This window comes from Rissa tridactyla, chromosome 5, assembly GCF_028500815.1.
Source record: "Rissa tridactyla isolate bRisTri1 chromosome 5, bRisTri1.patW.cur.20221130, whole genome shotgun sequence".
NCBI classification, from domain to species: Eukaryota; Metazoa; Chordata; class Aves; order Charadriiformes; family Laridae; genus Rissa; species Rissa tridactyla.
This window is the reverse complement of record NC_071470.1, coordinates 40,926,827-41,046,556: the sequence shown is the minus strand read 5'-3', so window position 1 is coordinate 41,046,556 and position 119,730 is coordinate 40,926,827. Positions and strand designations below refer to the sequence as shown.

General features: G+C 51.1%; 1 protein-coding gene across 9 annotated transcripts; it reads left to right on the top strand.

The window, feature by feature from the left end:
• Positions 1-4,748: 4,748 nt before the first annotated feature.
• Positions 4,749-112,543, top strand: DYSF (dysferlin). Of its 9 annotated transcripts, none has more exons than XM_054203458.1 (57): positions 4,749-4,878; positions 9,447-9,502; positions 10,261-10,352; positions 13,858-13,963; positions 15,081-15,195; positions 15,345-15,538; positions 15,797-15,925; positions 16,662-16,724; positions 16,917-16,967; positions 17,668-17,698; positions 18,435-18,550; positions 18,756-18,882; positions 19,200-19,303; positions 20,242-20,310; positions 20,396-20,439; positions 20,586-20,668; positions 22,021-22,062; positions 22,772-22,887; positions 23,195-23,308; positions 23,862-24,039; positions 24,595-24,719; positions 25,237-25,343; positions 30,075-30,267; positions 31,072-31,227; positions 32,253-32,384; positions 32,788-32,954; positions 33,555-33,669; positions 33,803-33,908; positions 34,557-34,699; positions 35,684-35,857; positions 41,783-41,876; positions 42,228-42,305; positions 47,570-47,751; positions 48,665-48,805; positions 50,093-50,122; positions 50,724-50,750; positions 54,408-54,509; positions 55,040-55,201; positions 55,427-55,592; positions 55,920-55,993; positions 64,709-64,813; positions 65,274-65,336; positions 74,464-74,562; positions 75,273-75,401; positions 76,619-76,774; positions 78,634-78,725; positions 81,008-81,178; positions 81,739-81,881; positions 84,442-84,581; positions 86,441-86,529; positions 86,799-86,894; positions 90,555-90,696; positions 100,240-100,339; positions 102,020-102,198; positions 102,920-103,029; positions 103,382-103,529; positions 109,441-112,543. In XM_054203458.1, the coding sequence occupies exons 1-57, from the start codon at positions 4,791-4,793 to the stop codon at positions 109,477-109,479; spliced, it is 6,393 nt and encodes a 2,130-aa protein (XP_054059433.1). In that variant the 5' UTR covers positions 4,749-4,790; the 3' UTR covers positions 109,480-112,543. The 9 variants fall into 9 exon arrangements, with proteins under 9 accessions (XP_054059433.1, XP_054059435.1, XP_054059439.1 ...); XM_054203457.1 differs by lacking the exon at positions 4,749-4,878 and adding an exon at positions 7,177-7,321; XM_054203460.1 differs by lacking the exon at positions 22,021-22,062.
• The last annotated feature ends 7,187 nt before the right edge of the window (positions 112,544-119,730 follow it).

Genomic DNA, 119,730 nt, shown 5'->3' with positions numbered 1-119,730 from the left:
TTGTAAAATCCACCGTTGTCTCTGCTCTCCTTCAGACTTGGGTAGTTGGCTTTGGCTGAATTATGTTCCTGGAGGGAGGAGTAAAGAAGTGGTCCTGCATGTCCAAGGAGAATGAGATACACTCTGTGGTTCTACCTGGTGTGGGGATATTAGAAGTCCTACCTGTGCCGTAGCTGGTCCAACAATCCATGCGTCTTCAGACCGCTGATAGTAAAGCACCAAAATAAACTGAACTTAAGGTTTAGCAAAGGAAGCACCTGCATGTAGCTGCCGTGAAACATGTTCCTTGATGGGAGATGATCCCATGAAGTCCCTCAGACTTGTAGGACCTTGCTTCTTCAAGAGCAAGCATATGCAGAAAGAGGTACTTGTATTTCATGTATTTAAGTTAAATGATACTGAGCCCGTAAACGTCTTTAAATAGCTGTCCACCGCCTGTAAGTCCATGCCGTGTATGTGCAGAGAGGACAAAGCCTGCTCAGAAGGCTCCAAAAAGAAGACTTTGTTTTGGGCTGTTAATGTAGGTGACACAGCAGTTGTGCTGTCTGACAGGCAGGTACAGAACTTTGCAAATTACTGTTGTTCGGGCTTTTTTTGTTGTTTTTGTTTTGGCTGGGTCTCTCAGTAAAGAATGCTGCTGTGGGTGAACTTGCTGCCCATGTGTGCTGGTGAGTCATTGCGCTGGGCTGTCCTGGCGTGTCCAACCCTCTATCAACAGATGAATGTCTCAAAAATGCACACGAGGGATTTAGACCAGCAAATACTTGGCAAGTCGGGGAGCACGGTTCAGGGTAAGAATGTCTGTGTGTGTGTGAGTGCACATCTGCCTCCATCTCCTCTCTTTGCGGACTGCTAGCAGGAGCCGTCCCCTCCTCCAAAGCAGTGAGCAGTATAGATGAGATGGGTGTGATGGTGCTTAACTGCGTAGTTCCTCTCTTAGTTTATCCAGTTACTTTTGGGTGAGCAGCAATTCATAAAGAAGAGAATTTAAAAATCCTGCCTGAAATAATGGGGAACAAACTGGAATTTAGAGCGAAGAGCCTGCAGGGAGGTGCAGAAAGCGCCTGCGGAGCTGTGCGACTGAGCTGCCCTGCGGCTGGAAGAGTCTGGAGGCTCCACAGGGAGCTGCCAGCAGCATCCTCCCCTCACAGCTGAGCTCAGGAGCTTTGCAGCTTTTTTTTCCCCAGTCTCATCAGAGCATGGGACGTGGCTTTCACTCCTCGTTAGTCCTGTCTCCTTTACAATGCAGCTTTATGTGTTTGTGTTTCTGAGTTTCCAGAGTCCCTCTGTGGAGTGAGGAAGGCGATTTCTTGCCCTGGTTTCTCTTTGTTGCTTTATCTGCGCAGAGGAGGAGAGAACAATGTTGTTCTTCATTTCTGCTTCTGCCGCACAAGCTTCAGTCCAAATTTGCCTTTGCTGAGTGTGTGGAGGGCTGAGGAAGAGACGAGCACCCCCTGCCCTGGGGACCCATGGTCTCTTTGGGTCCTCTGCCTTGTCTGCGGGTGGGTTGGGCTGCGATGCCCCAGCTGAGCTCCGTTCCCATGCATGGCTCACCCGGCGGCTGCCGAGTGGGACTGGACTTGTGGGGTCAGGGCGGGTGGAAGCAGCCTGAGCCCATCCCCCCAGTGCTCCCTGCTCTGCCTCCCCTGCTTGCACACACACCCCTGGATGTGTTGGGGGATAACCACCCTTCTTCACCAAGCCTATAGCTCTGACATCGTTTTACCAGAGTTCTCTGTCCTTTGAAACAGACAGCTTTTTCTAGAGAGATGCTGAGGAATCATCAGAGTTGTGAGCAGTTCAGCAGTTTTAAAGGCTGCCCCAAGGGCGAGGCACTGGCAAACCAAGAAAACAGTACTTTCCTGCATTTTTCTCAGTACAGGAAAGGCATGGACCTATTGGAGCGGGTCCAGAGGAGGGCCACAAAAATTATCAGAGGGCTGGAGCACCACTGCTGTGAAGACAGGCTGAGAGAGTTGGGGTTGTTCAGCCTGGAGAAGGGAAGGCTCCGGGGAGACCTTATAGCGGCCTTCCAGTACCTAAAGGGGGCCTACAGGAGAGATGGGGAGGGACTCTTTATCAGGGAGTGTAGTGATAGGACAAGGGGTAGTGGTTTTAAACTAAAAGAGGGGACATTCAGACTAGATGGAAGGAAGCGTTTTATGATGAGGGTGGTGAGACACCGGAACAGGTTGCCCAGAGAGGTGGTAGATGCCCCATCCCTTTCAAGGTCAGGCTGGACCTGGGGCTCTGAGCAACCTGATCTAGTTGAAGATGTCCCTGCTCATTGCAGGGGGGTTGGACTAGATGATCTTTAAAGGTCCCTTCCAACCCAAAGTATTTTATGATTCTATGGAAACAATTTAGCTTTTAATGGGATTGCTCACGGCCCTGCCCTGGGTGGCCTCCCCGGGTACACCCCATCAGCAGGAGTTTGGGGTGGCTGTGGGTGCCCAAGATGGTGCTCAGCCAGGATGAGGACCGCAGCTCGGGGGCTTCGTCTTGGCTGAAGCCCTGATGCCCACTCGGTTGCCTGCCTGCGCGCAGTCCAGAGCCAGTGCACTACCAGAGTGTTCCTGTGGCCGGGAAGATGGGATCCAGCATCATCTCTGATCTGGCTGTGAGGCAGAGGCTGGCCCTGGAGGATGTAGAGGTCCGTGAATGGGAACTCGGTCAGTGAATCCTGTTTCTGCTCTGCATCCACTTCTGCTATGCTCGTGACTCCCTGGACCCCACTTGTGCCTGGCCCTTCCCTTTGAGATGCCAGAACATCTCAGATAAAACCAGGTAAGTGCTGCAGCAGACCCAGGAAAAGATGCAGGAGCCGCGGGGGCCACTTAAGCAGGGAATTTCAGGAAAATAATGCCCTTTCCCCCCAGCACGGTCTGGAACAATGACGTAAAAAAAACCCTAAACACGGTTACAGAATGAGCTGTTACTGGTTTTCTGAACATTGCTCCCCAAAATGTATGGTGCTGCGCTTCAGTTCATCCTGTGATTAACAGTGCTGCAAATTGAGTTTATTTTAGAGCTGCCGGTAATTAAAATGGCCACATGCTGTGTGCCCTGTCCCCTTGGCACAGCCCCAGGGACGCTGGCGTCTGGCTGCAGATGTGATGGTTTAACTCAAATCCACGGAGCTTTTGCAACAGCTTTTCCTCTGCCCTTGCAGGATTTGTTTCCCTCCCGCCGTGTGTCACTGAGCCCGACCCGGGCAGTGCCTGTGCCTTGTCGGGAGCCTGGCCGGGCGGCTGCGATGCCTCAATTTATTATTTAAGGGTCTTGCAAAAGAAAAAGTCCTCATTAGGGCTGAGATGGGGGGGTTTGTAGGTCTCTCAGTGCAACGTGATGGGGACGTGGATGCTCCTGGTGAGCAAAGGGACAAACGAGGCTCTTTCCAGGGGACTTGTGCTAAACATCCGAAGGACACACAGGAAGCAAAAGGGATGGGGCCGTGGGAGGGGGAATAGAGGTGCTGGGGGACCCCGTGCCCTCAGTTCTAATCTCACCGATAATTATGTTTCGCCTAAATGGGATTATTGCTTCTGGAGAGTTTCCACTTCCGTGGCTGATCCCTGCGCTGGTCACGGCAGCCGTCGGTTTTCAGTGCGGTGAGTAAGTGCCTGGCAGGAGGAGTGGGAAATGGGTTTAGATAAAACCAAAAAGGGTAAACGGGAGTGCCAGGGTGAGCGGGGCAGCCCTGAGCAGTCGGGGGGGCGCAGGGAGTGGAGAGGGGTCCTGGCCTGGCTGGGAGGGACGTCGCTGAGCCACTTGCTGGGAAACCCAGGGGTAAAAATAACCTCCCCGAAATAGCTGGGTGCCGTGGCCATCCCCACCTGTCACCGTACGGTTGGTCACAGCTATGCCAAAATGAGAGACATCCTCCCATCCCCCAGCTGGGGAAACTGAGGCAGGGAAGGAGGTGGCTCCCTCCCAGCCTCTGTGGCCCCCCAAGGGGAGACCAGAGCATGGGGATGGTCCCCGCACACTCACTGGTGCTGCTCAGCACAGAGATGGGCTGGTCCCAGTGGGACCCCCGGGGTGGGGGTCTGCCTGCACTCAGCTCTGTGGGGGACCCTGCTTTGTGCCATGCCGAGGGTTGCCACAGGATTCACCCCGTGTGCGGCTCAGCTCCCCGACACCCCCATTTTCCCATCTTAGAGGTGATGTTGACCCCCCCAGGCCTGGCCCTGGTGTCACGGTGAGGGGCTGGGGCTGTACTCAGGGGCTCTCTGGCACCTTCCCAGAGCTGCAGCGCTGACCCTGGCATAGGCCAAACCCCATTTGGGTTTGTTTTTTTTTTTGGGGGGGGGGAGTGGGTGGGTGGGTTTCTCGCTCCTGCAGCAGCCCCCACCCCTGGGAAGCAAGCAAAGGTAAGAGTATGGTATGGGCCACCGTGCCCCTCCCGCGGGGGAGCAGAGCCCCCTCACCTGCCCCATTTGGGGTGATTGGACCCCAGCACCCCTCTCCTGCAGGGTCCCCATGGGGGGGGACTCACCTGCCCTTTCTGAAGGGGAGTGCCAGCCTCCAGCCCCCCGCCCCGTCCATCCTCCCGGGGCTTCTCCATCCACATTCAAGGCCGGGAGGGGGGGGTGCGTGTGTCTGTGTGTCTCCCACCCCCTCTCCCGCCTGCGGGGCCGCATCCAGCCCCGCGGCCTCATCCAGCGGCGGCCACAGCCGTTCCCCTTTAAGGCGGGGGGGGGGGGTTGCGGGTACCGGCCGGAGCGGGGCGGGGGGGGGGGCGTGCAGCGGGGCGGCGGGCTGGGAGGCGGCCGGGCCGGGCCGGGGCGATGCTCCGCGTCTTCATCCTCCATGCGGAAAATGTCCGCACACCGGACACGGACATCAGCGATGCCTACTGCTCCGCCGCCTTCGGAGGTGCGGGACGGGGAGGGAGTGGGGGCTGCCGGGGGGGGGGGGAGCATTGGTTGCACCGCCGGGTCGGGGGCGGGGGGGGGGCCTTCATCGGGCTCTGCCCCTCCGGCAGGGAAGGCGCTGAAACCCGGGCGGGGGTGGGGGTCCTGCATCTCCAGCCCCTCGCTCATCCATTCCCTGTTTCCCCCCCCCACCGCGGGGTCCTAGCTCTGTCTGATGTGCCCCCCCCCCCCCCCCAAGATGATGTGCGCTATCTACGCAGCGCCCCCCCACCCCGTGGGGCCCGTGGCCGCGGCGCCCCCCCCCCCCAACCCGGCCCGGGGAGTGGGTGTCTGGGACCCCCCTGCGCGCCCCCCCACCCCCGGGCTCCCTCCTTCCCGGGGCGGGGGGGGTTAGGCCGGGAGAGGCATAGCTGAGCGGTCACAGCACCGGCGGCAGCCCGGGCTATTTCTGGCCTCTGCTGCGCTCCCGGGGGACAGCGATCGCCGAGGGCCCCGGCTCCCAGGGGACGCGGTGGGGGCCGGGACACTGCCTCCCTTCCCCGGGACCTCCGTGGGCGAGGGGCGGGGGCGGTGGTGTGTTGGGGACCTGCCGGACATCCACCTCCCCAGCCCCCTGCCTGCACCCCAACAGCCCTGAACACCCCCCGCCCCCTCCAGCCGTGTTCATCGGCCGGGAGAGGTTTCCTTCTGCCAGGGGTTTCTTTTCAGCCATCCCCCCATCGAGGGGGCCCTGTTCGGCTGCACCCCGTGGTTGAGCTGTTGCTCTGACAGGCCTAGGGGCTCCACCATGTCTCCCTGTGAGAAGACAGTGTCTGGGGGCTGGACAGGGCATGGGGGGCCATGGTGGGCCCTCACAGCTCCCCGTTCCCCTGGGTGGTGACGATGGCCATGGGGCAACCAGCCTGTGACCTCTCCTGGAACCCATCCAGTGCCAGCCTGGGTGCCAAATTCTTCCCCCTCAAGGGGTGACAGGTGAAATGCGGCAGTGTGTGATATGTGGCGGCTCGTTTGCAACGCTCTGGCAAACCCTGGGATGAAAAAGCATATTTTTGGGCCTTGCTGAACAAGCGAGGTGAGCAGGAGGAGAGGCTGTGTGTCAGCACTTGTGTGCTTAGCAGTCGTGCCTGTCCCTGTGTCTGGGGGGACCTTCCTCATGGGATGGAAGTTCCTGTCCCGTTGTCACGGTGTCCCCATGCGTGGTCATAGCTGTGGGAGTCCCTTCATCTGCTGGGCCTGAGCAGCAGCTGCTTCTTCCTTCCTATATGCCCATGTCCTTGCCAGCTGGTAGCACACAGGGACTGTGACAAGGGGGCAGACCCTGTCTCTGCTCTGGGGGACAGGGAAGGGGGTGGCGGTGGGAACGTACACCCCCCTGCCCCAGCCACCGGTGTCAGCTGGGCCCTGGGGTGCGGGGGGCGCAGAGCGGGTGCTGGCTGCGCTTTGCAGATGGGTTTGTGGTGAGAGCCCAGCAGGGGCTGGGGGCTGCTTGGAGCCCCCAGCTGGCAGTGGGACCTCCCTGTGGCCCCCATGCAGACGTCCCCAGTGCTGTGGCATCTCTATGTCTGGGAGCTCCCTGGCTTGCACCATCCCAGGGATGCTGATGCTCTGCAGCCCTGTGGTGTGTCACCCCTGGAGTCCTGGTGCTCCCGTGTCACCAGGGTGGCCTACCGATGTCCTCCTGCTCCGGCATTCCCAGTGGTATTTCATCTCTGGGATCCACTGCTCAGGCATCTCTGCAGCTCACAGCACCTCTGGGTGTAGGCACTTTGTTACCCCAAACTTGCAGCATTCCCAGGTCCCTGTGCTTTTGCAACCTTTGGGTTTACAGCATCCCTGAATCCCAGGGATTTTCCATCCCCAGGGTTTGCAGTGTCCCTGGGGCCCTGTGCTCAGGCACCCCCAACTCACAGAGGCCCCATGCTTGGGCACCCCCACAGGGCTTGCAGCACCCCAGGCTCACAGCATCCCTGGTCCTGGTGATTTACCATCCCCAGGGCGTACCCGGCTCCCGGTGATTTATTTAACACCGCTGGGCTTGCGCCATCCCTGGATCCCGGTGCTTGGACATCCCCAGACCTCGCTGCTCCCCAGATCCCGGTAATTTAATTTACCATCTCTCGGAGTTCGCAGCATCCCCGGTTCCCGGGTCTTTGTCACTTCCCCTGGCTCCCAGCATCCCGGGTTTTGCAACCTCCGGAGCGGCCGCGCCGAGGCGCTCCGCGTCGCCTCCCGGGCACCTCCTCCGCCCGCCGGGGAGGGCCGGGACGGGGGAGGCGGCGATGGGGGGGCCGGATCCTTCCCTGGGCCAAGCCCGGCTTGGCCTCACCGTGCCCTGCTCCATCGCCCAGCCATGCTGCGTTGCTTGCTCCAACGAGCCAGCCACCTCCCCAACTTGGAGAAGGGGGACAAGCAAAGCGACCCGGTGGCCAGCCTGACTTTCCGAGGTGAGGGGACCCCAAATCTGGGCTGGGGTGGGGCAGGATTTTTGCTTTTGCAGCCCCCACCAGCAAAGCCCGGCTTCTGCGGGGCTTTGCTAAGCCCCATCCTCATCCTAAACCCTTGCGAAATTCCCCCTCCGCATCCCTCTACCAAATGCACTGTAGCCCCTTCCATCCCTAACATCTGATTGCATCCCCATGCCATGCTCACACACTTGACACCGGTGTCTCCAAGGGTCCCTGGGATGGGCTGGGAATTTTATCTCTCCTCCTCTGTGATTTTTGGGGTGAGCGGGGTCATGGGGGGGTGGGGGGCACAGCGAGAAATTGCGTTACCTCAGGGGTTTTTCCCACGGGGGGGACTTGAGGATGGTCATTTAGCGCTGCCACCCGCTTGCGCGGTGTCACAGCATCTAAAAGTGATGGGGTGACGGGGATGAGCTCTGGCAAAGAGCAGGACTCGGCGTTGCTGCAGGGTGCTGCGCCCTTGGGTGCTCTCAATCGTTCGTGTGCTTGGCTCTCATTAAGGTCTTATAACTACTAGTATGAGATTGATAAGAATAACCACTTATCTAGGGGGTTACCCCATTGCTGTGGGTACTGGAGGATGGAGGTCCCGGGAAGGGAGTGTCGCCTTTGCACCTCGAAAGCGCTCGCTGGAGGATGTCGCGTTTTTTTGGCAGCCGTTTCCTGGCGGTTGGAAATGTCCATTTTTAGAAAAAAAAAATAAGGAAAGGAAAGGGATGAGTGGCTTCTGACCCAGCCTTTCCTGTGCTGCGTGGGGTGGGTAGGGGGGAACGGTGCTGCTGCCGGCCCCTGCCCAGCCAGCTCCGCTCCCCGCCAGCTCCGGGACCCCTCATGTGCTCATCCCGTGGTGGGCGCTGGGTGCTCGGCCAGGGTGGGCTCCATCCATCTGCCGGCAAAGCGGAAAGCAGCTTTTGGTGGTGAAATCGTGATCCTGAGAGCGCGGGGGGAATTCCAGGGCTCGGCGTCCCATGAAGATGAGGCATAAGCAGGAGACGTGCCTTAAATCGAGGGTGCTTGACGTCTCCCCGGCTTGGTGACGTTGTCCAGAGGTGCCGTGTCAGAGCAATGGCAGCTCTGCCCCACTCCTGGCCCCAGCTTGCCTCTGGCGGCTGGTTCAGCTCCGGGCTGGAAGATTTAGTAGAGACTCTTTGCAGCCTGAGGCAGGAAAAGATTAATTTAGTGATGCTAAAACAACAAAAAAGGAGAATATTTTGAGTGAGCAGCTTGGGCTCCCCACCAGCCCCGTGTGCCCATATCCACAGTCTGGGGTACCTATATATATCTATAGGGCCCGGCAGGGCGCCTGGCTGGTGTCCCCCGGGGTTTGAGTCACCGCTATTGTTTGGCTCTTCCTTTTCCTCTTCCCCCTGGTCCCTCCCGTGACGCGGTCCCTTGGGGCCCAGCGAACGTTTGGCTGGTTTTTGGTGTGACTTGAGGGTCGTGGTTTTGGGATGCAGCTGGTGGGGAGCTCCTCAGGCAGGGCTGGAGGCCCCCGGCACCGGGGCTCCTCGGGACATTGGCTTTGGACTGCTTTTAACTGCTGCTGCCTGACTCTGGTCCCTGGGATGTGGTCCGAAGAGCGGTCCCAAGAGTAGGTGACAGCATCCTCTTCTGCATCTTTTGGGGGTGTCAGTGGTGAACTCCCTGGTTCAGTGTGCAAGCATCCGACCGCTCTCACAGGGGCTCTGGGTCCCTTCTGGGACGGTACCGAGGTTCGAGTGGAGGGAGGAGGATGTCTGCATCCCCCGTGGCACCTTCCAGCCCCAAAACCCACCCAGCAGACTTTAGGAGCCTACTCTCTGCCCTGCTCATGGGGAAACTGAGGCACAGCACATCGAGATGACTTACCTGGGGTTTCCAAGCAAGGCTCGTGCAGGGCTGGGGCTCAAAGCGGGGTCCCAGAGACTGTCTGTGCACACCATACACCCCTGCCCCCTCCGCCAGCTTCTGTGCAAGGAGTGGGGCCTGATCCTGCTCCTAGGAGCCGCGGATGTCGCTGGAGGCTCTCAACCCTACCTGTGCATGGGAGGGGCTTGAATTTTGGGGTCTCTCCCCATGGTTTAGTGGGGAAACCGGTCTGACTCGCGTGCGTTGCTCCCTGCAGGTGTAAAGAAGAAGACTAAAGTCATCAAGAACAATGTGAACCCCGTATGGAACGAGGTGAGTGTGCCCCTGTCCCTGTCCCCACAGGCATGGACGGTGCTGTGGCAGCCAGGTACAAGCCCAGCAAGGTGCACCAAGCACCAACGGCTCGTGGGGCCTCTGTGATGCCCCAGGGCTGCCACCCCACGTAGGGTTTGGGGATGGTTCCTGTCATGGGCAGCTTTGCATCCGAAATTCCCAGCACTGGCATCAGAGGAGCGAGGCTGAGCTGTGTCTCTGTGGACTTTTGCTCCAGCCTCTTCCCCTTTCATCAAGATCTTATCAGGGCAAAGCACGCACATTAAAAGAAGTTGTTTAAAAATATTGCAGCTTGAAGGGAAAACAAGCGTGTTTTACTCATCAGCGTGGCCCAGGGGAGGATATTTTTTCCAGCACCTTCTTCCTTCTAACCCTGACCTGTGCTTTCATGGGTCAAAATTAAAAAAAGTTAGTTTTGGTGAGCAAAATAACACTGTTTTGGCACAGAAACACTGTGTGCCAGCTCCCATTGTTTTCTCCTTTGTTCGCTTTTAATCCATGAGGAGGGGAAGGCCTTTGCCCGGGGCATGTTTTTCCTGTGGGTCTGACAGGACATTTTGTTTGGGGCATGCGTGGTGCTGAGGTTTGTGCTGTCAGTGCTGTGATGGCGAAGTGGGTCTGGTGTTTCGGTTCTCCACCTCCAAGAGCCCTCGGAGGTGCCGGAGCCGATCAACGCCAGCGTGAGCATTGCAACCCTGGCCGGGCGCTGATCCTGGCTCCTCTCTCCTCCTCTCCAGGGCTTTGAGTGGGACCTGAAGGGAGCTCCCCTGGACCCGGGTGCCGAGCTCACCATCGTCGTGAAAGACCATGAGACCGTGGGGAGAAACAGGTAGGAGAAGCGTTGGGTGCCAGGCACGAGCGCCTTGCCCTGCGCCCATCACCGGCACAGCCCTTGCACACCAAGGCTTTGCTCAGCTGGGTTGGGGTGGGCAATGAGGGCATCTGGGCTCTCCCCGGGCTCCGGGTGTTGCTCCCCAGCGCCAGCTGCCCTTTGTAGTGGGGGCGGCTGGTGGGAGGCGAGAGCCGCATTTCTGGGCTGCTTTGCTCAACAGCGGGGGAGAAAAAACAGCGTTTGAGGGCACGGAGCACACAGGGACCCTTGTGCCCGCCACCACCCCCAGGCGCCTGCCCCAGGAGCAATCCGGTGCCGCGAGGGCCCGGTGATGGGCACTTGGCCAGGGAGGTGTGAGTCGGCTGCCAAGCTCCTTTCCCAAACACACTTTGCCGGCGGAGCTAGGAAGGGTGGCGTTTTCAAAACAAACGACCCAAGGCGGCTTCCTTTCTCACGGCAGCTCCTAGTGCCCCACGCTCTGGGAGCAGCGGAGGTTTCCCCATGGGGATGGGGTCTCCCTCCCCCTGCATTAGGAAGGAAGGTGAGAGCGGCCAGCGATGTCACCTCCAACCCTGGGACATGCAGCTCGGCCACCCCCCGGCAACCCATGTCTGCGTGCGGGGCTCCTTCGACTGGGATCGCTGCTTGCACAGGGAAAAAAATACAGGAAGTAATTTATTTTTGGGCAGCAGAGGGTGGGAACAGTCCCAGCTCTGGCTGGGACAGGGAGGATGGCCCCGGCGTGAAGGATCCCATTTCCAGGGCTGGAGCCTATGCTGGATTCGCTCTTGGGCTGGAGGCCAGGGGAGGTGGAAATTGGGTCTGGTCCAGCTTGGTGTCGTCGTGAGTGCCTATAAATAGCGAGGGGAGAACAGGAGAAGGCTCCTGGCTCCCGGCACAGGGAGATTTTGTCTGCCTGCACGGGGAGCAGCCGCTCCACCGTGACGCACAGGGACTGCGATGCTCTCACGAGTGGTCCCCTCTCTGCCACGAAGGTGATCCTGGATTTCTGTCTTTCATTCCCACCCATCTCTATGGATGCTGCAATGAGCAAATGGGGCAATTACCAGTAACAGGCAAATAATGCCCTGTCTTGGCTGCTGTCTGTCTGAAATCATAGAATCACAGAATGGATTGGGTTGGAAGGTATCTTTGAAGATCATAGAATATGTTGGGTTGGAAGGGGCTTTTAAAGGTCACCTAGTCCAACCCCCTGCAGTAAGCAGGGACATCTTTAACTAGATCAGGTTGCTCAGAGCCTCATCAAGCCTGGCTTTGAATGTCTCCAGGGATGGGGCCTCCACCACCTCTCTGGGCAACCTGTTCCAGTGTCTCACCAACCTCATTGTAAAGAACTTCCTCCTAATGTCTGATCTAAACCTACCCTGCCCTAGTGTAAAACCATGGCCCCTCATCCTACCACTACATACCCTCGCAAACAGCCCCTCCCCAGCTTTCTTGTAGGCCCCCTTCAGATACTGGAAGGCCGCTATAAGGTCTCCCCAGAGCCTTCTCTTCCCTAGGCTGAACAACCCCAACTCTCTCAGCCTGTCTTCGTAGGAGAGGTGCTTCAGCCCTCTGAGCATCCTTGTGTCCCTAAAATCGACCCCTCCCATGCCCTAGGCAGGGACATACTCAACTAGATAAGGTCGTTCCAGGCACCATGCAACCTGACCTTGAACGCTTCCAGCGATGGGGCATCCACAGCTTCTCTGGGAAACTTGTCCGCTGTCTCACCACCCTTGTCATAAAAAATGTTTTCCTTATGTCCAACCTAAACATTCCATCTTTCACTTTAAAACCATTGCTCCTTATTCCATCACTACAGACCCTGGTAAAAAGTCTCTCTCTGTCTTTCTTATAAGCCACCTATATATATTGAAAGGCTGTAATAAGGTGTCCTCAGAGCCTTCTCTTCTGGCTGTGCAACCCCAACTCTCTCAGCCTTTCTCCATAGCAGAGGTGTTCCATCCCTCTGACCATTTCTGTGGCCTCCTCTTGACCTGCTCCAACAGGTCCATGTCTGTCTTGTACTGGGGACTCCAGAACTGGATGCAGTGCTCCAGGTGGGGTTTCGTGAGAGCAGAGTAGACGGGGAGGATCACCTCCCTTGACCTGCTGGTGACGCAGCCCAGGATATGGTTGGCTTTCTGGGCTGAGAGCACACGTTGCCGGCTCACGTCCAATTTGTCATCCACCAGTACCCTCAAGTCTTTCTCTGCAGGGCTGCTCTCTATCCATTCCCCAGCCTGTATTGGTACTGGGGGTTGCCCCGACCCAGAGGCAGGACCTTGTACTTGGTCTTATTGAACCGCATGAGGTTCACATGGGCCCACTTCTTGAGCTTGTCCAGGTCCCTATGGATGGCATCCCATCCCTCCAGTGACCCTGAGTGACCACTCAGCTTGGTGTCATCTGCAAAGTTGATGAGGGTGCACTCAGTCCCACTATGTATGTCAATTATGAAGATTAAATAGTATTGGTCCCAGTATGGACCCTTGAGGAGCACCACTTGTTTCTGGTTTCCATTTGGGAGTTGAGCTGTTGAGTATAACTCTTTGGATGAAGCCATCCAGCCAATTCCTGATCCATCTAACAGTCCGTCCATCAAACCTACAGCTCTCCAATTTAGAGGCATGAATGTTGTTGGGGACTGTACCAAAGGCCTTACAGAAGTCCAGGTAGATGACACCTGTAGATCTTCCCTTATCCACTGATGTAGTTCCTCCATTGTAGAAGGCCACCAGATTAGGCAGGCACAATTTGCCTGTGGTGGAGGTACACGTTGGCTGCCTCCGATCACCTTCTTGCCTTCTATATGCTTTGACGTCTCTTCCAGGAGGACCTGCTCCATGATCTCATTGTGCTGTTAGGACAGCACAAAGCGGTTTGAGGGCTTTCCTGGCTCTGGGCAGGGAGGAGTTAGGCTGCAACACTGGACACGCTCCCTGGCCAGCCCTGGTCTGCGGGGGAGCCAGTGCTGCCGGCTGGGGTGGGAGGTGGCACAGCACGGGAAGAGTTAACCAGAAGCAGAGCATCAGGGAGGAACTCAGTAGGGGAAAATCAGTTTTATGGTGGTTTAAAATCCTCCTGGATGTTGGTGGCACACAGACAGTGGCCTTGGCTGCCAGCTCTGATCTCATCTACCTCCAGTGAAACCCCCAACCCCCTGTGTCTCTGTTTTCTCCATTGGCAAAGAAAAATCTATCAGCGCTTCGGTTTATGGCTCCTGGTTCCTCATCGTGGTTGTTTGGGTACTTTTCCTTGATAAAAAGGGGGCAAAGTCCCCAGAGATTCTCATCCTAGTTGTCTCACTGGGGCTGGGCCTGAGTCACCTGATGCCCATTCCTGTCCTCCCTGGGCAGCTGCCATACAGGGATGCTGGCAGGTGTCCCCTCCTCTGCCCCTGCCCTCTGGGATGGTCACTGATGCCTGGGTTTGCACCAACCGCAGCTCCTTGGCCCCTTTCCCTGCTGACCACCCCATTGCTCTTCACCCCCAGGTTTTTGGGAGAAGCCCGAGTGCCCCTGCGAGATGTCCTCTCCTCCCCCAGCCTGGCGGCCTCCTACAACCTCCCCTTGCTGGACACCAAGAAGCAGAGCACTGGGGTGAGTCCCTGCGCGGGGACCAGTGAGACCAGTTTAAGCGATATCCCTGTCAACTGCAGCTCCTCATTTGAGACACATATGAGCAACGTCCCCACCAGTTGCAGCTCCTCATTTGAGATCAGTGTCAGCAACGTCCCCACCAGTTGCAGCTCCCAGTTGGAGACCAGTATGAGTAATGTCCCTGGCAGCTGCAGCTCCTTATTTGAGACCAGTCTGAGCAATGTCTCCACCATTGCCGCTCCCAGTTGGAGACCAGTTTAAGGAATGTCCCAGTCAGCTGCAGCTCCTCATTTGAGACCAGTGTCAGCAATGTCCCCACCAGTTGCAGCTCCCAGTTGGATGCTGGTTGTCCCATCCTGGGCTCGTTGGCTTTGAGATTGACCTTTAAAGGAGCAAAATCAGTGGGTCGGGGAGGGGGGCAGCACGAAGCTTCTTGGTCCATGCTCACAGGGGGACATCCTGTGCCGTGTGGGGGACTCACCTCCCTGCAACCCATATGTCCCCCTCTCCTCCTCACCTTGGCGGCTGGGGAGAGCTTTGCTGTGGACAGCTTTGCTGGGGACACCCTGGTGCTTTGCTGGGGATAAACCTCTTTGCAGGGCAGATGTTGGCAGGGGCTGTAGCTCGTGCACCCATGGGACAGGGATGTCCTCGCTGCACAGCCACCGGGCTCTGTGGGGAGCAGCGGGAACACCCCTCGCCGTCTGTTAAATCTTACATTTCCCTTTCCGCAGTTCCCTTCCCGCAGTTCCCCTCTCCTTGAGCTTTTTCCTGGCTCTACCTCGGCATCTCCCTCCCTCCCGCTCCCTTCCCGGTGGATGCAGCGTCCGGCCCCGGCTCAGCTCGGCCTGGGGCTGCCATCTAGCGGGACTGGGACAGGGTGGTCACCCCGCTGGGACCCCGCACGTCCCTGGTGTGCCCGTGCACCCTGGGACACCTTTCCCTGCCGCCTCCCTTCTCTGCCCCTTTTCCCCGGCATTTGCAGACTTGCTGCCACTTTTTCGGCTGCATCCCCCGTGCCTGGGCAGAACATTGTGGGTGGCATCTGGCGCTGAGGCTCAGGCCCCCGGAGAGTGTTTCGGGACACCTATGTAATGAATATTTCCTTTTTTTCCAGGCTTTCCTCATCCTGCAAGTGTCCTACATCCCCCCTCCAGGAGCTGTCCCCCTGTTTCCCCCTCCAGCCCCCCCGGAGCCAGCACCGGCTGCTGCTGAGTCTGACACGGTCACCGGTAACCAGAAACCTTCACGTGTGGCACTGGGGGGGGACCTTTTCCCCAGCAGCATCACGTTTTTCCCAGCTAGACCCCTCACCCTACAGTCTCACAACGCTCGGTCCCCCTTTGCCTGCATCCTCCATCTCCTTTCTCGCCCTGCACAGAGACGGCTGGAGAGGAGGAGATGGAGGATCAGACAGGGACAGGGGAAGAAACGGAGCCCTCCTCCTCCTCCGGGCCACCGGGGTCTGAGCCCCCCTCGCTGCCCCGCAAGCCCCCCATGCACCATGTTCAGGGGGTGAAGCGGAGGAAGAGCTCACCCAAAAAGCCTTTATCCAACAAGCCACAAGACTTCCAGGTGAGATGAGGTTGGTGGGAATGAGCTGCTCTCCTGAAGCCACCTCCCCAAGGCCCCACAGCCTGTCCTATGGGGGGTTTATCACCTGAGAGGGGCACCCTGAGATGCCCATCTCAGGGCTGGACAAACCCCACAGGGTCTGAGATGTTGTGGAGGTGTCAGATACAGCCACAGTGGCTCTTCTTCCCCTTGTCCTCCTGCGCATCCCATCCCCTCGGCACCCAGTGACCCACTGCCCTGTCCTCCCTCCCATCCCAGATCAGAGTAAGGGTCATTGAGGCCCGGCAGCTCCCTGGGGTCAACATCAGGCCCGTGGTGAAGGTGACGGCCGCCGGGCAGACCAAGAGGACCAGGATACGCAAAGGCAACAGCCCCTTCTTTGATGAGGTGAGGGGGGGGCATCTCTGCTCCAGGTGTGCTTGTGGGGATGTCGGGAAAGGCTCAGGAGTGTTATGGGTTGGGGTCCCGAGTGATGGAAACCCCAGTGCAGCCCAGAGGCTGGGATGCGGCGATGGGGACTGCAATGGGAGAGAAGCTCAGAGAGAAGCAGGGAGGTCTGGCAGGCCCAGCATCGCCTGCCTTTGCGCAGGGCTCACCTTGGTCACCTTTCTGAGGTGACTTACATGTCCCAGAGTCACTGGTAGCGTCCTGGGCAGGGCTGTGCACAGGCAGGGCTGGGCAACGCAGCCGGGTGTGCAGGATGGGTACGCACAGACAGCCGCGTGCGACTTGTCCCCAGCCCAGTCCCCACATTGGATGCTCCAAGCCTGCTTTTTGGGATGCCCCTGAAGCCTGCTTTTTGGGATGTCCCTAAAGCCTGCTCCAGCCTGTGCATGTGCTTTATTTGGAGACCCCCCGGGAGAGCTGGTCTGCATGTGCTTTTGTGAACCAGCCCAGCAAAAGCAAACTGGAGGATGTTGCTCATTGGGGTCCACCAAAGTCACCCAGCACAGCCCGTTCGGGAGGCTGTTGCTATTAATGGGGTACGGTCCCTCCTAACAGGAGGGGAAGAGGCTCCAGCCTGTGGAGCTCAGGGCATGGGAGAGGCTGGAAGGCAGGAAAATGCCCTGCGGGGAGGCTGGGGCAGACCTCCACCTTCCATCCTCACCCCTTTTTCCTACAGACCTTCTTCTTCAATGTCTTCGAGTCGCCGGCTGAGTTGTTCGACGCACCCATCTTCATCACGGTGAGCTTCAGCAAATATCAGCCCTGCCCCTCGGGAGGGCTGGGGCGATGCTCAGGGCCATTGCCCTGTCCCCCTCCCCACAGCGCCCAGGGAAACGTCCCCCTCTGTTCCAGGAGGGCATTTTGGGGGGTTCCTCCACCCTGGGAGGGTTTGGGCTGGTTTTACCATTTTTGCTTTATTTTCATTCCACAGGTTGTGGACTCTCGGTCTTTCCGGACGGACTCGGTGATTGGGGAGTTTCGGGTGAGGCTGCCATCTCTCCTCTTCCCCCATATTTGTATCTGGCTTGTATCAGGAATAGCATGGCCAGCAGGAGCAGGGAAGTGATCGTGCCTCTGTACTCGGCACTGGTGAGGCCTCACCTCGAGTGCTGTGTTCAGTTCTGGGCCCCTCTGTACAAGAGGGACATTGAAGTGCTGGAGCGTGTCCAGAGGAGAGCTACCAGGCTGGTGAGGGGTCTGGAGACCAGGTCATGTGAGGAGAGGCTGAGGGAGCTGGGCATGTTTAGCTTGGAGAAGAGGAGGCTGAGGGGGGACCTCATTGCCCTCTACAACTACCTGAAAGGAGGTGGTAGAGAGGTGGGTGTTGGCCTCTTCTCCCCAGTGAATAATGACAGGACCAGACGAAATGGTCTGAAGCTGCGGCAGGGGAGGTTTAGATTAGAGATTAGGAAGAATTACTTTGCTGAAAGAGTGGTCAGGCACTGGGACAGCCTGCCCAGGGAGGTGGTTGAGTCACCATCCCTGGAGGTGTTTAAGAAACGTCTAGATGTGGCACTTCAGGGCATGCTCTAGTGGCAGAGATTGTAGGTTGTTTGATTGGACTGGATGATCTCAAAGGTCCTTTCCAACCATGAAGATTCTATGATTCTGTGATTCTATGTTTTCCGACACGCTGACCCATGGGGTGAATGCTGGCATTTCTTTTTTGTTTTGTTTTACAGATGGATGTCGAAACCATTTACTCCGAGCCAAGTGAGTCCAGCAAACCGTCAGGGTCTGGGCCAGGGTCACTTCCTGCGGCGCTGGGGAGTCGCTACGGGAAACCTTTTTTTGGGGGGGCCAAACATAGGGGAAATGCACACACACATTACAGATCTCCCATATATAAACCCAGACATGTCCCTATATCCATCATCACCACCCATTTCTCATCCCTTTCCCAAGACATACATCTTTGAGGCTTTCAAGTCATTGTGCCACCGACTTGCTGGCAGAAAGCCCTACCAGTGCAGCCCAGCTCACTTTTTTTGGTCTTGAGTCTGGCTCATTATTTGATCTTTTATCTATTATTTTATCTCAAAGAAGACAAAATGATACTTAGAAAAAATTTCCTACCCTAATCACTACAGAGAAAAGCTTGGTAATTTTAGCTGTAAAGTGTTAAGACCTACAAGGAAAATCTCTTAATAACATGCTTTAACTTTTGGTCAGCCCTGAAGTGGTCATGCAGTTGGACTAGATGATCGTTGTAGGTCCCTTCCAACTGAATCATAGAATCATTTAGATTGGAGAAGACCTTTAAGATTATTGAGCCCAACCATAAACTATTCTATTCTGTTCTATTCTAATTTCCATTCCGTTACATTCCATTCCATTCTATATAAAAGGAGCATATAAAAGGAGCAAACCCACCCAACAGCATCCTTGAAGCCATTTCCCTGCACAACTGAGGACCAGCACATGGGTCTCAATCTCTTTTCTCCCCCAGAACATGCTTTCCTTAGAAAATGGCTGTTGCTCTCTGACCCGGAGGACTTCTCTGCGGGGGCCAAGGGCTATCTGAAAGTCAGCCTGTTTGTGCTGGGACCTGGTGATGAAGCTCCTGTGAGTATCACCTTGATGGGGGGACTCTCCAACCATGGTAATCCACCACCGTGGGCAATCAAACCCCATGCCTGTTCCCAGGGAAGCTGCAGCTTTGATCTTTCTCTGTTTTGGGGGCAAGGTGCTGGATTTTGGAGTTTTGCTGCTCATTTCAGGACTTTTGGGAAGCTTGGTTTTGTTCTCCTCTTGTCCTGTTGTCCTACAGCTGGAGAAGAAGGAAGTCTCTGAAGACAAGGAAGACATCGAGGGCAACCTCCTGCGTCCTACTGGGGTAACCCTGAGAGGGGCTCATTTCTGCCTGAAAATCTTCAAAGCTGAAGACTTGCCCCAGAGTAAGTGTTTCCTTTGCTGGACTGGAGCATACTGGATCCATCCCTTGGTATTGCAGCAGGTTGCAATATGCTGGAGGAGGAGTAAGTGCACAGATAAGGAAACTTTATCCATAGCTTTGGTCCAAAGACCTTGTAGATATTGGTCAGTCGTAACATACTGGGAGATAAGTTTCTTAATGGTGCAAACTGGTATTTACCCTCCTGCCCATCCCCACCTGGCTCAATGGAGATGTGCTGCCTGGCTGGTGGGACAGCCTGCCTGGAAAGCTGTGGCCATCGCACTTCCATGAGCTTTCAGCATGTCCTTCCCCTCTCAGTGGATGATGCTGTCATGGACAACGTCAGGCAGATCTTCGGCTTTGAGAGCAACAAGAAGAACCTGGTTGATCCTTTCGTGGAAGTCAGCTTTGCGGGCAAGACGGTGAGCGGCTGGAGTGGAGCAGCAACCCCCGGTCCCTGGGCCTGGGATGGCAGCCGTGCATGGGGAAAATTTAGTCCTTTGCTTTGCTGGAGCATTTGCAAAGATCCCATCAATCCTTGTTATACCCTACCCTCTTCCTTTGGATTGCCATGTCCTGAAGCTGCGGGCTGAGAAGAGCCCAGCCAACATCCCTAGCCCCATCCCAGTGTGCATGGCTGGCTTCGAGCTGAGTTGTGCTGCCGGATGCGACGTGCCGGGCTGCACCGGAGTAATTTCTTCGCTGGGCTCTTCGTGGTGCTGTTGCATTAAAAATGTGGATGGAGAGGCTGAGCGCCTGGGGAAAGGGGACAGTGCAGCAGTGGAGGGTTGTGCTGCTCTTCCTGGTGCTGCCTGAAGCGAACGACTGGCTGTGTCCCCTCACGACCAAATGTCGCCCCATGGCCAGCCAGGGTGTGGAGGTGATGCTGGTGGCTTTGCAGAACCCTGTCCTGCTCCCTTTGCTTCCGGGTCCCCTCCAGTGCCTTTGCCAAGCGATATGCCCATGAGCTGCCACTTATCTTTTGATGCACAGCAGCACTGAAGGGCTGAGATTCTCCCCTGCCCATAAATCTTTCCCTGGGGACAGTGCCTGGGGGGAACAGAGGCTCAGGACATTACCCTGAGCAAACACAGCAGGAAGGGGGTGAGTTTCTGGTGGTCCTGGGGTAGTGAGATCTCGGAGCAGCCCATATCATTCTCTGCCTCTTGCACAGAGGGGTTTACCAACGTGATGCAGAGCCCCACCAGGCCACCCATTGAATGGAGTCTGTATTTTGGGGATCTGAGACATTCCAGCTCTGTGGATGGGACATGCAGCAGCCTGGCTTTGCTGAAACGTAGCTGTGAGCTGCAAGCACTGGGGTGGCACTGACTTTTCATCCCCCATCTCGCACCTCCAGCTTTACTCGAGGATCCTGGAGAAGAATGCCAACCCACAGTGGAACCAGTGCCTAACGCTGCCAGCGATGGTGAGCACTGGTACCCCTGCAGCCCCGCTCCTGCCTGCTCACTCCCACCACCATTCACCGCTCTTCTCCATGCCTCTTTTCCCAGTTCCCTTCCATGTGTGAGAAGATGAGGATCCGGGTGACCGACTGGTGAGAGGGGAGGGGGCTCACTGGGGGGGGCTGCCTGTGCCTGCCCATGGGGAAAACTGAGCTGGTAGAGTGGGATGTGCAGGGGGAGGCCCCATGGGCAAACCCCCTTGGTCCACGATGTGACAGCATCGTGGTTTGTGTTGCAGGGACCGTGTGACGCACAATGATATCATCGGCACCGCCTACCTCTGCATGTCCAAGATCTCGGCCCCTGGCGGGGAGCTAGAGGGTAAGGGGGGGCAGCAGGATGGGATTTGGGGTGCATGGCCATGAAGGAGCACTGCATGCTTGTGGCTGGAGGTTGGTGTTGGCTTGGAGGATGTCACAGCCACGATGGTCCCTGCAAAGTTGCCGGTGCTGGAGGAGACGTGTGACGGGTTGCTGGAGGTTTCTCCATCCTGCACTCTGTTTTCTGGTTGGACCTGGCCCCTCCTGGTTTGTGGTGGTTTTTGAAGATCTTTAGGTCCTCCCAGGGGTGTTGGAATGGGAAGCTGCAGGGCCATGGTGTGCTGGAGGTTTTGCTTCTTCTTTTTGTTGCTGAGTGGAGGTGGCTGTGGTTCTCCTTTGTGGTTGGTGATGGGCAGCAGTGTCACTGGTGCAGGAAGATGCCAGGTCCCACCTGTGCATGCCTCCACTGGCAGCTGCTCCTTAGGTGTCATTTCAGGGCTGTCACAGGGTTGGATGGGGGTTGAGGTCCAGCTTGTCCTGAGGGTGCTGCTCCAAGTCCCAGGGGCTTTCCGAAGCAAAGGGCTGCTGCAGAGGTGCTTGCAGGGATTGGTTGGGTGACGCTGACCATGTTGCCTGCGCCGAGTGGGAGGGCAGGAAAGTGGGACACGCTTGTGGTGGGGCTGAGACCCATACAGGGCCAGGAGCAGGGGCTGCCCTAACCTGCATGAGCGTCTCCTGCTGCTAACGAGCTCTCACTCTGCTCCCTTTGCTTTGTGCATCTCTGAGTCTCTCGGGTGCCCTGCAAATCCCCAACTCATCATGAGCATCCCTATGCTGTAGGGGCATGGGATGGACCTGGCAGCAGCCTCCAGGGCTTGAGCCCAGTGCAAAGCTGCAGCTGCATGTCCCACAGCCTGCACCCGCCCAGCACTGCCCGGCCGCGCATGCAGGTGTGGAGTTGGGGTGCAGCACTGTTCTCCACCATGGTACTTGTGTCCAGCCCCCCTCTTCCCCAGTTAAAGTGCAGCTTCTGGGCTGATCTGGAGAGAGAGAGAGAGAGAGAGGCCAGGGAGGGAGGAGGAGGCTGTGAGGGGTCTGCCTGGGACCTGCACACCCCATCCCACCACTGAGACCTGCCTCATCCTGAGGAGGTGCTGGGGAACTGCAGGTCCATCCAACTTTCACAGCACGTGGAACATCCTTCAGCAATGCTCAAATCCTCCTGTTTCACACCAATCTGGAAGGGCGATAAGGCTGTGTAACAACCTCCCCCGTTCTCTCTCTGTCTCTCTAATGTCTGTCGGCACAAGAAGCCCACGAGAGCATCCACCCTCTTTTCCCATAACTCTCCATCCTTCCTCCACACTCCTCTGCCAGCCTTTCCTAACCTCTCTCCATTTCTTTGTGCCTCAGATGAGTTTCCTGCTCTCGTGAAGCCTCTGAAAGCCACAGACTGTACGTCCCCTTAGCCTCTCGGTTTGCAATCGCCGCTTGGTAATTGTTTTGCTGGTTCAGATGCTGTCAGGGCTGGAGCGCTGGCACCTGAGCTCAGGGAGCATCGGCTGCGTTGTGCCTTGGCACCTTGGTGGGAGGAGTGGATGGCTCCAGCATGGCCTCCCCCTGCCCTGCAGGAGCAGGGAAAGGGCTCTACTGCCCTTCCCCACAGCAGCTTTGGGGTGTCCACGTTGGGCAGCGATGTCTTTGTGGTCTAGTGTGTGTTACGTGCTGAGCCAGCTGTGCGCGGGGAGCAGCCAGCTCGGGAGCTCAGAGCAGGACCCTGCAAATGATTTCTGCTGCTTTGCTGCTCCTTCTGCTTGAGGTTTCATAAAAATGAGCCGCTCTCTTCCCAGCCCTCTCTTACTGTCTCCTCGGCTGGTGTAAATCCCCTATGCTGGTTCATACCAGCAAATTTATGCTCCCCTTCTCTGGGCACCCTTCCTGGGACTGGGAAGCTCTGTGTCCCCTGCACAGCCCCACACCCACCTTGTCTTTCTCCTGCAAAAAGGTAAGCTCTCATAGGATTTAAAGGAGGTGAAAAACTTCAGCATTTTGGTTGATGATTGCATGCGTGTGGTCCCCATGGCCCTGCAGCAAAGTCCTGGGAGACACATCCCCGAGGTGCCTTCAGGACTCTCTAACTGCTCTTTTCCCCTGCGTTCTCCAGCGGACGATGGGCTCGGGTTCCTGCCGACCTTCGGTCCCTGCTATATCAACCTCTACGGCAGCCCCCGGGAGTTCACCGGTTTCCCCGACCCTTACGAGACACTCAATTTAGGAAAGGTGACGTCGGCTTCTTTCCAGCACAACCTAAACTAAACTGCCGCTCCTCCTTGCCAAAAGAAAGCTGCTATTAACCCAAACTGGCTTTGTTGTTAGGAGCCTGCACCGCGTTTTCTGGCTATTCCTGCTGGCTAAAAACCTCTCGATATTGCTCTGCTGCCCAAACGCTCTCTACCTTGGAAGTGCTTGCAGAAATACTTTGCCTGATCTCACTCCTCTGCAATGAAGCCCACTGAAATCAAAAGCAGAACTTGCCTGCGGGGAGTGGGTACCGGGGTCCTGACACCTGTCCCTGGTCTACCCCAAGGGTGAGGGAGTCGCGTATCGTGGCAGGATGCTGGTGGAGCTGGAAACCAAACTGGTGGAACACGTGGAGCAGAAGGTGGAGGACATTTCTGCGGATGACATCCTGCGGGTGGAGGTAATGGGGGTCTCCATGAGGTATCCAACCCTACGGGCTCTGGGTTCAGCCCTCTAGCGGCATGGCATGTGGGGCACTAGGGAAGGGGTGCAGATGTTGGTCCTGGGTGGGTGATGTCCTGTGAGCGATGGAGTGGTTGATGAGTTCCTGGGGGGTGTTTCCTGCTGTGTTTCCATCCCAAGGTGTCCAGCTTGCTCCATCTGAGCTGCTGCGTGGTAGAGAGGAGACCACGGTAACGTGGAGGGATGGGAGATTTGCTTCAGCAGGAACCCAATCCTAACTTGAGTGCTATCACAAATGTGCTCCATCTACTTGTTTCTTCAGGTTTAAACTGCATTTTTTATGGAAAGTTCTAGCCTTCTCCTTTGTCAAGTTTTTCCTAAATATCTCATCCAAATTTCCCTTGCTGCAACGTATGCTTTTCTTCCCTGCAATAAACCTGGTTGTCTTGGAGGCCTCACTGAGCTGGTGTGTGTCGGGGTAGTGGAGGGTCTGTGTGTAGGAGGGCGGTGATGGTGTCTCCTCTATGGACATGGTCCTGTGCTTGTTGCAGAAGTACCTGCGCCGTCGGAAGTACTCCCTCTTTGCTGCCTTCTACTCAGCCACCATGCTCCAAGACGTGGATGATGCCATCCAGTTTGAGGTCAGCATTGGCAACTACGGCAACAAATTTGACAACACCTGCCTGCCCTTGGCCTCCACCACTCAGTACAGCCGGGCTGTCTTTGATGGTGAGTAACATGGGGGTGACCAAGCACTAGGACAGGCTGCCCAGGGCGGGTGTGGAGTCTCCATCCTTGGAGGTATTAAAACCCCAGCTGGTGGATATGGTCCTGCTTGAGCAGGGGTTAGACCAGATGACCTCCAGAGGTCCTTGCCCACCTCAACCATGCTGTGAAGGGGGGAATATGTCACTGCGGAGGAGCAGGGAAGCCAGGACTACTCCTCTCAGCTCTGTGCTGGCTTAAAGTGGTTTTTGAGCAGTATCTCAGCGCTAACAGTGCCCATTTCTCTTCAAGGAAGAGCCAGTGCTTTGGGGTGGCTTTCCCTGGCTCCTCTGGGCCTCTCGCTCTGGTGTGAGGTGTCCTCACCCCACTGGGGTGGTTGTGCTGCTTTCTGGCCTCTCTGCTCTGCAGGAGCTGCTGCAGCCATGGAAGTTGCTGCACATCCCTTTGAACCTTGGTATGCATTGCTCTGTTGCACATGGATTTGGTGAACATAATTCCTATCCTGGGGTCTGCCGTCACTCCAATATCATGAGCTCACCAGTGTGCTGTGCCCTTCAGGTTGTCAGTATTACTACCTGCCCTGGGGCAATGTGAAGCCCGTGGTGGTGTTGTCATCCTACTGGGAAGATATCAGCTATCGGACTGATGCCCAAAACCTTCTCCACTATGCAGCAGACAGGCTGGTGAGTGCTGTGGTGGCAAGAAGCATCATCCACTTCCTTTTTGCATCCTGCCTGGGGGGACAGGGAAGGGACAGAGGCCGTCTTCAGGCTGGGTCAGGTTTGGGGTTTAATGACTTTTGTGCTGTGGAGGGGAAATCTGTTGGTGTCCTGAGTGCCCCGCTCAGCATCAGGAGTGATGGAGGGACCACCCTCATCCCCACTGGATTGACAGGGGGGTGTGAATGGAGTGCTTTGCTATGCCACCCACATGCCTACTGATGCAGGTGTAGGAGGCAAGGACCTTCCGTCAGCTCCTGAGCTATTTATGGGATTTCGTGCTGTATTTCACTGTCATTTTCTCCCAGAGCTCCAATAGGAGCAAAACCAGAGGTGCAGAGCCCTGGTGGGACCCAGACTGGAGTTTCTGATCACAGGGAGCAGTCCCAGGCACTCGCTGGGAGGGTCCTGGATATGGGGTGGAGTGGGGCGATGGGGCGTCCCCTCACTGTGCAGCTCCTCTTCCCTGTCTATTGTACAGGAAGCAAACATGGAGAAGGTCCACCTTGCTCTCAAGGCCAACCGCTCACCGAGTGAACTGGATGTCCTGGGTGCCCAGCTGATGGATGACATCATCGCTGACTGCAGGTATTTTCTGCCAGTTTTGACTGTGAGCCTTTTCATGCCATTCATTGCGAGACCACGTATTTATCTTGGAAGGGGCGACTTCTTTTTTTTTTCTCTGAAAAACTGCGGTCATTTGCTAATGTTTGCTTCAAAGGTTGCTGAGCCAAGGCACGGAGTTGAAAAGGTGACATTTAAAGCAAGTCATAAATTTCCAGCCTTCATGCAAGGGCTGCAGCGTGGCTCACCTCAATGAGCGGCATTGTGTTGGGGCAGGAGCCGGAGCCAGACTGGCCAAGCCGGAGGGACGGTGGGGCTTGTGGAGTGAGGAGCCACTGATGGGGCTTCCAGGTTGAGTCTTGCGTATGCTGTGTAGGAGTCACCCATGCAGAGCACCCAGAGGCGTTGTTCGGCTGTGCGTGGGTGTCGTGTATCCAACAGCTGGACCAGGGGACAGGGATGTTGCAGGGCTGGATGGCACAGCCATCCTTCCGTCCCCATGGGCAGCACCAGCAGCATCTGCTGCTTTGCCTTTCTGAGCACTTCTCAAGCACTTGAACGTTCATTCAAGGGAGGCTGGCGGGGTGCCGGGGGCTTTCCTTCTGTGTAGCCCATTTTTTTGGGCTGGATTGTGCTTTGTGGGCATAAGGAGCTGCTCTGGGGAGCATTGCTGCGGTATGACCATGATGCTTTATCCCAAGGACAACTCAGACCTTGAAGAAGGTGTTTCAGGGACTGACCTCACCAGGGTCTTTGGACCATGGTTCCCCTTCAGGTATGGCCATGACCTCCAAGTCCCATCCCATGGCCATGCCTGGCCACACAACTTTCCTGCAGCAGCTCCATGCCATCAATTTGGGGAAGGGCAATAGTAGGATCATCGATGTGTTTTTAGCCCTGGGCAAGCCCTTGCCAAGGAGAATTAAGAGCGATGCCATGCCTCTTGGAGCTTTCGTGCCTTGAGAGGTAGGTGGAGAGCAGCCAAGCTGTGAAGACAGCCCCGCAGTGGGCTGGAACAGCCCATTGGTAGCAATCGGTGCCTGTCATGGGTGGACCTCTGTGGCCACCAAACTTGTGTGGTGGCTCTTGTTGCTTTACCTCAGCAGAGAGAGAAAATTTGGGCTTCTTGGCTGTCCCTGAGTCCACCAAACCTGCTGGGACCAGTCGTTCCCCACCCCTTCCACAAGAGCCACCAGCCTGCAGGACCATGCACACTGTCCACCTGGGCTTGTGCCAATCACCTAAGGTTGGGGAGATGGTGCTGAGCCCTAGGTCCCCCTTTCCACCCTCTCTGCTCTTTGAAAGGGTCAAGGAGAGGTCGTGGAGGGGCAGTGGACACAAAGGTGCAGCCTCTCTGGACCCTCCTGTGACACCCGTGTGGGACCAGACACCTCCTTCCCTACGGCAAGGAGACCTTGAACAAGCTGATCCTGCTCCACCGACCTCCTGGAGGACATGCTTAAAAAAACACACACATATACTTACAACCTCCCTTTTTATTTGCTTTTGAGACTCATAAAGGAGATGTGTTTTGCCCTCCACGCACGCTGGCTCTGCTGGAAAGGTCAGAGCCATCTGATGGGCTGTTGATACCCGCCCCCCCTCACCTCTCTTGGGCACATGGGACGGGACCTGAGGGATGAGCCATGGCTTTGGGTTTTCCAGAGATGCTGTGCCCTCCAAAACAAATTCAATTAAGCGGGAGGGGAAAAATGTGTCTGCGGGATGTGCCAAGCCCATGGTTCCCACTGGCTCCTGGCCCCACTCTGTGCTCAGCTCCTGCAGGATGCGGCTCCTCTGTCTCTGCAAGGGCTTGGCGCGGGGACCAGGGCTGGCTGGTGAGGGTAATACCCCTGGTGGGGGCAGCAGGAACACCCCCGATGGATTTTGGGGGGTTCCACACCCCAATACGCTCTCTGCTCCGAGGGAGACAAGCTGAGCTGTGCGGTCAGACCTGTCTGTGGCTCCCCCCATGATGCTGCCAAAGCTTGGTCTCTGCTCTCAGCCAGGGCAGAGCTGCTTTCCATCAGGATTTCGGAGCAATGGGACAACCCCCTGCCATTCTCTAGTATGTCCCCATCCTCCTCCAGATCTGAACCTCTCTGGTGAAAGGGTCCCAGTGGGAGGGGGTCTCTCTGCCTCCTGTTCCCAGTAGGAAAACAGCGATGTGCTGCTGGCATTGCCTTGTCCACGTCTGTTTTCCAGACCTTTGTGTGAAGAGACAGTAGACCGCTGTTCTCTGGAAAAGAAAAGAATTGGAAGTAGCATACAAATGGACAAAGTTAGGGAAAGATGAGTCGTGGCAAAACCAAGTGCCCAAAACATTGAATTGCAGCCAGATTCAGGCAGCTCCTGCAGCTCTTTCATGCTGATGGGCAGCAGCGCTGACCTGAAGGGTGGGTTTTGTCCCTCTGCTCCTGGCCTTGTCTCCCGCGAGGATTAGCTCTGTGCTAGAGCTTGGAAGAGAGCTGCCAGTGAATTGACCCTGCCACCTGCTGGAGCTGGGAGCATGGCAAAATAAGCATGGGGTGGCCAGAGAGCCCCGATGCAGAAGTTGGTGCGTGTTTTTGATCATCCTTTTGGGCTTCCTTGTACTTGTCCAATTCCAGCGCATCTTTCCCCAGCTGGAGGCACAACATTCATGTGAGGATGCATCACGCATTTATGTGCTGGCACAGTGATGTTCTCAGTTCAGCCCTTTTGCTTTTTCCTAATAATCTGTGCCTGGAGTGGTAACAGCCAACGCAGGACCCATCATTGTGGCTGAACGCAATGCCTCTATCTTTTGCCACCTGCCTTTTAACGAGCTCTTTGCCCAGGAGATGACCATCCTCTTGGTCCTGGGTGGCAGAGCCCTTGGGGAAGGGCAGTGCTGCGGCCTGCCGGGGAGCCCAGGCAGGCTGTACCAGTACCCCAGCATCCCTCCGCAGGCGACCTCTCGGGTCCAGGTTGTCCACCTTCCTGCTCTTCTCTTAGTTGTGGTTTCTGATAGTTTGTCAGATGCAAGAGTCAGACTCACTGATTTATGGTTCCCCAAGATCCTTCCAGGTCTCTCTGATGTTGCCATCATGTTGCTCCTTCCAGTCTTCTGATCATATTAATATTAAGCAATACTAAGCACAAAGCTTCAGATGCCACCCAACCATCCAGCCCTTTCCTACCTGAATTGCAAGCGATTTGCTGCTTGACTGATTTCCTCCCAGACGCCGAGGCAGGCTGGACCCTGATAAGGGGCTCTGCCCTGACGTCATCCCGGATCCCAGCTTTTTTGCTCTGAAAAATGCTGCTTCCATCTCCGGTTCACCAGCACACTTTCCTCATGTCATTTATCTGCCTGAACAGGAATAGTTCTTTAGGTTTTAGGCTTTTAATGGGGACTCTGCCATCTTTTTGCTTTAATTTTATTTTTTTTTAGATACTTCATGGTATTTTTACATCTCGTTTGGTGGAGTCCATGGTCTTTTGAATTTTTCCATTTAAACACAATTTAACTTCATTTAACTTGTAGTTTTTACAGGTCTCCAACGTGAGGCACAAATCTCAGGAACAAGATGTCTTCAAACCATTTCCATGCTGCCTATAGGATTTAACCCTTTCTGCTCCTCATTTCCACAGCTCTTTAGCACATTCCTCTTTTTTTTGCATAGTTGTATAGTTTATCTTTCTGAAATTAAATTCAACTGCAGTGGGTATATTTAGGGTTCTTTTTTTTCTTTTTCTTTTTTTTTTTTTTCCATGTTCCTGCAAGGATATTGAAGTACATCCTAGTTTCTGCCACAAAGTGGTGTTTGCATGGTGGGTGAGAAGTGTCCTTCCCAGCCACCAGTGACATAGCAAGCTGCAGAAAACGACTGGGAGGTCAGCTCATTAGCAGCTCCCTCGTAACGTAATAAATACACAAATGAAGTGTGGCCACACAGAATTGAGTTCACGGAACACGATCGATCTAACCGTGGAGGGCTTGGGGCTGCAACCCCAACATGGTCTTTTAATTTACCTCCTGGCACAGGATGCCACTGAACAGTTAGGCTAATTAGCACAGCCCGCAGCGTCCTGGCTCCCCTTGGGAAAATGCAGTAAACCCAATAAGAAATGAAAGAACTAAATTTCTCCCTAAATTTCTCACTAAGCCTCTCGTTAAAGGAATCCACGTTATCAACCTGGGACAACCTGCACTGAAGCCATCCCGGGCAGGTACCACAGCGTGTGCATGTCTGCGTCACGTCTCGATGAGCACAGCTGGGCAAGAGATTTGTCCTTCTTGTTTATCATGCAATGAAAACGGGGCTTGCGGAGCCCAGTCCCAGCCCGAGGGGGGAATGCTGGGGCTGGCAGGGGGCTGTGGCTCAGGAGCTGGGAGCAAGAAGAGCATTAATAACCGGCAGCACCGTAAATCACTGCATTTTACAGGAAAACCTCTAAATGACTCAGCGCAGAGAAGATCCTCCCGACTCCAGAGATGCTTATCCAGCAGCTTGAATCAATTTATATTCAAATGCGTGTGTGTGTGTATGTGGTGTGCACGGCTCAGCCAGGGCCCCGTCCTGGCTGCTGTGGGTGATGCGTGGGGGCTGCAAGTGTGGTTTGAACCTCCTTTGCTCTTGGCATTCCTGTGTTCCACAAATGTATCTTCGGTGGCTTGTTAATTTTTTGGAAACTTGCTGAAAAGGAGGAAAAAAAAAAAAGAAAAAGCAGCAAAACCCCCATGAAAGGGTGAGCAAGATACTAATACCACATTTCTGCCCATCCTGGCAGCGTGACCCTGCCCGACGTCCTGGGGAAGCCGGCCAGCACCCACCTGGACCAGAACATGTACCGGTTTCGCAGCACCAACCTGGAGCAGATTGTGAAGGCAGCCCTGAAGCTCAAGCATGAGGACTCCAGCCTGTCGGCAGCCCTGGAGCAAGCAGAGGACTGGCTCTCCAGGCTGAAGGCCATGGCAGAGGAGGTAACGCTGCTGTGATGGTGGCAGGAGCTGTCCAGAACAGCTGGAACAGGTGGAACAGGCTGCCCAGAGAGGTGGTGGAGTCTCCTTCTCTAGAGACATTCGAAACCCACCTGGATGTGTTCCTGTGCAACCTGCTCTAGGTGAACCTGCTTTGGCAGGGGGGTTGGACTAGATGATCTCTGAAGGTCCCTTCCAACCCTCACCATTCTGTGATTCTGTGATTTTCACCTTGGAGGGGTCTCGTTCTTCCCAAGCTCGCCATCATGGTGCTGTTTTGGTGCGATGGCTGCGAGCAATCGCCCGGCAGTATGGTGGGAAGTAGAAAGGATGCCGCTCTCACAGGCAGAGTCCTGACCCCCTGTGCATCCCACCGCAGTGATGTGAACTGAGATAGGAAGGCAACAGGTTTGGCACCCGCCATTGAGATTTTAGCCTTATTCATGGCAGAGCTTTACAGCACGGCCTGTAAACCCTCAACCAAAGCTGCTGCAGTGACCTGGGCTGGCTGTGGAGGACAGAGCTTGGGGAAACATGGGCTTGCTCTGCCCTGGCCAGACCCAGATGGACCTGGGCTGGCTGTGGAGGACAGAGCTTGGGGAAACATGGGCTTGCTCTGCCCTGGCCAGACCCAGATGGGATCCGGAGCTGCTGAGATGGCTTTTGGGTCAACTGGTCTCACTCTATGGGCTTGGGTTGGCAGCAAGACTTGGGGCATGGCTGCTTTCCAGCCTCCTGCATCCCTCTGCCGCTGATGTGTTAGTTGGCAGCCCCCTGGTTGGACACTACAGCTTTTGTGTTTTCCAGCCCCAAAACAGCCTGCCCGATATAGTGATCTGGATGCTGCAGGGAGACAAGCGCGTAGCATATGCTCGCGTGCCAGCCCACGAGGTCCTCTTCTCCAGGAACATCTCCAGCTGCTGCGGCAAGAACTGTGGGAAGCTGCAGACCATCTTCCTGAAGGTACCTTGGCTTTTGATGTACGTGCATGCATGATATTAATTTTTAAAATATTTTCCCCTAAAAAAAAACAGATAGAGAGGAAATCGTGCAGGGAAACCTGACATCACAACACAACAGGCTGCTTTAACCCATGAGTGCCTGGGGCTCTGGGGAACCCCAGCCTCAGTTTTGACTCTATTGAAGCTGGTTCCTGTGTGGTGAGACCCTGGTCGTGCTTCTGGTAGAGTTCAGCTCCACTTGCATGGATCTGCAGCAGATCCCCATGAACACCTTATTATTTTCTTCAAGTTCCCGGGCAGTGAAGATGGGCGCAGTTTGGCCCAGATGGTGCTTTTTTTAAAAAAAAATACGTATATTTTAAATTTTTTTTAATGTTATTTTACGTTTTTCAAAATTCCTGACCCTTTGCCACCCCAGGAAATTTAAGCTGAGGCCTCCTCTGCCAGGCACTTACCAAGCTTCTCACATCTCAAATGATATTTCTTTGGCCTTTTGCTGTGTGCCAGCTTGGGAGCAGACAATCGGTGCTGAACAAGCTCTAAAAAAATAAAGTGAAATAAAATAAACTGAATAAACCCCAAAACCCCAAGCCCAGCTGGAACCAAAAGACCAACCAAAATATATTGGGTTTTTTTCTGCACTTTAGCTCTGGATGGAAAACTAGCATCACTTGAAGGGGAAAAAAAAAGTGACTGAGGGAGAGAAAAAAGGGCAGTGAGACATCTCCCTGTTTATTCTTTCTATTTTTGCTGAAGTATGTTGGCTGGGTTGGATGTCCTAGCCCTGAAGGGTGTCTCAACAAGATGCAGAAGCCCTGACCACCAGGGCTTTGAAGCTCCTCAAGGTCATCCCCAGAGTGCTCTGTACACTGTTGATGTACCAGTTCCCAGGGGTGCTCCATGTCCCACCTATCCCCCTGGCCAGGGCCACGGGGGCTTCATACCTACTGCCCCCAGCCTCATATCCTGAGCATCCCCCGTTAATATCCTTCTTGGGGAATATTAATGGGGCTCTGCCTTCGGCAGTATCCCCAGGAAGAGGTGATGGGTCCGAGGATCCCAGTCCAGATCCGGGTCCAGCTCTGGTTCGGGCTGTCGGTCGATGAGAAGGAGTTTAACCAGTACGCCGAGGGGAAGCTCTCCGTCTTTGCTGAAACCGTGAGCATCTCACAGGGACCACCCTAAAGGTTTTTTTTTCTCTCTGGTGTGGGCATTGCCTCCACCATGGAGGGGAGGGGGTGGGCTGGACTGTGGGTGAGGGCACTGCCAGGTGGTATCACATAAGCCTCTATCAACTATGAGAAGAAAGAGCCATTTCCACTAACATCCAGCCACATTGTGGCTTCACACCTCCTTCTGCCTGCGGCGGGGAGGCGGGGGGAGAAATCTGGGGGTGCCCATGGTGCAGGGGATGGTGTAGTGGGGTAAGGCTCTTCCCAGGAGGTCTGTCCTCAGGATGGGGGCTCTTCAGGAAGGAAGGGATTATTCATGGGATTTCAAAAGGATTATTCATGGGATTTTGTGCCTCCAACACAAAAACCTCTCTGATTTGCTCCCCCAGTATGAGAACCAGACCAAACTGGCGCTGGTGGGGAACTGGGGTACTACTGGCCTGACCTACCCCAAATACTCAGATGTTACTGGCAAGATTAAGCTGCCCAAGGACAGCTTCCGCCCCTCCACAGGATGGACCTGGGCTGCAGACTGGTTCATCTGCCCGGAGAAGACGTAAGTGACAGTTTTCTGCGAAGAGCAGAGCTTGGGTGGGCTGTTGTGGACACCCCAAAAACCTGAGCAGATGCTAACCTGGTGGCAAGGTCACCCAGAAAGCTGGATGGAGGTCTGGGGTGCCAGGGGGGTTCCTCATCTGCCTGTCCTGTCTTTGGTAGGCAACAGCATTAATTCAAAATGCAGCTCTGCAATGGGTGATGTCCCTGTCATGGTGGGTGCTGCACAGGCACTCATGGACATGGTGGCCCCAGCACCCAGCTCACTGGGGTGCCTGTGCAAGCTCCATGCTGAGGAGCTTTGGAGGTGGGATCCCAGCAGGGCACTGAGGGGATGGTGGATGCTCAGCACTGCTCTGCCATCTTCTTGCACTGGATTCACAGCCTGTGTTTTAGGCTTCATCTGAACTGGGTTGCTGAGGTCTCGTGGGAGCTTTGCTTGGTGCCTCTGGGGTCGAAGGGGCTCAGAAGGCAAAGTATGTGCTGGGGTGGTGGGGCCGGCTGTGAGAGGAGGGAAGACACAAAGCCATGCTGCTGCCTGTGCAGGGCTGGGAGGGCAGGAGGGGGAGCCTCTGACGCCATGCATCTCCCTGGGGTGCAGGTTGCTGCATGATGTGGATGCTGGGCACTTGAGCTTTGTGGAGGAGGTGTTTGAGAACCAGGTGCGGCTGCCTGGAGGCCAGTGGATCCACATGACTGATGCCTACACCGATGTGGTAAGGATGAAGAGGGCAGCCAGGGGCGGAGCCACCACCCCAGGCTGCAGTGGCAAGAAGCCCCTGGGGACTCAGGGGAGATTTAAGCATCTGCTGGGCACCGTTTTGTTGAAAACACCTCTATATCCCACAGAATGGGGAGAAGGTCCTGCATAAGGATGAGATTGAGTGTCCTCCAGGCTGGAAATGGGAGGACGTGGAGTGGGACACGGACCTCAACAGAGCTGTGGATGAAAAAGGTATCAGAAAGCAGTTTTGGGCATCCATCTTGGTTTTCATCCCCTTCACTCTGCCCATTGCGGTGTTTCCTTCCATGATCCCGTCCAGCACCAGGGATGATAACATCCCCTTTGTGGCTGTGTGAGCTGCCCTGCTGGCTTCAGGAGAAGGGGGTCAGGCCCTGGGCGTACCCTTTCCCCCGTGCTCTGGCTGAGGCTGTGGCTGTGGCATGGACAGTCACAAAGGCAGCGCTTTCCTTGCTGCTGGGGAAAGGCCAGGCCGTTCTTCTGGATGATCTTACCTGTCTTCTGGTGAAGGAGAGATTGAAAGTATCAGGCCAGAGAGCATCCAAGATGGTCACAAGCATTGGGGCTGCCTGAGGAAGGAAGGAGAGAGAGGAGAGTCCCCAGGCTGTGACTGAGACAAGGGCTGGTGGGACACCATGAGTCCATCACCTGGGCATTCCCAGTGGGGCACCTCCATTCCGTAGCAGCATGAATAGGTCCTTATCTGTGTGGACCATCAAACTGGGAAACCGTGTTTGTGTCTGGACAAACCTTTGCTATTAAAGCTGTTCCAACCTGGAAATATGTGAAGAGAGGTCCCTGGTGGGAGGCAAGGTGGGGGCTCTTCTACCTCCTTCACCCAGGTGTCTCCTTCTCTCCAAGGCTGGGAGTATGGCATCACCATACCGCCGGACCGCAAACCCAAGGCCTGGGTGCCAGCTGAGAAGATGTACCACACCAACCGGCGACGGCGCTGGGTGCGGCTCCGCCGGAGGGACCTTGCACAGATGGAGGCCATGAAGAAGGTAGGAGAGGGGCTGAGGAGAAGAGGGTGAGAGTGGGTCGGGGCTGTGTCCCTGTCTCTCCGTGCAGAGGTGGAGGTGCTTGGCCTTCTGCAGAGACATGCTGTGCTTTGGAACCTGGTGGCCCTGGTCTCCATGCTGGAGCAGGCAGCAGCCTCAGTGGTTTTCACCATGGGGGTTAACATCTCCCGGGGTGGAGACCACTCCAGAGGTGCTTGGTTGGGCTGGGTGGGATAGGGACTTCTGCCAGTGCCATGAAACATCTCGGAGGACCAGGGCTGGCAGAGGTCCTCAGCCTGTCCCCTGTCCTAGTGCTGCTTCCCTCTAGGTGGTGCACTTGGACTGCAAATGCCACGGCAACGCTGCCGCTCTTCCCTCCCCCCAGCACGTTCCCTAAGACACGGTTCCTTTCCAGCACTTTTTCTAGAAAATTGTTGCTGGAAAGCAAGGGGAGCCACTGTCACCCCATTTGCCAAAGGGGTGCAAGTGTCACAGAGAGGTAACACAGCTCTGGGGAGGAAAAGCCTTGTGACTGATGCTCCAGGGTCCCATGGTGGCAGAGCTGTGGTGGCCTTGGGAGAGATCAGAGGTGGTGGTGAAGTGGAGGGCAGGCTGGGAAGATGGAGGTGCTGGTGCTACACAGGCCTGGGCAGGATGTGCCCCCCTCTTTGCTCAGCGCAGGCATCCCCCGGCCCAGCGAGACCCTTCTCCAAGTGGGGTTCACCCCAGGGACTGGACTAAGGGCTGAATCCCCAGCTAAGATAGAGAGATATGGGGAGGACATGGGGTGGGACACCTGTAGCAGGCAACAACTCAAAGAGGCTGGACCCAGGTTTGGGTGGGTACCACCCTGGCCCTGAAGAGCCCTGTGCACAAGTGGCTTTGCCCCTTGGCTGTGCCAGGGTCCTGCCATTGTCACCTGCAGAGGGGCCGTGGGGTGGTGGGACGGAGCCTCCCCCTGAGCCCCGACGTATCCCTGCCCCACAGCACAAGCAGGAGGAGCTGGATGGGGAGGGCTGGGAGTATGCCTCGCTTTTTGGCTGGCGCTTCCACCTGAAGCATCGTCGGACCGACACCTTCCGCCGCCGCCGCTGGAGGCGCAGGATGGAGCCCCTGGAGCGCACTGGGGCCGCTGCCGTCTTCGCATTGGAGGGGGCTCTGGTAGGTACCCGCCTTTCCCCCAAAAAATTGTTGCTTGGGAGGGGGAGCCTAGTTGGGTCCATTCCCGCCCTTCCGTCTCAACCCAGGGAGCGGACCTGGAGCAAAGCTCATTATCTGCCGCTTGTTATCTGCTGCCCGCACCCACGGCTGGTTGTTTAGCTAATATTCTGGCTTTCTTAATACACTGGATTTCATAATCCTTTGGCTTTTCCAATAGCTAAATAAGAACCAACCACAGCAGCACAAAGCCCCTATTATAGGGCTTTTTATTTTTTTTTTCCCCATTTGGCTTTTTTTCCCCCCCTCTTTCTCTGCTCTGTCCCCCATTCCGTCCAGTGTTTGAACCCAGCAGCCCCTTTGGGACACAAGCGGCTCCGTGGCGTTCGCGTGCATCAGCCCTGAACTCACGCTGGCCCCATTCAGGAGGGTCCTGGTTGCCGCCCACCCTCAGGGCTGCTGGTGGGACCCTGACTTCTCCCCCTTCACCCTGGGGCCTGTTGATGTGCTTTTCAACCAGACGTTTCATCCCTTTGCATCTTGGCAGAAGCAATCGAGGAGGGTTTAGCTGGAAAACCCTCTAACATGGGGTTTGTGTCCATGCACATGTGTGTGCTTGTGTGTGTGTGTGCGCGCGCGTGCACTCCTGTGGAGGTGTGCAGGACCCCCCCGTGCCCTTTCTCTGGCTTCAGGGGTGATGGGAGGGGTCGGGGTCCGATGGAGCCGCCTTGGGTCTCGACTTGGTTGTGCAGCTTTCCAAGGGCTCAGCCATGCCCTCGTTTCGCCTTCTGTAGCCCACAAATGAAATGGGTTTGTGAGCATGGCTGCAGTGCTGGGGAAGGGGAGCTGATGGACCCATCTCCTGGGGGTTTTGGGGGATGTGGGTAAGACCCAGGGAGGAAACTCCTTCCCCATGTGTGTGGGGCAGAGGCTGAAGCAGAAGGGAAAAGGAGAAAAAAGCCCCATTAAAATGGCAACGTGGCAACATGCCTAGGAGCTACCGCTTGCTTCGCTTCTGGTGACGCTGACGTGGTGGCAGGGGGTTTCTGATTGATTTAAGTGTCCCCTGGTGTTACTGATGTGCTGCTGAACCCCCACCTGCCCCAGGCTGCCAGGGCTGCCCCTTCCAGCCCTCTACCCCTTAAGCCCCTTATACCTGATGTTACCTACTTGGCATATTTATTTTCCCAGCATTTCTTAGCTGTGTCAGTTAGCGTTGGAGTGCCCAGTTCTTAGCGGCCTCCCAGATCTCTCATTTATCTTTATGCCAAGGTTGCGTCTATAACTTCTATTATATTTATATGTAACAAATCCAAGTTATTATTATTTTGCTTATTTTCTAACTGAAAACAATTCTAGCAAAAAAAGCAGTTGTTCTGCCTTGCCATCCCTTCCTTTTCCCTCTCCTTCCTTCCCCAGCAAACACTGCCCTAAGTGTTACTTTTGCTCCTGATGCAGACACCCAATTCCCTTTATGCCAAGCAAATGTCTGAGCCATAAATTTTCCTTGCTTGAATGTCAGCAAAACACAAGGAAAACCCTCAGTGACAGCAGGGTCCCGCGGGAGCACCAGGTCCCTTTGCTGCAGGACTGTGCTGCTCCCGGGAGTTAAGCCATCCCCCCAGTAGGGCGATGCTGTCTGGCAAGGAGGAGTATTTACTTCAGGCATGGAGACTTCAGGGGATGCTGTCCCCACAGGGTGACGTCTGGGGAGGGAGCAGCCCGGGAGAGCGGCAGGTGAATGAATCCCTTCCCGGCCCTGGCTCTGGCTCCCGGCAGCCTGGCGGGTGCAGGACCAGCCCGCCTGCCCTTCGGGATCCGCTCGCCAAATTCCCCTCCGCAGTAGGTCACTCTGGCTCGCCTCCATGCCCTCATATTTTGGGGTTACTGGCTGCATTTTCTGTGGTTGCTTGGTTTTCTGCGAATCGCTTTATAAATGATCTTGCCATACTTTCTGGTTTTGTAGCTTCATGCCTTTCCAGCTCTCCTCTCTTGCTTGAACGACTTACGTGTTTTTCCAGGATGATCCATCCCAAAATAATACCTAGATTTACATAGTGTCTCCCATCCAGCAACCCCAGACCCTCCGGACCTGCACAGGGTTGACCCCTCCATCTGCTGGAGCTGCAAGTGGGAGGAGGGACTCGGCGTGATGCCAGAGCTGGGATCGGGGTCATGGGCTGAAGTGGTGCCGAGGATGGGAAAATACGAGTGGGTGCTGCGGGCTGGGAAGGATGGGTGCTGTTTTTTTGCTCTATCTATTTCCAATGCTTTTTTAACGCAGGTAGAGGGAGGCACTTTTTGAAGACTGAGGTGTCAGGGAAGCAGAGCCCGAGAAGGGCACTCCAACGGGGCAGCAGATGATTTGAGTTTGGGCTGCTGCTGCCAGCTCTGATCACACTGAAGCAGAATAAAGACACTGTTAAGAGAGGGAGCCTGGAGCATCCCCCAGCTCAGATTTTACCCAGGCCTGGGGCCAGGGCTGCCACTGGCATGCCACCAGCTGCTGGAGCCTCTGGAAGCCCCTCCTGTCTGTTCCGTCCCATTCCTATTACCTGCTGCCTTCTCTGTCAAAGGCGTTTGTGCGATTTTGTGGTTGTGGCATGGGTTGCCCGGAGCCCATCCAGCAAAGGAGCTCTACGGTGGTGCAGGGACAGAACAAGCCAACACAACACCCCAAGTGCTAATTCCCCGAGCTATTCAAAAGGGTTGGTTTCCAACAGGAAGATAATACCAAACATGACCAGAATGTGTCTTGGATGCAGGAATGTGCGGATGGTGCTCAGGGTTTCTGGGCCTCCCTCTTCCCAGGGATGCTCCGCATGCGTCTCTCCGGCCATACTGAGCAATCGTTTCAGTTAAGACATGCTGAACCCCAGCACGTTGGGGTCAGGGGGACCCAGAGCTGGGGACAACTGGAAAGCAGAGCCCCAGCGGGTCGCTCAGCTGCTGAGGGGTGGGTTTGTAGGAGCTGGGGATTCCTTGGCAGAGTCTTTCCCAAAAAATCCCATTCTGATGGTGCTACCCCTGTGGACCCGAGCAGTTGCATCCCTGGGGCTGTGCGTGGGGCTCTGCGCCTTTGCAGGGTGAGCTCAGTGCCTGTTCGGATGGACCCCATGGGGTGCGACCCACGTGTACCTGCATGATTACTTTTTTGCATGCTCGCTCTCCCCAAGCACGTGCTGACTCCTGTTTTTGCTCAGAGACTTTTATTTAGCTGCTCACATGTGCTCCATCCTTCCCCTGACCCCAGACAATAGGGAGGGAGGGATGGGACATTCCCCGATCCCCCGTCCCACGGGGAGCAGCGCTGGGGCCGGGCAGCGTGGCAGCTGGCAGGGTGGTGCTGCCCAAAGCCGGGCCACATGCTGCTGCCAGGGCTTGTGGAGCTCCCACATGGCACTGGGTTTCGTCTGCCTTGGATGCAATTAGCCTGATGGATTTGGGGTGCCCCCTTGGGGTGGGTTGAGCTGCCTCAGACGATGCTTCCCGCTGATTCACCCGCTCCCTCCTGCTGCCCCCAGCCATGGGCTCTTCAACATGGTGGCTCTTTCCTTCCTGGTGTGCCGTTTTCTCAGCAGTCCTTGGAGCCTTCCTGCAGCTACCCACAGCTTGGGACAGTCCCCAACTGGCTCAGGGCGGGACTCTGCTTAGGAAAGTAGACCCGTGGTGAGCCCATGAGTGTTCTGAACAAAGCATCCCGTCCACCGGGCCACCCCCTTTGCCCTTGCCATGACCAACTTGCCCTCTCCATTGCCTGTGACTCGGCATCCCCCTCTACCGCTGGGGACACCCACAAAGTGCTTGGCGCTTATTGCTTCTTGTGATGGGTCCCAGCTGACTAATGGGGAGCTTGAGACCAAGAAGTTGGTGGTGCAGAAGCCTTTTAGCACTCCCACCAATACCTGAAACATGGAGCCAGCATAACACCACTGCTTGCAGCACTGTCCTGCCATTTCCTCTCTTTTTGCCTGTATTTCACCTGCGCATCCCTCCCTTATAAGCTGGGCAGCCTTCCTTTCCCTTGGGCTTGCTGACTTAGCCATCACCTCCATCATGTCAGCTTATTCCTGGGTTTCCCGCTTTGTGACAGTGTGTCCCAGCTTTTTTGGGACCTGGTATTTAGCAGCTCGCTTGTCACTGGCAGTCATTAACAGAGAAGGACCACAGGACACAGTGTGGCCCTCAAGGCACCTCTCTGCCCTTGGTCTGATTTCTGGGAAGCCTAGAGCCGAGCTCTGCAGCTCAAGGCTGTCTCTAGTTTCTGATAGAAAGCCCAGAGGATCTGCCCTGGAGCTCTGAGCAGCCCTCCCACCCTGCAAGCCCCATTTCCTCCCATCCTCCTCCAAAAATCATCCTTTTGGAAACCTTTGGCCGATGGAGAGCTTTGGGTTTTCCATGCCAAGCTGGAAAATCTTGCCTGTTTCAGCCAGCTCTGGCTCTGCACCAACCGTGATTGAACCACCACTCCCCAGGCAGGAGAAGAACAGGGACATGAGTTAAAGCAGGGGGGTGAGAGCCAGGGCGAGCGCGTGGTGCTGCTGGGGTTTGGCCAGGGTGGAGGGCACCGGTGCTGTAGCTTTGTGCCCAAATTAACTGGCTGCAACAGGCATGGGAATCCTGGTGGGAAAGCCCAATGGCTGCTACGTTGTACCATGCACGGGCTCCCGCTGCAGGACCCAGCACCTGGGGACCCCGCGGGGACTGGGCGAAGGGAGGAGATCATGGGGGTACTCCATCCTGCGTGGAGACCCCAAAGGACAAATCGTAGTCCTGAGCAGGCGTGCTTTCCATGGTGTTTTGGGGTGTGAGGAGCCCTCCTTCCGCATGATGGACAGACTGGGGGGTGTCCCCAAGCCCTTGCTGTGGGCTTCAGAGAGCAATCCCCGCCTGTCTCGGCTCCTCGGCTCCTCCACTTGCTCGTCCCCAGGCTGGCAGCGGGCGCAGGGTTGGGTGGGGGGACTGGAGGGACTGCCGGTCCACCGGGCAGAAAGGTCACAAAAATAACTGAAGAACTATTCAGCTCCCGCTGGGAGGGGGTGAGGAAGGGAAGGCAGCTCCGGCAAACCCTCGGCGCGACCTGCCCGCCGTAAATACAGCGCAAACCCCAGGGCTTCCTCTGCAGACGATGTCACGGTAATAGCGATTCCTGCCTGGAAAGGCAAGGAGGGCTCTGCAGACCACCGAAGCTCCAGATGCATTTTTAGGACTGAGAAGCTCCAGGCTCTGCAAACTCCATCCTGGACCCCCCCTTTTTTTTTTTTTTCTTTTTTCCTTCTTTCTTTTCCTTCTTTTTTCTTTAAAGACCCCTCCTGTCTCTCCCTAGCATTCGATAATTGAAAAATATTTAAAGATCAGATTTATGCTCTCCAGGAAGTTACCTTTAGGCTCCTTTTCCTGCAACTAAATATTTCAAGCTGAATGCGGCAATTAAGAGGTGATAAAAGGCCGGCTTTCACAGGCCAAGACAAAAAGAGGGAAGGGCGATGGGAAGGGTCGGGAAGGGTCGGCTGAGGCTCCCCCCGGGCAGCAAATGGGGCATTTGCCACCATCTGTATCACTGTTCGCAAAGTTTATACTCCATTAATTTTGCTCGCAAGGGGACTTAGTGAAATTGCTTTAACTACTGCTCCAAGAATGATGAACCTTATGGAGCGGCTTTCCCGTGCTGGTGAGGTGCTGGGAGGTGGGATATGAATTGGTGACTGTTGGGCTGGTTTTGGTGTTGTGTCCCAGCACGGCATGGATCAAGAGCTGGGTCCTCTCTGCCCTCCTGGGGCAGAACAGCCTGAGGGTCCCTCCACAGGGAGTCTGAAAGTCCTCTTGGACACTCATGTGGATAATACCCTGGAGGACCCCATCCCACGGGGAACCCCGGCCGCAGAGGGGGTCTCAGCATGACCAACCTCACCTTGCTTTCTCTTGCAGGGGGGAGTGACAGATGACAAGAGCGATGATGGCAAATCCATCTCCACCCTCAGTTTTGGTGTCAACAGACCCACCATTTCGTGCATATTTGACTGTAAGGCCCTGAGGGTCGGGGGGAGGGTGAAATTCACCTGCAGTGAGTTCCGGCATGGCGTCTCTGCTGTGGGGATGCCCATAGCTGAGCATTTCCCATCCTCTTCCTCTTGCCCGCCTTAAGTTCAGGAGGATGGAAAGGGTGGGGGGTGGGCAAGGAGGTGGTATGGCTTGTCCCCCTGGGAACATGGATATGATCAGGGCTCGGTGCTCTCTTGGGAAGCCATGGGAAGAATTAGTCCAAGCTGCCCTCAGACACCAGCTTGGGGCTGGTTAAAACCCAGCTATTCCCCTGGTGCCCTGCACTTATCCCTGGGCTCATCTCTTAATTGTTTCTGATTCCTCTGTACAGGTGGGAACAGATACCATCTCCGCTGCTACATGTACCAAGCTCGGGATCTGATCGCCATGGATAAGGACAGCTTTTCAGGTAAGCCCAGAAGCCCACGTCTACGTGTTTGTGCTTGTAACTAGTACTGTAATGAATGCTAGGGAGTAGTGGGGAGTAGCTATAAAGCAATTTTTTGGGTATTTATTGATATGACGTGGGGGGTGTTCAGCAGCCATACAACAAAAGACAGTGGCAAGAGGCTTTCCCAAGGCAACCAGCTTGATTTCCCATCAGCAAAAAAAATCAGAGCTTCAAGAACTCTTATGTGAGAAACCAACCAGAAACCACAAGTTACCCAGGTCAGCCATGAGTCAGAGCCGTTTCCTTTGCTAATAGCTCCTTTTCCCCAACCCGAGGTGACGCTGAAAGCCGGTGGCAAGGCCGGGTAGCAGACGGCTCAGGGGCAGGACAAATAAAAACAGTGCGGAGGGCAGGCATGTTTACCATGGCACACCGCCTCGGGCCATCCCCCCACGCAGCCTGGGAGCTCTGGGATTGCAGGCAGGACGGAGGGCTCTGGGCTGGTGTTGAGATGATGGAGCCACGGGGCAGAAACCTCCACGAGATGTGCTCAGAAAAATTAAAAAGGGTGTAAGGGTGTAATTAGGACCTTGGAGCAGACAGGCCCCTTCTTCTGAGTCCTCATGAAGTTTCTGCTTTGATTTATGTGCCCTTGACTTCCAGCTGGTTGAATCCTGGCCAGCCTCTTACCCAACCTTGCAGGGCAGGGGGGCAGCAGCCTCCTGGGTTTGGGGTTTGCGGAGGGGATTCGTCCTGTGGTTTGGGGAAGGGATCAAGGCTGAAGAAGGGAGACTCCGTTTATTAGGAATGAAAGAATTGATTGAAAATATGGATGGAAAGGAAAATACCTAACAGTGGCAAATATGTAAAATGGTGCGTATTTGTTTTCACGACTGAACATTAAATTGAGCTGCTGCTCCTCCGCTCTCCATCCTGGAAAATTTGCAAGGTGGCTGGGAGGCAACAACTGGGGGGTTTCCTTGATGGAGCTGATGCCTGAACCAGGCATCCTTCAGACCATACTGTAAAAAATGCCCCTTCATGGAAAAAAGTGTGATCCCAGGTGGAAAAAGGGTGTCCTGGACTTTGAATGAGGAGCTTTCCGTGTCCTGCTGCTCAGCACATCTCCAGCACAGCTTCAGGCACTTCTGAAATTGCCAGACTTGAGCTGATGTGTTTGGGACATCCCATGCTTGAGCTCATGTTTTCCGGGTTAGGAAATTAAGCTAGAATAAGGTATATCACTTTATCCTTTGGGCAGCTCGGTTATCGTTCAGTGCTCAAGGGTGTTGGGTGTAGGTGGTTTGGTTTTAGGAGTGTTTCGTTTGCAGCAGAGGCTGAAGCGTGGCTGTGGGGATGGGAAAGCATGCCAAGAATGGTCCTTCATATTTGACCTGAGCAAGGACCAGCCCCTCACCAGCTGGAGGGTCTCACATCCGCTTCCCCATGGGCTGGGTCATCCCAGCCGGGTGGCCCTGCCGCTCTTTGGTGCTTGTGACCAAAGCTGCCTTTGCTCACACTGTTAATGCTTTGGAGTGTCATTTTGAGGTGGGAACGCAGGACAGTGGGGACGTTGCTGTTTACCTCTGACTCAGAGGTGGAGCTGGGGCAGTGCAAAAAGTCCCCCATCAGTTCAGTGCCCTGTGGCAGGGGCCGCATCTGAGATGTGAGCAAGTCCCGGGGCAGGTACCCCTGGAGCACCCACACCCCTCTGCCGCGATGCCTGCGGGCAGGACACATCCAGCATCCCCCCAGGACTGTCACTGCCTGTCTGCCATGGGGATTTGCAGAGGGGCTGGGCGTGGGTTTGCCCACCAGTGTTGGCACGGGGGTGATGGATCTTGAATGGGATACAGGGACAGCCACCCGCTGTCTCCAGGATGCAGCGTGGGGACCTGCTGCGGGGAGCAGCCTGCAGGGACAGCTGGGCATCACCATGCCAGGCAGCAGGACCACAGTCCCAAGGGACGCCTGCTTCCCCAAGTGTTTTGAAGCAAAGGGGCTTGAGGGGGTGGACAGAAATGCCCTGGAGAGGTGCAGAGCACCCAAACAATCACCCAGTGTCTGCGCCCACCGAGGTCCCGTCTCCCTTCCACCTCCACAAAGGGTTTGTTGTTCAAAGTGGTGGGGACCGAGGTGATCTCATGGCCCCGATCGGCGGAGCGGGGAGGGGAGTCCCTTCCTTTGGAAAAACCCAGCCAAGGACAACATGAGCAACAACATGCCACAATGTGGAATTGTGATCTCCGCTGCCTTAACAAAGCATAAAGGAGTTCATTAAGGGGGCTTTACACAGTTATAAAAATAAACCTTCTGTGCACATGAGGGTCTAAACAAAGGGGCTTTATGGAGGTCTCCTTTAAAAAGAAGAAGAGGGGGGAAAAAAAAAGGAGCAAAAAGCAAATCCAAATCCATGGTTTTTTTGTTTATTGTAACGCACTCTGCTTTCCTCTTACTGGAAAAAAGCGCGTAAGTGGAAAAGGTTCTTCCCAGCGTGAATAGTGCTCTCTCCAGCCGGCCACCTCACAAACAGCCCCGGCTCATTAAACACGTCTGCTGTGGTCCGGACGCCAAGAAAGAAAATACAACCCCCTTGACCCCCCCCATCCCTGGAAGAGGGGAGGGGGGTTGGGGGATGCTGCCCTACTCAGCCAGCCCTGCATTCAGGTGTCTGGGGGATGCTCCTCCGTCTCCAGGGTCGGCAGGACATGTTTTGCTCCCAGCATAAGCTCATAGTCTCCTGACAGGGCTGGGATTGTGGGGGTTCGTGTAGTGCTGAGAACTAAGGGTTGCCTTTGTAGCATCTGCCATGCTCCTGGCTGCTGGTAGGTCGCTTGGGACTGGCTTTGGCGTGACCTGGGTGGTACCCCACTGCATGCTGGTGGATCCTTGTACACTGTCTGGTGCACCTGTGTCTTGTGGTGGCACATCATGCTGGGTGCCAGGCAGATGAGGTGGCCTGTGTCCTTCCAAAAAGGCCCATGAGGACTCCTGCCACTGTGGAGGTTGGGCTTTGCAGGTAACCAGAGCTCAGGGTTCCACCTGGGACTGATCAGGTGGGATGCAGCAATCGTGGAGGTCTCATCCCTGACAAGGATCAGTAGGTGCTATCAGGTTATGAAGGGTGTTCCATCTCCACATGGTCTTATAATGTGATCCCATGGAATGTTTCGAGCCTCTCAGCCAGCCCTTGATTCTGGTTCTGCCACTGCCCATCTTGTCCCCATGCCCAGTGCCACCATGAGCTGGATGTCCACAGCAGGTTTGGGCCATATGCTTTTTGAAGCTGTCTGTAAAGGAAGGTGTTAGAAAGGGTTGGGGTTTCATATTTCTCTTTTTAATTGATCTTAGGCTTCCTGAGTTAATTGCTTTGATTGTTAAGGGAGGCTACGCTTCACTATTTGGTACTGCCTTGCAGTGAGAAGCTTCTGGCTTTGTCCCAAGTTAGGGGTGAGACACCTTGTTCCCAGCTCAATGGCTAGGTACAAGGGTCTGATGGAACCCTGGAGTACCTGAGACATCTGCGTGGGTCTGGCAGATGTGATGCAGCAGCCCTAAGGGAGACCCAAAGCCATCTGGTATGGCAGCTGGAGGCCAGGTGGGATAATCCGGAGTGCCAGGAACCCAAAACTCTACTGAAGACATGGAGGTTACTAAAACTCATGCAAAGGGGCTGAGAAGATGACTCTGGCCGGTTGCTGGCTGCATCCTCAGCTCATGTCCCCTTTGGAGATATTAAAGACCCCAGGAAGGAGGCAGTAACATCCCAGTCATCTTCATGGTCTGGTCTTCACAGCAGGGCGTGAACTGAAGGCACTGCTCACCCACTTGTGCAGTGCTGGTACCTCCTGCATCTCCTTGGGAAAGACTGTTTGCATTGGGGAAGCAGTTTGTGCTCTCTTCTGTGCTGGAAGACGGCTGTATTATCACCATTGAAACATTCATCCTTGCAGAGTCATCTTTTGGGAGAAAACCCCACACCTTAGGGCAATAGATGAACTATTTGTGCTACCTCACTGCTGGTGAACAGGGTGAGGAGACATGAGGGTAACCTGGACCAGGACAGGTCAGGTCAGATGGTGAGGAAATTTCTCATGCTACAGTAGTGGAGTGCTGGGAGATGTGGCCAGGGAACGTCATGGTGTCTCCACCAGCTGGAGTTATCACAAGACAGAGGATACAGGAAAGATGGAGAGAGACTCTTTATCAGGGAGTGTAGCGACAGGATGAGGGGTAACGGTTTTGAACTGAAAGAGAGGGTAGGTTTAGATTAAGTATTAGGAAGCAATTCTTTACGCTGAGGGTGGTGAGGCACTGGAACTGGTTGCCCGGGGAAGTTGTGGATGCCCCATCCCTGGCAGTATTCAAGTTCAGGTTGGATGGGTCTTTGAGCAACCTGGTCTAGTGGAAGGTGTCCTTGCCCATGGCAGGGGGTTGGAACTAGATGATCTTTAAGGTCCCTTCCAACCCAAACCATTCTATGATTCTATAGTTCTATAGGGTTGCTCTGGTTAACATGGTCTCATTGGATGCCCAAAAGGTTTTTGGCAAAAAAATCCTTCATCAAAGGTTTTTAAGGAATGGAGCTGCTGTAGGATAAGAAGGAAGGTTTTTAAATAGATAGACAGCTAAGTTGTGTGGGCCATTATGGTTGTCTTGTCCCAAAAAGAGCTGGAATGAGCAGGGGTTGGGATTAACCCCTTATGAGGAATAACTTCATAGGCCGAGTCTCTTCAGTTTGAAAAAGATATGTTTTAGGATTGGCATGATAGAAACCTGCAGAACCCCAAGTGTCAGTGCAGGTGTGCAGGGGTGGACTGCTCCTTCTCTCCTAATGCAAGAACTGGGGAGCCTCAAATGGAGATAGAGGGAGCTGGGCACTGCAAAAAAACCATGAGAGGATGATTCTGCATGCAGTTTTGAGTCCTCACTGGAGTATACGGTGGTTTCAAAAGAGATAGGGCAAGCCTCTGGAAGACAACCCCTTTGTAGAGCTGCTAAACACACAGACATCACATCTAGCTTGGGAAGTAACTGAGCTGTGAAGAACTGGTGTATAGGGATAACTGTTGGAGATCTAGGCCTCATTCTCTTCTCAGTTGGAGTTGCCTGGGACATGATGGGAATGTCACTGCTGTTCCTAAAAGACCCACAGCTCCTTCAGCCTGTTCACAGTCTTCCCTGCCCAGCCTGTTGGCCCTTGAATGACTATGAATTGCTTTCTCCTTGCTAGACTGGTAGCTCTAATTCATCCTTTGTCTCTTATCTAACATCTCTCGCAGATCCTTATGCCATTGTCTCCTTCCTCCACCAAAGCCAGAAGACGGTGGTGATCAAGAACACCTTGAACCCCACCTGGGACCAGACACTCATCTTCTATGAGATAGAGATCTTTGGGGATCCCCAGAATGTGTCTGACTCCCCTCCCAACATCGTGGTGGAAATATATGACCATGACACCTATGTAAGTGTGTTGGCATGAGCTGGACCTTCACGGTGTGAGTGTGCTGGGGCGGATGTGACAAACACAGGGCGCTGTTCCTGCCCTCTGGAGTGCAACGCTGTAACATCTCTGGGTGGCTCAGACATTGAGCTGGACATTCAGAAGACAAAAATTCAGCAAACAGCTCTGTTAGTGATGTCCTTGGTGGCCCTGCTCTAGTTAGCAAAGCTCCATCTACATTGTGATTTGCAGAGTGGCCAAATTAACCATATTTCCTTGTGGAAAAAGCTTGGGACAAGATTTAAAGCAGTTGTGTGAGTAGGGAACCACACACTGCTGTTTGCTCAACTGCCCAAAGGTATCCCAAGTGCCTTGTAGTGATGGCATTTGTGGGGCTGGTGAGATAACCTTGAGTCCTTCCTAGAAAAATGGGGCTGTAGCCTGTCACAAGAGCAGACTGCATGTAAGAGCTATGCATAAGTGAAAAGCACTTAGAATTACATTTCAGGAATCTTGCAGGAACCTCTCAGGAACCCTTCTGCCCTCCCTCTTCCAAAACACACCAGCAGGAAGCAGCAAAGGCAACTGAAGGTGCCGTTGCAGACCAGTGAATGGGCTTTTTAAGAGCTGCTGGTACTTAATGGTATACTCAGAGGTCCTGCTCTGGAAATTGTGTGACACCATAGGAATTTCACCTCCTGTCTAAGCCAAAATGCATAAGAAAGAGTGCATTTCTAGCCCTAGGAGTTACACGGAGGAGTCTAGATAGGTATCAAACCCATCTTTTTTTTTTTTAACTGGTCCCTTAATGGTTCAGACATTGAGCCTGATTTTTGAGTGACAGGGTCTTGGCTGAGATGTGGGTGCACGGTGATGGACTCCACCGCGAAGTGGGGTGGGAAGAAAGCTCCTCATGCCTGTCATTGCCTTTCAGGGTGCGGATGAGTTCATGGGGCGCTGTATTTGCAAGCCCAGCCTGGTGCGCTCGCCACGGCTCTCTTGGCACCCGGTCATCAAGGCCAACAGAAACGTCGGGGAACTGCTGGCTGCCTTCGAGCTGATTCAGAGGGAGAAGGTGAGCCTCTCATCTGGACCTGATCCTGTCTCTAACTGTAACGCCAACTTCTTCCCTTGGAGTGTCTCTACCCCCATCAGGATCCAGCCTTTGCTTGGCGCCGAGTTATGTCCACCTGGGCTCAGCAGCTCTGCAGCTGCCTGTCCCCAGTTTCACCAGGACGGCTGCTCCGAGCAGACCCAGCCATGATGCTCAGTGCGCGCCGCACCACAGTGGCGTGGTGGGAGGCATTTAGCAAAGCCGACGGGAAGAGGCTCAGTGCTGGACTGAAGCCAGGGCTGCCTGGGTACCAGTTTGGGAGGCACTGCTTGTGCCCTGCCAGCCCGGTTGGCTGCGGTGCTGAGCTCAGAGCCTTGTCACCTTCGCACTGCGGGAAGAGCCTGGTGCATTTGGCCCCAGATCACTGCCCTTTGCTCAGAGTTAATTTCCGGAGGGGGTTTATGAGAGCTGAAGTGGGCGGTTACTCCTGCAGCAAGCTGCCGCCCTCAGTGCTGGCCTTTCATGTAACGAGCCACGGGGGAAGGAGGCTGTGCTTCGGAGCCAGTCCGGGTGGGAGAGACTCCTCGTCGTGCCCCAGTGTGCTCTGGTGTGCTTTCCCACCCTCCCCGTCCTCCCGCACACACCACCCCCTCTCCTCTCTTGTCTCTGGCTTTTCCACTGGCCGTGGCGCCTGGCTGCAGCCCAGATGTGCCTGTATGCCGGGGAAAGCGGATGGACTGGAAGGCTAAATCTCCCTGTCCTGTTTCTCCCTCCCAGCCTTGAGGTGCTAATTGGGAATGAGGGTCCCGCAGCTCCCTCCTCCCTCTCTCCGATGTAAGTCCCAACTCTGCTCCTGGCGGGATGCTGCGCTCTGCGCTTGATGATGCTGCAGCTGCTGGGGGTGGATGTGCTGGGTACAAGCCTTGCTGCACCAGTGAGTGGCTGCTGGGTGGTGGTCAGGGGATGTCTCTGCTGCCAGGATGGGCCACCGAATCATCTGCAGGCAGCCTTTTCTTCCTCCTCACCCCCCTCAGAAGTTACTGAACTGGGTAGGGAAGACCTTGGAAAGGGGGGTCCTCTCTAAGGACTTTATTTAATCCTAGCAAAAAGCAGCTGGGTGGATTTGAGGCTCTGCTCCTGCCTCCTTGTCTGAGGGGAGCCCTGCCCTTGTGCCCAGGCTTTTTGGAGCCCAGTACTGGGCATGGAGGGGGCCAGCATGTGGCTATGGGAGGACTGATGTTTCTCTGCCAGATAAAGCTGAGTTAGTACCAGGAATGCAAATGGAAAGTGTGTGTTTTTTCTCCACAGCCGGCTGTCCATCACATCCCTGGCTTTGAGGTAATGCTTTTCTCCTGTTTGCCACTCCTGTGCCCCTCAGACTGTCCCCTGCCCTGCCGTACAGAGCTTCTGGGTCCCAGCACCATCAGCTGCTCCTGCAGAGGTTTGCAGCGGACTCAGTTTGCAGCCCTGCTTCTCCAGGAAAATTGTCCATCTTGTTTTAGGATGAAGGAATCCCCATGTAGAGATGCCAGTTTCCTTGAGCTGGTCGTAGAGAGAGCTGAAGTGGGGCAGCTCACTTTTGACCCCTAAACCAGGGCAAATGTACCCCCTTTCAGATATAATTCCTCAGGTGTCAAACACACCATTACCTTCCTGCCCTGCAATAATCTCAGCATTCCCGTTGTGAAAGGCTGTGCTTCCCAACAGCTCCAGCGTGTTTTGTACCTTGCAGCCCGTCTGAGCAAAGGCATTAACTGAAGCTGGATTTTAAATGGTTTTCAGTTACCCGCACTGATTTCTTCTCAAGCCTGGGGATGTTGGTGTGCAGGAACTTGGAAAGCATGCTTTTTCTATTCAGTTATCAGCTACAATTATAAGTCCTAGGATGGGTTTATGGATGAGAATTGCTCAAGCTCTGTATTTTCCTTCTCTTTTCCAGAGTGAGCTGTCCTCCAGCCTGGATGAGGTGAGTCTATATTTAGTTGTCTCTTCATCTTGGAGATTGTTAAAATCGTGCCTCCACGGTGTAGCCACTTCTTTTCAGATGATTCAAGTCAATAGCATCAGGATTTTAGTAACATGAGCGATCACCAGCAGGACAGGGTAGATGGGCTCCGTGCTTAACCCAAGAAGTGTTCCCAATGGCAGGGCATGTTGGGTAATATTTAACCTTTGTGGGATGCATATGCATGAGGTCTACTGGTGTTCAACCCTTCCAAACAAAGCATGTAAAAGCCAAAATGCTGGGCTGACCTTTGGCTGGACCTCAACTGAAATCCCAATTGAAAAGTTTTCAACTTTTCATGGGGAATTTGCCATGAACTGGGGCATGTGCTGGACTGTTCCAGTTGCTCTGAATGAAATAGTCTCCTCGGGATCCCAAGCTGCTGCTTGGGCAACCTGTCAAAGTTGCTACCCAGACCTTGTCAATCTTACCAAGCAGATCACCAGCTGAACCAAGCGCTGCCAGGTTAGGCTGGTCTCTTGTAAAACCCAAGGCAGGGAGCTGAACAAGGGGCATGTCTATTTGAGTTTTGTGGTCGCCCTGGGACCCAGTTAATCCCAAAGTCTTGGAGATGAGCTAGGAGGAACCTGGAACATGCAAAGAGCCTGGCCACATTTGCGCAAAAGGTTGGATGGGATAAATGCATTTTTGCAAGATGGGTTTCTTCCACCCAAGCAGCTTTTCCTCATGGTGTGGGGGCTCGTTGTTGTGCTCCATGTGGGCTGAGATGGATGAGCTCATGTAAACATAACCATCTCTCTGCTCTTTCTCCTCCATTTCTTGTCACTGCCATTTCTGGATGGGGCACTCCACAGCTCTGCACCCCTGCCTTGTTCTACGAGGGCCTCCTACAATGGGTACCTTTTATGCTCAAACACTTCACTCTCCTCTCTTCCTCTGCTTTTGCCCAGAAACCAAGCAAAGTCCCAACAGAGACTCTCAGAGAGACCAGCTCCTTCAGACATGGCCTGGCTTGACCCACCTGCCCTGCAGGAACCCCATCCAACCCACTGAGGCTGCATCCAAAAGAGTGATGCCAGCCTGAGGTCTCCAGCGGCCTTAGCAGTAAATAACGAGCCTTGTGGAGAATCAGGCTCATACGCACATCATTCAGGCTCCTGATGTATCTCAACAGCCAGGCTGGCACCAGACTTCCTTCTATTGCATTTGTTTGGTGCAAATGAGAGTACCCTTTGGCACTGGGATTTAAGCCCCCCTTGAAACAACGCGGCCTAGCTGTGTGCTCAGACTGGGAGATGTTTCCAGCCACTGTTTTAACTGGTCTGATCTGTGTTGACTTTCACTCATATCTCTTCCAACCCTCCATCAAAGTCAGGATTGGCCTGGATGATCTCCAGAGCTCCCTTCCACCCTGATTCGCTCTGACTCGTCTCGTTCAAACCATCCCAGCTGCCAGCAGACCCCACAGGCCATTTCATGGATGTCTCCTCCATCCAGCCGGTTGCGTCTGGGTTGAGAGCTGTGTCTGGGAATTGCTTGCTCCTCACTATCACCCTGAACCCTTCTGGCTCCTGCCTTGTCCCCAGGACTCACTGCTCATTTCTGTCCCATCTGGTGAAACATTTTGTGCTCCTTCATTCAGTGGAGACCCAGGAGAACAACTGCAAAACAACTAGGAGAGCAGCAGGGATTGAGAAAGACTTAGAAATGGCTAGTGCTAGCTGAAGACATTGCAGTGTTAGGAGCCAAGTGTGCGCTGTTGGCTTTCAAAGCTGCTGTTGAACCTGGGGAGGACAGGGGGCAGGCAGGAGCTCCTTCCCCAAGGCTTTCCCCTTTTCCCATACAGATTTGCCAGAAATGATCTTGAGTCCAACGGCAATAAGGAAATGCAACACATGGTATTTGCATCAGCGAAGATTTAGGTGTTCTCTTAAGGAAAAAAACTCCCTTTTTGGGAACAGACTGTGCAGCCATCTTACAGGGGCTGCGTGAACTTTGCGTCTACCTTGGGTTTTGGAGATGGGCTAGGTGGCTTCTCCAGCTCTGCATCTTGATTATGCAACTTGAATGCAATTTAAGCACATTTAAAGCTGGAAATGAGCTTATGTCACTATACAAGGAGAGACTGAAGCTCTTGGTTCAGTCCATGCTTAGGCACCTAGATGTGCTTGAAGTGCTGTGGGTCACAAACAAAAGCTGGGGATAGCGTTTCAAAGGCCATTCAGTCTATTCCTCCACCCCAAGGAAGGATCAGCTCATGTTGATGGTGCAATGTCTAAGCAGCCTTAAATTAAGGCTCTGGGTAAGTCAGTGGGTTACCAGAAGTGCTGAGCACCCGAGCAATGCTGGGGATGGTCTGCACCTCTCCCTTCTCATTAGGCACTCACCTCCCAGATAACCTTCCCTTTCCCTGCTAGCAGTAACCATTTCTGCAAAGCACGTGGACCATGGGAGGGAGGTCTGCCTGCACCAGATTTACCATCTGCCCCATATGGGAATCCAGACATCTGCCCAAAAAATGGAATTACCGAAAATCTTCAGCTAACAAGCAGCTTGATTCAGCAGCCACCAGGAATTGCCAATGAAAATTAAAACTGAGCGTCTAGTATATCTAACATGCCACTGTGAAAAATTCCTTTGTATAGCATTTATATACATACATATATAAACCTGAACCAGTCCTATAATTGAAATACATATACACACTTAATTTAATGCAATAATACTCCAGCCTGAAAAGAATGCCAGTCTCCTAAATTGGTTCCAACTGCCCTTGGTTGAGGGTTGCATTTTTAGAGGTTTTGCTTTCATTCCTGCCTTTTTAGTGGCTCTGAACTCAGAGATGCAGGTCAAGAAGAACCCGAATGCTGGGAAGGCTCAGAGCCCGTCCTCTGTGGGCAGCTGGGGAAGTCTGGCTCCCTGCTTTCCTCCTCCGTGAAGGCAAATTTTGAATCCCTCACTTGCCATCTAGATTTGGTCTCACCCTGAAGGAAATCTCCTTCTGTATGCATGGTGCATAGACAGCTTTATCTGAGCTCTGTCCTGTGGCCTGCAGCTTGGCAGCTGCCAGATAAGGTTTATAGCTGCGCTGTTTTATGCTGCGAATGAACAACCAGCCCTTCCTGCATTGGGAGGTGATGCCGACCCTCCATCCCACGGTGCTACCCCCACTAAACTGTCTGCTGCTCTTCAGCAGCTCGTCAAAGCATCTCATTCTGTCCAACTCAAGGAGCTGTATTTCACTAATTAACCCCCTGCTACTGCTTCATCTCCTCTCCTCATCCCTCTGCTTAACTATCTCACTGAGGTCCTGGCGTGGGATAGATACTCTTTCATCCCCTCCTCCCCTAAAGGAGGCTGAACCTGGATGGAGGGCAGATCTCTCTTAGTTTCCTTGGAAAGGCTCAGGAATCGCTCTCAGCAGTAGATGTTTGATCTTTTCCAGGGTCAGATTAAAGGGAGAGAAACAGTTTGGAAGCACATTCATCCCCCCAGCCCTCATCTCCCCCTGTCAAGGTGTCTTGGACTTCTGGGAGAAGATGAGTTTTGCAGAGAGAAGGAGACTCTGGGAGAACGCAGCATGGGGAGGGGAGGTGATGGCGTCGGTGTCCCATTGTGCATGACCTGATGTGCCTTTGGCATCTCTGCTCCCCACAGGCCGCAGACTCTGACCTGCCATATCCCCCACCTCAGCGGGAGCCCAACATTTACATGGTCCCCCAAGGAATCAAACCGGTCCTGCAGCGCACGGCCATCGAGGTGAGTGACAGGGAGCGCATGAGGCAGCTCACCCCCTCGCAGAATAACACTCCGAATGTGTGTCCTTAAAGGGGAGGATGAGACCCAGAAATGGGATCCAAGCCAGATTCTGTGGATACAGAGTCCCACCAGTGCTGGGAGCTGGTTCTGCCCATGGGTTATCTGTCAAAAAATGTTGTCTTGCTGAGAAAACAAGTCTCACCAAGCAGTCAAATTCTAGGATGCAGCACAGCCCTGGACCACACTTGATTTTTAGAAGGACAGTCTGCTTCATACCAGGATGATATTTGCCCAAAACAGAGATGCTCCATTCATAGATAAGCAATTGTGGACCTGATGTATTGGTGCATATAGAGAAATGCTTGCTGTACGACCTGGCTTCTCCCAGCACTGCCTGTCCTACATGGTTGATTCATCTCTCCTTCATGGTGGGCCAACCTTCAGGTTTATCTCTACTGCTGAGAAGCTGTGAGAGACACAGAGGGAGACCTTTAGCTCACTGTTTGCTGTCTGTTGCTTTCACCCTTCAGATCCTGGCCTGGGGGCTGAGGAACCTCAAGAGCTACCAGCTGGCCAGTGTCACCTCGCCCAGCCTGCTGGTGGAGTGCGGAGGCCAGCTTGTGCAGTCCTGTGTCATCAAGAATGTCAAGAAGAATCCCAATTTTGATGTTTGCGTGCTCTTCATGGAAGTGGTGAGGACCCGATCCCCACCCTGCAGTGATGGGGTCATAGCAGAGGTGGTTGGGAAGGACCTCTGGAGGTCCCATAATAAATGCATCCTAGGGTATATATAAGATATATATATATGAAATATGATATAATTCTGTCCCGCTCAGCCTCAGTTCCCTCTGGGGAGGTGCAGAGCAGCTGCCCTCCCTGCCCTGTGTAGTTACATGTTCCCTCCCCTCTGCCCACAGCGCTTACCCAAAGAGAGCCTGTACAGCCCCCCCATCATCGTCAAAATCATTGACAACAGGCCATTCGGACGGAGGCCCGTGGTGGGACAGTGCACCATCCGCTCATTGGAGGACTTCTACTGTGACCCCTACCGAGAGGAGACAGATGGTCCCCAGGAGCATGCAGGTACATGCTGCCATGACAACCATGCTGCTGCACACCCATGCCCTTCTCCAGGATGAGCTGTGTGTTGCTCTATGTGTTGCTTTTAGCTCATCCCAGCTGTAGGTCTGAAACAAAAATCCCGGGAGGAGAAGTTTAGCTCTGGGATTGGTTGGTGAGATGGGCTCTCCCTTGGCCAAACTGTTCAAACCTCATGATGTGAGCTTTGGCCGGTGTTAAGGCTCTGGACAAGTCTGAGGTCACTCCTGGAGCTTGATCCCAAGGTGTGTTGGCTTTGGAGTTTCTAATGGCTGGATGTCCTTGTCATGCTCGTGCTTGCTCTGATTGCAGATGATGTGAGCCTCACACCCAGGGATGATGTCCTAATTGACATTGATGACAAAGAGCCTCTTATTCCTGTCCAGGTATGGAAAAAATTGCTATGGTGGGAATACACGGGTGTCTTACTTTGTGTGATATGGGGAAACTTGTGCAGGTACAGGGTTGGGGTGGAGGTCAATGCAGATCTCTGATGTGAGGTCGTGTCTGGTTGTAACCTTCCTTTTGCAGCTTTCATCTCTGTTTTCCTCCACCAAGCCATAATGAACAACTACAAACTCATCCTTCTCCTCTACGTTTAATACAAGGCATCAGATTTGCTCTTCTGGGGGAGAGACAACAGACCCTCTTGATGCCAGGCTCTTCCCTCCAGCATATCTTCCTAAAATGTATGGTTTGGTTTGAGGCTAAAAAAGGTTTTCACTCACCCCCTCAGGGCTCTGCTGTTTGGGGTGCTTTCTTGGAAATGACAGTCACCGCCCCAAAGAGCTGACAACCTTGAGGGGACTTACCCCAGCACTGGAGAGGGTGAACCAATGCTGGCAGATGGGACAGTCTGCCAAAAGCCACACTGGAAAGGTTTCCTGAGACTCAGTCATCCTTACCGCAACCACGCGGCCAGGTCTCCTTTCCCCACTTTTGCTCTTGGTTTGCAGGATGCTTTGCTGTTTCCAAACTCACTTGCTGCTTTCAGCAGCTCCAGTGACTCTGCAGAAGGTCACAGTGGGGACTGTGATTGCAGAATATCTCATGGTGGTGGGAAGTGGACACGCATTAGCAGGGAAGGAGGAATGTGTTGCTGCTTCTCTGTGCCATGCGTTTGAGGGGTCTCAGCTGTCCCTTGTAGGTGGACCGGGCTGGCCATGCCACTAGTGTTGCTGCTCCTCCTTCCTGAAGCACAGCTGGAAGGTGTCTGACCACGTTGTTGGCACTGACCCTGCTGGTGCTTTGCATTTCTATAGCCCTTGGTTTCTTTGCCAGCAGATGCGTCCTCTTTGAGGCAGAGACCTGTCACTGCTGACGTGTGCGTGTGTGATGCATAAATCTGTGGGTGACCCTGATTGCTCGGGAGCAGCTGAAGGTGGTGTCAGAGGTGTTTGGTGGAGCTTTTCATGGTCCTCTATTCCCTTTGGTCTATTTAACTTTTGTGGGCGTTTCCTTCCTCCCTGTTTTAAAGGCTGTGGGTGCTGCATGGTACCTCAGGCTACAAAAGCCTGAGCTTTCTGCAAGACATCTGCCTCTGAGGTATGCCTCTTGCCTTGTCTTTTGCTCCCCATAAAAGCAAGATATATAATTTGGGCATCAATGCTGCTCTTTTTTCTTCTCCTTGGTAGCACCTCAGTGTTTCTATTCATGAGGACTTTACGATCCACTGATCCGTGCCATCACATATCTGCAGTTGTGTCCCAGGGTGGGCTCAGACTGAGGTCATCAGGCTGTCCCTGGAGATACAGAGCTGGAGCTGCACCTCTCTCCTTGCTGCATCCCTCGTGCCAGGTTGTCTGTTTTAGGTTTGTTCTGTGCAAGTCCTCCCTGTGGATGAGCAGGCATTCCTTAAGCAGGAGTGCGCGTTGCATGCTGCGACCTCTGCCCAGTTCAAGGCTTTCAGGCTTTGGGCTAAGGAAAAAATCAAGATTTTTGCCAGTGCTTGGCAAAAGCTGTGGATGTGATACTCCAGCCTGCTGCGGTCTCGACTGCAGCTGGCCCTGCTCGTTCCTACCTATCCCAAGCACTGATGAGATCCAGGTTGGTGCTCTCAGGAAAGGTCATCCCGCAGTACTTGCAGCGAGGCACGTCAAACGAGCTGGCTTTTCGGGTTCCCCACCAGCCAAGAGGTGGGACGTTCATATGCTCAGCTCCCTGGAACACTGGCATCTTGTCCTGCTTCAGTATCAATTAGAAACTGGACACTGGAGTTGTAAAACATTGGCCCAAATGAACAAGTGTTGTTAAAAGGGAAAAGGAACTCAAGACAGAAAATACTACTGACAACCTAATTGGCTTTCCGTTCGCTTGCCATTTGGGGATTTGTCTTAATAATTTACAATTGTACTTCATCTTGTATCAGTAAAGTAACTGGAGCATGTCTGCAGAAACACACCAAAACGAGTCTTGGAACAGAAACCTGCACTTCTGCAAATAAAGAAAACCTTTTCTAGCCTAGCATAGACAGCACTGGGGAGAAAAGTGAGGAGGTCAGGGAATAACGTGGGTAGGAGGGTCGGGGTGCAGGTTCCGACTTTACCTCTGATTAGCTGTCTGATGCTGGCCAAGTGATGTCCCTTTGCTGCACCAAGGAAGCCGGTGGCACCCAGCACCTCTGCCAAGTGGTGAGACCTTCTGCAGAGACATCTGTGGGTGGGATGGATCCCCAGGAAAAGGCCAAAGCACCCAAGGATAGGTTTGCTGCTTCTACAGTGGTGGGCACAGATGTAACATGCTCTGATGAGACCCCACCTGGAGCACTGCATCCAATTCTGGAGTCCCCAGCACAAGAAAGGCATCGGCCCGTTGGAGAGGATTGAGAGGAGGCCACAAAAATGATGAGAGGGATGGAGCACCTCTCCTATGAGGAAAGGCTGAGAGAGCTGAGGCGGTTTAGCTTGGAGAAGAGAAGGCTCCAGGAGACCTTATTGCGGCCTTTCAATGCTTAAAGGGGGCTTATAAGGTTGGAACAGACTTTTTAGCAGAGCCCACAGCAATAGGACAAAGGGTAATGGTTCCAAACTAAAAGAGGGTAGATTTAGACTGGATATAAGGAGGAAATTTTTTATGATGAGCGTGGTGAAACACTGGCACAGGTTGCCCAGAGAGGTGGTAGATGCCTCATCCCTGGAAACACTCAAGGTCAGCTCGGACGGGGCTCTGAGCAACCTGATCTAGTTGAAAATGTCCCTGCTCATTGCAGGAGGGTTCAACAAGATGACCTTTAAAGGTCCCTTCCAACCCAAACCATTCTATGATTCTGTGATTCTATTTTGAGGGCTGGGAATGCACATGAAGGATGGGAAGGTGCTGCCTGGTGGTAGAGAGCAGGTAGAGTTTGCTTTAACCACGGGCTAAGACTGCCAACAGAAGGTTTTTCTGGCCCCCTCCTGACCCACAGCCACAGATTGGGCAGTGACAGGTGGACTGGTTTTGCATCTGCAACTCCAGCAAGCTGTGAAGGCATAATTTCTTATTTTTTAATAGAAAAACCTACCCAACTTTCAGTTTGGTTTGACTAAATATCTTTTGGGGCCATATTTTTAAATCTGCAGTTTGGTTTCTCCTCCTTTCTTCTTTTTCTCATCAATTTGCAGTAAAAATTGTATTTTGTAGCAAAATAACAACCTGCAGCATTTCTGTCGTGCAATACTGCTCTTCGAGAGCATTAGAACGACAGTCTCCACGCTGGTCCTCTGCTGCCTTTTTCTGACAGTAAACCCGTTTGTTAAATGCAACTGACTTCACAAAATGTTTCCTTGCCTCTGATCTTCATCTGCCAGCGCCGTTTCCCAGACCTGATTTTTCTGTGCCTTTGCCAGGGTCACTCCAGACCCGCAGTCGTTCCTCCTCTTTCTCCTGTGACTTTGGTGGAGGTAACAAGAGGGAAATGCAATTCCCTCTGGAAAACCAGGGGTTTGACCCAAATTTGCTTTCTCCTGGGGCGAAATTTTCTTTCTCTCCTGGGGCTTGGGCTGGCTGCCGTGATGCAGGACGAGGCAGGCGCTTTCAGCCCGGTCGCTAATTACCCTTTTACTCTGCTTAATGGAAATTCCCTTGCCTTGTTTTGCCAGCGGTTTATGAAGTCGGTGGCTGCTTTTTTGAGGGAGGTGAGGGGAGGAAAATTTCCTCCCATAAATATCCTTTACGAGAGCCACAGGCGAAGGCTCTGCTGGGCACAGAGAGGGAACCGCACCACCATGGGACCCCGTCTTGGGGCTCAACGTGGAGCAAAGGTCCTGTATGAACCAGTGTTGAAGGTGCCTGGCCAAGGCCGTGCTGGACTTTCATGCTCTTTGAGGCTGGTGGCGCTCCCAGCTTGCACCCTTTCCTCTGCCTTTGCTTATGGTCAAGATGGAGGAGCACCCCGGGGTGCCCCAACCCTGGGGTGCAGGTTGGGGGGACTCCCTGGCTGCAGGAGATACCTCTGCCCAGCTCTGCCATGCCCACTGTTGCTTGAAATGCTCTGTTCAGATTGCCATGGCTTTTTAATGAAAAGACATCCTTTCTACAGATTTTTCTTTTCTTTGGGCACTTTCGAAATCAAGAATGTTTTTTGTGTTAATTTTGCAGCACTTCATTCACTTTCAGTGCTTCCCCCTGAGACCCATTCACCTTTTCCCTGTTTTCCCCAGGTTTTGTTGCACCTGGAGGTGAGGGCAAGGCAAGAAAGAGAAACGAGAACTCACACTCGTCTTACGTTTGCACTCCAAAAATGGCAGAATTTCAAATTTCTTTTGGCTTCCACCTTTTTTATTGCAGTTAGTTTGGAAAAGAAAATGAAAAATTGTCTTTGAAAGCTTTTTTTTTTTTTTTTTTTTTCCATCTTTTGACCAGCGTTAACTGTGAACATACCTGTTGGTGGCATGGGGTGTGAAAGCCAGAGATCATAGGTGCTGTGTAGACACACGTGCACTGACCGAACCAAGATGCAGATGTCTGGATTGACATTTACCAGGCCACCGTGCTTGGGGTACAGCTAGCAGCAGGCATTGGGCATGGCCCTGGCAGTGCGAATTTTTCCCCGTGGCTGCTGTTGGGAGTTTTCCTATTGATTCCCTGTGCTGGATCATTTACACCTGCATTTGAGGAACCAAAGGTGCAAACCTCCATCACTGCAGAGGTGGTGCTTTGGCCCCATCCATCGTTGGGGGACCTCTTGGAGATGCTGACCCGGAGGCAAAGGCAGCTGGGCAGGGTATTTTGGGAGGCAGAGCCGGATCGCAGTGTGCAGGGACCTCTTGCACTTGCAGCTCACCACTGCGCTGGGTGTTGATCACGTCCGCAGAGCAGTCAAAGGTGGCAGGAGGTGGGAGGAGAGGGGCAGCCTGCTTCTTCTCCAAGCCTGTCCTGAAGCCTGCTCCTCATTAGGCTAATTTGGAGTGAGGCCAGGGGCTCTGTTATTGTGTGTACGCAGTGCCCTGGCACGGCGGGGCTGTTTAAATTGCAAACAAGAATTAATCCCCTCCTCAGATGTGGTGGGGCATTGCGGGGAAACCATTGCTCTGTGAGCCACACCCCGTCACCGCAGGCGCCACAGGATCTGGCCCTGCTCCCCCCATCTCCTCCCACCCTGGCACAAATGGCTCCAGGCAGGAGGAGGGCGAGGGAGAGCTGTGCCAAGGGCCAAGGGGACGTGCTTCAGATGCCTGCACTCACTCGAGGCTGGGCTGGTGGGTTCCCCATAAGCAGGTTAGTGATGGGAGGAAGGGAAGTAGCAGTCCCTGACTTTCCTCCAACTCCTGTCCTTTCCAAAGCTTTGCTCTGGATGCTCTCGTCCAAACATGCTTTCTGCTCTTTACCAGTTTTTACAGTCAGTGCAACACCTGAGCGCTCCTGCAGAAGCTGTAGGCACTTCTGATGGCATGCCAGATCCAGGTCTGTCTATCTCTTTTGAATTGTAGCCTGCCACTCATCCCTCTTAGGAAATCTGTGTGCTTTCTGTACAAATTCACAGGAAAATGATCATTCCCTGTCTCTGAAGTTCTTCCCTGAGACTTTGGGGTGCTCCTTGTCCCAGTGGAGACCCATACACCATGGGGTGAGGCACATAGATCAATGCTTCATCCCTGGTACAGCTGGCTCTCCATCCACTGCTTGCTTTGAAAATTAGGACCACCGTCGTGTCCGCAGCAGGTTGGGATCCAGCACAGGGACCTGTTGTTGCCCCAGCAGCAGGGATGCAACTCTGCTAGAGCTAGAGCTCTGCAACATGGAGGTGGCCCTTGGTGGCTCTGGTGGCCAGATTCTCATCTGGCAGGAGGAAATGAGGCTTCCTAACAACCTGGAGGAAAAAGATGCATTTTTGGAAGATGACAACCAGAAAAAGGGGCCCCTGTCAGGGAAGAGAGGGTTGTTGGTAGTTGGATCCTCAGGATTTCTCTGCCACTGTTTGGTTCTTGGTGGAAGTGAGGACCTGTCATCACCCTGGAATATGTTGCAAAGTGAGGAGAGCATTTACTGGGTTTGGGGCTGCAGATGGGGGAAGATGCTTCTTCCTGCAGCATTGGTCTCTCTCTTTGTGCTGCTGGAACCATGGCTACAGAACATCCCAATCTGAGTCCCGGTGGGGAGGAAGCTGTGGTGCTGGTTGGTGTTGGGGTGGAGAAGTTCATGACAGCTGATCCTCTTGGAGATCCCCAAAGCTAGCCCCATGGGCTGGCTGTTCAAAAGCCCTTCCTCAGTGTTGCCTGCAGGTGATCCTGGGTACCTTTTCCTTCTTGATACCTGCTCCCCCGGGTAGCTTTTTGGCTGGGATGTGCAGAAGTAAATGTCTGTAAGAAAACCCAGCCCACCTTCCCATTCCTGTGTGCAGACCTTATCATTAGGGGACTCAGGCTTGGTCCAACAATTAGCAAAACTTCCAGGAGGACATTTATGGACAGTGGGTGCTAAGGACAGAAGTGAGCGACCTTCTGGCCTCTGAGGGTGCCTGTGAGGAAGTGGAGGGCTGTGGCAACGAGTGAGGGATGTGCAGGTAAAGGGGGACACCTCTGGCCTCACTGAAACAAGGTCCCTCAGCCTTAGGTTGCAAAGTGAAGTGAGGTGAGCCCTTGCTCATATTTGACTTTCCTTTAACCAAAATAAATGACACCATGTATTGCATTATGTAACTTTTATTTTTTTAATGTCCAGCAAAGGTCAGAAAAATATTTCCCTAGCAATGTCCCCAGACCTGAAGGCAGGGCCTTCTTCCCCAGAAATAGTCATGGGCAACAGAAGTAATGATCGGGGTTTCCTGCCGCGCTCCTGAGGCTGGTTTGGGTGGAGCGGCTCAGCTTTTCCCTCCGGAGAAACACTGAGGTTGATGGGGTTCTGCAGGGCTGTGGCTCTCCCAGACCTTGCAGGGAGTTCATCATGATGTTAGGAAACCTGCTCAAATCGGCCTTTTGGGTACAAAAGCTGTGGATAGGGACACGTACACTTTTATATGGGTGTATACAGCATTTGCTGCCCGAGGGCTGCAGAGGTCCCTGCAGCTGCCTGAGGCTGTGGCGGAGGAAGGAGTGAGACGGAGGTTTGCAGCTGGAGGGACCCCAGCTCTGCAATAAATACTTTGTTCCCTGGGACAGTTTGAAGCCTATTGAAAGCATCTGCAAACTCGGACCAAACTCAGGGAACAGTTTAAAGGAGAGGTGAAAGGATGAGAGGGGGACAGGGATGTTGCAAAGCCAAAACGGTCTGCTGTAGTGGTTTCAAAGTGGAAGACTTTGACATTTCTTTACTGAAACAAACATTTTGCAAACGAAACACCCTGCAATGAATTGAATTATTCAGTTAGACCCCGGATTAGTTCTTTTCTGTTTGTTTGTTTGTCTTTCAATTTTGGCCTTTGTTTGGGGACTGGAGGAGGAGGGTGCGTGTTCCTGGAAAGCCAAAGCAAAATTCCCACCATATCCCTCCCTGACCTCTAAATTTTGTCCCTGGCTGCTGTTCTTCCCATGCGCTGGTGTTGGATATGGGTTGGAGTGACTTTTCCTTAGGTGGTCTGACACCCCACAGCCATCAGGGTCCCTCCACCCGGCTCTGCTCTCCTTCGGGGCCAGGTTTGGAGAGTGAAGGAGGAGTTCCAGTCTGCAGAGGCCATCCTACCCCTTCTCCTTGGGAAAGGCAGTGGATCCCAGGCTAGGAGCCCATGCCTGGGGCCACAGTCTCCATACCATTTGCTCTTCCAGTGATGACCTTGGAAGCAGGAGCCAGGATTGTTTCTGCCCGTGCATGTGTTTCATTGTGTGGCTCCAAAGACTTTCTCCCTCCTTGCCAAGCCTGGCTTTGGTCCCTCCTCTGATGGATGACTGGAACAAAGGATCACTTTGTTGTCCTCATCTGAAATAGAGAAAACAAACAGATGCAGAACTCCCCTGCTCTGAGGTTGCTGACTGTGTTGTCCATCTCGTCCAAGTGGGGTGAGAAGTTCAGCCCGAGGTCTGTTTAAAACAAGTCTGTGTGCACATGAACTGCAAACATCACGGTTACCAAATACGAAGAAAAGAAACTCCTAAAACTCATAGAAAAACAATTTTTCTGTAGCAAGGTCTCCTGGGCTAGGCCTTTCTACTTTGCTTCTCTGGGAGATGCACATGGAGTCATGTTTTGCAAGGGCTGACTGCGCACAAGCGGCTGCAGGATTTCTTGGGCGAGCCAGGCGTGGGTCTGCCCGTATTCCTGCTTGCTCTGCACCCTCAGCCTCCTCTTGTTCTCTGTGATCTTTCCTGTGTCCTCAACTCCATGGGAAGCAGAGCAGGAACGACAGCCATGAGGTCCCACTGCAGTCCCAAGGGATGAGCATCTATTTGTTTCTTCTGATAAAATACTCATGGAGGAGCTGTCTCCCACTAGCCTCTGAGAGTTCCATGGGTGTCCTAGTGGGAACTGAGCCTGAGGGAATCTTTCCCCCATGAAGCAGCTGTAAATTCAGTGTTTTCAGCTTGACCCAAGGTCTGATGCAGGTCTGGTTTGGTGGGGTCAGAAGCAGCGTGTTTGGGGAGCAGACCAAGCTGGCGAGCAAGGGGAGCACTGTTGGGCTTGGCCTGATGCTCAAAACCAGCTATTTTCTGGTGAGACTGTCTCATTTCTCCCCCTTCTCCATGTTGAAGGAAACACACCTTGCAAGACAGAAGCAGAGGTGCTGCTTGCTGCCCAGGGCAGGGGTAGATGATGGCGGCTCTCGGTTTGCCAAGGACAAGCTGCACTCATGCTCGGTATTTTCTTTGTACCAGACCTTGGTCCTGAGCTCTCCTGATCTCCTAATCCCTTTACGTTAAAAACACCCTGGGTCAGATCCCTCCCTGTCCCCTGCGATGAACTTGGCTCGCTGTGTTTGCAAGCCCTCAGTGTCTGCAGGAGATCTTGTCCTGCGCTGAGAACTATTAACAGCTTTTCTGTAATGTGGGTTTTTGCTGCAGTTTCCATTTAATACCCCATTTTTTCTCTGCAAACATTCGAACCCAGTCCCATTTGGTGAATATCAATGAAAACCCAAACCCCGCTCTTGTGCCAAGGATGCCTTGTCCAGGGGGACCTAACCTTATAACCCAGGGGAGGGGGAAGACGGCACTGTTTGGGTTCATTCATTTTATTTCTCCTAAAATGTGCTTTTGCTGATGTATGTTAAACATTGTTTCTCTAACCTCATTGATAACCAATCATTTTAATTTGTAGCCTGCGGAGGGTATGACCAACTCAGCATTAATTAACATACCAGCTTCTTGGGCCCAACCTCATGTATGTATTGCATAATTTCTAACTTACTTGCTTGATTAATGGTTTTTATGAATGATATATGTGCATATATATATATATATTTGAAGATCTGCAAACATTCAGGCATTTCTCTGTGTGAAAGAACTCTTTGCTGTCCTAGAAAAATGGAAATTTCATCTTGCTACAGGTGTGTGTGCATTTCAGCAATTGTTTTCCTTCATGTCCCTTGTGAGGAGGGATGAGGAAGATTCCTCCCTCTTGTCCTTGTGGAGCCGGCAGAATTACATACGTGCTCGAGGTCAGATGTGTTCCCAACAGCCTCTGGCTTCTCTTCGCACGCCAGCAGAGCCTGGTAGCTCAGCGGAGATGGTGTGTCCTGGGTGGCTGCAGTGGCATGGTTGAGGACTTGATGGGACTTCTGTGGTCCTCCATGTCCTAGCTCAGGAACCATGAGAAGTCCTAGGCATCATGTTGATATAAGTTGAATTAGAAGGTGTTGGCCTTCCATGAGGAGGAGGGTTTCACCCCAGGGAAGGTTTCATCTCATCAGCAGGGCTTTGCACAGTCTGGTTCTTGCAGGTATACAGCCTAGTGCCCTCCAAGCGTGGGGATGGGGGAGATGCCAGCCAGCGTCTAAGCAGTGACAGGTCCCTCCTTGCATAGTGTCTCCTTCTCCCTTCATGCATTTTTCACAAGAAAATCAGACGTTTGGTATGTTCCTGGGTTTTCTAAGAAAGGCAACAAAGCTGCTTTGCCTTCTCAGGGTTGACACTCCAGAGGAGCAGTTCTTCTCCATGCCCCAAATTCACCCCTAGCAGTGTTGTGAGCCTGGGGCGCTTCACCCCTCTTAGACCCCTCTTGATACCAGCCCATGAGTTACAGGACATGGGCTGTTCCTGCCAAGAGCTGTGCACGTTCCTCCCATGTGTTTCAGGCCAGAATTAGTTGTGTTGCTTTCCACTTCTTTGCTGCAATAAACAATGACTCCTTCCCACCGGCCAAGCCCGGAGCGGCGCCCGCACGCTTCAGCCCTGGGGTGTAAAATGCTGGTGAGTCAGCCCAGACCTTTGGAAGAAGGTCAACTCTGAGGTGTTATTTATACTGTGTCTTTGGGAGGAAAAGTCTCCCTTTGAGGCCTGACCGTGACGGATGGAAGGAAAGATAAAATGGGCTCTCACTTGCTGAAAATAATCAAGAAGAGCACATGGAGTAAGAAACGGGTTGCAGCTTGATGGCAGCTGTAACTTTTGCATACAGAAGCCCCTGATGGGCATCTTTGTAGGTCTTGGCACAGGGTTGGAGGCATGTTTAACATCCAGCCTGTCTCTCTGTAATACATAGATATGTGCTTTGTTGGCCCTACATGCATCTCTCCAGTACCTTGTTTATCCTTTGCACCCACAAAACATTGTTCACTTGATGCGGCTTCCTTTGTCGCACAGAGAAAACAGATGGGTGGCTGTGCTGGGAGGCAGACTATGGAAACAAAAGCTCCATAAATAGCCTCCCCCCTCCCTCTGTTCATCAGCATCTTTAATTTATGTGAATGTGGTTTTGGTTTAGTTCAAATAAAATTTTACCAAAAAAAAAAAAAGAAAAGAAAAAGAAAAAAGCTGCAAACCATTAATTTAAAATAAAAACAACAGAATATTAGGCCGTAATAAACCTATTCTCCTGGCCTTCACCAGGACCCTACAGGAATGTGATTAAATATAATAAACCTCACATCGTGGAGAGCTGTTGACGCCTCCTGGGGGAAACCATCCTGTTTTGGAAAGCATGTCACTGAGACGGCCTGTGCACGTCTTCCTTCCCGTCTCCTTCTCCTATATAGCTGGGGAACTTCGCACGAAAGCGGGAGCTGTGGAATGAGGCATAGGGGCTGCAGCTGGTTAAATATTAGGAAAAAAGCTTTTACAGCCAAGAAAATCCATCCCGGTGTGGAGTGTGTGAGGGAGCTCCTGGACTTTGCCAGGTTCTGCCTCTGACTGTGGTGTTAATGACCCGGAGGAGGGGGAGTGTGAAAGGAGATTGTGGGCTTGCCCCTCATGGACAGCTGAGCTCGCAGATCAGTCTCCCCATCTCCTTGGTGGAGTCCACAAGAATTATTTTTCCCCTTCATCTCGAGCATATGGGTTAACTACCTCCCCAGCAGCATGGCTTCAGTGTGCTGAGAAAACCTCAAAAAACCCCAGACCCACAAACGGCTCTGGAAAATGGGGCAGGCATTGCCAGGGGGACCTATAAAGCCACCAAAGGAGGGAGATGACCATTGCCTCTGCTCCCTGTGGCAGCAATCCCCTGCACCCACCTGGGGGCTAAAGGTTGGGGAGAAATGATGGTGTGGTGGGGACATCAGGTCGGGGCTGCCAGAGCTGATGCTTCGGGCTCTGCCTGGATCCTGCACAAATCCAAGCACTTAATCTGTAATTGTTTATAACCTAATTCATAAACCCTTTCTAATCTGGCCTCTCTTTGCACTCCTCTGGTGCAGCTGTTGCCAAAGTCCTCCTAGAAAAATTCAAGAGTTGTCCCTTCATCTCTCTCTTGTGTCTCTTGAGAATCTTTGGCATAAGCAAAATGAGATGATTTTGCAACAACGATGTCTTGTAGACCCAACTCTCTGCTCCAGATCTGTCCCCCTTCCCTCAGCATTGAAATCCTGGCTCATCCCTCTGGAGTTTAAGTGATTCAATCATGCTCAAAGGGTGAAAGAGAGACTCGTGACTTCTTAAAATGTCAAAATGCACTCTTGCATGAGCGATTTCTCCCTCCCTGCCTGGGAGGAACACTCTGTAATTATCCACAAGATCCCGTCTTTGTTGTCCTATAAATCCCCTTTTCCAACTGTCAGACCATCCCAAGAAATCGGACCAGAACAGCTCCTGTCTCAGGTCCTGCACTGTGGCACCCTGTCCCCAACTGACCTTGGCCAGTGTCCCATTGAAGCTCTCCGAGGATGGATGTGCCATCTCCCTCTGTGCCTCTGCCACGATGCCCAGCAGAGCTGACCTGAGACCGTTCAGGATGAGATCCTGGTGACCTTAGGGGTGACCCTTAATTAAATTTCCCTTAATTTGGGAAAGCGCAGGGGACAGCAGGCCAGAAGAGAGTCCATGGACAACGTCAGCAGAAGGTGCAGTACACCTTTTGCTAAGATCAAACGCTGTATTTAGTCAGCTAAATCATGACTAAAGCTCAGGTAGATGTAGTATAGATGCCACCACTAGAGCCAGTCACACTAGGAACTCTATGAAGAAGTGACTGTAAAACTCTCTGTGCCTTTGACTTGATTTTGATCTATGTCTTAAGCGTAATATTTAAATGGAAACTGTTTGGGGCAGTTTCCCATCCTTCTTTTCTACAGAGCATAGCACAATGGGAGCCGAATCCCGAGTGGGGTCTCTGTGTGCTAGGGCAGCACTAATAATAAATGAGTGTTACTGATTGTTAAGGGCAAGATCAAAATACAGAAGTGCTTCTGAAGAGTCGCTTTACAGATGCAGCTAGGAATTATCAGGAAGCTGCTTGTGCAAGCAAAGAATAAGCACGGTATATTTGGGGAGTATAGTTTGCATTTTGCAAAGCACCTGTTGGCCACCAAGGGGCTTTGAGGGCCCTAATACCCTTTGGCAGGGTGTCCTTGCCCACGTTGCCTCCAACCTGCTGAGGCTTAAGATTGAAGGGACAGACAGGCTCCTTATCCTGAGAAGGTACAAATGATCTTTCGAGTCCTGTTGAGTGAAAACATGGGGTTAGTGTGGAAGCCCCAACGTGGTAGCAGGCGGTGGGAGTGGAGGACCTAGGTTTGCAGGAGAGCCATGGAGCACCCTTTGCAGAGGACTTCCCACATGGTTAATGCCCGTGTAACTCCTTCATTCCCAGCTGTAAAATGGGTCTGGCAAGATCTCCTCTCCACCAGCCTTAGCTTGCTGGAGCAGTAGCAGGAGTCAGGCAGGTCATGAGTGTCTCCCAGAGGAGGGGAGCTCATGAGGAGCCCTCAGTCACCTCTGAGCAACTGCAATGAAACTGCAACGAGGAGCCTCCATTCTCCCCTGAGAAGCACTATAAGGTGCTTTCTATGCAGTTGTTCATACCATTATTTTGGCTGGTGATGCTTTGGTTGCAAGAAATACAAATAACCCATCAAATGACAAGTTAGGAAAGCTAATCCAAGCCAGAAAAAAAAAAAAAGTCAAAATCTGTAAACTATTTGGAATAATTGGTTATTTGCTGTGTTTGCTAGTTCCAAATCAGAGCGCATATTTTACGGCTTATCCTGTTACTGTTAGTTGGAAGAGCTCTTGGTGTTGGATAACTCTTGCAGAAAACGGTCACCAACTCGCTCTGCAGCCCGGTGTTGCCCCCCGGCACATTCCTGCCATCATTTTTTCTGCTAGTGTTTGGTGCACACTTGGGGGATGGCCCACAGCACTGCCACAGGCAATGGGTGAAAGCCCTCCCAGACCAATCTGCGTGACAAACTGGTTTTCCACCATCTGGGGCTGCAGGGGAAAGCATCCCCAAATATAAACCATAGGACAGAGAAAAAGTGATGGCAAGAAAGTGCGTGGGAGGCTGCCTTTGGGTGGATGTGGCTAAATGTAGGCTGAGTGAAGAGGGTGGGGAAAAAAACCCCATGGAAAACAAACAGTTTTCTCCACTTCTGAGGAAAATTAACAGTACATGGGGGGGGAAAGAAAAAGGTGAAACAGCCAGAAATGGATAATTTCTCTTTGTGAACATCTGACAGTTCATACCTTGAGGGTTAATGGAAGGATAAACCAAGTCTTCTTGCAGCCTCCCTGTGTCCAGTGACAGGACAAGAGGTAATGGGCACAAACATGAGCATAGGAAGTTCCACCTAAACATGAGGAGGAACTTACTTACTTTGAGGGTGGAGGAGCACTAGAACAGGCTGCCCAGAGAGGTGGTGGAGTCTCCGTCTCTGGAGACATTCAAAACCTCCCTGGACACGTTCCTGTGCAACCTGCCCTGGGTGACACTGCTCTGGCAGGGGGGTTGGACTAGATGATCTCCAGAGGTCCCTTCCAACCCTACCATTCTGTGATTCTGTGTGATTCTGTGTCGATGCATGTGGGTTTTCTGCTACTCCCTCCAGCACTTCTTCCTGCATGGTGCTGCTCAGAGTTGCTACAGGTCCCTGGGACAGGTTGAGGAGAGAGGAGAGAGGAGAAAGGACCAGGTTAACCCAAGGATAGATAACCCAAAGACAGGTGTCTCTTGGGGAAGAGGTGTGAGTTCGAGGACATGGGGAGGTTGTTTGCATGAAGAGAGGCTTCCTCCAGCTCCCAAGGTCTGGCAGGTGTGAGGTGCCAAGCCCAGTTTGTGACACCTCCGCCCCAGAGTCTTGGGCAGGGCATGGCCAGGAAAAAAAATCTGTTTTTTCCTGCCTCCCAGGCACTTCTGCAAGTGCTGCTGGTCTGCATTTGTAGGTGATGGAGCCCTTTGGCAGAAGAGGCTGTCATCCCTCCCTGCTGTGGGGATAGCTGGCACCTTGCTTGGGTGGTGGGTGGGCTTCGGTGCAGAACCACTCCGAGGATGCCTCCTGCAGCATCGAGCTGCTCAGTTTCCTGCCTGGGTGTGCTGACCTCTGGAGCAATGCTAGACAGAGCAGCAGAGGGATTTAGGATGTGGTTGGAAAACCCCAAGGAGCGCAGCCGCGGTGTTTAAAGACATTTTTGTGTTCCCCAGCTGTTTGCCATGGCCTTTCCGCTGGAGTTTTCTGCACCCGCGGGAGGACAGGGCTGGGCTGGGTTAGTTTAGTCGGGTAATGAGCTGAGCTGACCAGGCTGCCTTTGTGCTGGAGCAGATGAAGATGCTAACACTGCCCTCTCCAAGGCTGAGGTGCAGGATGTCATCTCCTGCAAAAGCGTGGTAACAAACAGCTGGGGAGCAGCGTCTATAAATGTCCAAGCTGTTTCTGGAGGGATCTTCTCATTCCAGCTGTAGAGCTTTCCCACAGCAGGAAATCTGCCTCCCAGATGTGAGGTGCGAGTACATTTGAGGCTGAGGCGGTGGCTTAGCTTCTTTAGAGGCAATATTTATTATTGCTATAGTTATCTATATTCCCTCAGGGAAGAGTGTGTAATCACTACGAGAACAAGCATAAGTATTAAGACTTCAGTTGTCTCATGCATGCTCTGCTCTCCTGGCTTCTCTGTCTGGACATTAACCTGCCCGTGCCTCAGTTTCCCCCACCTGTAAGGTGATGATAAAGGTTTCACCTTTGGTGATGATAAAGGTTTATAAGGTGATGATAAAGGTTTCACCAGAAGCCAACCTGTCCATTGCATGACAACTTCTTAGGTTTCTACACCTCCTTTTGGTCCAGACTGCAATGGCCATTTCAACATATTTTGTGCAAATTGGTTGTTCTGGACAAGCCCATACTCCTGCTGTTCCCATCTGGGAATACATTTGATGGGACAGGCTTGGAGTCACAGGAAACCCTGAGCGGTGGGGAAAAAAATTGCTCTGGCTCAGCCTCCCTGACAAAAATGGGGTTAAAACCAGTGCATTCCACCCTACGTGAAACAAAATGACATTGAAAACATCTTGAGAGCTGTCAGGATGACACAGGTCTGCATTTTGGGGTCCAGGGGAGGGAAGAATTTCAATACTCTCAACAGTAATCTGCATAGCCCTGGGTAAAAGCCCTACGTGGGGATCAGGCACAGCTTAAACATCCTTCTCTATACCTGAGGGTGGTAAGTAAACAGTGGCTGCTGGCTCTGCTGAACCGAAGGCCTGATCCAGAATGCCCTTAAGGCTGTGTCTGAAGAGCCTCATTGACTTCAGAGAGATTCGTGCACTCGATTGAAGTTGAGCATGTGTCTGAGTGCTTTTGCTGTGTCCAAGCCATAATCCCGGAAATGTTTCAAGTGGGAAGTTGCAGCCTGCCGGTGAAATTCTGGTTTTAAAGGCATTTTTAAAAAAATCTGAATTTCTTTATTTTTGGAAACACCATGCTTTTGGCCATAAGACATTTCTCTCTTCTGGGATGTCCCCTAGAAGGGACTCTCCTGCTGCCCCTTTCCTGGGTGCTCAAGGAGCTGCTGGAAAACTGATGAAATGGTCCCATTCAGACTCTTGCCTGGTGAAATGCTCCCGGACCCTCTTCTGCTGCTCCGGTGATAAACGTTGACATTCCCATTTTAGCAGAAAGCCTCAAAGCTGGTCACTCTGGAGCTTGAAAGGACTTGACTTTATCTCAGTACTGAATGGGAAAGTGTTTGCAATCCTGACTCCAGTCTCAGGGCATTTGGGGTGCAGGTGCCAGCCCACATCACAGTGCTCCCTGCTCTATGGGAGTGGTGGTTGTGAGGGAAGAGGGAGCGAACGCGGATGGGGAGACACAAACCTTCTGATAACCGTGAAAGCAGCTTGCCATGTCTGAGTAAGCTTCTCTCCAAGCCAAAATTTTAGGCCTCAGTCGCTTGATGTGAAATTTATCCACAGGCGATGCTCACCCATGGGTGTGTGCCCCATTGCATCCCCAAGGGGTCCCAGTTGGAGAGGGCACGCAGGATGCTTGAGGTCCCTCAGCCATCTGTGCCAGGGCCCCATTCTGAGGACCATCCTGTACCATGTCCAATGTAAAACACTGGAGGTGATTTTGGCTATGGCCTGGTTGCTAAATGAAATAAATTCAGTTGCTCATGTGGTGGAGCCATTGCTTTCCCTGGCTTTCCCATTTGCAGGCAAATTCGCTATTAACATTCCAGCTGCTCCCCCCTTGCCTCTTTTTTTTTTTTTTCCTTCCCCCATTTTTTTGTACCATCAGTAGAAATCAGCAAAAATATCTAACCAAATTCTTTGTCTTGGGGCTGCAGAAGATACCATGGGTAAGTCGTCAGATTAGTTTAAGTGCTTTCTTTGTAACTCAGTACCTGTGGAATGTCGTAATAAAGCCATGATGGTCAGTGTAGCTTTTTAAACAATAAAACAGGGGAAGCGATGAAAGGCTTTTTTTTTTTTTTTCAAAAAAAGGGAGGCAGCAGAGGCCTCAGAGTTAATTTATGTAATATTTCTATTAAAAACAATGTCTATTCAAGACAGAAATTTAAAGCCTGCACCGTTGGCTTAAAATATAAATCCAATAAACCTCTATTATGATTCCTCCATTAGGTCAGTGTGATGGAATTTTGTGGACTTCTAAAATAAGACATCATTATTTTTCAGGAATGTTTCATGAATCACAGTCAAAGCCCCTTCATCTTTGCTTGTATAAATTTCAAAAATGGTGCTCTTATAAAGTACATACAATTACTGAAGCCGGCAGCCGGCTTTCTTCTTGGAACAGCATCGTCGGAGCTGAAATTCAGTTTTCATAGCAGACGGGGCAAATGTTCCTTGATGGCGTTGTGGCTGTGGGCAGTGAGATGAGGCTGAGGTTAGATGAGACCGGCCCGTTTCTTTGTATATGTATGTTTCAATGAGAAGAGAGTTATGTTATTCCTGAGAGAGGTGCAGCACCTGGGGACCATTGTTTTTGTGGAAGTATATGCATTTTATGCATTTATTTGTTTGCTCATGTGTTTTGTTTGGATGGAAAGGTGGTTGGTGCTAGAAAGGCAATCCCTGTTCCAGAAACCCCAAAACCTTTGAGGCAAAGCCCAAACCAGGCGCTGAGTTTAAGAGCAGTCCTCACATCCTGCCTGAATTTCAGGCTGTCAGGACCATGTTAGCACAGGAGTTAATTAATCTCATCCCCGGCATGGTTCTACATTGAGGTCCTGGGAAGACCACCACCCAAACTGACCAAAATCTGCCCCTAGCCTAAAAATACTGCAGATTTCTTCTTGTGAGCTCTACCTCATCCTCCCATGGACAATCATCCTCTCTGCTGGCAGGTCTAGATCCGTAGTGTTGCTGTGGCTGCAACAGCTGGATTTGGGCTGGAAGCATCCCAAAAGCACCTTGAAACCAGGGAGTGAGGAGCTGCAGGTTGGGTTCACGATAGCTTCATTGCCTCTGCAGGACAGAGACCCACCAAACCCAGGCCGTAGCTTGGGGCTGGTGCACAGGGCAGAAGTTCACCTCCAGCAATTATGGGAGATGCTGCTGTTGTTGATCACTGGGGTTTCCTCATGGAGATACATAACTTTGGTATCCCTTGCTGCAGGAGGAAGAATTCATTGACTGGTGGAGCAAATTCTATGCTTCCACAGGAGAAAGGGAAAAATGTGGCGCCTATTTAGAAAAGGGCTTTGACACACTGAAGGTAAGTGGCCTTGGCTGGTTCTGGTTCATTGGACCTGCGCTCTCCATGTTGTTTTTCCACAAGCTTTGATTTTTTTTGAGTGTTTAGGTTTTTTTTTTTCTTCCAGGAAAAAAAATAGATTGTTTTCCCCAGAGAGCAGGTACTTTGTTTTAAAAAATAACTGTTTTGAAAACTCAATTTTCCTTGCAAAATTGTTTCTGGTAGCTTTCCACTTTGCAGCCTTCAAGAAATTGTCACATTTCTAAGTGGCACACGAGGTGAGGAACTCCTGCCCTGAAAAGTGTTTGGGAACAACAAGGAGAAGCAGAGATTGCTAAGGGAAGGGGAGATTTAGACGCCCTGTTACAAGAAGGGCTAAAATTAACACAGGAGCCGAAATAGGACTAAAGTGGGGGAAACCTTGCCTCGTCTTAAGGAAAATGTTCCCAGCAGGAAGGTCTCTGGCTGATGAAAAACCCTCTGTGAGACCTTGGCTTAGTCTGGGTCTTCTGCAATGTGCTGTTGTTTATTGTAGGGTTGCCAAAAGTCTGTTCTTCATCACTGTCTTGGGGGGAAACAAGGGTGACGGGTCCCAGGACTCTGTCCCAGTGGGTGGTATTTGCTCCAGATCAAGGAGCTTATCCCATATTGGTGGGGACACACTGCTGGTCCCTCTCTGCCCAGGAGCAGTCCCTGCCCTCGCCCTCATCTCTCCCTCCCTCCCTCCCCAGGTCTACGAGACAGAGCTGGAGAACGTGGAGGATTTCGAGCATCTGTCTGACTTCTGCCACACCTTCAAGCTGTATCGTGGCCGGTCGCAGGACTCAAATGAGGACCCCTCAGTCGTGGGGGAGTTCAAGGTGTGATGTCTCTCTTTCTACTTGTACCCATACCCGGCAACACACGCTGCTGGGTGTAAAGTCTTGCTGCTGAGTGGGATGATGCTAATTGACTATTTTTGGGTAGGACTTCAGTGAGAAATAGGCCATAAAAGTAGACCACTTGTCTCAGTTTGAACAACCTGCCTGTGCAGATCTGGCTGCTGGATTCCCAGCAGCAAGTGCATTGCAAGCTTCAAACCCAATCTAGGCTGTGCCGTCATCCTGGAGCAAAAACCCATCTGAAACCGATGCTGGATGTAAGCGATGGAGCATCTTCTTCCTCCGGAGTGGTGGTGGGTGCGTGTGTGAGCACTGATGATCTTGCCACACTGGTGCTCAGAGCTGTCCGTCCAGTGCAGAGGAGTGATGCATCCTTTGCTCTTTTTAACCTTTAGCCTATTTGCAAGAGATCATGGATTCAATTCTTCTAGCTTTTTTTTTTTCTTTTTAATTCCTACTCCTACCCAGCACTCTCCTACCCCAGACAATACCCAGAGACTGATTCCTGCCACTTCACCGGGAGGAAATCAGCTCTGGTGAATAAAACACCTGTAAATATTTGCATTTTCCCTCTCCTCTTCCCGTCCTTCTCTCAGGAACCAGTTGCCTTGTTCAGGAACCTTTAAGACAGTCCCTGCAGGGAAACTCTCAGCCTCAGCCTTCAGGGAGCTGCTTCATAGGAAGGCTCCTTCACCCCACTTTAATAGCATGAAGGCTCAAAGGACAGTGAAGTAGAAGATGTAAAGGACAAACAGGCTGGAATTGGTCTGTGCAGACTTATAACAGAGTTTGCATTGATGTTCAGGCAAGGGATGAATGATATGGGCAGCTCTTCACCCTGTTCCTGGCTCCCTCGACCATGAAGAGCCTGACAGGACATGGTCTGGTCTAGGAGATAGAAGAGGGTCAGGATCTGAGCTCTGTCCCCAGTATTGTAGTAGTTGTAGATGCCCCATCCCTGGAAACATTCAAGGTCAGGTTGGATGGGGCTCTGAGCAACCTGATGTAGCTGAAGATGTCTCTGCCCATGGATGGGGGGTTGAACTAGATGACCTTTAAAGGTCCCTTTCAACCCAAATCGTTCTAGGATTGTGTGATTCTATGCAACCATCCAGACTTTTTTGCAAGCTTGCTCACATGAGACCATCTGCACGTGTCGGTGTGCAAGCGCAGCTGAACATATCTGTCCTTCACAGGGTTCATTCAAAATTTACCCTCTCCCAGATGACCCGCGAGTCCCAGTGCCACCTCGGCAGTTCCACCAGCTGCCGGCCAGAGGACCCCAGGAGTGTCTTGTCAGGGTCTACATCATCAGGGCCTTCGACCTCCAGCCCAAGGACGCCAATGGAAAGGTATCCTGCTGGGGAAAGCTGTGGTGGACCTCAATGTTGCCTCACGGGGTGGGCTCTTTCAACAGGTCAGCCCTAATTGATCAAAATTTGTATATATGGCTTAAAATTTAGAAACAGCGGTGACAGCAAAAATGAGAAAATCTGCCTCTTCTTTCTGCCTCCATTGCAACATCTGGGAATCCCAGGAGCCAACTCTTCCTCCATCCTGGGGGATTTTTCAGTAGGGCAATTTAAAATAGCTAAATGAGTTTGGTTTTTTTTTTTAACTTGGTGCCAAAGGAAACAAAATCATGTCTTTCACATGACTGCTTTTTGCAAAGCTTTGCCAGTCTGCAAGAAAAATTCAGTGCAAAAGAGAATTGTGTTGGTTCAAAAAAGTAAATGTTCATTTTGTTCCAGTTTGCAAAAAAACTCAGGGAAAAATCCTTCTTAACTCTATTTTTTCCACTGGATGCCCAGTCCATCCTCATGCTGCAGACCTTCCCCAAGCACTCCTTTTCCTTTCTTTGCTTCTTGAAAAAAACTACAAGTTTTTTTTCTTGTGTTTTTTTCCGTGTGTTTTTTTCCAGGGAGCATAACTAGCCAATATTTTTGCTTTCTTTGTTTTTGATGTGAGCTAGGATGGTGGGTCCCTCCAGTACTGGACTCAAGCTGGGTGCCACCTTTTTGATGAAGTTAGTTTTGCTCTTCTCTCTTCTCTTCTCTTCTCTTCTCTTCTCTTCTCTTCTCTTCTCTTCTCTTCTCTTCTCTTCTCTTCTCTTCTCTTCTCTTCCTTTCTTTTCTCTTTTCTTTTCTTTTTTTTCTTTTCTTTTCTTTTTTCTTTTCTTTTCTTTTCTTTTCTTTTTTCTTTTCTTTTCTTTTCTTTTCTTTTCTTTTCTTTTCTTTTCTTTTCTTTTCTTTTCTTTTCTTTTCTTTTCTTTTCTTTTCTTTTCTTTTCTTTTCTTTTCTTTTCTTTTCTTTTCTTTTCTTTTCTTTTCTTTTCTTTTCTTTTCTTTTCTTTTCTTTTTCTCCCCTCCCCTCCCCTCCCCTCCCCTCCCCTCCCCTCCCTTTCCCTTTCCCTTTCCCTTTCCCTTTCCCTTTCCCTTTCCCTTTCCCTTTCCCTTTCCCTTTCCCTTTCCCTTCTTTTCTTTTCTTCTCCTGGCAAAAATGATGACTCTGATTAATTTCACCACATTTCAAATTTATGCTAGTTTCCCAGAATAGTTTTAGTTGTGAGAGAGAAGCTTAAAAACTTGCTAAAAATTCAAAAATATCTGATACAATTTTTAAATGCACAAAGAGGCTTTATGTTAACGTATGCTTCCATTTTCTTTTTTTTTTTAAATTTGTTGCAGCATCTTGGAAATAAATGGTTTTGAACCACATTTTTTGAAACAAATTGTTTCTCCTTTGACATTTTAGTTGCCTACATTTGTAAATCTATTTCTGAGTAGACCTCAAACTTAAAAAATGATGACCTCAATGGAATCTCAAAATAGGTGACTCAGAGGAGAACAGTAACGTCCTGAGGACTTCAGAGCAAGCCCAGTCCATTGAAGGGGCCATAAGTAGTTTTTTTCAGGCTCTTTTATTGCTTTTCCATCCTATGGACCTCAGAAGGGCTTGGACTCTTGTCCCAGACTGCTAACTGGTCCTTCGGTCATCCTCAAAATGGAATTGCAGTGCAGTTAACTCTTGACGATGGTCAGATTTATAGTAAGGAGGTAATGGTCAGACTATTCTATCCTTGAAAACAGGTGTTTGTCAAGGGTGGTAGAAGATCCTGCTTGGTGGGACAAGGGGAGGCAGAGTTATTCCTTCGTCATCAATATTGCTGTGCAATGACTCTTTCTTGAATATATTTTCATGCCCATCTTCAGTGCGATCCCTATGTGAAGATTTCAGTGGGAAAGAAATCCATAAATGACCAAGACAATTACCTCCCCTGTACGCTGGAGCCCGTCTTTGGAAAGTAAGTTTTGATTCAGCTTGGAGTCCATGTGGTTTTTTGTGTCATATTGAAGGAATAGGGCCAGGCCAGCTTCCCATTCCAACTTACAATCAAGGTCAGGCTGGCAGGGCTCTGGGCAACCTTATCTAGTTGAAGATGTCCCTGCTCACGGCAGGGGGGTTGGACTAGATAACCTTTAAAGGTCCCTTCCAACCCAACCATTCTACGATTCTCTTGGTGTGCTCTTGGCTCATGTTAACCTTGCTGAAGTGAGTCTGGCCTTGGCTTGACCAGTGTCCTACCCACCATGGCTCATGCTCATCTTCTCCCTGGGACTTTGAGCTGCGGAGCATGGACTGGATCTGTTCTGTCATCAACAGAGACATCAGGAGGAGTTTTTAGACCTGAGACTCCCCTGTGGAGGCATCTGCCTCATCCCACTGATGGTAGAGAGAGTCTGGGAAACTGTGCTCCTCATTTAGGCACTTTGGTTAAAAGTCTGAAGAAAAGACGCGATGAATGGAGGCCTGTTTGATTAGGCTGTGGCATGGTACACCTCAGAATCAGATGCTCTGAAAAAGGATTATCTATTAACATGATATGGGTTGGTTTAGTTGTTCACCTTGCATTAGGACCACAAACTTGGGATAAAGGGCAAAAGATAATGTTTTCAGAAAAGGGTGTTCATCAGAGACAGAAAGCACCATAGGGACCAGGCAAAGCAGAGGCAGGCAGAGGAAAACCTGGTGTTCAACCTCTATGTGCCAGTAGGACTTTGGTCTCCCAGAAAAGCTGGGATTAGATCTAGGGGGTTATGCTTCAGCACAAGCAAGGGTCAAGCCCTACTCCACATGACATCCAGCTGGTTTTCTTAGGTGGTTTTTACCAGCTCAGGCTGTCAATGCCATGACACCTTTCCAACAAAGCAAGACCGAGAGGGAGATACACGATCTGCAAGGATGGAGGAAAAGGGAGAGGGATGGCGAAGGTGATACTGGTGAGACCTTGGAGGACAGTGTGCATTAGACACGACATATCCTCTTCTTCAGCCAAACGGAGATGGCAGTTCTGCCTTTCCTATGGTGAATGCAAAGTGTCTTTTCCCCATCTAGCATAAGGGAGGGAGCCCTGACCTCCGGTGGGCCAGGCCCTACTGCCCTGTCACAGAGCCCACAGCCAGACCCCGGTGAGCTCTGCTTGGCAGTGCAAGTCCTCCTTCGCCAAGCCTGGCTCCCAGCCAGAGGCCGTCTAGACAGCGTGCTGCACCTCCCACCCCGTCTTTAAAGCAAGATGTAAAACCGAGGTCCTGGCTGCTGGCGGCTATTAAACCTCTTGTTTCACGAGCTTTTCCCTGGGCGGCTGGCTGCCGTCCAGCTTTAGCTAATTACTTTCTGCTGACCCCAGTTCCTCCTGCACTCTTAATTGGTGGCATAATCACTCACTTCCCCTCCTTAAAAGCTGCTCCGGGGTGGGTGCTGGCAGTGGGAATGGGCGTCATGTTTCTCCCCAGCATTGCCTGCCTTTCAGCAGCAGGTGGAGGGGTTCCTGGTAGTGCTGGGTCAGTCCTGGACTGTCCTGCTCACCCTGTTGTACCACCTTCCACATCGCTGACATCCACGAGCACCAGCTCAGTCTAGATCTGGGTGTTGTGTTTTGGCAAGGTCTTGGTGCTTTGTCTCTTGCCGTCCTTTACTTGAAGAGGGAGAGGAAGATTTGCTCTTGCTTTATGTTATGTCAGTATGTTGACTGTGGTGTAACGACGTCGGAGGAGACAGCACACAAAAAAGGTGCTTAGAACTGGGAGGAGAGGGCAAGGAGGCTTTGGGGGGTCAGCCTCACGCTGACCATAAGCTTGGCCCAGGCAGGCTTGACTCCTGTTTTGGACATTTGCTCTTTGGGCTCAAAGAGCAGATGGTTTTCTAAAGCTGTCATTTCTCCCCCTTTCAAATTCCATGGCAATGATCATTCCTGACTCTCGCCTGATGCTCTTTTCCCTGGATATTGCAGTGACCACCATTATGTCCAATTAGCAGATGGAGAAACTAAGCAGTGGCAGAGTTTGCTTGAGAGTAATTCACCCAGGCAAAAAGAAACCCAAAGCATGCTTGCTTAGTGCAGATCCACAAGCTAAGCCAGTACAACACAGGACCAATAGTACTGGACCAATGCAGCAAAGATGCGCAGTGGGTGTACTGTCCTTCCTGGCACTGGTGGGTTGGGGTGGTGTGTGGGTCTGTTTCCCATGGGGCACTCAGCAGAATGAACCTTCATCTAATGGGTATTTCTTGGCTCCTGTTGCACAGGATGTTCGAGCTGAGCTGCACTCTGCCCCTGGAGAAAGACTTGAAGATCACGCTCTATGACTACGACCTCCTGTCGAAGGATGAGAAGATTGGGGAGACGGTCATAGATCTGGAGAACCGGTTCCTGTCAAAATATGGGGCACGCTGTGGCCTCCCCCAAACTTACTGCATGTAAGTACCTCTGCGGGCTCAGGCGGCGGGTCTCTGTAGCTGCCAGGGCTGCGTGATGCCAGGCTGGCCATGGGTACTAGGGTGATGTCTTGACTCAGAGGTCTGCTGTTCCAGGACTCTCCCAAGGGGACCTGGACAATGCTGTACTTCACCGCAGAGATTTGGCTAGAGAGACAGATTCACACCAGAGAAGCCCCGCATTTGAGGAACTTACCAGAGCCCTGGCTCCCCTCCAGAAGCATGAAATGCTTCAAATAACAGAAATCTCGTTGGGGAGATCCTGTTACGTCCCTGATGCCTCTTGTGCACGCTGTGGTGAGGACATCCTCCATGCACAGGGCCAGCTGAAGGGTGACATGGTGCATTGGGGGTGGGGGGAAATCAGGACACCCCAGACTTAAAAGCTGTGTCTGAGAAGGCTGCAGACGTGCAGACTCAGAGTGAGCTGCACCTTCCTCAGACCAGACCTCTTTGGTGTAACGCTGCTGCTGCCCCTTATTGAGGCTGGAGGATGTTTGATCACTTGTTGACCTGCTGTTTTCCCTACTGTTTGGTTTCAGCTCTGGACCCAACCAGTGGCGAGACCAACTCCGTCCTTCCCAGCTGCTTCACCTCTTCTCCCTGCAGCGCAACTACAAGGCTCCCACCTACAAGTCTGACCGGGTCATCTTCAGGGAGCATGAGTACATCCTCTCTGAACTGGGTAAGGTAATGGGGCTGCTTTGGGGTTGCTAATAGCTTTCCTTTATCCAGAGCAAGGGATGGAGGTGGAGGTCATGGGCATATCATGGTGGGGGATTACCATGGAGGCCAGGAGTTGGGTGATGGGCACGTCCCCGTTCTCCCCACCTTGCTGCCCAGGTTGGCTCTGCACCTTTCCCAAGGTTGGCTCTGCCCCAAAGGTTGCAGGTTGCAGTTGGATCCGCATCAAACCCCGGGGCTAAACCCAGACCTGCAATCCAGCCACGTTAACCTTGGCCTCCAGAGGCTGCCCTTTACTGCTTGCAGCAAGCCAAATGCAAGCAGGCTGGGAGCAGCAAAGTCCATCGCAGCCAGAGAGGCTCCAGCCTGGTCTTCCAGCTGCAGCTTGGGCTGGAAGCAGCAGTTGTGCTGTTTGTGTCTCTGCGTTTTGGGGCTGGAGTCACTAGAGGGAGACAATATCATACACACAGTGCCCAGCGTATCGCACCAGGGCTCACGCCTCGGTGGGCGAGGTGAGCTCTAGCTCTAAGTGCAAAATCAGCCTCTGCCAGCAAGGAGAAAATATCACCGAGTGTTGGGGAGGCGTTTTCTTGTTTGCACAAAAACCCACCAACACTGACACCTGCAATATCCTGGGCATCAACTCCTGCTCGTCTGACTGGCATCCCTGGGGGCAGAAGCAGGCCTTTTAGGGATAACTCTGCTTTAAAGCGTGGAAGGGGTATTTTAGCCCAGAGAGGACGTGAAACCCCACTGTATGGCCCAGGAGCTGCAGTTTGACTTTAAGGCCACTACAGTACTGCCCAGCTGTCAAGACGGACTTGGCCTGCAGAGGCACAAGATGGCACAGCCCAGGGCTGATCCCCCTTCCTTGCTCTTGGGAATCAAGGCACAAATTCATGGTTCTTCTCTTAGGAAGAGGAGTAGCGAGGGAGCAATGGCTCCTTTGCAGCCTCCTCTTATACGAAAGGTTTTCAGCAAGGGCTGGAAAGGTGTTAAACCGAGTAGGGTCTTCCCCCCTCTCCCAGCCCCTGCCTTTCACCTTCCTCTGCTTTAATGGCAATCAGTTCAAAAAACAGAACAAAGTCTGATGCTTGACCTCAAGGAGATCTGGAAACCAGCTGTGTTCGCAGAGCAATGTCAGATCTGAACCTGGCGGTATAAAGTGAAGCTATTAAACACGAGAGCATGGGTTTTACAAGCACTGCACCCGGACCATTATTCCATAACCCCCACATTTGTTGTTTTCTGAGAGGGGCTTTTTCTTTTTCCTGTGCGTACATACACACACGCGCACACACACACACATGCACGCACGCCAGGTTTCCACTGCTTGGGAAATAGCCCATATGTCTGAAGTTAAGCACTTCAAGATATTGCCAAGAAAGGAGCTGGGATATATCACCTGAAAGTTGCAGAGCTGTAATAATATTTATGGAGCACATTTCATTTCAAAGGTCCTCGAAGGTGCACGGCCTTGAAATGCTGTGGCTGAAAGGCAACGTCTTGGGGGTGATGTCCTCCACCAGCACCAGCATGGCATGTGGGGATGGGGAGGCAGGAGGAGGCTCCCCCGAGACCGAGCTGGCCATCCTCCATACCTGGATGTAACAAGGGATCCCAAGTGCTGGAGCAGGGATGTCAAAAACGTCCATTATTTATGGCCTATTTGCAGAGGGATTAGGTTCTGGTGTGGAGCGGGTTGAGGAGGTGGAGAAGGTTTCAGGTGTGCTCATGGACAGCTCGGTGTTTGCGGTGGCTGTTGTGCACTGGCCCATTTTGATGAAAGACCACAAATACCCCAGTGGGAGCAGTGAGGACCGGAGCAGGGACTAGGAGCAGCCATTGAGCTGTGCTGCTGGCATCTGCATAGCCATCATTTTCCTGTTGTTTCTGTCTTTCACCCCAAACCCAGCATAGAAGAAGTGACACCCTGTAGGAAGCTCATTCCCACTGCACTCCTCTCTGCCCAGCTGAAGATCCTGGATGGTTTTAAATGATGGGATTTAAACAATATCCATCACATCAGTGCTTGAAAACTGTACCAGAGCATACCCTTTCATCTCTCCCTGAAGAGCTTGTATCACACATTAGATAAACCTCTGCTGGTGGTGGGAACGGCAGCAGAGCAGTAGCATGGGCTGAAGGGCTGCTGGCAACCCTGCAGCCCCAACTGCTGTGATTTTAGGGAGCCTGAACCCTTGGGCAGGATCAAAGACTAGACTGTCCTTTCCACATGCTTCAACTTAGTCCTTGCAGTGTTTCACTTGCTGTGATCTAGGGGAGGACTTGCGTGAGACTTACTGCGGGTCCCTGTCCTATTGCACGGTAGTTTGTCCACGTGTCCCACTGGGAATGGGTTGCCCTGTGCTCTGGAGGCTTCGTGATGGCAGTGAATGTGCAAATGGAGGCTGCACTCCTCCTGCTCGCTCCTGGCTGTGGGCGAGCTGGTGGGCTTGTGCTTGATCCCTGGGGAGCTCCCACGGGGCAGCCAGAATCTGGCCCTGCACAGCTGTGGCCGTGGCATGCTGTAATGCTGCTCTTTGTCTGCTCTGTGGCAGAGGATGGCAAACCCCTCAACCCCCACCTGGGGCCGGTGGAGGAGCGTCTCGCCCTTTACGTGCTGCGGAAGCAAGGGCTGGTGCCGGAGCACGTGGAGACAAGACCTCTTTACAGCCCTCTCCAGCCAGAAATCGAGCAGGTGAGTGGTGTGACGTGTCCAGGACAAGACCAAGAGCATCCTCGCCTTTCGATCCAATGTCAGCAGGTGGCTGGCTCGCTGCGGAGCCTTGCTGGGGATACCTGGAGATGGAGCTGGGGATACCTGTTCCCGGGCAGGGGAGTCAGCTTATGGGCCACAGCAAAGCACTGGCTTTCAAACGCAGGCTGGAGCTCAGCTCTGTGGCTGACTTGCTCAGGGTGCTTGGGGAGATCGATTACAGCCTCCTGTGTTCTTTTTTGTCAGCATTTGCTCACTTTTTCTTTTTTTTTGGTGGCAAAGCCATTTCTGATCTGAAAGTCTTAATGCAGGCTCCTTTGGCAATGGAGCAGCATGATTTCTGCAGCATGAACACAACCTTGGAGGTGTAAAGTGTTAGTACTGTTGCAGACTGGATGTTTTTAAGCCAAATGAGAACTAAACGGGCTTCCATCCAAAACCAATCGAAATCCAGGTACCTGTATTTAGCTTAACCCCTTTTCTTTGATTAACACATATGTGTAGTTTATGTATTTGGATCGAAAAATGCTGCTTCCCGAAGAACAAAATGATTAATTATCATCTGTCATACATGTTCCAGTTGCATTGCAAAAGCAGTTTCATGAGACCAGCGCTGCAGCTGGTGTAAATGTGCGCAGCCACTGATCTGCACTGTTTCAGCTGTTTCCCTTCTGTGGTTCATTTTTAACCAGAACACCTCTCCAGTGGTGGGAGAGGAGAGTTGTTGGCAGAAGTAAATGCACTGACAACTACGCTAACATCTTTTCGTGTTAATTCGCCTAGTGAAAATGATGATTAGAGGCAAGAGGTGGCTGCTGCCAGGTAACCACAGACCAGTAGGTCTGTGCTGTTCTTACAGGTACAGGTGTCATGGTCTTGTTGGACCAGCCATGGAGACTAGCAATGGTGCTTCCTCCATGACATGGGGTTGCGTATGGGCAGAGCAATCAGGGCCTGCCCTGCACCGATCCTACTAACCAAGAGCATCCATAGGGGTGACGCTGGGTCCAGGGGATTAACCTGTGTGACTCGGTACATGTTGCATTCAGGGCATTTCCCAAAAGCATGTCTCTGACCTGCTGCAAAGCCACGGAACAGGCTGGGTCTATCGGGCTGTTTGTAGTGAGCTAAAAGCCAGGTTGGGCTTTTAAAGTTTTCTGCTGAAATGGAAGATTTTCTTGCCAAAAAGCAAGCAAACCACAAACCCCTCCGTGATGGGCTGATTATCAAAGGATGGCTTTTTTTTTTTTCCTTTCAACCCTTGAGACTGCACAATAAAATATTTTATTGGCACCTATTGGTGTTTTACAGTAAAAGAGACCACCTAAAAAAAAAACCCTCCCCCTGAGATTTCAGCTGCATTTCTGCTGCTCTCTCCCTGGAAGAAGTTTGTGAAAGTGGGATTAGATTCCCCTCTCCTCATCCTATCCTCCGCTCCCGTGGTCAGAAACCCATAAACCAGCTGTCCAGCTGGTGACAACTGGTGACAGGATGGAAAACAAGTGAACTGCTTGCTTCTCCAACACCTCCCATGGACTTAGTCTTCAATATGTCCCTAAGTAAAGATAGTCAGCCATGGAGAATAAAGCCAGAGTGCACCTTCACCTTATCCAAAACAAACTCTTGTACATATCAGGCCATGAACATATACCCAACTAACACTAAAATAATTTTAATATAATACTTAATGACACTTTTCCAATTAAAGAAACCTTAGTTTTCAACTAAGGAGCATTGGAGCACTTGATATTTTCTCTCTCCACTACTAGATCTTACTGAGGAGGTGAAGGTAACCCATTTAGGAGGCTCACCAGGCTTCACGTGTCTTTCTTTCCATGCAGGGAAAGCTACAGATGTGGGTGGACCTTTTTCCGAAATCTCTGGGTCATCCTGGCCCCCCTTTCAACATTACACCACGCAAAGCCAAGAGGTGACTTGTTTCTCATTTCTTACTCAGTGAGGTGCTGGTTCGAGCACCTTCCATTTGTGAGGGGAGAGGAAAGGGGTTGGAGATGTCAGATGGGGAGGGATTCACCTGCCCAGCTGAGAAATGTCTATGTGGGCTCATCTTCAGAGAAAGATGACTTGTGTCTTAGCTCCTTCAGCTAAATAGCTGAGTAGAATGACCAGGCTGTCCAGGTGGGCTTTAGACCAAGATTTTCACCCTTTTTTGTTGCTTTTGTTCCTGGGGCTGTCCAGGTTCTTCTTGCGCTGCATCATCTGGAACACCAAGGACGTCATCCTTGATGACCTCAGCATCACTGGGGAGAAGATGAGTGACATCTACGTCAAAGGGTAAGCCACCTTGCTTCTGTGTCCTCTGGGTACTGTAGCCTGAAGGTGCAAGAGCAGCAGTGAAGGAGTTAACATGGCTCTTGCATCTACCTTGCTGTGGTAGACATGAACCCCCGCTGGGATGAAGGGGCCATTCACACCTCTCCAGCTATGCATCCAGCTTCTTGGCAGACACGTCTCTGCTGGGCTCATAACCACTTCACGATGTTGAGTTTTTCTTTGCATCTCTTGGATGCTTACATTACAATATTTACATTTAGAGAGATAAGGTGTGGGGAAGCAGCCTAGCCATTGGAGAGAGGGGCATGTAGTCTGCATTTCCACTGCCGACCCTTTCCCACCTCCTCTCCTGGGACAGCCACGCACTTGTTCCATATACATAGATTGGCTTGTTTGCATAGCTGCTCTTTTTGGAATTCCCTTTTTTCCTTGAAACACACAAAAATGTGGCAACCAGCAGTAACTCCTCTGGCACATTCCCTTCTCTGCCTGACTCCATTTATGTTTTATCTTGTGTAAAATGGTGCAATCCCAGCCAAGGGACTTACTTATTTTGTGCGTTCTTTGGATTTATGGACAGGAAGAGGTAGGATTTTGAAACAGACTGTAAATCCCTTTTTTACAATCCCAATTTTCCTCCTGTAAATCCAGAATGCACGCTGCTTACCTGGTATTCACATCAAGTGCATTGTTATCAGCTCCAGCTAAGCTGCTCTGTGCACTTCAGGGCTCTGAAATAGTAGTGCTTGTAGGGTGTTACCGGGAAAGCGAGAGCATCCAGCACTTGCTGATATCCCTCTCCTGGCTTTTAGCATCCCCAATGACCAAGCAAACCTGACGGTGCTGTAAATGAGTTAAAAATATTGCTCAACTTCCTCGTCTTCCCCCCAGATGGCTGCACCATTAGCATCTCTGAATAATGCCTGAATAATCCTATTGGGAGGGGAGGCAATGGTCCTTCTTGTGCTTAAGCATGTGTCCTACAGACAGGGGATCCTGTGGGCAAAGTGACCTTTACCAGCATGGTGTGGTGCTGCTTTGGTGAGGACCATTCTTCCATCCATCGCTGCCTCCTGAGCGGGGGCTGGAGCCTACTTTAGGGTGTACTCAATAGATAAGGAGCTTTTACCTGTGGTTTTCCTTCAGAAGATCTCACAGTGCTTCTCTGAGGAGGCTATTGCCAATTTATTCTCTGTTTAACCCATTAGGCAAGGCCAGGGCTGGAATCTCAGTCTCTTGTACGTTATCATCTACATAATATGTAAATTATTGTTGAACCAGTTAGGCAGGTAAATGAAAGAGGAGCTTTTCTCTTATGCCTGAGGCAGAACTCAGTTGCCATTTATTTTATTTAATGTAATAAGTTTTTTATTGATAATCTTACAATAGCATGAAGAGGTCTCTACCAAGTTTAGGTTGTGCAAGGCGGAGTGCAGAGAGACCTTCCCTTCCTAAAGACTTGTGCTGTAGCCAGACAAAAGAGTGGTAGTGTAGGGAAATCATATTCATTAGAAACTCATTAGATTTTTTTTTTTTTTTGGTTAACAGCCCTCTCTGTCACTGTCATAGATGGGGGATGTTTTTGTATTGTTTTCATAGTGAAATTTCCAATAAAAAGTTTTACTTCACCAAGAGGATGGATCAACACTGAACCAGGTCACATGGGAGGTGGGAGGTCTTCACTCATCATCTTGCAAGTTTTTCAAGATATTTCAAGGTAAAACTTTGAGCCAATTGGCCTAGAAGTTTCCAGAGTCCCCTTCCAACCAACCAACCTCCACTACTAAGATTTATGTGAAGTTATGTGGCATCTTTAAAACTCATCTGCATCCCCTTTTGGGTTTCTAAATAAAGGGATGGCCTGGGTCCTCCAAGATCTTACACTTGTGCTCAGCAGAAGGGGAGATGTGCGAGTTTGAGAACAGTCTCATCTTACATATAAGAACCTAGTGTTGCCTTTGGATGTTGCAGATACCTTGAGCCACAAGGATCTGAAAAATTCTGGACCCACCAATGGGCTTAAAATCCATCCAGTCCTGTCAAGTACAAAAACATTATCTATAGCTCAGGAAATCTCTGACCTGTAAGTTATTGGAGTCTGGAGAGGTGTGTAGGGAAGGTATTAGCACGTGTTTGCCCCAGTCTCAAGCTTTTTCCTGGACATCTGCTGTTGGCCCTGGTCAGAGGGAGGATACTGGGCAAGGTGGGCCTTAGGTTGTTCACTGCGGCCGTTCCTACGTTATGTTTTTAGTTCTGGGGCACTCTGACTTGAATGCTTTTGATTTCTGGCATCTCTTTCCTTCAGTAGAGAGGGTGCAGCAAATCTGCAAGAAAAAAAAGCACGTGCCGAAGGGACATTCAAATCAAGCCATTTATTTGTCCTTTTGTTTGCCTGCAAGGAGAGGGTGCTCACACTGTATCCTCTGAGGGTCCCTGCCAAGCTTTGAAGGATGTGGATAAACACACAGGCTGGCCATTTGCATCCTATCAGACCACATCAAATAATACAGCCACAATCTAAGTATTAGTGTAACCTCATCACACCATTCACACTGCCATCAAGCCCTCGCTGTCCATGTAGCGCATGTGCATGTGATGCGTACCGTAGGATGAACTTGAGTAGACCTCCCTTTGCTGTCTCCCACAAGACATTTGGGGTGGGTCATGTGCTCCTCTCAGGACCTGTAGAAGAGGGGATAATTTGTATAGCTGGGCAAAAAATCCTTATTTTCAATTTAAGTGGAAAACAATCAAACGAAATAATTGTTTTCATTAGAGGCTCCCTCTGAATCTTCTGGCTTTCCTCCAGAAGGGCTCTAAATACACAAATGGATGTGTTTTACTGTTTCGTTTTGTTTCGTTGATTGCTGAAGACTGAAAAATCTTGGACAGGGAAAGAGGGCAGAATGAAAACCCGACAGTTGCAAAATTCACAGCTGGAAAAAAGTAGTTGTTATGGAAAGTTTTCAGTTTGCCCCTGAACTGGTTGTGGAATGACCACAGCAAGCTCTTTTAGACCAGGAGGGGAACTGTGCTGCAAAGACCTGTATCTAACACAAGCGTCTGGGGACCACCCTGGCCACAGCAGGGTCTGGCCACTCTGGGATCTTCTTGGGGAAGAACTTTTTGGCCATTTAGAACTTCCAAATAATAACCTTTGAGAAATTGACAGAGAATAGAGGGGGAAAATGGCCCTTTGGTCCTTTAGCATGGTTGCCTCATCAACAGGAGTGGTTTTAGGGGCTAACTACAAGGTCGGTTTGTTGGGGTGTCTGCAAAAGGGAAGAAGCTCTCACCAAGGCAGGCTGGAAGCTGATCTGTGCTTATGGATGGGTAAGTGACAACTTCGAGCCAGAGCTTAGGACAGTGTTGAGTCTTTAAAACATCCATAAAACTCAGAGGATGGGGGAGAGGACATTGCAGAGCTTCTCAGGCTGCTACCACCAGACGAACCAGGTTCGTCTCCTAACACTGCAGGGACTGTTGCATTCCCTTCCAAGTCTCCTACTGGCTCCCGGTTACCCCCACAGACAGAAGCCCAAGGCATTCACAAGGGTGAGAGACATTTTATTACCTGCTCATGGCCTCTGTGACGTTGAGTAAACTGCAAAATTGTTGGTGAGTTTCTAGTTTTTCATGCAACGTGTTTGCATTTTGCAGCTGGCTGGTTGGCCACGAGGAGAACAAGCAGAAGACAGATGTGCACTACAGGTCTATGGGAGGAGAGGGCAACTTCAACTGGAGATTTGTCTTCCCCTTTGACTATCTTCCTGCTGAGCAAATGTGTTACATCACAAAAAAGGTGGGTGTCCCTGGACAGAAATTTCTACCTTCTCATAGTAACTCTGGGGTGAAATGCGCTGCATCATCTAAAACCTGCACAACTGCAGCACAAACGGAGCTATGCAAGGCTCAGCCTCACCATTGTGTTATTTCAAACACAAAGCTGTGGACAGGTGGGGAAATTCATTTAAAAAATGACATTTTGAACACAACATTTGTGGGGTCAGAATTAGAGGTGGCTTTGTATAAAGCGTCTGGAGAGACTGACCCCCCGGGAAAACTCCTCTGGACTGGAAGTAGCTGAATATTGGTGCAGCGGTGTCAAAGGACTCTCCAGGTTGCATGGGATTTCCAAGATGCCTAATCAACAACGGGATTACTCCAAAGACGGAGATAGCATTTCCATGGGGATGGTTAGGTATGCACCTCTGGTCTCCAGCGTGGCATAATGGTTATCATGCTGTACAATAACTTCACAGAAAAGCTAAAGGGGTGAAAGGAAGGAGCTGCCTCCAAGTGCATGAAGGGGTAAGCAGGAGGGACATGTAGGGGCTTGGATGTGTCATTGATGCAGTGATGGGAAGAAAAGCTTTGGTTTGGGATTCAGGGTGAAGATGCCCTTGGTCTAGTATGAGATTTGGTTACTCAACTGGGGAGCCAACAGTGGGTGTGATTTTGGTCCCCTCATTCCCACATCTGTAGTTGGCTATTGCTTCTGGTGTTCCTTAGACAAGTTAGTACATTGTGGTGATCAGATATGGACTGGGAGTTGCATGGAAGGAAGGAGGCAGGGATGGAATTAGGGTGCATACATGGAAAAATCCTGTTGAAAATTGGACTAGCTCTCAAAGGACACTTTAAGGAAGGGAGATCTAGTCACTTAAATTTCCTGCTCATCGCCTGGAGATTAAGAGGAGTATTGTTGGATCCGTGGAGAGCAGGGATAACCCCTGCTTTCGAGACTTGGTCCTGTTTTGTGACACCTCCCTGAAAGCTCAAACCCCTTCAGCCGCCCAATCCTGAGTCTTTATCCCTGTTCCCTGCCTTGCTGCTGTGAACTTGACCGCAGTGCTTATTGAATACGGGATGTCCAAAGGCACCTCATTGCAGTGGGATTATCTGCATCCACAAAGCTCACTTGGGACCCTGATCCCGGTTTGTTTTGTGGGGCCAGCAAGGTCCCAGCACAGCCTGGGTTGGAATTGGCACTTTTGTGGGGAAGATGCTGAGTGAATTCCCCATCCCTTGAGCCAGATGATCCCTGCAAGGAGGCCTTGCTTCAAAATGAATCGCTGGATAGTTAAACTGATTGACAGAATCATAGCTGTACCCATTTCACGCTTCATGTTAAACAAATCAAAAGTACAGTGTGTACTACATTCAATTATCCCCCTTTGAAAAAGCAAAGACCCCCCTATAAACCGTTTAAGAAAATACATCCCACTGTGCTGATATTGATTCTCCTCCGACCACATGTCTGCCAACACTGTATCAGAAAATAAACAGCTTGTAAAACTTGTCTGTAAAGGAAAAAATAATGAATGAAAAGCCATGCTTTGCATTTGTGGGACACATTCCGCTCTGGCAATTTTTGATCTCGCCATGTGCTGTTTGAACTCCAGGTTCATTACTGCTGCTGTAAAAGCCCATGCACCGAACTTTAAACGCAGGCAATGGAAAGTGGAATTTAAATCAAAATGGTCAGATGGCAAATTCTGAGCTGCTAAAAGCCACCTGCACCCAGCCCTGCTGGTGTTGGCCCTCAGAGAGAGCACTGCTGGGAGGGAAGGAGCTTTGAATTTGCTCTCCTTTGTTTGCTCCACTCGCCTCCTCGCAGGCTGGAGGTCCCTTTGGCGTTGCAGGATGGACCGCAAGAATGGGTCACCCCCAACCCAGATTGCAAATAGCTCCCAACCAGAGCCAGGATGCCCCTGGGCAACGGGGTCTCTGCAAAATTTAGTTCTGTTGTGTGTGTCTGGGGGGAGCTGGGAGCCTGCAAATCTGGGGAAAACCCAGGTACCACGTGGTCAAACTGGACTCTGAAGCCTTGGGATGGTCAATGATAGTCAGGATTGTTTAATTCTTGCCACAGCACTGGAAGTTTTGGGAACTTCATCTCCAAAACTTCAAAGTGCTGAGATTGCTTGGGGTTTCAAGGCTTCAGTTTTCCCACAGGGCACCTCAAGGGAAAGCAGGAGCCTGTAAATCCTGTGAGCATCAATTCAACTTATAGATTGGAAGTCTAGGTTCTTATTCCTGCTTTTTTAAACATTTTAACCATTTCAGAATGTTTTTCCATCCATATATTCTCTTGCTGCAGCAATCTTATAAAGATTTTGTTTCTCCTTCTGAGAAAGAATTTACCCCATTCTGAATTTCAAAAAAATCCCCTTGAAAGAGCAAGTCCATCTTTGTGACATCTCTTCTGAAAATATGTAAATGCATGTTTCTTTTAACATCCTCTCTCAGTATTTATTCAAAATTTCATTCTTCTGTTCTTGCTTCTTTTTGTGGCATCTTAGAAAGGTAGATTCAGCACCCCTGACACATTTGCGTGAAATTGCATATTGACTTAAGTAGGGGAGGAACAGGCAGGTTCAGGTCCCAGAGGAGTACAATGCTCTGCTGCCAACCAGCAAAGGGAAGTGCAGATGTCTGCAGGGTTTAAACTTTAGATCCCCAGGTCTAAGCCTGGCAGGTCTTGACTCTTGCAGACAATGTTATCAGATGGTCATGGTACAACCAGAGTCTATCAAGAGCAATGCCGAGGTAGGCTGGATGCAGATCATGTTTCACTGGGCACCCGCTCAGAGAGGCGCTCAGCTCCCACGTCTTGCAGGCGCTATGGAGGTGGAAAAAGCATGAAATTGATTCTGAAATGTTCAGTTTCAAGTGCCAATTACAGCAGTAGCTGAATATAGCTGCCAAATCTGAATTCTAGATGTCCTTTAGGGCAGAAAAAGCTTGACACTGAATGTCTGAGCAAATGTCATCTGTATAAATGAACATTCAGGGTAAAATTTCAAGAGCATCTTAATATACAAGTTAAAAACTATTGGTACTTGAGTGGGCCTGGAAATAAACCACTAGGCTGGAGCTTCCAAGACCTGGCTGGGTTGTTCATATACCATCCGAAAAGTGTTGCATAGAAGAAATTCCAGGAGAAGAACATAATGAGTATGGGAGCATTGTTGGCAATTTCAAATCTATGTCATGCCATGCCATTGGCAGAAATCAAACCAAGGAACATATCCATTGTCTTCATAGTTGTTCTGCTACTAGACTTTGGTGTCGGGTGTCAAGAAGAAAATGAAGTATTGATGCCAGAACACAAAATATTCTGTTTTGCAAAGGCAAAGAGAGCCATTGGAAGAGGACCCATCCCACTACTGTAGAAGAAACCGCAAGCAACTGTCTGGTTTATTCAGTGGGAAAGTTGGGGCAGTTGTGGCGAGGCCGTTTTTCAAGGAGCTCTTACATTAATTTAATTTCTTCCATTTTGTGCTCCCAACTCAAGGGGCCCATCCAAGTTTTAGGTAGATTAACTGCAACCTACCTGGGCCCAAAACCATGCTCGCTTTGAGTTGGAGGTCTTTGGATGTCTGGCAGTGGTGGTGCATGCTGCTCACACGACTAGAAGTAGGTGGTCCTGTAGGATAATCCCAGGAATAGCCCTGTGGCTGTGAGATATCAATGATGCTTGCACATCTCTCTCTGAATAATTGAGACCCTGTTTCTTCAAGGCGCAGCTGAAGTCTCCGAGTTTGCTGGGATAACGTAACAACAAACCTGACATTTGGAAGGGTTTTTTTCTATAACTGATCAGCTGGTGGCATCCCAGAAATTGTACTAGAGATAGCTCTTCAAGAGTGACACGGGAAAGAGGGAGGTTTGGAGTTTTAAACCCACCTAGAGAGAAAAGTAAAAAGGCATTTGATGGAAAAGCAGGGAACAAGGGGCTGTAACTCACAGCTTGTTTTGTTCTATTGCTGGGTGGAGCCGAGAATAAATTCCACCCTCCCTGGCGCTGAGGCTTTCCCAGCTCCATCTGGTTTCATCAATTCTGGTTACTTTGTCTGCAAATGCATTATAGTGTCCTGACATCTTCCTGGTACTGACAGCTCCGACCTGCAACGGGCCAGACCCTCACCTGGGGCAGATCAGCCGGTGCATTCCTCTGAGCCCAGCAGATTTGCACCAGCTGGGAACAAGGAGCTGGTGCCAGCCACAGGGCGTGCAGGGACGTCCCCGTTGCAATTGATTTTGCGCGGGGGAGGCTCACACCGTGCAGTGGTGGCTCATAGGGCGATGCTCTAACTCAGCTGAGAGCTTGTGGGCAGCCTGGACTCGGTGTTTTAGTCAGAAAAGGCAAGAGTTTATCCTGGAGTTGAGTGTGTGGCCTCTCCGTTGTTTAATTTTTATTAAAAAAATAGTCAGAGGTGTGAGGCTTCTGCAGCTGGGTCCCTTGTTCTGTTACAGTCGTCACTGAATTTCCAGGGTCTCCGAAGAAATCTCTGTGCTCCGGTTGGTTTTAGTTCGAAATTTTGAGTATCAAACACTGATTTTAGTTAAAAACAATGAATATTTTATTATATTGAAATTTTCATTCCTCTTTGGCATCAGAAAGCTAAAAAAAAGGCTATTGCCTTTTAAATTTGGACTCTGTCCTCTCCTGTTTCCGTTCCTTTATCGTGTCCTTCCCTGTGTCTCTTGGTGACATCAGAAAGCAAAGCAAAACACAAAATGTTCATTTTCTTTCCACGTTTAGCCAAAATGCAACATTTTGAATGGGGGCCAATTCCTTTTTTTTTTTTTTTCAGAGGAAGGCAAGAGTTAGACAAGGAAGTCACATATTATGTATTTTAATGGGACTGCAACAAGCAGATACAACGACACAACAGTCTTCTGTATTAGGACAGGGGCAGCAGTCGTGACCTGGGATGCACTGGCAGCCTCTGTGATATTCAGACAGGAGTCACTGTTGTGAATTTTGCTTTCCAGTGGATGTATGGAGAGGGATGAGCCAAAGCATGGCTGTGCCAAGAACTAAAGGTCCAACAGTGCCATTCACAAACTGGCCAGGACTGGGACCCCAGGGCTTGGAGGTCCCTAAATGGCAGCGGGATGGCCCCATGTCCCTGGAAAAGCCTGCTAAACTCTCCCAGAGGGAAAGCATGGGAGGCTGAGAAAATAGCATTGCAGTGATTCCAGGGACCAAAATAAGAGTACGTGCCCCAAGGCAAATATTATGACAATTTCACATTTATGGTGTGGTGACGCCTGGAGTCTTCCTCCAGGTATTGGCAAGGCTGTGCCCAAATGTGCAGCTGATGCTGTACGCTTGAGATTTTGCTCAGCTGCCATCCTGATCAGGGAAGGATGCAGAAAACCAAGAGCCATGAGGCCTGCGATGGAATTGTCAGAGTCGGCAACAGCAGGGAGATCAAAGAGGTGAGTTAGTCCAGTAAAAGTGCAATAATGAGCACTCTCAGCTGGCTGCTTATTACGAATAGGTGAAATGTCCCAATGGGACGAGGTTCAGAGAAGCAGTTTCTCAACATCTTGAAGGATGGCTCTGTAGGACAGCTTGTCCTGGCTCCTGCAGCTGAAGAGGCTTGTCTTGGCTGAACTCTGAGGGGGGGTCTCCTGCGTGACCGGGGCTCCCCAGTTGCTGTGGGATGAGGGACCCGATGCTCTCCCACAAGAACATGCTGAGATGAGCCAGGCTTGCTTGTGCGCGAACATGCTGGGGCCTCCCTGCCTCCCTGAAATATTGAGGTTGCTCCTTACTTTGTATTCCGTAGCACATAAGCAACCCAGAAGAAATGCAGCCCTGTCAACACTTTCCTAGTGATATGAGCTTATTTTTTTCCTGCCTCCCCTGCTGCATTATTCACGACCGTAAAATATTCACCAGCCTCCCCTCTCCCCCTACAATGCAAAACAAACCCCCAAACAATAATTCAAGCCCCCTTCCTTGCAAAAGGCTAGGAAATAAATTTCTTGCCGTGGGTTGTTTTTATAGTGAACTCTCGTAGCTAGATTTAATCATGGAGGCAAATTTCACACTGCCTTGAAATGGACCTGTAAACTTAGCTCAGCATCAAATTCCTCCTTCCCCAGCCTGCCCTTCCAGCTCTGCTCTGCCGTGTCCCCAGCTTCACGGGGCTCAGAGGAGGAAAGCTTCGCCACCAGCCAAACCACATTTACAGTGTTTTTCCACAAGAAAGGCCAAAGCTGTACAGATCGTGCTAGCGTTGTACGAGCTCCGCATTGCCACCCGGAAAGGGTCGAATCCTGCCTGAGTCATCCTTCATTGGGTAGGGAGTCCCTGGCCAGCCTCGGCATTGCTCTTGGAGTAGATGTGGTACTGGGGAGGCAGAGGGATGCAGCGAGCATCCAGTTGGCCAGGGTATGGGTTTTGTTTGCTTTGAGTGTGGGCAAATCCATGGGCATTGCAGTGATAAGGAGAGAAGCACCCAAAATCCTGTACATTTGCCAGCAATTGCATGGTCAGTCCTGGGGAATGCCTATCCAGTTGTGTTTTATTGCATGGGAGATGACCATAAGGCAACACAGCAACCCTCTGCCTCTGACCGGGGTCCAAGGTGCTCTCCTCCTGTCCTGGAAGAGCTCAGCCAGCACCGCAGATGGGGAAGGAGCCCATGAAGAGGAGGAGGATTGCTGCAACAGCTCAGAGACTGGGGCAGTAATTTGGATCTTGCAACAGCCTGCTCCTTTTCCTGGTTCCTCCTCTTTCCCTGTCAAGGCACTCATGGGATTGGGTCTTCCAGCAGGCAGTACCTTTGCCAGAGATGACAGCTGCCATCACCGCACCTCCTGTTCAGAGGTTTTAGGTTTAACTCACATTTGACTCCCAGTGGATGGGGTGGTGCAAAGAGAAGGTCCAACGTGTGCTTGCAGAGGTGCTTCAACCCAGGCAGCAGCGCAGCAACGGTCTTGGAGCCTGGACATGTTTGATGAATGGAGATGTGGTGAAATCAGCCTCTGAGCCAGGGACAGTAGTTATCACCAGAGAAGAAAAGGCACCTGTAGGACGTTTTATCCTCTCCGAAGCTGAGCATAGATGGGTCTGCCTGAATTGCCCCAGCAAGGGGCAATTGGAAGGAGCCCATGGTGTCTTGCTGTGGTGCACACCATGGGAAATGGGTCTGCTTCCATCTCACAGGCCCCAGATGGACCTTTCCAACCCATGGTGAGGTCATCTGGCCACCTTCTTCTTTAGGCATGGGTACATGGTTCCTGGGCGCTTGCTCTTCTGGATGACTAACAACCCTTCTGCAGCTCATGACCATACCAATATATGGGAAAGGGAAGAAACCATAAGCTCGTTCCCTTTTTAGTTTTAATTTAAAATTACTTATTAGCTGGGAAAACGTGCCCCCTCCCCCTTGGATAAACATACATTTTAATACATTGCAATGAACAGAGGGGGAGAGATGGAAGTTTCCATTGACTTTATTTTGTTTTTCTAGATTATAAAATATTTAAAATGCATAAATAAAATGCTCCATTGCAAAAATCTGGCGTATATTTCCAAAGCAAAGCAGGGAATGGAGCTAAATTGAAATATAACCGTCCAGGGTGATCTCTTAAAGTGAAACCAGTTTCAATGGGATTTAAGTGCCCACAGTCTCCCTGCTTGAATATTTATGTTCTTATGGAGTGTGACACATTCTTCCCCCCCCCCCTTTTTTTTTTTAATATTGCACGATATAATGAATCAGAGTCTTGTAGCCACTGCAGTGAATTTATGGTGCTACGTATGTGTCATGAATAATGCTGAAGTTTCCTGGTTTTAATTAAATCTGTTCGTTTATGATATTGCCATGTTGCAAGAGTGCAGCAGGAGGCATTGCCCACAGGGCACACCTCTGAGCCTGTGTCAGTAGACACCGGTCGTGACTCTGCCTCCTCTTTGCAAGTGTTGGTTGGAGCCAGAAATAACAAGACCTCGGCTTTTTGTGCGTCTCTGTCTCTCTCCTTCTGTCCTAACACTTCTCAGTCCTAACTTTCAGGCATCTTGTGGCATCCCAAAAGTGGTATTAGATCCCTGTTGGGAAATGTTACTGGTTGCGACCACATAAATAGCAAATTCTGTGGCATTGGGCACATATCCACCATATATTATAATGATGTGACCGCAAGCTCGTTGTCACAGTAATGCAATTCAAACCCTCCTCCTTAGAGAAGTCTACTTTAAATTTTCCCCTCCACTGGCTTTTTGGGGAGTGTTTGTCTGACGATCCACAAGACAGACCATCTGCCTTTCTGTTGACCTGTAATAACCAGACCACTGCAGTTGCAGACTTCTCATGGGTGAGTGTTTTGTAAATCGCCTCCTCTCCAGAAAGCAGAAATTGCTGCCTTATCCTATTGCTGAGCTTGCATACGGATGCTGTCTCCCGAGCAGTGGCTATTCCTTATTACTGATGGATTGCAGAACTGATGGATGATATCGCCTGCACTGCACACGGTGTAATTTTCATTCCAGGTGCTTTGCAAATAGGCTTCTGGGACTGCTGCAAAACCTTTCAAAAGGTTGTCACAGCAGCTCAAGTGACAGGAAACAGACAAAATATTGCCCATCTAATAGAAATGAGAAGGGCACGTAGGCAGTGACAGATCTCACATTATAAGGACTGAAATCAAGTGTTACAGTGCCACTGCTCAACTGGTTGTACCGGAAGGCAGGCTCTGGTCGTCAGGGCTCCGAATCTCTCCAGTCTTGAACTTGGATGTAGTAATAGATATGGCAAGCACACTATTTAGCTTGGCAGCAGCCCAGTGTAATATTACCAGCAGATTTACTGGGATACCATGTCCAACTCTAGCATTCACCTGTCCTGAGAATGAAAACCTGGAAGATGTGCAGAAAAGACGAACAAAGTCATTTGAGAACTGAAGAACTCACCACACAGTGATCTGCTATGAAAGCACCAGTCTCTTTCTTTCGATATTCATGTTTAGTAGGTAAACTTGGGAGCCACAGGCTACCTCCAGGTGGTAGAGGTGTTTGCAGGTTGCAAGTTGACCTGACCAGCTGCACACAAACTACTTACAACAGACCAGACAGCAGATCAGAGCAGTGGTGGATCCAGATTTATTCCTATATTTTTCCATTAATTATGAGGAAGGTGAAGTTTGGCATCACTGGCACTCAACACTCATTCTTCTCTTCACCTTGGAGAGTCACCCTCATCTAAATCATGTAAATATGATGCTGTCACTCCAAAAGATCATATTTGCAAGCTCATGGTGCCTGTTTGCTAAAATATTGTCATTAAATTAAGGCACAAATTGATACCAACACAACTTTCAGAAGCATCTTGGGTTTTCCACTGAGCATCCTTGTTCAAGATCTGGCCAGAGCTAGCACTGTCCTGCTGTGGCTCTGGCCTTGCAGAACTGGAGCAGGACACACCAAGAACATTATGTCACAGGACTTCCAACTGCTGTGAGATGAGAGTAGCCAGGCTCTGCCCACTTCTACTAACAAGCCTTTTATTTTCCCTTTGTTTCTTTTCCGGTGTGATTTTAGGAGCACTTCTGGAGCTTGGACAAGACAGAAAATAAGATTCCACCACAGCTTATCTTCCAGATCTGGGACAATGACAAGTTCTCTTTTGATGACTATTTGGGTAAGTCAGGAGAGTTTTTTGTCTCCATTCCTGCTGATGCAGACAGGAAGGAAAAAAATTATTGAATCACTTCAGGATATGAAGAAAGTGCAAAAAGACCAGTTTAAGCCACTGAACAGGATTCAGTGTGAGCATAAGTTCAGGACTGATGATAAGTGGTTTGTATCAGGCAGATTTCCAGTCTCAGCTCACAGCAGCCTGTTCCTGGCCTGACATAATATCGAGAGCATCATCAGATCCAACAGGCCACCACCTTCCAGGAAGGCCCCAATTCTCCGTGACTCAGCTGAGTCAGTGCTGAAATGTGCTCGTCAGGGCTAACCGTGTATTTGAGCAGAGGCCACCAGGCAGGATCACTGACTTGCCGTGCCTTACCTGGGATGTTTCGACACGAACACAGCTCAATCCAACACTTGCCTTTTCCAATGCTAGCCTCATTAATCATCCTCAGAAATCTGGGTTTAGGCCAAGGAAAAAATAAACAAAAACATCTAATAGGAAGGATAGCAGAGCCATGCAGCAGATTATCTGTGCAGAAGCTGGAGGCTCCAGCATTGTGGTTTTTTTTGTTTGGATCTTGTTCTTCCTTTCTTTTTGTCACTAAAAAAAATTCAAACATCAAAAGCTTCACTAAGGAAGTATGTGATCAAGATCCTTTTAAATTCTGTCTTTGATTAATTACATAGGCTGAGTGCCAAAATAACCTCTCCAAGGTGTGTTTTCCCGTTCTGGCTCTGCACTTCACTAGCTCTTGGCTGCCAACATTAATTGTTTTCAAATTCCAACAAATAAAGGTGGTCTTTGGCTTTCGTAAAGCACTTTTCATCAATGGACCTCAGAAGCGTTTCACAACAAATCTGATCTGTGCTGTTATTGTCACTGGTTGCAAGAATCTGTGGCACAGAAAAGCTACAAATACAACCACAGTATTGAATGTGAGTTGTCCATAGCAGTGTAAAAAGCTCCTGTCCCTCAGCTGAGCCACTGGACCAGACCCTGGGTATGTTCTTGGCTGTTCACAACCGTAAGGTAAATTAGTGTAGCAATGTAAATTAAACACAGGCTCTTTCAGCTAACACTTGGAGAGCCGAGCTCAGATTTCCTAAAGGCTAGATAAGTGTGCTAATTACTGGATCACTCTGTCTGAGAAGGAAGCTATCATTTTTATGGGATGTCCTTCGTATTTAGTCTGCTGCAATTACTCACCTGGGTGGGGCAATAAAATGCCTATTATTTGGAGATCTGCAAGCCTCCTGCCCAATGCTCTTATATTGACTGGGCTGTGGGTGTGTACAATTAGAGTTACACCTAAATCTCTTAATCTTCATTAAAAATCTCAGCCTGCCTGGTTGACTTCAGTGCAAATCATCCAATGTTATAGCTGAGTAAGTCAGTGGATATTTTGCATCCTCTTCTAGAAGGACTTCATGCCTCAGGTCTTCTTAAGGATAATGCTGATGCCAAGTGCTCAATTCCTAGGCAGAGCCACTGGATAAAACTAGCACTGTGCTTGGAAAATAGGGCTACGCTTGAACTTTCTCTCCGCCTTGCTGTGTGGGTGTCTGCCCGAGCTCCCTGAGGTCAGGAGTGTGCCACACTGAGTATTTCTTCAGGGAAAAAGTCCATGTTTTAAGGACCCGTTACACTGAGATGTCTTCCCAGTAACATTCCTCCTTGCAGGCTCCATTCAGATGGATCTCAACAGGATGCCCAAACCTGCCAAGACTGCTGAGAAGTGCTCCTTAGAGCTAGTAGATGAGACCTTGTCTTCAAGTCGCTTTGTGTCACTCTTTGAGCAGAAAACTGTCAAGGGATGGTGGCCTTGTGTTGCTGAGAAGGATCAAAAGAAGATCCTGGCGGTAAGGTGGCCTCTTCACGTGTTCTCTTTGGGACTCACTGAAAGCATTGAGGAGGGACATGGCTGGGCCAAGTGCATGCAGGATGCCATGGTCAGGGCAAGGAACGCAGTCTTGGGCTGCAAATTTCACAAACTGGACCAACTTTTCTCAGCGAGACGTCTTCCAGGATTTGTCCAGCATTGTGCTAATGCTTCAGAAGAAATGATTTGTTCTGTGGGATTTTTGCTGTGGTTTTTTGGAACGTGCCACCTAATTTGACTCTGTATCACATCTATTCTTAATGATACTGTATTGTGATAAGTACCAGGGAAAGATTTCAGCCGTCAGACTGATATGTTTAAATGTAAGTGTCTGTGCTCCTATTAAAGTCTTTGACAACTGTTCAATACGGGTAAGGGAGTCCAGGCAATGAATTAAGTCATTCAACAAAAGACCCTCAAGTCAGTTGCCTAAACTTGGGTGTCAATGACATTTGAGGTGTCCTGGGGTATCTGCTGAGAACATTGTAGTGTGCAGGTGAGGGATTTGTATGAAATCCACTGTTACCAGGCTCCTCATGGTCCTTGTTTGTAGTGGTTGGCTTATGCTCAAAGTACTTTTCCTTTCCCCAATCAGTATTTTACATCATACATTCATTTCTCACCTTTCCTCCCCTTTTTTTTTGTTTGTTTTTTTTTGTTGTTGTTTTGTTTATAAGTTTGTTTTCGTTTAACCCACACAGGGGAAATTGGAAATGACTTTGGAAATTGTGGCAGAACAAGAGCATGAAGAGCGGCCAGCTGGCATGGGTCGGGATGAGCCAAATATGAACCCCAAGCTGGAGGACCCCAAGTAAGAGCATTTTGAATGGAAAAGTAACCATTGGGGCACAGAGTTCTCAAAGAGCAAACTGAAAATCTGTGTTCCCTGTTTGAAGTCTGCTGTCTACAATGGGCTTGCTCCCACATAGGCTCTGTTTCTGAACTGCTGGTGCTCAGACTGTATGAGCTGAGACAATCCAGGATGGCTGGGACGCTGGTCTGGACTGCCAAGGAGGGAATTTGACATAGTCTACCCAGAGGGATGTGGGTTTGCGGGATGAGCAGCCAGATTGTTACAGCAGGGCTTGCTTATTGTGCTGGGGATGCAGGAGGGTGAAGCTACTGTGAAACACAGAAGTGACCTTGACTTTTTTTGTCTCCAGGCGGCCAGAGACCTCCTTCCTGTGGTTTACCTCCCCGTACAAGACCCTAAAGTACATCCTGTGGCGGCGGTACAAGTGGGTGGTTATCCTGGCCATCGTGCTCTTCGTTTTGCTGCTCTTCCTGGGGATCTTCATCTATGCCTTCCCGGTACGATGGGTGCAGGAGAGGACAGGGGGGCTGACCAAGTTCTTAGGTGTTCCCCCAGGTCTCTGTGGCTGACCAAACTCTGTGCTGACAGAGAAGGTCCCAGTGCTGCAAAGTGCCATGCTGGTCCCTGGGGAACAACCTGGTGGACCATGATGGGTCAAAAAGAGAGTCTGTGTTTCTGGTCTCTGCTACAGACTCACTGCAAGGTGCTTACCTCTTTGCGTTTTAATTCATGTCTAATTGATTGTTTTCAAAGAGGTTTGAGGTGTTGCAGGGCTGGCGGGAAAATCTCCGACAAACACGCAGCCTAATTAGCAATGCAGCCATTTTACAGGGCTGAGCAGTGGCAAAAAACCACATTGGTCTGTAATTGTTTAAAGATGCAGGGGAGTTTATAGGCGTTTGGGCAGCCCTGTCTCTCGTTATCAAGGCTTGGAGCACGTTATACCAATGTAATGTCTGAAACGAGGGGGAGGGTTTTCACCTCATAAATCAAGAAAGTGGCTTTTTTTTACCTTACTGTCAGTTCCACTGGCAAAACAAAATAAATAAATAATAGAGCCCTGGCCTTCCAGTTTGGCTTGGGATGGGTTTTTGTATCCTCCTCTGTTTCTACAGCACTGGAATAATTCATGCCGGCTCTTGGATGCCATTTCCCCTCCTCTCAGACTGATAAGAAAAATCACCCGCCTCTCTCTTTCCAGCACTTAACAAATTCTGTTTCTTGTATATGATTTTTTTCTTTTTTTTAAGAAAAGAACTCATTGGGGTAATTTATAACTTCATGTGAGAGAACGTGGCTGCCTTTTGCAGATGGCTTTGTGTGCTTGCAGTGTGCAACCGAAAAGCGAGGTGTGGAATTTCTCCTTGCCATCGTAATCACTTTCAGATGATTTGAAGTCGTGCATGCTTGGTTGTTCCCATCTAGAAAAAAGGGGATGGGATTAGATCATGGCTCTCCCCTTCTCTCTATCCTCATATCCATGGGAAGGACTGGGATACTTCTCCTGCTGGAGAAACAATTCCTGAGGTGCTAAGTAGTATGAAGAAGGAAATAATTGTACAAGTGCAGATTTCTGCTGCATTGCCTCCTCCCTGCCCTGTACTCGGAGCCATTCGTGGAGACTCCCCTTTGTGTCAAGTAGCAGAAACCAAGCCTTTTCGACCAAGAAAAACGCAGTGTTTCCCTGAAGCAGCAAGTGGCTTTGCATTCGTTCCAGTGGTATCATATAAAAACAACATTGAGAGAAGAAAAAATTTGCAAACTATAAATATTGATTTACACCCATTATTACTTGGGATTTTTCCCTGTTCCCTAGCTAAATGTTGTTGTATTTAATTTCATTTGGGTTGTGTCAATTTTTAGTCATATTTTGAAAAAGTAAGGCCATGTTTCATGGAATTTTTCTGTTTTTATGTATTTGGCCAGCTTCCCCTAGATTTTTGAGGTCACTGGTTCTGTATCTACTTGGAGATTTAGTTCCTTTCCCATTTCATCAGGCACTAAATTTGGCAATGGTGCCTGTGATGGTTTGCTATGAAGGATGCCCCTGGCATCCTGACCTTTGGCAGGGCTCACCATTACATCCCTGACTAAGTGCATGGAAAAACAATCCCTCCTCACTTCTGTTCTGATTTGCGTGCCAGGAGCACCATCAGGTCCCATTTAAAATAAGGACCTTGCTGCATGTAATGGCGTATATGTAATCTTGCCACGACACGTGCAGTTTTGAGGTCCTATGCTGCAGGTAGAGAGTTTTGTGTGTGTTCTGCCCCTCTTATCCTTGGAAAAGTGGTGGGTGATGGGAGGGAAACCTGAAGGGAATCCTGTTAGGGCACACGGACCACCAGTCTGAGCAGGAAGAGGATAAGGAACAGGGATGCAGGGATGCTAAGTGGTGCATACAGAGGTGAAGTTACTATTTTCCTGCTTCCGTTGCCCTTTTTGCTATGTCCTTTCATGAAGATCACGTCCAGAGCTTTCTGCTCATTGGGACCTCCGCTGGGACCTCCAGCGTCCTTCCAGTCATTGCTTTTCAGCAGCTGGTCCTTGGCTCAGCAGGAGTCTTGGGACCCGCAGCCTGAATGTCCCTGCCTGCAGCCTGAGTGTCCCTGCCTGCAGCCTGAATGTCCCTGCCTTCGCCTTCATACAGCCTCTCCACCTGGGAGTGTTGTGTACCGTGCACCAGCTGCTGCCAGAGAAGTCTGAGCCCTGGCTCCAACTCTTGTCTTGTTTGTACTCTGCCTGAGGATACCGAAGGCAGATACGTTTTACCCGAGAAATATATATCCAAAATATTCCCTGGGAAACTAATGGTCCTGGGAGCTAAGCTAACTGTGCACAGGTCACCCTCCATCCCATCCCAGACAGACAGGAATCTCACCTGAAAACAAACCCAAGGCATTTTCATCAGCTCTTGGTACAAAAATGGTATTTTTAAAAATTTATTCCCATTGCCCATACAGTGCTGAAAAGCTTCCAACCACAGTCACAGCTTTGTGGTCAGAGTAGCTGGAGTATAAGAGCAAATATCCCATTTGAAAGCCATGTGCTACCACGCGAAACGGTGAAGAGCTGTCTTGTGGTTCCCAACAGTAGTGTCCAAGTAACAGTGGTTCAGGCTTTCCAGCAAAAATGAAGCAGCTGATGTCTTGGTCTTGTTCAGAATACTTATCAAGGGATGCTTTGCACCCCAGGGAAGTATTCTCCCCATTGAGGTGAGAAAGAAAATATTCTGCAAAATATTATAGGCAAATATTCTGCAAAATATATATGCCTTTAGAGTTACTTCAGGGGATCAGAAACCTTTGAAGATGCGGTGCCTTTGTGCTTCCCTCATCCTCAGGACACAGACTATGTGTGATTGACCATGGGCTTGAATAAATTCCCATTCCTCCTCTCAGGTCCTCTTCAAAGCCTCCTTCCCAGGAGAGCTTTGTGCAACCGGCAGTTGTTTTCCAGCCAGAGAATGTGCCGTGGCTGCCCCGGTGGGATGTGGGGTCCCTGGAAGGAGCAGGGGGAGACCTGCAGAAGTGAGGAAGGCTCTGGAAGTGCTTTGGGATGAGGAGGAGTTCATCAGGACCTGTGGGGAGCTGGCAGTACTGCAATACGGGAAATTTAGGCACAAGTCCATAAGAAAATCAGTCATCATTAGCACAACTGTTTACAGAGCAACTCATTTTAGTGGGTGAGAGGCCATTTCCAACTGAAAACCTTTTGGTTTTGGGTGGAAAACTGCATAGTATTGCAAATTTCCATAAAAAAAAGTTGTCTAGTTTTACAAAAATGGGGAAAAATGTTGAAAATCTGATATTCTGAGGTTCTTCATTTTTTTACTTGGGCTCTTCCACCCGGTCTTAGTGTCAGATTACTCGCTGGTTTGCCTTAGCTTTCTTTGCAGAGTGGTTGTCATTATGGTCTGTACAAGCTAGGACTCCGGGAACAGCATTCCCTGGATATTTCCTATATGATTTCCTCAGACAGTCCTTAGATTTAACTTGACATCAGAAGAGTCCTTAAACAGCAGACTAAAGTATAATGAGATCCAGTAGCTGGAGGTTGAAGTTAGAGGAACTATTCCAGTGGAAATAGGATGCTAATTTTTGAGACGAAGGGTAATTAACCATTGGAAAAACTTGCCAAAGGCTGTGGTAAATTCATCATTGCTCGAGGCGTCCACGTATCGAGACTGAATGTCTTTCTACAAGATATGCTTTGGTTCCACCCCATGCTCCTGTCCAGCAGTGCTCATTTATGGCATGCTGTGGGGCTTTTTGGAAAGGTCCAGTGACTTTGATGGACTTTTCATCTGACATCGCCATAACTGAGAAGAGCTCTGCCTTCTGCTATGGGAACGGTTGAGTGGAAGTCTTGGGCTAGATACAAGGTCAGAAGAAAAGGTTATAAACATCCAGCCTGGCCTTCTGCATCCGTAACCTGTAGGGAATACTGCGGTGAAGTTATCTCTCCAAAGCAGTGTTTATTGTAAAGATTTTAGTGGCTACCACCACAGAAAAATGTAACGCTACTTCCAGCTGGAGCCAGCTCTGCTTTGCAGCACCATGAAAATGTTTACTACCTTTTAAAGCTCTGTTTGTGTTCTGCAAGCCCAGTGTTGCTTCCATTGCCATTAATTCTAATTACAGCTTGCTTTCTGCGCTGATTGATAATCCTGCTTGGCTTTCAACACTTCGTTAATACAAATTCATAGCTGGACAGAAAGCTTGCTACCCTCCAGAATGCAACCAGTCAAATCATAAAAAATAGGAGCATTTTGGAGGATAGACTCTGAAAGACAAATGGATGGATAATTAATTCGAAGGTTATATGTCACTGGAGGCTTTTCTAATGACTTCTGGTAAACTGCCCTAACTTTGTTTGCGTGATTTATGGCATTATTAGAAATCCTCAGTTGGCAAACTGCCTTATAATTTGCTACACGTTGTAATTTATCAAGATGCCTTTGGTCAGACTTTACTTCTGTTGTGTTATTATTTTTTTTTCTTTTCTTTTTTCCCTGTTCCTCCAAAGATCTTGCTGGTAACTAGCATTATGCTTTGTTTCCAAAGTTGTTTTTTTAAAGTGACAAAGTGATAGAACATCCTGTACCAATTAAATTCAATATGCTTGGGAGGGACTTCCAAACTGGCTAGTATGTGGTCGCAGGGGTTTGAATCAGAGCTACTTTAAATATAGCTCTTTCCAAACAACCTAACCATGCATCTTTGTCTGTATTTTCGTTGTGGTCTTGATAAGCAGCATTTACACAGCTTATTCTTTTTCACAGCGCTGTCATCTTCTTTCAAGGAAGGAATTGCACATATAATAGGCTAAAATACTGTGACACCTCATTTTCCATGGCAGCCCCATACTTCACCACGCAATAACAGGGACAGTATAGATCCCAGAAAACAGGCACAGGAAGGTCTTGCTTGGGGTGTCTGCTTTTAGGGACGAAAACCACACCAAAGGCCGATGCTGAAACAGATGGCTGAGGCGTTAAGGGATGCAGACAAGGCAGAGGGGAAAAAAAATCAACAATAGGTTTGCCTTTCTTGATTGCCTTTGGCAGATTCTTTGGATCTAGCCCATGGAGCTGCAGGCTAGGTTTGTACTAAGAAACTAAATGAGGATGGGGCAGGGCTGGAGAACCGTCCTCTTGCTGTTCAGAGTGACTGATTGCTGGCATGATCCTGGGTGCAGATTTTGGCCTGTGGAAAGCAGCGCTCTCCAGAAAACGTCAAGGCACAGCTTGGCAGATGCTCGGGGACCGGCGCCAGGGCCCGTTGCCAAAGAGTCCAACCCAACAGCAGATGAGGTCACCAGTTTTGGGGGGACCGTGGGGAGAAGGAGCCATAAGGATGTGAGGTCAAGGCATGGGTAGTGAATACAGCCCTCCAGGTTTGTGGGGGAGCAGCACAAAGAGAGAGCAGAGGGGAAGGGCCACCAGGATCCAGAGGAGAGAAGGAAGCTGGAGCAACTCAGCAAAGAGCTGGACGTGTCTCCTCACCCGCAAGAAAGGCATGTGGGCACTGGGATGGTGCTGGTGGGGAGATGCCAAAATTCTTGCAAGGGTATGAAGAGGGGGAAATTTATCTTAAAAACTTGGCGGAAGGAACAATCGAAGTCCAGGAGTGACTCCTGGTGCTTGTGACCAGTAGCCTCTACTGGAAGAAGACAAGACCCGTTTTCTCATGTGTCTTGGGCTTTCTACCACCCTTGCTAGTAGGGTTGCACTTTTTGCTTGCTTGTCTCTGCAGGCCGGGGCTGGGATCTTGGCCATCACGCCTGCCCCGAATGCAGCCCCATCTGCAGTTCTGCGCCGTGCCCCCAAAAATGCTTTAAGCTCTGCATACCGTCCTGCTGTACCTGCTTCAAATCAGCTTTTCCCTTGTTTTTCCTTCCCTCTAGAACTATGCTGCTATGAAACTGGTGAAACCTTTCAACTGAAGCTGTGCTGCAAGATGCCAGAAAGGTCTGGTGCCTGCCTGGGGGTTTTGGAAAGAAGTTGCGGCTCTGCACTGGATCACATCAGCAGATGGAGGTGGAGAAGGAACAGCCTCTCTCGGGCCCTAGGCTGCTACCAAAATGAACAAATGAAGATACAAATTACCCTGATGCAGTATGCAGAATCCCACCTACAGTACACACCTTGAAGAAGCAAGTAAAAAAAATACCTATTCTGAAATATTTCTTACTTTACTTTGTCTGTTGTCTTTTTTTGTTTTTTTTTTGATTAAGCTGCTCTGATTTGTAAAGCTTGAATACCCGTGCAAAACCAAAGAAGGTGGGGGAGAAAAGGACCTTTTCATTTATAGTCTGTGAGCATACAAAGATGTTGCAGACCTTAGCAGAGGGGTCACGGGCTGCTGGCATAGGCAGCATGTGCAGGCCAAAATCTCTCAGGTTCTGAGCACACTTTTCTTTGCGCTCTGAATGAGCCTCAGTTTTCCTTTGCTGTGCAATGTGTATTATCTGGTTTCTATATGCCTACTGAAGACGAAATGTGCTGCACAGCCTGAAACCCTGGGCTGATACACTGCCTTGCCAAAGCGAGCGAAAACCAGATACAGGGCCCAGGCAAGAGGCTGACATGCAAAAACCGGACAGGAGCTGGTGGTAATTGCTAAATCAAAAACCCCACGGAATTTTGTGTTCATGAAGGACTGCACAGTCTGGCTCGTGTTTTTTGGAGCTAGTTTTCCCTCTGAGCTGCTCTTTCACCTCTACAGTCCCACAGGCCTCCCTTCAAAACCCGTGCTGTTGTGGCAGAGAAAGAGGAGTCGGGCTGAGCCCTGCCCCAGGAGCAATCCCAGGAGCAAAGCAGAGCACGTGGACTTGGCTTTTCTCCTCTCCTACTGCATGCAACCCCTGCAGCCACAGCTCAGCGAAGCTGTTAGTCTTTTCCTCTCTTGTGCTCCCAGACATGCTGAAGCAAAGCGGTGCAGACCAGACGGCAACGTAAGCTGTGAAACTCACTGCTGGTGGGCGCTGATGGGGCGGATAACCCGCACCTTTGGAAGTGGGCTTGTTTGCTTCCTGCTTTGCAAACAAATTATTACGAGACATATTCTGCAGGTCTTGCTCGGCCTCCCACCGAGCAAATGGCAGCTGCGACAGGACTGGGATGGCAGTGTTGGGACATTTCTGCTCTTTTCTATTCCCTCCTCTTGTCCGTCTGTCTCTCCGCTGCCGCAATCGGATGGAGCAGTGTGGACTAAGGGGATTTCTAGTGTTTTGTAGTGCTGGCTGATGTCGTGATGCTAATCAAAACAGCATTAGTCTCAAATTTTCATCCTGTGTCCACTCATCCTGCAAGGAACTATCTCCCAGCACAGGGCCATTGGGCATGGAAGCAAATGCCCCTTTGAGAGACAGCTGTCCTGCTGCTCCGGCACCGCATGGCTTTTGCTACGGTCCCTCTGATGATAAATAGGTCTTTCCCTGCTGCCCTTCAGTGGGATGGGACGTGTCTTCCTCAGTTTCATTTGTCCCCTGGAGCTGTTGCTTCTCAGCATGAGAAGCAAGAGCAAGTAGCAGTGAAAAGTGATCCTGGGGGATCAGAGTTTCTCAGGACAAACTGTGCTAATGTAAGCTCCTGCCCTGCTCCAGCAAGGCACGTAAGCCTGTGCTTAGCAGAAGGCAGGGGAAAAAAAAAGCACACGCCTAATTGCTTTGCTGGATTGGGATGTAATGCCTTGAGCATTAAATCCCTTGTTATTTAGTACTGTAACAGCACCCAGATTGCACAGGGCAGCTCACTGACATGTGTGAAGACGGTGTCTTTGACACGGAGAACATGCAGCTATAAAAACCTGTCCTTGCTGATGAGGTTTGGCCAATCCGGCATGCCGTTCCCAAAAGCTCGAGCGGTGAAGTCGGCTCTGGACTTGTACGCAACAGGGTGGGTGTTTCCTTTTACCAGCACAGTTAAATGCTTCATTTTTGCATTTGTTCAGTTTTTCCCTAGAAGCCTCTCAACCTCATTTGCATCCACACCCCCATTTATTAGCCACTATCAAACTACCAGGTCTTGGTCAAATTTTCCGTAGTGCTTTCTCCCTGAGGATCTGGTGAGCGGAGGACAAATGTTGCTTGTGTTTCCAACTTTCTTAATGAGTTTTGGGTTTTGTATTTTATGCAAATGTTGGTGTGGTTGGTCCTTGCACCTCTTCCACCATGACCCAGCTCTGCTGGGGGGTGTCTGCATACCTTGCTGAGTGCTGGCTTGCCTTGCTCTCCTATCTGTGGCAGGAAATCAGGCCCATTATTTCACTTCCTTGCTTTGGTTTGTAGAGCCTGTGAAATTTCCCATCTTGGCATTATTGCTCTGTGACCCCTCCCTGTTTCAGAAACAAAATCTTGGTGCCAAGATCCCCAGAGAGATGAGTGACCCACGCTTGAGTGCAAAGCGCTGCTTATATCTGGGTGCTCATCACCCATCCTATCACAACAACTACTGTCTATCCCAGCAGAAACAAGCAACTTCACCAAAACACACTTGTGTGTTACCTCCCCAGAGCCTTCACCAGTAATAAACCGCATTTTATTCCCCAGCACGTACCAACAGCTCTTCCTTAACAAACCAGAGCAGGTCATCAGTGATGGGAGAATAGGATCCAGGGCATCCAGCTGCATGGGTTACACCCCCGCATGCAATCCTCCGTGCTCCCAGCCCAGGCTGCAGGGCCAATTTTCATGCCAAGGAGACTCTGTGGGACTGTGGTGGGTAAAAGCAGGTCTGAGCATCTGAAAACACCAATTCAGTCCTGTTTGCATTGCTGCTTGAACAGCCACATCCATCTCTTCCCCTGACTGCGGGCCCTCCGTAGCTTGGCTCTGTCTGTCCACTAAAGCCAGCCAGGAGGTAGGATCTATATAAAGCATTCCCTGTGGCTCCCCGTTATTCAGGGGTTTGACATGGCTGGAAGACATATATATCACCTGTCTATGCCTTATATACAATAATGCAAAATGCACTGTGGTTACAAATGAAATGCTCTGAAACCTTCTGCTTCCTGGTGTGTTTTATTGTGTTGATAGAATTACAGCGCCTTCCCTCTTTGGTGTGGGAATGCAAAAATACAGCTGGAAGGAATAGGACAGGGAAGCGGCAGGTGCTGTGCTCTTATTTTCTCACCTCTCTGCTGCTGTTGCAAAGGGTGCAGTGTCTCACAGAAAGTTTGGAGAAGGGAGGACAGAGGAGGGACCGGGGTTGCAATGCACCTGGGTAACGCAGCCGCTTGTACCTCTGCCAGTGGCATTTTCCACCTGAGATGCTGCGCTGCAGAATAGTGGAGCGACCCAGCTGTGACAATGCGCACGCTCCCCCGAGCGGTCCCCTGATCCGTGACACCATGCAGGCTTAAGGGGGGATCGCACACCTCGTCCCATGAGCTGTGAGACCATGGATACTGGCTCAGAAGGCTGATCTGGGATCCGGAGCACCTGATGAGCCAGGAGGAGACATACGCATGTGAGTGGGGTGGGTGAAGGAGCAATGGGAAGCTTGTACTCTCTGTGGCTTTGGGGACCCCAACCTCCAGCATTTTCCTCATGAGTCGCTCACAAAGAGGTTCATTTACAAATCTGAACACCCAAAATATGCCCACTGAAAGCCAGGGGTGGCTGGAAGAAGGGGAGAGGGCGAAAAGATCCCACAGATTTCACCCTCCTGCTGCAGTGGGGAAGGCAGAAAGAATTCACCCCATCTGGCTGCTCCGTGCATGTACGCACATCTCTGTGCAGATGCACATTAGGATGGGCCTGAGCTGCTGGAATGCAATTTTCCAGGTATCTCAGGACTCAGCTGTGGCGGCTCTCGGACCAAGTCAAGGCCCTTCCACTGCTTGTCTCTGCTTCTCTTCCCATTTTTGGACTTTGTTCAAAAATCAGCATGTCCTTTTGGGTCTGGGGCTGTTTCTTCCCTAGAGGGAAGGCCTCATCTGGCCAACACAGGCATCATCCAGAGTGACCCAAGGATAAATTCTTTCACACCTTTTGGAACTGTTCAGCATCAACAGGCTGTTGCAAGGAGACACTCGAGGTACGCAGAGAGATTTGCTGTTGAGATTGGGGCTGTTTGTACCTGAATCCCCAAATGACTTTGCATTGCTCCAGAAGGGTGCCCTGCTTTGGCACAGGAGACACCCCCCCCCCCCCCCCCCCGCTGCCCCCCCCATTACATCATGCTTTGGATGGCATCTGGGATCTAGGGAGACAGGGCACGGGGGGACCCAAATGGCCTAGACTTCATCTGAGGAAGACACAGGGGTTTGAGTGGGCACTCCGAGCTGGCATCGTCCAAACCCCGTCTGCCCAGCCCCACTGCAGCATTTTCCACCCCACACATCAACGGGAAGTCCCAGAGGGGGCCCAACCGTGTCACCATGCAGAAGGCACGAGAGAGATGATCCTCGCTGGGAGGAGCGGGTGGCAGGAGGTGAGAAGACAGGTCTTCTCTGTATGCCTTCGCCTGCCCGTGCATGGCTGCGTGCAAAAGTTAATTGCAAAATGCTCCGCTGCCTGAACACTTTTGTGATGCCTTTTCTTTTTTTTTTTTTTCCCTATTTCTTTGGCCTCCAACTTGATGTTGTGTATAATTTAAGGCTGGAGTTATGAAGTGTGTGAGCTCCTTCGGGGATGCTCTGACAACACCCCGTTGTGTTTCACGCTGCCTGGGCTCAGCCCCGTGAGCCGGTGGGCAGCGAGATAAGGAGCTGGAAAGCTGCTACCCCACATAGGGGCTGAACTCCCTTAACCTCCGGCAGGCTTGCTGGCACATTCAGAAAAACCTAGCGAAAGAGCTGAACTGATTTTTCTCTTCAGTAATAACAATTTTGTACTCATTTCCCAGTCTTACTTGCTCAGAAGAGAGAGGTTTCCACCCAGAAAGGTGGCTTGCAACGAAGCGGTTTGAGGGGAGGGAGGTGGTGCAGGGGTGAGGGGGACGAGGGGTGGGAACCAGGTCAAGGCGCTGCCAAAAAAGTGCTTTGCAAAGCCGCTTGCAGTTGTGTTTGTTGGTTTAACCCCTGCGGATGGGGCCTGCGATTGGTTTTGCTCATTGCCTGCTGACAGGATGGGAACACGCCTGGTGCACGGAGGCCAGAAGAGTTGACCTAATAGGATGATCTGTAGGGGACACCATTGTGGCCTCCTGGCCCCAAAGCCCATTAATCTTCAAATGGGAAAGTGGAGATAGCTCTGGCCTCGAGTGACACTGCTCATTTCAGTCTTAACTTGAGGGCCAACCCCTTGAAACGCTCCCAGACACAGAAGGGTGTTTACTGGTACTAGAATGTCCTCCCTGGTAGAGGCAAGCACAGAGGGGGTTATGATAATTATAAAGGCTGCTCCATTGGCTCTGGAGCTCCTGGACTGATAGCCTGAACTTTCTATTAGCCTTCTCCATGGATAGCACCGTGCCATCACTGCTGGGACAGCTGCCAGCCCCATCTGTGTGGCTGCAGTCTGTCTCCATCCCAGACAAGCCAAACACCGTGCACCTGGGGAATGATCGGTGGTGATCTGTGCATCGCGCCTTCTGGGCTCTGCTCTGCACTGAGTGAGGATGGAGACACCCAGGCAATGGGGCGTGAAACTACTGTGTCTTTGTCTGCTGCCCATCAGCTTCCAGAAGTAAAATGAGCTTTTTCTGCCCCGTCTGCTTTTCTCATTCACATCCCAGCCTCCTCAGACAACCAATGCTTTAAACACACTTTGCAGCAAAGCAGGCTCAGTGCTGTGAAACTTCCTTTTACCTTTCAGTGCAACTTGGTCTCTGCTCTGGCCTTTGGGCTGACTCCAGGGAGACCCCTGGGCTGCTCAACTCCCTAGCACTTAGCTGCTCTGTCCCTGCCTTGGAGCAGCGTCAGGGCTCCTTGTTCCAGGAGGAACGCTGTATAGTTGTACCGATGACCAGACATGTCGAACAGGGTCCCCTGGCATTGCGCGATGGGTGTCCCACCTTCTCCTGCAGCTCCTGAGACCGCAACAGCCTGCACATCCATGAAGCTTCGCTCCAGCACTGCTGGTGAAGCCTGTGGTGTGCTCAGCACAGCAAAGCTGTGAGATTGGCACGCGGCTGAGAGCAGGCGTCTGTTATGGTGTCTGTGGCTTAACTCTGGCATGGGCTAAAGTTTAAGGTGTGAGAGAACGTTTCAACCGAAGCCTTTGGGTCCTGTACAAGTCCCTGATAGGGTGAGGAGGTAGAAGCGCACCTTAGGTTTTCTGCTGGGAAGCTCCACATCGGAACTACTTAGGTGCTAACTACTGGGCACTTAAAATTAGTTTTTTACAGTTAGTGTTGCTATGATAACAATACAAACAGTAATGTTGCACATGCTGGTGTTACCAGGGGCTCATTCAGGAGTCAGGCATCTATGGTCCTAGGAGCTGTACGCACTGCAGAAAAATGGTCACTGCCTCCATAAAATTAAAGTAATCTGTGCCTCTCAGGCAATACTCTGAACGGGGACTGGAGAAAGTCAGTGGCACAACCATGGATACTTTTTCTCCACATAGGTATTAGGTTTTATGGGTTACATATCTTCTTTCTGCTCCCAGTGGCACTGTACAAACAGATACAACCATGCTGCCAGCTCTACATTGGCACCACCCCTGGAGGACTTCTAGCAAGCAGCTGTGCCTGTGCCCTCAAGGTCTGGTGCTTAAGGTTTCTGTCCATTCATCCCGGCCACAGCAACCTGCCGTCGCAGGCAAAGTCAGTGTCTCACAGCTCTGATACTGCTCAGATCCAAAGCTCGACTGCAGAGGAGCTCAAATCGACAGACACTGCAGAGAAGGACGCGGCAGGTTTGCAGTGCAAATAGACCCGGTTGTAATCCCTCTCAACGCTGAATTACGTGCTCAAGACTTAAGGGTGAATTCAAGGTAATGCTGAGGTCAGTAACTGTGATCAGCATGAGGAAAACCCGCCAAGCCTCCGTGCTCTCCTGCGTGCTCTGTCCCTTCGTTGCCCCCTTGACTCTTGGCTCTGCGGGGAGCTGTACCCCATGCAGTTTGCTTTGAGCATCCTTGTGTGAACTTGTAGCAACAGGGCAAAGCAGAATCTCCGAACAGGACTCTGAATGGGGCTGAGAATTTCTGTGCAGAGTAAGGACTTTTCCCATTAGGTCACAAGTAGAATGCTAAATGACTGCAAAACAAATTATATGAGACGATGGGTGCTGCAGGGTTTAACACGCCCTTTGTCACTTCTCTACCCACCTTCTGGATCACAGGCAGGAGATGAGAGCAAAGCGTTCCTCAGGCCTGGAGGGTGCTGCCTACATGCCATGTTGTGAAAGAATTTTGCAAAGAAAAATGGACATCAGTGAATTAAGGTCTCACACTTTGAACCGAATCAATACCACAATAAGGAGAAGTGCCTTGTGCTCTTTTCATCATGCCCACAAGGTTTTAAGGCACAGAAAGGTCTCAGCCACATCTGTCTCACTGTGGTGAAATCATGGCATTTCCTCTCCTTGTCTTCAGCAATGTCTGCCCACTGAATCTCAAGGACCTTGTGCTTTTTGTCCATGCTTTGGGCTACAGCTGTAATACAAAGGGTCCATGCTGTGCCTGGGGTAGAATGAACCAGGCTTGTCTTCATCTCAACCACGTCCACCCAGTCTGTGGGGAAGAGACTGAAGTTCTCCATGTTTCAGCTCCCCATGGCCAGAGTGCTGTGGTTTTCAGGCTCAGGACACATTTTAGCAAGGGCTTGAAGACTGAGAGTGTGGACAGAGAGTGAGTCTAGTGTGAGGGATGAGCTGGGATGTATACTGGGCTGCAGCAGTAGGGACACATTCGAATCACAGGTCCAGTCGGTTGATGAGAGCAGAAGTGTTCCTCTAAGCTGTGTGTGGCCAGGCTATACCTTGCCTTTGCTTTCCTCCTCTCTTTGGTCTTTCACCCCTCTCTCCTCCATCCTCTCCTCCTTTTTCACTTGTGGTTTGCCATGAATTTGTGTCCAGACCTCATCAAGGTCTGCCATCCCAGGAGGAGTGGAGAATTACAGCCTCACAAATTAGGAAAGCCCCAGCTCTCGCAAAGCTGGCCTCCCTCTCTCTCTTTGTCCTTCTTCTCAGAACATGTGTGAAAGAAATTCGTCTGTTCTCCTACCTCCCAACGATGGGACCTTTTGGTGGTTTTCTCTGGAAACAGCATAATCCCATGTTTATGAAAAGCATGAAACCAGGGCACTTAAACTGGATCGAGTGCCTGGGGCCAGCTCGGCAGCCGGTGGAAGAGGCGGCAGGCTATTTATCCCCCCTTTTTTTGTCCTTTGGAGCAGACTCAAGGTTGTACTTCTGTCTGAAGCAAATAAAGACAAATAGGATTTGGTGGATATGGAAAAGCGGAAAAAAAACCCCCCTGAACAAGCAAGAGATTTATGGTTGCTATTTGCCAATGAAAACACAGTGGGAAGAGTCATCTGCTTGCAATGTAGATGGCTGTAGGATGGAAAACAAAGCCTGAATTGATTGTCTTCCTCTATAGTCAACAGAGAACAATTGGCACCTGTCAGGATGAATCACTGCAGCTGAAGACAGTGTCTCAAAGTGGTGGGCTGGATCTGTCCGGGGACTTGGAGCTGCCCAGTGACTCCTAGAGAGACAGGAAGGTCATCGGTGTGGCTTTGCAGTCTACCTCTTCAGTGCTGGAAGTCCGGCAAGATGCCACCCAACCCAGCTCTAGTGGAGCTCCCCTCGTGATAGCACGCTGCTGCCTGTCCCATCTTTGTTACCCCAGGGACTGTGAGCAATCTGGAGTCAGGCACCTCAAAACCATTACTTTTTTTAGAACTTATGCAATCTGAAAAAAAGAAAATAGAAAGAATAACATAAAGGCTGCTTTTTTTCTTTCTTTCTTTTTTCTTTCCTAGCTGTCTGAGTAATCAGGGATTTGAAATTCCAAGGTTTTCTTTGCAAGTAAAAAACCTAAAAATACACATATTTTTGTATGAGAACAGCCATTCTGACATTTATTTCAACTCCAGCACTGGCTCTTTTAAGAAATACCAGAAAACACAAATCTTATGGACAATGCAGACAGCTGGTATCATCTTCCTTGTGGCTTGAACATGGGAAACCACACGGTAATGTTGGAGAGCTTTACTAATCCTCTAATGGTTCATAAAGAATGAAACCTTGAAAGAATAATCTCCTCCTTTCTAACTCTGCCACCCATCTCAACCAGGTGACAGGGAGAATTAGCACAAACTGGGGACCTGCCCCAAATGTAGCCCATTCTGCGCAACTTCAGCCTTCCTGCAAAACTGGAGGGAAGGGAGTCAGCCAAGGACCTGGAGCAAATGCAGGGAAGACATATGAGGTATCTGGGAGAACGGAGACTCCTTGTAGGAAGAGATCAGAAGACATAGGCTTAATACAATAGAGAGAAAATGGCTGTGGATACCTTCAGGCTTTTATTGCAGCTAGAGCACCAGTTGAGGTCGTGATGGGTCTTGACCTTCCCTTAGGGTTGGACCCTCCTCCACGATGCTTGATCTCCCCATGCCTCAGGCTTTCCACCTCAAAGGGTTTGCTGCTTGAGGCTCAGCTGTGATCTATAAAGCCCTAGTTCCTGCTGGCTTCACCCAGTGTAACAGGATCTGCTTTTTAGCTGCTCAGCAGCTCCAGCTGTCAGTTTTCTTTTCAATGTCTCTGAGATGCTCATTACTGTCTCCAAAGGAAAGATATTCTGCTCAATAGGGACACTGTCACCATAAATTTGGTTCCAAGCCTGTAACAAGATTGGACAAAAGCAAATTTAACTATGTGCTCACCTCCTGTAGCAAAGCAGAACCTATCAGACACTTCTGGTCTGAAAGCCACCACACAGATTGTTCAAGTGGCTGTGACTGATTGCACGGCGACTAGCCCTACTGTCTTTATTTCACTCAAACCGAAAGACGATGGAGATCTGGTACTGAAGTGTTCATTTCATCTGTCACAAGTGAAGTTCATGAAGAACTAAAGCCTGAATTTGGACCGTTCAGAGGTCCGGTGGTGAGGGCAATTGTCCCTTCTCTCCTTGCCTTCACCATGTCATTGGGAAAATTCTCATTTGCTAAGCTCTGGGCTCTTCTGGGCTCCTGCTCTGTGGACCCAAGCAAAGCCACAGGCATTGTGTTGGGCCGTGCAGAAATTACAAGCTCTTTGGTCCAAGTCCTATCCGGTCTCACCCTGCCAAGGA

Bases quoted from the DNA above. Each gene is read 5' to 3' on its own strand.
- DYSF (XM_054203457.1), top strand. From the start codon at position 7,228: ATGCTGCGTTGCTTGCTCCAACGAGCCAGCCACCTCCCCAACTTGGAG. The intron at 20,669-22,020 runs GTAAGGGGGGGC...TTTGTGCCTCAG, and splicing joins CCCTGGCGGGGAGCTAGAGG to ATGAGTTTCCTGCTCTCGTG. The intron at 103,530-109,440 runs GTACGATGGGTG...CCTTCCCTCTAG, and splicing joins TCTTCATCTATGCCTTCCCG to AACTATGCTGCTATGAAACT.